Source organism: Podarcis gaigeae, assembly GCF_964106915.1.
Source record: "Podarcis gaigeae genome assembly, chromosome: 17".
Lineage (NCBI taxonomy): Eukaryota > Metazoa > Chordata > Lepidosauria > Squamata > Lacertidae > Podarcis > Podarcis gaigeae.
In genome coordinates this window covers 23,645,646-23,789,824 of record NC_139694.1, presented here as the reverse complement: position 1 = coordinate 23,789,824, position 144,179 = coordinate 23,645,646, and the positions used below count along the sequence as shown (strand labels likewise).

Genomic DNA, 144,179 nt, shown 5'->3' with positions numbered 1-144,179 from the left:
GTGGAGAGAGGGGTTCTTAGACAAGTTGGTGATGAATTCCTTTGCCTTTACAAATCCACGGTTATTTAGGAAAAGAGAAGTTCTCGAATCTAGAAAGCCATGTTTTTGTTTCAATCTCTCTTTCTCGCATAGCTTGAATGGCACAATAATTAGTTCTTAGGTTCCCCACACACACACTTCTTTCCTTCTAATTCAGCCCCAATAAAAAAAAAGTTTACTTTATGAAGGCTCCTGATATATAACATTTAATATTCCACAGAAGGTAGCTTATTATGGGGCAGTGCATTACCGTATATCCTTGAAGGCTCCTGACAGGCAAATAAATGTAGTGTCCCCATTGTGAAAACAACCAGGCTGCTATCAATTTTGGTTCCTTCAGCACTTACATTTCAGTGATTAAGCAACTGAAGCAATATTAGGTCACTGACCCTATAGCTCTCCATGCCTTTTTATTGCATTCCCTCATCGGATCTTTCACATCCTTTATATGAGCCTATCAACAGAAATACAGCAGAGACTCTTCCTCTCTCCTCCTCCTCATAAAAGGTTTGTGCAGGAAAGAGGAAATCCCTCTGCTTTGGTAGATATTCCTCTAGGGCAGGAAAGCATGAAGACCATTTCTCTTTGGAAGCCATAAGATGTTGACTGCTCCCGTTGCCGCTTAATTTCTTCCGTGTTTTTATTTGCGGGGCTGGTTGGGAGGAAATATCTGTGGGTCCAGAAGTGCCTATAAAAACCAACACACGTCCCCAGTGTTCACCATTAGATATGGCTAGGGGATGACTTCATTGAGGGCAAATGAAGTCAATTGATGGAGAGGGTAAGAGAGGGCGATTGAAATGCAAAAGAAAACAGAGTTGTAAGTGGTCCTGGAAACTTATCCCTAAAAAGGGGGGACTGTTTAAAACTGCAAAACAATGGTGGCTTTCTATCTTGATCGACTACAACTCCCTCATCCTTCCCCGCTGGCCATACTGAATGGGGTATGATGGGACTTGGAGACCATCTGGAGGGCCAGAAATTCCCCACCACTGCTGTAGAAAGCGTCACTGAAAAATTGTGTGTGGTTTTCTCTCAACCCGCATAAGAAGTTGGAAGTTCCATGAACATGAGCCTAGATGTTCCAGCCCATTCCTACTAAATAATAATACTAATAATAATAATATTTATACGCCGCCCATCTGGTTGGGTTTCCCCAGCCACTCTGGGCTTCTCCCAACAGAATTAAAAACAGAATAAAACATCAAACATTAAAAACTTCCCTAAACAGATATATTCTAAAAGTCAAATAGTTGTTTATTTCCTTGACATCTGACGGGAGGGCGTTCCACAGGGTGGGCACCACTACCAAGAAGGCCCTCTGCCTGGTTCCCTGTAACTTCACTTCTCGCACAGAGGGAACCACCAGAAGACCCTCGGAGCTGGACCTCAGTGTCCAGGCTGAACATTGGGGTGGAGAGCTAGGGTCAAACCACACTCCTAACAGAACAGACCTTTCTTTCAAAACCTGCTGAAGGAATTTCAAGGTGGGACATTTGAGGAAGTTCCCTCTGCAGTAAGAGCGAACAGCATTGCCCTAGAAGCAATGCAAGTAGTAACCCTCAAGACTCTCTTTCTGTGGCTTTGACACAATTTTTGTCACTGCAGCAGAGATGGAGGGGGTTGGGGATCCAGTGCTTTATGATAATGACTTTGGGTGATAAGCAGGCTGCTTTTCTGATTATTTCCAAAGGCAACGAACAGGTTCAAAGTCTTACATTATTGAACTTTAATTAGGAGCCTAGTTTGCATATATTTTAAATGTTAATCACTGTTCAGCCAGCCAGGGAATTTTGATGGGTCACAACCCACCTGCTGTAGGAATCGTCTGTAGCTTTCAACTGGTACTTGTGCCCACAGCCAAACAAAATAATCTGTGCATGGATAGCAGTGAGCCCTCTGCAGCAATGAAGCTTTGCTAGAAAGAAAGGAGAGAGATTTCTGAAAGGCAGGATTTTAACTAAGGGCCAAATGACACACTGCATACAAATGTGTGATCGCAACACCCGATATCTACCTTGTTTGTGGAAAAGGAGATTCAGAAGAGGGAGACCCACGGTCAAACCATATTTGGGCCCTTAAGTAGGGGGCAGTTAAGATAAATTGATAACATTTGGAGGTGGAGATCTGGTTTGGCACCCTACTATAGGGAGGTAGGAGACCCTAGTTAGGATTCAGATCAAGTTCCTTATGCCAGAGATTTGCACTGGGGGGAGTATCTCCTAATTAAGCAAGAGAAAATTGCAAGCATGGGGGACCCAATATTTTCGGGAGGCTATGGTGTTCAAGGGTGCAGAGTTGTCAATCCCTGTTTCATTTTAATTTTTTTAATAGTTTTTATTTGGTTTTACAAATTCATTCACAAGTTCACTGTAAAAAAAAAATTCACAAGATTCTTCTGAATCTCAAGACTTCCCTCCTCCCCTCTGTGGGTTCTTTACATATCTTTTTAACTGGATATTATAAGTCCGTCCAAATTACAGCCCTCCATTGTATCCAAAATCTATCATTGCAAGAGTTATTTAAAACCTGCCCAAGAGTTCAAGTGTTTACAGTGGTATTTCAAGCATAATATAAATTTGCCCCATTCTTTGGTGACGTTTTGATCCTTTTGGGTTTCTGATTTTCCCGGTTAGTCTTGCCATCTCTGCGTAGTTTCATCTTGCCAATCCACCCTGCTAGGTGTCTTATCGTCTTTCCAAATCTGGGTGAGAAGCATTCTTGCAGTTGGGCGGTCCCTGTTTTAAAAGTCATTCCACTGAAATTGCATCATGTTATTCAGCCGCAGAATGTGGCTTCCACATTCCACCTGCTACCAACTTTGTCCTCCAGACTCTTCACTTTTAAATCAGAGACAATTCTTCAAACAAATGTTTCCACTTTTCTTCACTCCCACCCCCCGCCGACAACCACCCCGACAATTTTTATGAGCAAGGACAAACACTCGAAGAGCGCAGTTACACCGAGTGCTTGAAGACAGAAATGATTTCCTTAAAGTGGTTAATCATGCTTTCGAAAACCTACTTTCTCTGGTGACCTAATCACATAAATCATAGCAAAAGGTTAAAGACGAAGTTCAATTGCACCAAATTACGTGTGGTGCTTCTCCAAAATGGATTACTTCCTATTAAAAAGGGAACATATTTCACTAAATATCCATATTTTTTCAGGCAACTTCAGAGTTCTGGCCTCTAACGGTCAGACTAGACGTGACGGCGCGGCACACCTAAACCTATGTTATTATTATGTAATAATAATAATAATAATAATAATAATAATAATAATAATAATATAATTAATTGTTTAATTCATTCATTAATATACCACCCTAAACTTGGAGGTCTCAGGGCAGTTCACAGAACAAAATCAAAATATAAAACCACAAAATATATCATCAAAATAAGAACAACAACCTAATAACCCCCACCCAAAAAACCCCACTACATTTATTATTATTATTTACTGAAAACACACACACACACACACACACACACACACACACATATATATATATATATATATATATATATATATATATATATATGCTGTATCTATACAAAGCAGAGGTGGGTGGAAGGTATTTAAAAACACAGCAGAGGGACAGGGCCAGCCCTACTGTCAGGCATAGTGAGGTGGCCCCCTAAGGCAGTTTCTTGGGGTGTCATGAATGATTAGTTATTTAATATATTATGGATATGTTTGTTGCCAGGAAGAGGTGCTTGTGTGATTTCCTTTCTTTCTCGGGTGCCACAATAACTTATCCTTGGGTCCCGTGCATCTTCACTTGCCTCAGGTAACAACATGCCATGTGCTGACCCAGATGATGGAGGGGTTTGGAGAGGTGAACTGGACCCTCCCCTGGAACTGTACTTTTGCCATGGTTAAACTGCTTCACCTCAGTCATCCCCCACCCAGTGGGTGTGACGGATGCGGGTGGCACTGTGGTCTAAACCACTGAGCCTCTTGGGCTTGCTGATCAGAAGGCCGGCGGTTCGAATCCCTGCGACAGAGTGAGCTCCCGTTGCTCTGTCCCAGCTCCTGCCAGCCTAGCAGTTTGAAAGCACACCAGTGCAAGTAGATAAATAGGTACCACTGCAGCAGGAAGGTAAACGGTGTTTCCATGCACTCTGGTTTCCGTCACGGTGTCCCGTTGTGCCAGAAGCGGTTTAGTCCTGTTGGCCACATGACCCGTAAAGCTGTCTGTGGACAAACACTGGCTCCCTCCGCCTAAAAGCAAGATGAGCGCCATAACCCCAGAGTTGCCTTTGACTGGACTTAACTGTCCAGGGGTCCTTTAGCTTTTACCTTTACCCGCCCCATCTACTGAAAGCACTTAAACCACTTTAACAGTCATGGCTTCCCTCAAAGTATCCTGGGAACTGTAGATGGTTAAGTGTGCTGGGAACCATAGCTCTGTGAGGGGCCTCATGGCAACTTTCAGCACCCTTAACAAACTACAGTTCCCAATATACTTTGGGGGAAGCCATGGCTGTTAAAGCAGTATACATGGGAGCTTATCTTGGGGATAAAGGAACAGTCCAGGCATAGGACCACCTTGTCCTGGTAGAAGGAGCCTAGATGTGGGGAAGAGGACAGGGCCCCTGTTTTTGAAGCCCTCCTAGCTGAAGTGATGGAAACTAGGAATGGAAAACTAGGAAATGACAGATAGCCATAGCTGGTATGGGTTGAAGGGACAGCACATCCAGAAGTCCTTTACCTTTTACCTACTATTGGGGGATTTTTCTGCTTTAGAAAGCTGCAGACTAGTGGGTGTCAAGACAGGGAGAGCCAGTGTGGTGTAGTGGTTAAGAGCAGTGGACTCGTAATCTGGTGAACTGGGTTCGCTTCCCCGCTCCTCCACATGCAGCTGCTGGGTGACCTTGGGCTAGTCACACTTCTCTCTGAAGTCTCAGCCTCACTCACCTCACAGAGTGTTTGTTGTGGGGGAGGAAGGGAAAAGGAGATTGTTAGCCGCTTTGAGACTTCTTAGGGTGTTGATAAAGCGGGATATCAAATCCAAGCTTTCTTCTTCTCGTTCTTCCTTTACAGCCCAGGAATCTGCCCAGCGTCGCTGGTTGTCTCTTCATGGTAAGATTGTCTTCCATGAACACTGTTTTAACAGTGAGTCCATGAGTGACTGTGGAGGCCAATTCTGGATCCACACGTCCTTCCACAGTGGGGACATAGGTTTCCGAGCAGGAGTTGATCACGGTGAGGGTTTGTCAAGTGTGCCTTCCTCTTAGCACATTTCTCCCTTTCGTCCTGAGTTCAAGCATCTTCAAAGCCCACAACACCTTTGGTAAAGGCTGTTTTCCAACTGGACCACTTGAAGGCCAGTGTTTCCCAATTGTCAGTGTTTATATTACATTTTTTTAGATTTGCCTTGAGAGAGTCTTTGAACCTCTTTTGTTGACCACCAGCATTACGCTTTCCATTTTTAAGTTCAGAATAGAGTAGCCCTTCATGGAGGAACTCTAGGATGTTGGAGCTATTCCTCACTGTGGGGTCTTCTTTGCTCTGACTAGGCCATACTAGGTAGACCTTCCACATTGAACTGTATATTTTACATGTTAACACCTTGCATGAGGCGAGGAGTGTGTCTCATGCTTTTAAGCAGGTGCTTGTTATCCTAGTATGAGAATGGTTGTTGTTGTTGTTGTTATGGTTGTTACTGTCGTTTTATAATGTTCTCCTGTTTAAATATCCTGCTTTATTGTTATTTTAAAACTACTGAGAAGCCATGGGCTGAAGAATAGGGGTGCAAGAGCGCTAAAAGCGAAACGAAATGTGCTGCGTGCTGTAAGGAAAAGCAAAATATGCACACACAAAAACCTCGCAATTACCAGTGGATAATTGCCTGAGGGAGGATTCCTTCCCAGCCCCAAATATTGATGGTGGCCTAATGCTCTCTATAAACTGAAACATCTCTGTAAGTGAATAAACAATATTGAGGAGCTATATACCCGATTAATATTCTTTCTGTTCCAAAATAAATACTCATAACTCAACAGTGAGTGGTGACAATTTTATGGCAAGCAAGGTTAGCTGCATGCATTGTTTTAAGATTTACATATGAGAGGGTGAAAGGTAATCCTTTAAGGACAGGCCAGTTACCAAAGGAAATGTCACACCATCTCACTGCTGCTAGTGCTCCTCTGATGGCACCTCCTTGGTAACAGCTGCATCACACTTGCAGGTGAAAAAAATAGCAACCTATTTGGTTTATCTGAGCATGTGCATTACATGATTTCTCTACACTTGGTTACTACATACTTGATAGGGACTGGGTGGTGCAGTGGTCTAAACCACTGAGCCTCTTGGGCTTTCCGATCAGAAGGCCAGTGGTTCAAATCCCCGTGACAGAGTGAGCTCCCGTTTCTCTGTCCCAGCTCCTGGCAACCTAGCAGTTTGAAAGCACACTTGTGCAAGTAGATCAGGGGTCAGCAAAATTTTTCAGCAGAGGGCCGGTCCACTGTCTCTCAGACCTTGTGGGGGGTTGGACTATATTGTGGAGAGAGAAAATGAACGAATTCCCACGCCTCACAAATAACCCAGAGATGCATTTTAAATAAAAGGTCACATTCTACTCATGTAAAAATATGCTGATTCCCGGACCGTCCACAGGCCGGATTTTGAAGGCAATTGGGCTGGATCCGGCCCCCAGGCCTTAGTTTACCTACCCATGAAGTAGATAAATAGGTACCACTGTGGTGGGAAGGAAAACGACATTTCCATGCACTCTGGTTTCCGTCACGGTGTCCTGTTGCGCCAGAAGCGGTTTAGTCCTGCTGGCCACATGACCCAGAAAGCTGTCTGTAGACAAACACCAGCTCCCTCAACCTGAAAGCGAGATGAGCGCCACAACCCCATAGTCGCCTTTGACTGACTTAACCGTCCAGGGGTCCTTTACCTTTACTTTACATACTTGATGTCTAGCATACTTTATACTTGACTTTGTGAACTGACTCCACTGGGAAGCACTGTCTTGAGTTTCATGATTATTTCATGAGTATTAGGAAATCTTTCCATAGGTCGAAGACAATTGGAGACCCCAGCCCTACAGAAAGACAACTATTAGGGAGCTATAAGTTCCAATGACTGTGTGAATGAAAAAGCTGGTTTACTTTGTCCTAACTTTGCAAAGAAGAGAGATCCCTCTGGTCGAGGTTAGTTTCTCCCTGATCCCCTGACAAGTCTGCTGAGATACAGATTTCCATTTCTGAGTTTTACCCTCATTATTGTATCATCAGATTAGGCTTTGTTTAAACACGTTTCTTTTGCCAAGTCACAAAAACCCTCAGAATATTTGCAGTCCTTTATGGCATCCAACTGTCAGGACAATTAAACGGAATCTACCATTCTGCATACCAGTATCATCCAGTATTGTCGGCAAGAGGTTTATAGGAGTTATAAATATATATTCATTATACCTTTCAATTTTGCATCTCATGACCTGGGAATTGCCTGCGTTTAATAGTTTAATGCATCTTGCAGCCATTGATGTAGAAAAATTAATGTAAATGAAAATAAATTGGGTATTATGCCCAGTGGGGAAAGCCCCCTAAATGATATCCCTCATCTAATTCATTGCTACAACCAAAAAGCAGCATTCTAATGCAATGCAATTTGTTCAGAGTATAGTACAAAATGCATTTCCCATTAACGATTTGCCAGAGAAAGGAATAACCCATAGCACAAGCTCCACTTGGAAAAAGCATTATCCTCTTTATGGATATCGGAGACTTTCGGCTAGGATAGCCAAAATATGTGGAGCTTTTTAAGGCTCAAGTCATAGATGCTGAAAAACTCACAAGGAGTTGTCCTGCTGTCACAGACACAGTGCCGAATTTATGTATAAGCTAAACAAGCTATAGCTTAGGGCCCCACTTTCTTGGAGGCCCCCAAAAAAATTTAAAGGGGGAAAAACTGGGTATAGATTTCCAAAATATAAGATAAAAAAACAAATAAAATAAAGCAACAGTGTTTTGTGTTGTGTAGGCTCCTGTGATGTAAGTAATGGACCCTGCCTGCTAGCCTGCTCCCTAAAATATCACTGGTTTGCTAATTTCTATATATAGGGTGCCTACATTCTGCATGGACTGGTTCCATGGCAATATGGGCAAACGGCTTTAGATACCTCTTAGGTCCATAAATTACCATATAGCATATATTCAACACAAAAAACAGTGGCAATTTGTTGTTGACAAAGGACAGCTGGACATATAAAGGGCCCCATTACCTTCAGTAGCTTAGGGCCTCATCAAACCTAAATCCAGCCCTGCATAGACACATGGAGGTAGCAACTAATTGCTGGAAGAAACATTCAGCTTCTCAACAATTTGCATGAGCACAGAGTGAATGCTTGCTTTCAGTGCTTGTACGATGCACTGCAAAGAAGCTGAATGGTAGAACTGCAGACCCTCCAATTGTCTCTATTTTGCAAGTCCCGAATTTACAGAAGCTGTCCTGGTTTCTGATTTGATCCCAGAATGTCCCACTCTTCCTTAAAGGTAGGTAAAGGCACCCCTGACCATTAGGTCCAGTCGTGGTCGACTCTGGGGTTGTGGCACTCATCTCACTTTATTGGCCGAGGGAGCCGGCGTACAGCTTCCGGGTCATGTGGCCAGCATGACTAAGCCACTTCTGGCGAACCAGAGCAGCGCACGGAAACGGCGTTTACCTTCCCGCTGGAGCGGTACCTATTTATCTACGTGCACTTTGACGTGCTTTCAAACTGCTAGGTTGGCAGGAGCTGGGACTGAGCAACGGGAGCTCACTCTGTCGCGGGGATTCGAACCGGCGGCCTTCTGATCAGCAAGCCCTAGGCTCTGTGGTTTAACCCACAGCACGACTCGCGTCCCATTACTCTTCCTTAGGATGTCCCTATTTTCATCTGAGAAATGTTGGAGGGTATGGAGCTCTGCGACCCCCCAAGCCAAGGAGATAAGGAACCTTTAGAAGACATCTGAAGGCAAGCTTTTTAATGTTTAATGTTTTATTATGCTTCTACATATCTTGGAAGCTGCCCAAAGTGGCTAGGACAACCCAGTCAGATGGGTGGGATATAAACAATAAAATTTATTATTATTATTATTATTATTATTATTATTATTATCAAGTAGGACGTCCCTATTTTTATTGGAGAAATGTCAGAGGATATGCTACTTTCTAAGGTATGCTGAGTGTCTACTGCCAAAAAGGGCCTTCTTCCTGGTGGCCCCCTGACTGGGGAATGTTCTCCTCAGAGCAGCTTACTGTATCTGGCACCAATCCTAGTATCATTTCAGTGCCTGGGCAATACCTTTTAATTTTATCAGGCCTGTTAATTCAATTTGATCTGCTTTATTTTGACTGGGTTTGCTGTTGCTTTATGCTCCTCCTGTTGATTTTACTGCCTTTAAAGTATCTCGGCGTGCTTCCATTTTGTTTCTAGAGTTTTGTAAAGAAATTGTTGTTGAAAGAAATAAATCACAAAATAAATATATTTCTATTTGCAAATTGATACATACCCTCCAACATTTCTCTGATGAAAATAAGGACGTCAAGAAGGAGGAGGAGGCGTTTTACTACTTATACCCCACCCATCTGAGTAGGTTACCACTCTGGGTGGCTTCCAGCATGTATAAAAACAAAATAAAATCTTAAACATTTGAAAACATCCCTATATAGGGCTGGCTTCAGATGGCCCGGGGGTCTGCTAACTCCATAACCTCCAATATTTTCCGGTAAAATAGGAAAGGCGGGACATTCTTGGATCAATTCTAAAACCGGGATGGCTTCTGGAAATCTGGGACTGTCCCTGGAAAATAGGGACACTTGCAGGGTCTGTAAATAAAAATGCAATAAAGAAATATGTTTTGCACTGTAAAATAAAGTCTCCGTTAGATTGAAAGCTTCTTGGAGTGGGGCTCTGGCCTTTTTGGATATACCCCAAGCATATGTCCACTGATGCTGTCGTATAAATATGAGAATGACTAACATGCTATGATTTTACAAGAGGTACCTCGGAAGAGAAAATGGCAAGCAAAGCTGTCCTACCACTGCATGAAAACAACACAGAACAAAGACCCTTTACTTAATTCAGAACTATTTTTTTTAAAAAAAAAACACCATCCCCACATACACTTATACACTTCTGAAAAGCGCATATTAAAGTTTCCACGATACCCCCATGTTGCTGGATTCCTTCATTAAAATTCTAGTCCTATAGAGTTTAGTGACCTTATCCGCAGACATCTTATTCAATATTGAAATTGATTTTCTTCACCTTCTCATACAAAGACCCAGGGGCATATACTATGTATTCTCAGCTATACCTGTGTAAAACTGAAGTAACGCCGCTGAAATCTGTGGGAAGAATCGCCGTTTACACTGGTAATTAGAACTGAGTGTGGCCTTTGGAGCGGCCCGGGATGTGAAAGGTAAGCCCCGATGGGATTTTTCTACAAAGTGATACAATAAATAATACGAGCATGAACTACAAAATGGAAAGTTTCTCCTTCCGTTCCCTCTTCTTCTTCTTCTTCTTCTTCTTCTTCTTCTTCTTCTTCTTTTACTTTCTTCACAGGATTCGTGCCTAAGCTCATTACCAAAAAAACCAAAGAAAAGAAAAGAAAAGAAAAAAATAAATACCTACAAGAAGGTTTTATGCTGGTGGTCAGCAGCAGATGTAAACACACACATAGTTGGTGGCATTTGGTGAAGTTTAACTCAGATGAGACGCACTGAAATTAATTGACATTTTTGAGGGTCATTTTAGTGAGTCTACTTAGTGCCATTTTTTCTAGAAAAAGAGATGCCGGAATACACCTTGTTCTCTTATAATGGCAATGGTGCCCACCTGAGAGGTCTATAGCTATGGGCATAAAGACTGTTTCCTTTTCATCCATCGTTTTCGGACACAAGTCTTTAAGTGAAGCTAACATAATATAGACAGTGGTGCCTTGGTTTTCAAACGTCTTGGAAGTCGAACATTTCGGTTTTCAAACGCCGAAAACCCAGAAGTAAATGCTTCCATTTTCAAACGCACCTCAGAAGTTGAATGGCTTCCACTGAGTTGTCCCCCCAGTTTTCTCTATTGAATTTGCAGGCTGCCCTTTGTGCCTCAGTTATCGAATGTTTGAGAAGTCGAACGGTATTCCAGAACGGATTACCTTTGAAAACTGAGGTACCACTGTGTATGTATGTGGAGAGAGAGAAAGAGAAAGAGAGGGCTATTCTAAAGGTGAACTGTTTTGAAAACGGTGGAACTTGTGAGGCTGCACACCAAAAAGTTTGCAGCTGGGCACTTTTAAGATTTTAAACATTCATTAGGCTGATGCAGAGACTGTATTTCCAGTTGTAAGTTTGTCATGCAGAGTTCCTGCTATTGGAAAACAATTTATTCCATATAATGGTATAACCTTTACATTGATGCACAGGTGCAAAGGAAAGTGTACTATTACTTTGGTGAATATTCTCTTAAGAAAAGCGATGAAAGAGCATGCTTACTAGTTTAATAACTTCTGTATCTAATCTTGGACAATGCCTTAAGGAATTGTGACCTTCACCTTGTTGCCTGTTGATGTTCTCAAAGACCATGCTTGTGTGACATGGAGAAGGGGAGCTGGGTAGAATTGTGGCATGGAGACAGAGCACGACTAACTTCCCCAGGGAGGTCAGTCGGTGGAAATGGAAACAATGGATTGGCAGCAGGGCCGGATTTAGGTTTGGTGAGGCCCTAAGCTACTGAAGGTAATGGGGACCTTTATGTGTCCCGCTGTCCTTTGTCAACAACAAATTGTGGCTTTTTTGTGTTTAATATATGCTATATGGTAATTTATGGACCTAATAGGTATCTAAAGCCATTTGCACATGTAGAATGTAGGCACCTTATATATAGTAATGAGCATAGCAGTGATATTTTAGGGAGCAGGCTAGCAGGCAGGGCCCGTTACTTACATCATAGGAGCCTACACAACACAAAGCACTGTTGCTGTATGTATGTTTTATTTTATTTGTTTCTTATCTTGTATTTTGGAAACATACATCCAGTTGTTGTTGTTTTTCCTTTAAATGTTTTGGGGGCCCACAAGAGAGTGGGGCCCTAAGCTATAACTTGTTTAGCTTATACTCAAATCCAGCACTGACTGGCAGGAGTCAAAGGAGGCCAGTGCAGAGTCAATAACACAGGATTACTGCAGAACATTTTTTGGGTGCAATAGGAGGAGCAGACAGTCCAGGACAAAACTGCTACAAATGAACACTGACCCTCAAAAAGCTTGTTGCTACTTACATTTAACTTCCTATTACCCACATTGTGTTGTAGAAAGTTTCTATTTGATTATGTAATGCTCCTGTTTGTAGGATAAGATGATTTTTTAAAGTTACTTGGGTCATTTTGCCCCTCTGTTTTATTAGTCAACATATATATATATGTCACTCTGATGTGGACTGTGTTACTAATTCCTGTTATCATGGAGGTCAGTTTGGTTTTCCTTATCAATGTGCTTGCTCTATGCTCTAGCTTTTAAGGAAGGTTATGAAATCAACCTGTCTTATGTATTGCTTATGTATCAGTTTCTGCAACCTCTATTTAACAGTATATTTGCACGATATTTTCTTTTGCTTCCCTTCACTGGACCGTGTGAGAGTTTTCTACATTGCTACTGGCATTTGACAATATGCTTTTAAATATATCTTTTAATCTAGTCTAGAAGCGTTCATGAGTTTTTCACAGTTTCTCCTTTCCCCATATAACTTTTTGTCAGTATTTATTGGAATATTATTAGGGGCTGGTAACCAAACTTAAATTGAATTTCACCCTTCTCATATCTTTGCTTTATATGCTGTCCCTTATAAAGCAACATGGTGCTTTTAAAAAAAAAAAATCTCCCACGGTGTTTATTTTTTGAATTGCAAGCTGTTTGGAAGCTGCTGTCAGCTATGCCCCCCCCCCCCGTCCCCGCCGCACAGATTTTATTTTTTCCTCTCTTTTTTTGCTATCACATTAATAGTTTTACTTCTTCCTTACTTGGTATACAGTGGGCTCTAATCCACAAAATGCTAAGTCAATTTGTCTCCAGTAGAGTCCTTTGTGCTGATAGAAGCCACTTTGATCCTGGAGAGGATTTGGAACCAGAACAAAGAAGGATGCAATTGTCCCCAATTCACCCTTAAACCCCCATTACATCTCTGGCACTGTTTCAGAGGGTCCCCCCAAACATTGGTATGGTGGTGGAGACTTAGGCAAAAAGTGGCAGGAAAGTGGCATTTCTTCTGCTTCATCTCCCAATCTGACAGCTCAGACAAGTGTCTCATGGTAGGGCCGGGCTCTAATATAATATAATAATACAAATGCCTTTAAAAATAACTCTACATGAATATAACTCTACACGAACCTACCAATTTCCACTTCAAACAAAGAAAAGTAGACAGTGCATTAACCGGATGGCACTGAGGAAAACATCCAACTTTCACTTCAGTTTCCATTGCAAACACAAAAAGATAGCTCCCACAACGTGAGACGGAAGAGCCTATTTTGATTCGTATGAAAGAGAGTGATTCATTTGAACACCTATGGCAGCCTTGATCCCCATTCATCTTGAGGCTTTAAGACAGTCAAATGAATGACTCTCTCCTGTTTTCATTTCTTCAATTAAGAGATTACATCTCCGATCCAAAAGATTTTTAATACAAATGTATTCATTTTTTTTCTTACTTTTTTTTTAGTTTGATGGGATTTCTTTTCATAAAAAAATGATTAAGTTTCAGTCATATTATTTGCAAGTAATGGATTGGGGTTTTTATTGCGATTGAATCATTGTTTGTATTATTATTTTTCCTTCTCCACTGTATAAATAGCTTTCTTCTTATTCTGTAGATACACCGCAGCCTGCAGCCTCATAATAGGCAGCTGCAAAGCTATCCCCTTTATATTATTATTATTATTATTAGTAGTAGTAGTAGTAGTAGTAGTACAGTGGTACCTCTGGATGCGAACGGGATCTGATCCAGAGCCCCGTTCACATCCTGAAGCAAACGCAACCCATGTCTGCGCAGGTCATGATTCACCGCTTCTGCGCATGCGTATGACATCATTTTGAGCATCTGCGCATGCGCGAGCGGCAAAACCCAGAAGTAACACTTTCCATTACTTCCGGTTCGCCGCGGAGCTCAACTCAAAAACGCTCAACCTGAAGCATATTCAACCCGAGGTATGGCTATACACTTGTAGCTCCTTGCTGCTGCCTGCTCATCTTGACCCTCTGACGAAATGTACTGGGAGCCAGTGTCCTGGCAGCCGCTCACAGTTTCAAGGCATAAGTATCTACCTTCGACCCATGGCTACCTAGAAGTTAGATATAGGCTGTTGCAGAGGAAAACACAAAGAACATAATTGCACTTAAGAACTGATAGCTGGTTTAAATTATCCTTTTGTGCATGCTTGGTTGGGCTCATCACCCGATTAAGACATTAACAAGGTCTTAGTATTTGGCATTACTAATTTCGTACAGGACCAAAGAAATGCCCAGCCATAAAATCAAGACATTTGTAGAATGTTAATTCAACTCCAATGAGCTATTTATTTTTTTTAAAAAAAAAAGTATTTTCTTGTGCGTGAGACATTTCAACGTTTTCTCAATCACAGCAGAATGCCTCTGAAATGCCAGAGTGGTTTTAGCTAATTGAACGAATAGGATTCTTCTGGACTTTTTCCTCTCAGTTCTTTGCAGAAAGATTTAGTGGGAGTTAGAAAAGAGAACATTTGCTAGAGCTCGATGAGATATCGGGGATGTTTTCCAGGAATACTTCCCTATATTATATTGGCATCACATTGATATTTCTCAGCCGGAGAAATATACAATGGGTGGCTACAGTTTGAAAGTGGAATAATTTTTCCCTGGACCTTAGATTACATCTTATCTGGCAAAAGCTGGCTTTTCAGGCACACTGGACTTCCGATTGCATCTCTCAGAAATGCACTGCAATGCATACACTGATGCCTGCTGGTGTTGTGGTGAGGCAGGGAGAACATTAAAATTTATTGTTTCAAAAGTTGGGTGTCCCCCACTCTCTCTGCCAAGTGGTAGCAAGAGTTCATTGGGATCTTCCCCCAGGTCTGCGTTCCTTTGGTTTCCCCAGCCACTCTGGGTGGCTCCCAACAGAATATTAAAAACAGAATAAAACATCAAACATTAAAAACTTCCCTAAACAGGGCTGCTTTCAGATGTCTTCTAAAAATCAGATAGTTGTTTGTTTCCTTGACATCTGATGGGAGGGCATTCCACAGGGCATGTGCCACCACCGAGAAGGTCCTCTGCCTGGTTCCCCATAACTTGGCTTCTCACAGTGAGGGAACCACCAGAAGGCCCTTGGAGCTGGAACTCAGCATCTGGGCTGAACAATGGGGCTGGAGACGCTCCTATTTTGTACCTTCCTCATCCATAGGCAGAGTCGGCAGAATTGTCATCCATCTCCAGCCTGTGTTCTTAACTGGTTGCTAGGATTAAGGAAGAATAAGTACTTTCCCTCCCTCTCTCTTATATGGAAATATTGCTCCAGTGACATTCAGATGTCACATTTCCCGTTCTGATATTTCATTCTGAAGCTGAAATATGTTTTGGGCTGTGTGAGATCTTATCTACACAAATCTGTTTTCTTTTTAAGTTCATTTCCAAATGACTAGGAGTCTTTCAAGCAGTAAGTCAGCAACTGTCTCCTTCCTGGTGCACTGTGAACTCAAAAGGGGATTGGGGTGGGGGGACCTATGCCAATTGCCAATTTTTATTATTATTATTCTTAAAGATGATCAGCAATCATTATGTCACCGTTACTCCTTACTCCTTTCCGGTCCTCCCTCCTTTCCCTTACTTTCTAAGAATGATGACATACCCATAGAAACTCAGCTATACCTGAGTTATTAACCTGAGCCAGAAATGCTCCCATTCCACACACATGTGTGAGCAATATTCCAGGGACATTATAATTCTGTGTCCAGGACAGCTTTCAATGCTGACTAAGACCCTACCTGCCTACTGTCTTGCCAGAGTGGTGCATGCTCTGGTTATCTCCCGCTTGGACTACTGCAATGCGCTCTACATGGGGCTACCTTGGAAGGTGACTCAGAAACTACAACTAATCCAGAATGTGGCTGCCAGACTGGTAACTGGCAGTGGCTGCCGGGACCCTATTACACTGGTCCTAAAGAATCTACATTGTCTCCCAGTACGTTTCTAAGCACAATTCAAAGTATTGGTGCTGACATTTAAAGCCTTAAATGGCCTCAGTCCTGTATAGCTAAAGGAATGTCTCCACCCCCATCATTCAGCCCAGACACTGAGGTCCAGCTCCAAGGCATGGGCGTAGCCAGGATTTTTGTTAGGGTGGGGGCAGGACTTTGTTGGGGAAGCAAAACCAATGTAATTGGTCAGTTAGTTAAGTTTTTCTAATTTTTTAATTGATCGGAGGGGTGCAGCTCCCCTCCGCCCACCCCCTTGGCTATTCCCATGCTCAAAGAGCCTTCCGGCGTTTCCCTCACTGTGTGAAGTGAAGTGAATCAAACACTTCTCAGTAGTGGTGTCCACTCTGTCGAACCCCCCCCTCCCTTCAGATGTGAAGGAGATAAAGAACTATACAAAAAGACCTCTGAAGGCAGCACTATATAGTGGCGTAGCGTGGGGGTGCAGGGGGGCCAGCCGCACCGGGCGCAACATCTGGGGGTTAGGGTTAGGGGCGCAAATCCACGGGTTAGGGGGCGCAAATTACTTGCCTTGCCCCGGGTGCTGACAACCCACGCTACGCCACTGGGCCTATATAGTGGTACCTCAGGTTACAGATGCTTTAGGTTCAGACTCCGCTAATCCAGAAATAGCACCTTGGGTTAAGAACTTTGCTTCAGGATGAGAACAGAAATCAGCAGGAGGCCCCATTCGCTAAAGTGGTACCTCAGGTTAAGAACAGTTTCAGGTTAAGAACAGACCTCCAGAACGAATTAAGTTCTTAACCTGAGGTACCACTGTATAGGGAAGTTTTTAATGTTTGATGTTTTATTATGCTTTTACATTTGCTGGAAGCCACCCAGAGTGACTGGGAAACCCAATCAGATGGGGCAGGATACAAATAATAAAATTATTATTCATAATAATCCTGCAACATTTGGAAGGCCAAAGGTTCCCCAACACTGTTCTAGGACAATGATAAACTGGAAGGCTGTGCATTTATAACTCTGTAGCATTCCAGAGGCAGCAGACAGGTGTGCTTCCCTTATTCCTGGGATTCCCACACTTTTCCCAACATGACTTCATTGTTAACTGTGATTAGTTCTTAAAAAAGAACAATTCTGTGCGCTTATAAAGGGTGCAGAGCTTTAATATCATGGTTGCATCCTGCCATGCAACACAGGCCCTCTGCTATAGTCCTGTGTGAAACTTCCCTGGGGCAAATAAAAAAACACCCCACCACTATTTTGAGAATGATTGCAGACAAAAAGGAATTGCAAGAAAAGCTGCAAGGACAATAGGATTGTCGCTCCAAGCAATAAGGCAACAGAAAAGAGGAAGAAGACAAAAGAGAAATGCAGATATATCTCTCATCTGAGAGCTGTGCATTTTATCGAAACAAAGAGAGACTCGTGACAAATCATTCTTCATCTATTTCCATGGGCACAATGCATGCCTAATAAATTTGCTCACCAATCTCCTGCAGTTACCAAGCAGTAGAAGAATATACAGTCTTGTGGAGGGGGAAAAAACAAAGTCAGAAATGCCTTGCGACTCTTTTATGCGGGTAAGAAATCTGTTTTATATTAGAACAAACAAACAGAACCCAACATCAAAAAGAATTGCATTACTGCTTTGTTAACAATAAGCCTTCTTCGGGCATTGCTTTATGCGCACGATTACAAATCATTGTGACAGGAGAGATTACACGGGAAAGTGAGGAGTCTGGATCCTCGATTGACTTTGATTTCCAGTTCTGCACCTGGTTTACCAACATACAACTGGTTAGTTAACCCTTCGACTCTTCGCGGTTGCTGTAAATGAAACATGGTTTGGGTTACACCCCATGATGTATCTGAAGGAGCGTCTCCAGCCCCATCGTTCAGCCTGGACACTGAGGTCCACCTCCGAGGGCCTTCTGGTGGTTCCCTCCCTGCAAGAATTGAGGTTACAGGGAACCAGGCAGAGGGCCTTCTCGGTAGTGGTGCCCGACCTGTGGAACGCCCTCCCATCAGATGTCAAGGAAATAAACAACTATCTGACTCTTAGAAGACATCTGAAGGCAACCCTGTTTAAGGAAGTTTTTAATGTTTGATGTTTTATTGTGTTTTTAATATTCTGTTGGGAGCTGCCCAGAGTGGCTGGGGAAACTCAGCCAGATGGGTGGCATTTGAATATGTTGTTGTTGTTGTCGTCATCATTATCATCATCATCATGTGATAAATCAGGGAGCTATTTACAGAGGGTTATTCTGACTGTCTGAGGAAAATGGAATAATCAGAAAATTCAAGTAACCGGATTCTAGACAGCTGGGGTAGCAGGATTGCAGTATTATAAAATGAGGCAGTGGCAAGCTGATTCTAGGCTTCATAAAGGCCTTTACAGTGGGTGCTCGGGTTGCGAACGTGATCCGTGCGGGAGGCACGTTCGCAACCTGCAGTGCCGCATCTGCACATGCGTGGGTCGCGATTCAGCTCTGGTTACTTCTGGGTTCGGCACAGTGCACAACCCGAAAACACACAACCTGAAACGTCTGTAACCCGAGGTATGCCTGTATTAAATTCAGTCTCAAAGGTTGAGGTGGTGGGCATGTGGCCATCCAAATGTCATTATGTCCTGCTGGCATGACTAATGGTTGAGGGTGATGGAAGTTGAAGCCCAACAAACCCTCCCATGGCTAGGCAGATTGCTGTCTTGTTTAACGTACTTATTTTTTAAAAAAAATGAGAACCCCAACATCTACCAATGGGAGCAAGGTATAAAACACATATTTTCTTTCATTAAAGAACAAGGTGCCCCTGAAAATAATCTGAGCTGAGGAATTCAGTCAGTCAGAAACCCTTGCTCATTTAGTTACATTAGTTTGTATGAAAGATTTTCTTGTGGTACAAAACACAACAAATAATTGGCTTTCCCCCCTTTGAGCGAAAGATCCTGTTTTGTATTAGATGAGAATTAGCCACAAGGTTGGAAATGGGTATGCGTAGGGTGTCATGGTGTTCAAACAAAATGTTATATCCAGGGCCAATCCAAGAGATTTTATTGCCTAAGGTGGAGCACCAAATGGTTCACCAGCAAGCCAGTTATATCGAACCCAAGGTCAGCCATGTATCCAAGGCAAAAACAACAACCCAGAAGCTTATCTTGATTGAGAAGAGCTGTCTGGGGATTAAAGTAAAGATAAAGGGACCCCTGACCATTAGGTCCAGTTGTGGCTGACTCTGGGGTTGCGGTGCTCATCTCACTTTATTGGCCAAGGGAGCCAGCGTACAGCTTCCAGGACATGTGGCCAGCATGACTAAGCCGCTTCTGGCAAACCAGAGCAGCACACGGAAACGCCGTTTACCTTCCCACCGGAGCGGTACCTATTTATCTACTTGCACTTTGATGTGCTTTAGAACTGCTAGGTTGGCAGGAGCAGGCACGAGCAACGGGAGCTCACCCCATCGCGGGGATTCGAACCGCCGACCTTCTGATCGGCAAGTCCTAGGCTCTGTGGTTTAACCCACAGCACCAACCACATCTGGGGATTAGGGAGCCTGAATTGCCTTTTTGGATCTGCATTTGTTTGCTTTTCACTTCAAGGACAGGTGAGCTCTTTTGCAGTTTGTGGTGGCCCGAAATGGCTTTGTGAATCTATATGTGTGAGGAGGAGAAGATAGATAGATAGATGATAGATGATAGATATAGATAGATAGATAGAGATAGAGATAGAGAGAGAGATAGATATAGATAGATATAGATAGATAGATAGATAGATAGATAGATAGATAGATAGATGATAGATAGATAGATGATAGATTAGATAGATAGATGATACATAGATAGATAGATGATAGATAGATAGATAGATAGATAGATAGATAGATAGATGATAGATAGATAGATAGGTAGATAGATAGATAGATAGATAGATAGATAGATGATAGATAGATAGAGATAGATAGATAGATAGATAGATAGATAGATAGATAGATAGATAGATATAGATAGATAGATAGATAGATAGATAGATAGATAGATAGATGATAGATAGATAGAGAGAGATAGATATAGATAGATAGATAGATAGATAGATAGATAGATAGATAGATGATAGATAGATAGATAGATAGATAGATAGGCAACTCTATCCCCCAGGGAAGGGAATGAAGCCTCCTCTCTTCGCTTTTCTTCTTCTTCTTCTTCTTCTTCTTCTTCTTCTTCTTCTTCGGGGGTGGGCTCCTTCTCCGCGCCCCCCCCCCACCAACAAGGTCCCTAAGGGGTTGAAAAGCAAGCCAGACCATTTAGCTCCGACCCCATTCATTCCACCACCTGGCCTTCACCCACTCACTCCAAGCCCTGCGAAAAATATCATTACCATTATTATAAATTATTATTATTGTTGTTGTTGTTGTTGCTGCTGCTGCTGCTGCTGCTGCTGCCCTCCACCCATAGATATCAGGGCGGCTCACAGCCTGAAACTACGGTACTAAGCACATGCTAAAAACTAGAACAAAGGCAAACTAAACCAAGCCAGCAACGCTCCTTCTCCCTTATTTGTGAAACAAGCCTGTTAATTGCCTATCCAACTAAAAAAAAAAAAGGCACTGAAGGTTTTTGAGATCAATGCAAGCTAAAAAGCAGGGGGCTGGGCTAGATGACCTGCAGGGTCCCTTCCAATTCTACGTTTTTTTCTGAAAAACACACACGCACAACCCAACTATGGTCCCTCTGCAGTCCTCGCCCCAAGCAACTGTGTGTGAGACTTGCTCCCCAGAAAGTGTGCCTTGTCTTGCTAGCTGTGGTTTTTGGTTTCTCGTAAGCCCTCTCCCCCCAATCTATTCATATTCCTTTCCTAATCTCCAATATTACATTTTCCTCTGGTTGAGACTTAAAACAGAAAGCCCTGGTTCCCAGCTGTGTTTCTTGCTGCAGTCCTACCGTCTACTCAGAAGTAAGGTCCTATTAGATTCAGCAGGGCTTATTCTCAGGTAAGTGCAGTTAGGGCTGCAGCCTTTGTGACCCAAGTTTTGGGTCCTTTTTTAGGTTCAGGATGTCACTGCTTTACACCCACCCCCACCATATTTGAAAACATCAGCTTTGTACTTAAACACAAATTGGCCGGGAACTTCATTGTCTGTGTCTTTATTAATTTATTTAAAGAGCAACAAACTGGTGATTGCTTTAACTTTTTGATATGTGGTGATTTGAATCATGAGGATGAATGAGAAGAACTGCGGGGTCTTGAATGAGTTTTGTTTTGGAACTGAGGATTTCATTGGATTGTCTTCTGCCTTTTCATTTTATTTTGTTCTAAGGGCTTGTTAGAGATAATGTGTGAGCGTGGTGTCAGCTCCCCCCAAAAAGTCAACAACTCAGGGGAACCTTTTCTTAAAAAGGCCAACAACTCTGGGAAACAGGGGTGGGCCACTGGAGGGATATTTGCACCACAGCGCTGGATATGTTTAAGACGGCCCTGAATTCCATATCTCATCAGACTGTGCTGAGAACACGAGCTGCTTTTCACACACAAAGTTCAAAGCTTTTTGAGAACCTCTCTGCAATATTGTTACAGAAATTACCGGGGGGGGGGGGCACATCTTTAAAGTTAAATGTTACAAATATTATGCCTGAATGTATCCTTTCAACTGGACAGCTCAGGGAAGTTACCTAGCTTTAAAAATATTATAAAATCAATGCCTTTGCCAGTTTCCTCCATTCCAAAGCTATTTTCCCCTTGAAAGGGACTCCAGGAAGTTACCAGAGGTGACAATTGCTGAGCTGATTGTTGGCCAAGGAAAGCCTAATCCCATCACCAAACTTGCCAAGGACCAGACACGCAAAGGAAGTTCTAGTGTACTTTGGGTGGTGGGACTTCGGAGGTGTTTGCCTATGCTAATCTTATACCTGAGTCTTGCCCTGCCATGTCTGCTTATGCTAATCTTGTACCAAGGACTTGTCTGGACATGTTTGCCAAGGTTAAACTAGTGTAACCCCTGTCTACCCCTCCCCTTTTGTGACATGTCAGTGATGTAGCAATGATGCTGTATGAACCATATTCTGGGATATGGTGGGAAAATTTTAAAAGTCTTTGTCATCCCATCCTCAGGGTTCAAAATTCCTCTTTGAACCTGTTGCGCAATAAACTTTGGTCTACAGCTATTTGCTCCAGTTGGTGGCTGGACTCCTTCCTTTATTCCGCAGGGACCCACGGGCTCTGCCCGACAAGCTGGATGACTGAGCAGCCTCACACCTAGATTTTTCCATAACAAATATTAACATCTGGTTGTTGATCATACAGAAGAAAAAAGCAGGGAGACCGTTCTGATCAGTTTTGCATTCACATTACTGACCTGATTGAAGCAGGAGCTGCTGTAAGCCGCGTGTGTGAAAGATCTCTGATACTCAGAGCTATTGGGTAATTTCTTTCCTGTTTTGCTCCAGAGATAGAGAGAGTCCTCGCTCTGCTCTGCTTCATATTTGACTTCTCAAAACCTTGCTTTTAAACCAGATGGAGAGAACTCTTGAACCTTGTAACTGCTTTTGAATAATGAGCTCTGAATATTATGTTCTCTTTAATCCCCTAATTAGAATCCCATATGCGATCAATGAAGGCATGTTTCTTTTGCTCTTTCCCCCTTCCCCACGCTTTACAGTAGTATACAAGGCACTTTCTTTTAACACTGCTCTGTGAAGAATTTGCCTGATGCTCCAGCAAACACAAGGGTGAAGGCTCAGAGTGCTACAGGCAAGGTGCAGGGACTACTTTGCATAACAGTCTTCTTCCAAGTGTGTAGATCCCAAAGTCTAACCAGGAGCCCTGTCAACAGACGTGAATAAACTCCCAAGTCCTAATAAGTGAGACAGGAGATCTGCTTTCCTGCAGCTTGTAACATGGAAGACTGAAGAGAAGAGAGAAAAATTAAAAATGCTTCTCACCCCTGAAGCTTCCATTATCCAGGCTGTTCATCAGAGCCAAAGTTGCTGTGTAAAATCAGCTGTGGATTTCTACAGGAGAGAATCAGCTCACTCACAGCTAAACTACAGTAGCTGTGAAGTTAATTGCATTAATGTCATTAGCATGGCTTGCTGTTGTTGTTGTTGTAATTTAATAGCAGCCAGGTAAATGGCTTGGGCAAAAAAAATGAGAGGCACAAATACAAGATGGGTGACACCTGGCTTGAGAGCAGTACATGTGAAAAGGATCTAGAAGTCTTGGTTGACCACAAACTTGACATGAGCCAACAGTGTGACGCAGCAGCTTAAAAAGCCAATGCAATTCTGGGCTGCATCAATAGGAGTATAGCATCTAGATCAAGGGAAGTAATAGTGCCACTGTATTCTGCTCTGGTCAGACCTCACCTGGAGTACTGTGTCCAGTTCTGGGCACCACAGTTCAAGAAGGACACTGACAAACTGGAACGTGTCCAGAGGAGGGCAACCAAAATGGCCAAAGGCCTGGAAACGATACCTTATGAGGAACGGCTAAGGGAGCTGGGCATGTTTAGCCTGGAGAAGAGGAGGTTAAGGGGTGATATGATAGCCATGTTCAAATATATAAAAGGATGTCACATAGAGGAGGGAGAAAGGTTGTTTTCTGCTGCTCCAGAGAAGCGGACACGGAGCAATGGATCCAAACTATGATTCTATGGTGCTGACCTTTAAAGCCCTAAACGGCCTTGGTCCAGTATACCTGAAGGAGCGTCTCCACCACCATCGTTTAGCCCAGACACTGAGGTCAAGCTCCGAGGGACTGTGAGAAGTGAAAACGAAACAAAATTGAACAATTTCATATGCCCAAAATAAGATATGCCCAAAACCAAAAGTTCATTGAGGATTGGGGAAAATTCGTAGATTATCTGAAAAATATATGTGAGGTGCAAACAACGCTAGTGGGGTTTCAAGAAGCACTGTAAAATTTTAAGAGGTATTGTTGAAAGAAAATAGAAAAGGGAGGGAAGACAAATGGCAATGCAATTAAAGGAATGCGTATTGAAGGGTAAATACGGATGATTACCAGAGAAGCTGAAGGAAGACCAAAAAGAGTACTTTGTTAAAATTTGTTAAAATTTGGACAAAATTGTATGATTGTATTGGGAAATTAATAAAAATTTAATATATATAAAAAAGAGAAGTGAAGTTACAGGGAGCAAGGCAGAGGGCCTTCTTGGCAGTGGTACCCACCCTGTGGAATGCCCTCCCATCAGATGTCAAGGAGATAAATGACTACACAACTTTTAGAAGACATCTGAAGGCAGCCCTGTGTAGGGAAGTTTTTAATGACTGTTGTTTTAATGTATTTTTAATCTTTTGCTGGAAGCTGCCCAGAGTGGGGTGGCGTAGAAATAAATTATTATTATTATTATTATTATTATCATTATTATCATTATTATCATTATTATTATTATTATCATTATCCGAAGGAGCTGTTCGGATTTCAGAGGAAATTCCCATCAGAGACTCCACTGAAATGCAAAAAGCAGCTCAGGAGAGACTATTTTTGTGACAGGAAGAAAAAGAGTTAAACTTTTTCCCCACCCCAGGTCCAGAGACTGCTCAAGCATTTCATTGAATCATAGAATCATAGAGTTGGAAGAGACCACAAGGGCCATCGAGTCCAACCCCCTGCCAAGCAGGAAACACCATCAGAGCACTCCTGACATATGGTTGTCAAGCCTCTGCTTAAAGACCTCCAAAGAAGGAGACTCCACCACACTCCTTGGCAGCAAATTCCACTGTCGAACAGCTCTTACTGTCAGGAAGTTCTTCCTAATGTTTAGGTGGGATCTTCTTTCTTGTAGTTTGGATCCATTGCTCCGTTTCACAATTCACACTTTGAATTGTGCTCAGAAACGTACAGGGAGCCAATCTAGGTCTTTCAAGACCGGTGTTATGTGGTCTCGGCAGCCGCTCCCAGTCACCAGTCTAGCTGCCGCATTCTGGATTAGCTCAGAGCGGCACAGCCTCTGTGTGGGCGTACCAGTTCACACAAACAGCACTGCCCTTGCAAGTGTCTCCTAGCTGTGACTTCATTGTTGCCCCACATGGATGCCAACTAGAGGTAGCTGCTTAAATTTCTTACATTAGCCTTCAATTTGGGGAAAAGCTCAGACCCTCCAAATGCCCCTATTTTTCAGGGACAGTCCCGGATTTACAGAAGCTGTCCCGGTCTCTGATTTGATCCTGGAAAGTCCCACTTTTCCTTAGGACGTCCCTGTTTTCATCAGAGAAATGTTGGAGGGTATAGAGTTATGGAACCTCCTGCTCAACTCTCTGTGACCCCATGCACCAGAGCATGCCTTGGAATTTCTTCTCAACACCTTTCCTTTTGTCCATGGAGTGTTCATGGCGAAAACTGGAGTGGGTTGCCAGTTCTTTCTCGTCTAAATAATAGTTTAATTGTAAATCAGTACAATGGGCTTAGTCGGAAGCTTCTTTTCTTCACTGATTCGGGAAGATATAATTATGTTCTCTTTCTATTCACGCGTTCATCTCTCTTCCTTCTCTTTCTTTCTTCTTCTTCTGTTCTTTTTTCTATTTATACTCTTTACAATCTCTACAATTCATTGAATGTTTGTATGTCAGTATTGTACGTATTTTAAGTTTTTCTTGTTTAATAAAATTTATTTTTTTATTTTTTTAAAAAAGGAAGCATGACCAGTTTGGCTATGGTAAGCCAGTCAGATGGGCAGGGTACAAATAATAAAATGATGATGATGATGATGATGATGATGATGATGATGATGATGGAATGTTGTTTGTTGTTGTTTAGTCGTTTAGTTGTGTCCGACGCTTCGTGGCCCTGGGGACCAGAGCACGCCAGGCACTCCTGTCTTCCACTGCCTCCCGCAGTTTGGTCAAACTCATGCTGGTAGCTTCAAGAACACTATCCAACCATCTCATCCTCTGCCGTCCCCTTCTCCTTGTGCCCTCCATCTTTCCCAACATCAAGGTCTTTTCCAGGGAGTCTTCTCTTCTCATAAGGTGGCCAAAGTATTGGAGCCTCAGCTTTAGGATCTGTCCTTCCAGTGAGCACTCAGGGCTGATTTCCTTCAGAATGGATAGGTTTGGTCTTCTTGCAGTCCATGGGACTCTCAAGAGTCTCCTCCAACACCATAATTCAAAAGCATCAATTCTTCGGCGGTCAGCCTTCTTTATGGTCCAGCTCTCACTTCCATACATCACTACTGGGAAAGATGATGGAATAGGGCACCCCTATTTTCACCAGAGAAATGCTGGAGAGTATGAAAGCTAGATGTGGGAGAAAGCGACCATGATGAATGCAAAAGAGGCTGACGGAACACACCAGCAGCTGTGCCCATCTATAAAGCAAGATTGCTGCGAACAATTTGGCTCCGTTAACTGTAACGATTGGAGGAAGCCCCCCATTCATTCATCTTTTGGTGCTTTCCCACCAAAGAGGCACCCAGCACTAGAAGTGTTAAACTAAGAAACCCTGAATGTTTAATCTGCTAGAAACATACGAGAAGAGCAATCATATCTGGGATAAGTAGCTCAGAATGAGGTATGCCTGATTGCTTTAGGCCATGCTGTTTGTCAGTCTTTTAAAATTCAAGTCATTACCAGATGCTGATCTGCTATAATATTGTGATATTTTATCTGATTACACTTATCTGATTGTGCCATATCTGCTATTTGCCTCCCCATTTTTCCATGTATATTAAATGCAGGTGGTTTTATTATTCCGAGAGCTGGAAAGTGTTGACTGCTCTGAATATAAATGGGGATATTATATCATTAACTTGCTCTGAAATGCAGGCCCGTTCAGTGTGTAAATCACATGCAAGGTACCTTGCGGAGACACAATAAACCATAATGTCTTGAGAGAGAAAGCAATGAGGAAAGGATAAGGAGATAAAAATTTAAGGCATTGTTAAAGAAGGATAATCTTCATAATCCTATTTAGTTCTTTCCAGCTACTATTTGTTGATAATGGAACCTTTTCTATTCAGAACTCCCCCCGCCCCAAGTTCATTAAGGATCTCTTGGCAGAGTTGTTGCTACATGGAATGTTATCAACAATATGATTGAAGAAAAGTCGGTCTTGGTGGACCATCAAGTGGATTTCCGAGCTTACTAAAAAGATTGTATCACTATATGCTGGGATAATATATAGACAACAACCACTTGGAGTCTTCCTGGCAGCCTGGATTATGTCTGACTCCTCTTTGGCATCATTGTGGATAAAATGTACACTCATACCTCAGGTTTCAGACGCTTCAGGTTGTGCAATTTCGGGTTGTGCACCGCGCCGAACCCGGAAGTACCGGAATGGGTTACTTCTGGATTTCGGCGCTTGCGCATGCGCAGAAGTGCCAAATCGCAACCTGTGCGTGCGCAGACGCGGCGCTGCGGGTTGCGGACACTGCGGGTTGCGAACGTGCTTCCTGCACGGATCATGTTTGCAACCCCAGCGTCCACTGTATTCTATCTCAACTGCCACAGAGTTCGACCCTAACAGAGTACCGTACTTTTCCTTGTATAACACGCCCCCGTAACACACCCTATTTGGGGGGACTCCAAATTAAGAAAATGGGGAGAGATTGCCCAGAGTTGTTGAGCATTTTTTAGGGAACTGCCGAAAATCGCAAGCCACCAATCATCAGTCCCCTCACTGGCAGAAGCCCCCAATTGCCCGCCCAATTGCCACAGCGACAGCCAATCAAGTCCAGCCCTTGCCGCAGCAACCAATAACATGCCCAATAGTCACTGACAATCTCAGGCTCACGGTAGCAACCAATACCATGTTTCCCTTATGCACTATCCATGTATAAGACGACCCCAGATTTTGAACATAGTTTTCTAATTAAAAACCCTTGTCTTATACATGGAAAAGCATGGTATATCTTGTGTGAATGTGTGTATGTGGCAGAAAGAAGTTGATGCTCTCCTAAAGAAGCAGTCAGGAGAAGTCTGCTGGAAGGAGAGAGTGCGAACCTCTCAGAAGGAACTGCATGGCCCAGCTGGGTCATGTGCAGAAGGCTGAGAGCAAATACTGGAAAGAGAGAAAGACACGGTTTATTTGAATGTTTAAGGAAGGAGCTGTTGTCTTCAACTAAAAAACAAAGCCCGTGCTTGGATAGTATGTGGATGCAAACACTTTGCATATATTCTTCTTCAGCTATATGCTCTGCAAGTAAAAACTGTTGAATATTTTAACAAGTGTTTGGACACTGTTTCAATTCCAGGAAAGGAGACAGCATTGCACAAGACATTGGCTTCCCAGCTGCAATTTAGCTACTCTGCTAACATTTCCAACATTTCCAGGCCTCTCTTCTAACAAAGTAAAAGTCAATGTTTTGTTGTTGTTTTTAGTGCGCAATTGGACCCTGTGAGAAATAAGACCCCAAATGTAGAGTAAGGTGGAAATGTGCAGTTAAAAAGCTAGTACAGTGGTACCTCAGGTTAAGTACTTAATTCGTTCTGGAGGTCCGTTCTTAACCTGAAACTGTTCTTAACCTGAAGCACCACTTTAGCTAATGGGGCCTCCTGCTGCCGCTGCGCCGCTGCTGCACGATTTCTATTCTCATCCTGAAGCAAAGTTCTTAACCTGAAGCAGTATTTCTGGGTTAGCGGAGTCTGTAACCTTAAGCGTATGTAACCTGAAGAGTATGTAACCTGAGGTATCACTGTAATGTGTGATTTGAAAAAAATGGAGGAGGGGAATTACCATATTTTTCGCTCTATAAGACGCACCCGACCATAAGACGCACCTAGTTTTTAGAGGAGTTTTTAGAAAACAAGAAAAATATATTCGGAATCTTTTATTTCTGTAGATCCTCTTTTCAAAAGCTTGATTTTGCAAGTGCACAGTAGAAACATTTAAACAAGCATTAGTGTTTGGATTTCATTCTCTCACAGAAAGCCCCAGGAAAAAAAATGAGATCATCTGGCTGTTTGGAGAGACAGAGGCACATGGTTTGGGCAGTGATGGAATCCAAAACTGACTGAAGAGGGAAAACAAGAATAATATTCTTAAATAGTACAGGAAAGCAATCCCAAAGCCATCTTGACTCTCCTAAAGACTCTTAGTATTTCCTCTGCATGAGAACAAGTAGGCAGATACCAATCAGGGGAAGTTCCTGAAGGAAATTCCTCTCCTATATCTTTGAACCTTCTTGGTATTAATGGTCATTATTTGCCCAGATGCTCTGCATTGAGGGATGTCTGATGGGCATCCAGATTGTCAAATGCTAATGTGTTGTGTAAACTGTGTCTGGAACTTTGTGAAACTTGCTAAATCCTCAGGAATATCACACCTTGGCCTGCCTGAGCCACAGTAACCCTGTGGTGGCAGCCCAAAGGGGCCACAATAAATGTGATAATGTGTACCCCTGGAAATCCTTGAGTGTGCTTCTGTTAGAGAAGTTAGGGTAACCTGTTGCTTTATGAAACTGATGGTTTTGCAAGTTGCCCACTCCCCAGAATTGGGGCAGGAATACAGTACAGCTAATATGTGAATCACAAAGATACAGTTAAAAGCTAGAACATAAGTTCCTACATGGTTTAAATGGCTACATGTAACACAGGTTCCCAACATGCAAACTAACACAATGTAAAAGGACGGTGGGAATCAGAACTGAACCATCATAAATTGCCAGTGCTTATTGCACATGTGTATTAAGAGGTAATGATGTACATGATTGGTGAAAATTGAAATGCTTTGTTTGAAACTTTATAAATACCACTGACTGAACCATCGGGTGTGGTTGCAGTTTTGCAGAACTATCCAACTGTAACCTATTGCTTTGCAATAAACCACAGTGGACTCCTAACTCCTCACATTTCTGAGTTTTATTACTGGCATAAACTCAGGAGATAAGCCATTTTTGGCTTACAATTTTGGACTGTTTGTAGAGTGTCACAGTTCGGTCTCTGGGCAATCGAAGTCCCGGCTGAGGACGTTGGGACCGGGGGCAAGATGGCAAAGTGGGAGCAGGAACGGGAGTCCAGAAGCCAGGAGTCGGAGGGTCAAGAAGCAAGGAGTCACGAAGTCAGAGTTCAGAGGTTCAAGAAGCAGGGAGTCAGGAAGCCGAGGTCCGAGGATCAGGGAGCAAGAAGCCAAATGCAGCAAGGCAGGAAGCATGTTGCTGTGGCAAAGAGCCAAAGGGAAATGCTGACCTTATATCCCTTCCTGGCTCTTGCCACCAGGTGCTGTGAGTTACCAAATGGCCTCACCTGTGAGGCCGCGCCTTGGCTCTCCAGAACAAACTTAGGAAGGCCCCAGTCCTGTAAAGCCCTACTGGTCACAGGGCCTGGCTCCTGCATGCACTCCTGACATAGAGGGGATGTCCTTCTTCTCCACGCCAAAATGCAAACCCTTAAAAGAGATGTTTCTTCTTGGTTCTGGGTCTCTCTTGCCTCCTTGCTAGGAGGGAGGGAACTCTTTTGCAACAGAAAAATAAAGATCTGTTTCGCTTTCACTGCACCTACCTCCATCCATTCATCTCTGACTGATCGTGGACTTAGGGGACTCAGTCCTTTGGGGAGTTGGGCAACAAAAGCCAGCCACCCCTATTTTTCTATAGCACATCAAACATGAAAAATGACAAGCAGTGTCAGGAATAGTGTCAGAGAACGAGAGGGGTGTTCATGGTGAGTCTCGGTACCTTTTTCTAGAAAAATAGCACTGGTCAGGAACCATATGTTCCTAAATTCTACAAAGGTAGAATGCATATTTCTGTTATTTCTATACTTACAGCAAACTGCCTGTATCAAGTCACCTTCTTATTTTTGGCTGCAACGTCCTTCCTTTCTTCCTTCAACTTCAGGTAAGTAATGCTTTGTCACATCCTTGTAATTACTCTTAAAGTACTTCTTTTGTGCATGCCTGTTAGTTACTGAATTGAGGCAGATTTCTAAAGAAATTGTGGCTATATAGTAGATAAGAAAGGGACGCGGGTGGCGCTGTGGTCTAAACCACTGAGGCTCTTGGGCTTGCTGATCAAAAGGTCTGCTGTTCAAATCCGTGCAACGGGGTGAGCTCCCGTTGCTCTGTCCCAGCTCCTGCCAACCTAGCAGCTCAAAAGCACACCAGTGCAAGTAGATAAATAGGTACCACTGCGGTGGGAAGATAAACGGTGTTTCCGTATGCTCTGGTTTCCGTCATGGTGTTCCATTGCACCAGAAGCGGCTTAGTCATGTTGGCCACATGACCTGGAAAAACTGTCTGCAGAGCGGACAAACGTCAGCTCCCTCGGCCTGTAAAGCGAGATGAGCGCCGCAACCCCAGAGTTGTCTGTGACTGGACTTAACTGTGACTGGACTTACCTTTACCTTTTTAGTAGATAAGAACTCCTGACTCCTGTCAGGAAGCCACCACTGATACAGGGAGTAAACAAGGAGCAAAGTGTGCTTTGTGTTCCTGTTTCGCTTTGCTTTTTAGGTTGTCTGATCAGGAATTTGTGCAATTGGAAAAATCTGCTTTAAAAAACTGTGGCCAATGTCCTTTTTTTGGGAGGGGAAAACAATACAAAACATTTCTGACCCAATGATGACAATTGGTAGTGCCCACCCCCATGCAAACAAACAAACAAACAAACAAACAAATAAATGTTTGGATGACTTGTTACAAAATGTGTTTATCTTGCAGGAGCTTTAAGGAACACAGAGGTTTAAAAATCTGTATAAATACATCTATGGGACCCAGTCATTTATGCACTCTTTTTTCAAGCATTGATATGAGAGTTTAAATTTTCATTATTCTGTCCCATTGTGTGGCTAGGAAATGAATAAGGGATTCTTTGGACTGAATGCCATTCTGCCGCTAAACACTGCAAAGGAATGAGTTCCCAAACACATATGGTTTATAACCTATTCCGATGAATTCACATTAGAAATGGAGCCAAACCTTCACCTATACTCCTTACAAAAGCCCTTTTAGCAAGTCGTTCACGAATATCCGGCTTTACTTCATTGGAGGAAATTACATTAGCTGCAAAAATATCTTCACACTATTACTCCATTATCTGTGTTTATTTATATGCTAATGTCCTTCATAATGTTTACGCTGTAAATACATCTTATTTTTGTTTTCCATTGTCAGTAGTGAAGTAGAAGATCTCCTGAACTGACCTCACATGAAGTCCAAGGATGTGGTGTTGTGAAAATTCATTTAAATGATAACGTTTATATCGTTGTGGCCGTACAGCTACTCCAGACATTATCGATCAATCAATGATTTACCAGAATGCACCCAACACAATTGCAAAGACACAAACTGGATAGCTTTTCTGCCCCAGTGATATGAGGGAGAGATTTTACAGCGCAGGGCACAGTTTCTTCTCTTGGCGACCAAATTCACAACCTGATACCTCATGAGGTGAAGGATATCTCGTTTAAAAAAAACCAAAAACATTTTGCAGACTAAGTGGTTGAGCACTCATGGATGTCAGATGTCAGCTGATGGCAACATCATTGTGGTTTGTTGGCTCTGACAACTGTCTTAGGGCAGGCATGTCCAACTTTCAAGAGACTGCAATCTACTCCCACTATAAAAAACTGGCAGTGATCTACCAGAGTTCTTGAGCTTTTGTAGGGAGCAAAAGTTGTTGGGGGTTTTTTTAGGGGGCGGGGCCCCACAATCCACAACGATCGACCACGGACACCCCGCAATCGAACAGTAGATCACAATCGACCTGTTGGACATCCCTGTCTTAGGGCATCATCATCACACTATATTTACTGTATTTTTCGCCCCATAGGGCGCACCGGCCCATAAGGCGCACCTAGTTTTTTGGGGGGGGAATAAAGGGGGGGAAATTATTTTCCCCCCCCAAGGCGCGAGGCTGCGGTGGGGGAAGCCCGAGCTTCCCCCGACCCCAGCCCCCAGAACACGCAGCTCTGCGCAAGCCGGGGGAGCCCTCCCACGGCTTGCGCGGAGCTACCCGAAGCCCCGGCGCGACTGCTCAGCGCGCTGGGGCTTCGGGATAAGAGGCAGCTCTACACAAGCTGGGGGAGCCCGGGGGAACCCCCGCGGGCTCCCACGGCTTGCGCAGAGTTTCCTGAAGCCTGGAGAGGGAGAAGGGTCGCTCTCCAGGCTTCAGCGAAAGCCTGCATTCGCCCCATAGGACGCACACACATTTCCCCTTCATTTTCGGAGGGGGAAAAGTGCGTCCTATACGGCTAAAAATACGGTATATCCTGCCCATCTAGCTCGGTTTCCCCAGACACTCTGGGTAGCTTACAGCATATATTAAAATGTAATAAAACATCCAACATTAAAAAACAGAATATCTTATACAGACTATAGATAAACCAATAAATCAACAGATAATAAGAATAATCAGTTTACAGTTATACCCAAATTAAAGTAGCCGCCAACCCCAACTCAACATTTTACCAACCTCAACCCAACAAACATTAAACAGAGGAACCAAAATTAAAACCATTTAAAACACTGTAAAACATTTTAGCCAGTTGCCCCAACATAAGAGTTGTTCCAGCGTTGTCCCTCCAGCCTCCCAGGAGCCTCTTTTAGCTGTTCAAGGTGATTCTGGGCTCCAACCCCAGGTCAAGTGGAAATGGGCCTTGCCCTCCCCTCACTTTCACAGGAGATGGACGGTCCCATTTTCAGCCCACCCTTAGCATTAATTTGCCCAATCTTTCTTTCTTTCCTTTTCCTCAAAGGCATAATAAGGCCAGAGACCATCACCAGCTTTTGTGCAAATTCCATGTGATAAGCATGCGATGTGAGGAAAAAAAACTCCTGATTTTTTTTGTTAATTACTGCAAATTTTATTTATTCCTAGTACTTCTGTGCCCTTAAAAGGTCCGTTGTAGCTGCAATAGAAGAAGAAGAAGAAGAAGAAGAAGAAGAAGAAGAAGAAGAAGAAGAAGAAGAAGAAGAAGAAGAAGAAAAGATTGTTACACTATTAAATATTTCTCCTTACTAGGTGACAAAAGAGAAGCTCTCTCTTAACTTGATGGCAATGAAAGACAGAGGATGAATCATTGCTTGGGGAAACCAATTTATTTAGTCACTCTGTTCTGCTGTTATTTATTACTTGTCAGCACATGCTGTTAGTTCAATTAAATATAAAAACTCTGATGTTCTCGGCTGGCCCTTCCCCTGTCTTCCCCCCTCCCAATGCCTCTTTTTTTTTTTTTTAAAGCCCCCATACCAAACAAGAAAAATGACACAAATATGCAATACTAAAGCAGAACCCTTTGGGTTTATTGCGCTTGCCTTGTTTTAATTAAGCATTGTTTATTAAACCTTTTGCAGTGAAGGTAAGGGGATTATTAATCTTTTTCACTAGCTGGAGATAAAAGTTTGCAGGACATTATAAAAAATATAGTTTAGAGTTCTCCGCCGAGATAAACACACGGAGCGGGGAGGGGGGATTAAAATGAGGCCGCAAGACAAAGTGTTGATTATAACACTTTATCAATACCAACATGAGAAACCACAAGAAGCGAACCGCCGTAGTACAATATATATCTATTGCTTTGAGTATGTAATGGTGTGGGGGGTTTAAAAAACAGAAGATGCCATTTCACTTTATAGAGGGGGTGTCAAAAGAAGGGGTGTTTTTTTGTTTTGTTTTGTTTTTGAGAGAGGGGTTCTGTTTGTTGTGGGGTTTTTTAGAGTACTCTGATTAATGATGTCTATTTCTTCCCTACTCTTTCCGAAAGGGATTTGCAATGGGAGGGTGTTGCAATTTATATAATTCCTCCATGTGTTCCCCAAGGTGTAGAAACAGATGCCCCAATCGCAGCCACATGGAAACATATTTCTTAAGAGGATGAGGAACTGAAGATGCAGAGGAACTGAAGATGCAGAGGATTCCAGCCACTGGGTTTGCTTCCAAGATAACTGGCAAAATCGGTACTTTGCTTTTAGCAGGGAGTGGAAAATTTGCAGACCCTCCAAGTGTCCCTATTTTCTGGGGAAAGTCCTGGATTTACAGAAGCTGTTTCCCGGTCTCTGATTTGATCCCAGAATGTCCTGCTAAGGCAGACTTAGTTACAAAATATATACATGTGGGTCTGTCCCAAATGGGAATATTCCCTTTGTCATCAGTTGGCTAAAAGCCAACAGAACATCTCTAGCTAAAAAGCTGTTGGTCCTACGATGGAGGAAGTCAAAGAGAGAGAGATGGCTGCATGCCTTGTCCTTTTGTGTTACCTGGACAGGTAAGGTTATGCCCACCTCTAGTCACATGCAAAAAGAAGTATGTCCCAGCCCAGGAGGAAACAGGCAGTTCCGATTGGCTGAACCAAACATCCCCTTGCATGTCCACTCTAGGGGAAAAAGGAATGTAGTACAGTGGTACCTCGGGTTACATACGTTTCAGGTTACATACGCTTCAGGTTACAGACTCCGCTAACCCAGAAATATTACCTTGGGTTAAGAACTTTGCTTCAGGATGAGAACAGAAATCATGCAGCAGCAGCGGCGCGGCGCGGCGGCAGCGGGAGGCCCCATTAGCTAAAGTGGTGCTTCAGGTTAAGAACAGTTTCGGCTTAAGAACGGACCTCCAGAACGAATTAAGTACGTAACCAGAGGTACCACTGTACTTGACTGCTACTTATGTATCACATCCCACATAGGGGAGGTGGGAACTGCCATCGAAGTTGCCCTCATGTGTTACAATCATACTCAGATCTCCCGGTCAAAATTTGGTGGAACTTTAGCACTCTTCTTGGATCACTGAAGGGAGAAGAATTGGATCTTTCAAGTGATTTTCGGTCTTAATGTTGAAATAACAAGGGTCCTGCCGCACACAGACACAAAGAAGCACATCTGGGTTGTTCTCGTATACCTAAGCTTTCTTAAACAAACAAAAAATGCCAGCACAATTTATAGCCTCCACAAAGGGATTTGCTGTTCACTTTATTCATGCCAAACCTAAGGTCTCAGGCAAGAAGTCTGCAGTTGAAGAGAAAAAAATGGTCTGCATTTGCACACATCACTGGGGGGGAGATCTCTCCCATCCTGACTTCCTTCCCCCACTTCACCCATAAAAGCTCTCGCCTTTCAAATCAACTTTCTCATCAACTTTATACGTTTAATGTGTCGAACTCTGCCCACTTATTTGGGGGGCTTATTAGAGCATTCAATGATAAACGTATATTACACCTCAAACAGCTTTATGAGGCCTGCAGTTCTTCATCGACCATAGATCTTAACCCTGCCATGTTCATTCCCTTCGGCCTATTGATATTTAATGAACACTAGTGACAACATTATCTGCGTTTGCCGCAAAATGGGGGGAAGAAGTGCCTCTGGGTGGGCATGTAAGCTCGCTTGTCTCCTTTCTCCCCCTTTTTATTTGCTTATTTAAATAGGGTTGGAGCATCACCAGAAATCCAGACAGGACCTGATGGTAGCTCATCCCCAAGGAAAATACAGTTTCATGTCACCACCTTTAAATGCTTTTCAGGTAAGGAGGCTATTTCTGATAAATGCACAGCAAAGGGCTTAGGGAGCAAATGATGGATTTCATTAGATATCTTATGCAGGACAGTTAATTAAATGTGAATATGTTTTCCCCAACATCTTCAAACAATAGGAAGTTCCAGGGGCAGCCTTTTTGAGGTATTTCTAAGTTTTCTATAAGCACATAACTGGGGTAAGTGTCACTGAACTCAATAGCACTTAGCTCTATGTAGAAAATGCATCGGATTGAGCTGGTAGGTTTCTCAGCAGAGAAAAAGAATACTAGATACTTACAGTGCTTTTTGACGTTTGCAGTTTTCCCAACGATCAAATCTAAGAAAAGGGGAACAGATAGATTTCCAGGAAATAACAGCATTTTAAGGAGAGACTCAGAAGACCGTCTGAGTGTCCCTATTTTTCAGGGACAGCCCCGGATTTACTGATTTGATCCCGGAATGTCCCACTTTTCCTTAGGACATCCCTATTTTCATCATTGAAATGTTGGAGGGCATGGAGTTAACTGACTCCTGAGCCAAGGAGAGAAATAACTATACAACAAGAAGACATCTGAAGGCAGCCCTGCACAGGGAAGTTTTTCAATGTTTTATTATGTTTTTATAGATGTTGGAAGCCACCCAGAGTGACTGGGCAGGGTATATTATTATTATTATGGAATAGGGATGCGGGTGGCGCTGTGGGGGACGCGGGTGGCGCTGTGGGTAAAACCACAGTGCCTAGGGCTTGCCGATCGTATGGTTGGTGGTTCGAATCCCCGCGGCGGGGTGAGCTCCCGTCTTTCGGTCCCAGCTCCTGCCCACCTAGCAGTTCAAAAGCACCCCTAAGTGCAAGTAGATAAATAGGTACCGCTTTAAAGCGGGAAGGTAAACGGCGTTTCCGTGTGCTGCGCTGGTGCTGGCTCGCCAGAGCAGCTTCGTCACGCTGGCCACGTGACCCGGAAGTGTCTCCGGACAGCGCTGGCCCCCGGCCTCTTAAGTGAGATGGGCACACAACCCTAGAGTCGGACACGACTGGCCCGTACGGGCAGGGGTACCTTTACCTTTAGGGTTCCATAGTTCCACTGCAGAGTGCAAGTAGATAAATAGGTACCACTGCGGCAGGAAGGTACAGTGGTACCTCGCAAGACGAATGCCTCACAAGACGAAAAACGCGCAAGACGAAAGAGTTTTCCGTTTTTTGAGTCGTTCCGCAAGACGAATTTCCCTATGGGCTTGCTTCGCAAGTTCTTGCAAGTTTGTTTCCTTTTTCTTAACGGCTGTTAATAGCCGCTAAGCCGTTAATAGCTGCTAATAGCCGCTAAGCCCCTAATAGCCGTGCTTCGCAAGACAAAAAAACCGCAAGACGAAGAGACTTGCGGAACGGATTAATTTCGTCTTGCGAGGCACCACTGTAAACGGCGTTTCCATGCCAGTGTGGTATAGTGGTTAAGAGCAGTGGACTTGTAATCTGGTGAACCGGGTTCGATTCCCTGCTCCTCCACATGCAGCTGCTGGGTGACCTTGGGCTAGTCACACTTCTCTGAAGTCTCAGCCTCACTCACCTCACAGAGTGTTTGTTGTGGGGGAGGAAGGGAAAGGAGAATGTTAGCCGTTTTGAGACTCCTTGAGGTAGTGATAAAGAGGGGTATCAAATCCAAACTCTTCTTCTTCTTCCATGCACTCTGGTTTCCATCACAGTGTCCCGTTGAGCCAGAAGCAGTTTAGTCATATGACCTGAAAAGCTGTCTGTGTACAAATGCTGGCTTCCTCGGCCTGAAAGCGAGATGAGCACCGCAACTCCAGAGTCGCTTTTGACTGGACTTAACCATCCAGGGGTCTTTTACCTTTACCTATTTTCATTGAAGAAATGTTGGAGGGTATAGGTTATTGGATCCTCTTCCCTCAGGCCCCTTCTTGTCTCCCAGACTGCAAAACTCAGGATATATCTTATGTTGGCAAAGTGTGTTCTCCATCACGGAGAGCACGTGTTGTGGTGGGGGCAACCAAGACATCCCTCTTTTGCTGGGCGGGTTAGTATAGATGGCCACAAATCTGATTGGGTACCCCTCAGTCATTGGGGAGAATTTGGTGCAGCAATTTTATGAGTGACTGTTGAGGGGCTGCTTATTCTTGGCGCACAACATTGAGCTTCCTCTTTTTGCTGTGCGCATTGGATCACCCACCCACTCTCCCTATATTTAGGGCTGTTTGCGTTGACCTTGCTATGCCTGTCATGGGGTTGACTGCTTTGGGGCAGGGGCCTGGTAGGAATTTTGCCATTTGGCTGATTGGCTGGTGCCATTTGGATTTTGCCTGTTGTTGTTTAGTCGTTTAGTCGTGTCTGACTCTTCGTGACCCCATGGACCAGAGCACGCCAGGCACTTCTGTCTTCCACTGCCTCCCGCAGTTTGGTCAAACTCATGTTAGTAGCTTCGAGAACACTATCCAACCATCTCGCCCTCTGTCGTCCCCTTCTCCTTGTGCCCTCCATCTTTCCCAACATCAGGGTCTTTTCCAGGGAGTCTTCTCTTCTCATGAGGTGGCCAAAGTATCTGTCCTTCTAGTGAGCACAGTGTTGCTTTAGACCAGGGGTCCCCAAACTAAGGCTAGCAGGCTGGATAAGGCCCGAGGGACTCATTTATCCAGCCCGCGGCAACCCCCGCCGACTGCTGCCACCGCCCGCTCTTACCGGCACTGCGCTGCATGGCTGCCCACTTCCGGGAGGGAGGAGCACTGGAAATAGCTTGTGTGCATGTGCAAGCATTATTTGCGCATGCACAAGCATTATTTCCGGTGCACATCCAAGTCAGAGGAGGCCATGCACATGCACACAAGCTATTTCCGGTACTCCTCCAACCCGGACATGTGCCAGAAATAGCGTGTGCGCATCCGTATGGGCACGCACTCCCCCGCCCTCCGGCCCACCACACAATCGGCGCTGGAAGCACCTGACCCCTGCTTTGGACACTTAAACTGCAGCTGAGACAACCCTTAGCTTTGTATCTTCTCTATGAGTTTTGATTTTTCCTGCGATTAAGGCACAATACAACACCGTTATGTCAATCTGTGCCTGCCCTGTCCTTCTCTCTTTTCCTGCTAATTTCATGGAAATTAGAAAGGGTTAGGGTGGGTTTTTCAACGTCTGGTATTATAGTACTTAGCATTCATTTACTGCTTCACTTGTTCAAAGTGTTTTTTAAACAGTCCTGTGTTTCCCGTGAAGTGTTGCCCCTACAGAACAAGGCAGGCTGGGTCAGTGGTAATTAAAGAGATTTTTACGTCACCTTTTAACTAATAAATGCCCTTGTGATTCATTTTTATTGATCTTGTAAGCATATAGCAATAATTAGACAGACAACAAAAACACAAATAGGGAGCAATGACAGGCGTAAATTTATAACGTAATGCTCTGAAAAGCACAGGAAAACAGAACAGGCTTAACCTGGCAATTAAATAATGGCAATGACAACTCGAGGGAAACTTTTCAACAGAGGTGGTTCCCACAACTGGGTTGCCACCAAAGAAAATGAATCTCTTTTTCTCTCTCTCTCAGCTGCAGACGGAAGAGGCACCTGGAGGAGGGCCTGAGATGATGATCATAATTAGCAGGCAAGTTGATATTATTATAATATATTATTACAGTGGTACCTTGGTTCTCAAACGCCTTGGTACTCAAACAACTTGGAACCGAAACACTGCCAACCCAGAAGTAAGTGTTGTGGTTTGCAAACATTTTTCGGAAGTGCCACACTTCCGTTTTGAGTATTACGGTAACCCTGACCCTGACCCTGACCCTGACCCTGACCCTGACCCTAACCCTAACCCTAGTGTTTTTGCTATTTATTTTGCTTTTTCGTTTCTGCGGCTCTTTTTGTTTTCTTTCTGTGAATGTGTGGAACCCAGTTTAGTTACTTATGGATTGATTGTGTGACTGCAGTACATTGTTTATTGCTTTCATTTTATGGATCAATGGTCTCATTAGATAGCAAAATTCATGTTAAATTGCTGTTTTTAAAAGCCTCAAACGGATGAATCCATTTTGTATTATTTTCTATGGGAAAGCGCGCCTTGGATTTGGAACGCTTTGGTTTTGGAACGGACTTTCAGAACGGATTAAGTTTGAGAACCAAGGTACCACTGTATTATATATTATTAGAATTAATTTATTAACCGCCTTCTAAACCACCGTCTCAAGGCAACACGTAAGTAATTAAAAACTGTTAAAACCACAAATGCACATGGGCATAGCATGGAGACGGCCTGGGGGTGGGCATAGTCCTGGGAGCATGGTTTGGAGGGAGTGTGAGCCAGGTGCCCCCATGCAAGGATCCCTCCCTGACTGCTACCGGAGATCTCTGGAGCCTGGAAGATGGAAACATTTAGTATTTTTTCCTGTTTAATTAATACTGAACTTGGTTGTTCTGCACATATTTTAAGGTTCCATTTTACACCCGGGAACCAATGGGTGGTAACAACTTAAGCTTTATTCAGAATAGATTCACAGAAATTAATAATAATAATAATAATAATAATAATAATAATAATAATAATAATAATAATTTATTTGTACCCCACCCATCTGGCTAGGGTTCCCCAGCCACTCTGGACGTGGACATGGACCAATCTGGACCCTGAGAGCATCATCTCAAGCCCTTCTTTGTGTGTCTCTCCCATGAGCAGTCTGGAGGGTGGCAACACAAGAACAGACCTTTTCTGTGGTGGCTCCACATTTATGGAATGCTCTCCCCAGGGAAGCTCATCCAGCACCTTCCTTGCTTATCTTTAGGTGCCAGGCAAAAATGTTCCTCTATCACTAGGTCTTTGTCTGATTAACAGCCATTTAAATGTGTTTGTGGAAGAGTGCTTATCAAGCTGTTTTTTTGTTCGTGTTCCTATTTTTTATGTTGTGAACCACCCAGTGATCTTCAGGTGGACGATATACAAAATTTAATCATAATAATACAGTGGTACCTCAGGTTACATACGCTTCAGGTTACACACTCCACTAAGCCAGAAATAGTGCTTCAGGTTAAGAACTTTGCTTCAGGATACGAACAGAAATCGGGCTCCAGTGGCGCGGCGGCAGCAGGTGGCCCCATTAGCTAAAGTGGTGCTTCAGGTTAAGAACAGTTTCAGGTTAAGTACGGACCTCCGGAACGAATTAAGTACTTAACCCGAGGTACCACTGTAATAATAATAATAATAATAATAATAATAATGATAATAATAGGTTCATTAATTTCAGTGGGCTTACCCTGAGTAAAACCTACCGGTACTTGAATATCACCCATTGTGACTGGATACTTAAAAAGAACCACCTAACATAAGCCCCATTAAAAATGATATGCTTAGGATTAGATGCACATCAATTTAAATAGGGAAGAGTTAACTAAGCACCTGCTTCACTCATTTGAATAAATAAATCTCCAACGTGCTTAAATTTGGCTGGATTCTAGACTAAAGAAATTCATCTGAAATGGCCTCAAATGTTGATTCACTGAAGGTTTATCCTAGATTTGGGGAGTGGAGCCTTTAATCTCTGTTACAAAAGTCCTCATATTTAAGTGCCAACAAGTGAAATTAGGGAGAGGAAGTGGCGACATCTTTATAAAAGGGACTATGCCACCAGAAGCGTTTATTATCATATAGCAGGCAGGATATAAAGACACCCAAAGATTTCCTTTTTATAGGCACTAGCCATTAAAAAAGCTTTGGAAACGACTGACTTTGACCATGTATTTCCAGAGGGATCTGTTGGAGCACATGAAGAGGCTGGAAAAAAAACAGCCAACAACCAGAGATGATAACTTGTCCTCCACAGTTTAATAACCATGCAATATTTACAGTTATACTCTCTTTGCTTCTTTCCCCCTCTGACTAGAGAGTCACTTTGATTAACTGGTATGCAGCAAAAAACCTTCTTCACAGGCTTCAGACTTTTCTTCACCTTTTATGTATCCTGTTTACATATTTTAATATTAATGGAAAGAAAGAACCATAAAACATGAGACTTGACAAAAAAAAATTGCAGTATTTTAACATTTAAATTTGGCCATAAATAAAGTAAACATAATAAACACCTTTTTTTTTTTACCCCTTCTGCACATATTGCAGATTGACTTAGCAATAAACATGAAGCTTTATATTATCATGACTAAACTGCAGGGCTTAATAACGAGGTTTTAATTTGGGATCTGGGCTCCTCGCGTGGCATTATTTTCCTTTCCTTTTGGGGCAAAGTCTGAACCTAATACAGCCTCTATGGCAAGTTCCACTGTGAAGCTCTACAGGTCTTAGAAGAGCATTAGTCAGGAACACTACGGGGGGCGGGGGGTCTGGCAACAGACATGGAGAATTTTGCTGAAGGAGGAAACATCCTCACATGAGTTTTCATGCATGCCCCAATTATGCCAAGAGCGGGGAGATCATGTTGTATGCACACACACCCCTCCCATAATGTGCTTTGAAGGTGAAATGTAAAGGACCCCTGGACGGTTAAGTCCTGTCAAAGGAGACTATGGGGTTGTGGCGCTCATTTCGCTTTCAGACCAAGGGAACTGGTGTTTTGTCCACAGACAGCTTTCAGGGTCATGTGCCCAGCAGGACTAAACCGCTTCTGATGCAACAGGACACTGTGACAAGTGCCAGAGCACATGGAAATGCCATTTACCTTCCTGCCGCAGCGGTACCTATTTATCTGCTCGCACTGGCATGCTTTGGAACTGGTAGGTTGGCAGGAGCTGGGACAGAGCAACGGGAGTTCACCTCGCTGTGGAGATTCAAACCACCGACCTTTTGATCAGCAAGCCCAAGCAGCTCAAGACCACAGAGCCACCCGCATCCCTATGCTTTGAAGGTACTGGAGCAACCTTCATTTTGTTGATGTTTTTGTGGTTGTTTAGTCGTTTCCGACTCTTCGTGACCCCATGGACCAGAGCACGCCAGGTACTCCTGTCTTCCACTGCCTCCTGCAGTTTCATTAAATGCATCTTGGTAGTTTCGAGAACATTCTCCAACCATCTCGTCCTCTGTTGTCCCCTTCTCCTTGTGCCCTCCATCTTTCCCAACATTACCTTAAGTCCTCCTAGATGGACTTAAAAAGACAACTCACCTAACTGTGCCCATGACGTGTTTCTCACGTTACCCTAGTTTTTAACCAACTTGCGTTAATGCTTGCAGACAAACATTTAACCAATGTAAGCAGCAATCTGCAGTCACCTAAATCACATAAATCAAGAGAGCAGGTAGGGAGCAACATGTTGGAATGTCAACTTCTAAATCTCTTTGCACGTGGATAACAGGAACTGGAGACTCTCCTAGTGTCCCTATCTTCCAAGGACAGTCCCAGATTTACAGCAGCCGTCACGGTTTCTAATTTGATCCTGGAATGTTGGAAGACACCCAGAGTGGCTGGGGCAGATGGGTGGGGTATAAATAATACCAAAGCTATGGTACTACTACCAACCTTACGGTATGCTTATAAAACGTGGACCACTTATAAATGCATCTCCAACTCCTCGAAAGATTCCATCAATGGTGTCTCCGAAAAATTTTACACTTCACCTGGGAAGATGGGCGAACTAATGCCAGTGTAGTGGAAGAAGAAAAGATCACCCGTGTCAAAACGATGATTCTTTATCATCAACTTCGTTGGACTGGTCATGTTTTGCGGATGCCTGATTATCATCTTCCAAAGCAACTACTCTATTCCAAACCTTAAAATGGTAAGCATAAAGCTGGTGGTCAACAAAAGAAGTTTAAAGACTCTCTCAAAGCAAATCAATAAAAATGTAGTATAAACACCGAAAACTGGGAAACACTGGCCTGTGAGCGCTCCAATTGGAGAATAGCCTTTACTAAAGTTGTCATGGGTTTTGAAGACACTCAAACTCAGGACAAAAAGGAGAAACGTGCCAAGAGGAAGGCACGTTTGGCAAACCCTCACCGTGATCAACTCCTGCCCGGAAACCAATGTCCCCACTGTGGAAGCACGTGTGGATCCAGAATTGGCCTCCACAGTCACTTATGGACTAACTGTTAAAACCATATTCATGGAAGACAATCTTACTTGGCTACGAGTGGAAGAAGAAGAAGAAGAAGAAATAATAATAATAATAATAATAATAATAATAATAATAATAATAGTACAATTATAATGCTGATGCTGGAATTGGGCATCCCTATTTTCATTGGAGAAATATTGGGAGGGTATGGAAGTGGCCGTCCCATCTTCTCCCTATATGCAGTCCTTCAACAGAAGGGTGAAGCAGTACAGTCCCAAGAACACTGTATAGGTGACTTTTCTGCCTGTGGAAATCAGCTCTCCATGTGATCAGTTTTCCAACCTCATCAGATTTGTACTGTGGAAGTATTTCTCATCTGACATAAGGGAGGAAGGCCCTGAAGAGTATTTTTCTCAAGAAACTTTCACTAAGAGGCTTTGAAACTCCGTTTCAAGCTGGGCATAGTACTCTATATCACCAGCTTCACAGCTGAATAGTTTGAAACAATTGAAGGACATTGGCAGCATTTTTATTATGTTGCCTTTAGGAGACGTCATCTTTTTTTATTCTTATTGCTATCTAATAACCTGCCAGCTTTGTGATCAATGCATTAATACCTCGCAGCCAATTATTTCAAACCTGAAAGATGGCAAAAATCCTAAAGATATTTAGAAGCAAATTAACCAGGCCTCTGGTTTACTAAGCAGTTTAGGCAAAACATTTCCCTGCAACTGCAAAACACTATAATAAAGGAAGGAGCTGCAAACAAACCTGAATTGTTTGGAGGAAATGCCTATAATTTGTCTTTTAAAAGTGACATTTTGAAGTCTAATTATTGTTCTCTATCAAATCACCATAAAAACAGCATTAAAGCCTCATGCCAGGAATAATTGGTACTTTTGATTCTCGGGGGAGTTGCACCTTTTTATTCAGATCATCCAACTGCAGTCTTGCCAACACTGAAGCGGCAAAGAATCATTTAATGAAATTGTATTCCTTGGGAACTCGGGCGGCTTAATGAGGACTTGGAATTTTCCTGTCAACGACCAACATTTCCATGGATTTCCTGGATTGTGACAAAGAACAGCTATTCCCACGCCCCCTCCCTTTCTTAAGTTCTGAACTAGTTAGAAATAAGTTCAGGCAGAATTCCCAGACACAATTACCTGGCAGGAAGTCCCATTCAGCTCCGTGGGACCTACTACTCAATGGGCATGAATTATGTTTGCATTTTTCCCCACCCATCTCACTTCATCGTGGTACCCAAGAGGCAGATTTAGGGCAGCTCGACTGGTTCCGTTGCACTGGACACCAAGCCCATGGGGCATCACAACTATGACATAGTGAACTGAGCAGAATGGAAGGCGAGAGGCGCCAAATTTTGGGCTCGCCACAGAAGTTTGAAAGAGCAAAGTCTACCCGTGTGGTTGATTTCTTTGTGGACATCCTTATTCTGTCCTGCATACACAGCTATTACTGCTCCTTGTTCCAGCATCTGGGGCTGTGGAAACTAGGCCACTGCACTACATCTAGTCCAGAAGATTTAGATAACCTATCATTTGAGAAAACAGAAGGGTCTGGGTTGGGGAATAGTCACTTGTGTGCTACTCTGTACTGGGAAACACTGGCCTGCGAGCACTCCAGTTGGAGGACAGCCTTTACCAAGATGTTATGGGCGCTCGAACTCAGGACGAAAGGGAGAAACGTGCTAAGAGGAAGGCACGCTTGGCAAACCCTCACCATGACCAACTCCCACCTGGAAACCTATGCCCCCACTCTGGAGGGATATGTAGATGCAGAATTGGCCTCCACAGTCACTTACAGACTCATGGTTAAAACCATGTTTATGGAAGACAATCTTACTTGGCTACGAGTGATTGCCAAAGAAAAAGATGGCTTTGTATTGGCCAACTTCCAGTCTTCCACAAGTGACTAGATCATGTGGTAAACAACAAGGCACCTGCATACCCTCCCAACATTTCTCCGATGAAAACAGGGCCATCTTATTTTTTTATTTTGGCCATGGGTGGCACTGTGGTCTAAACCACAGAGCCTAGGGCTTGCTGATCAAAAGGTCGGCAGTACAAATCCCTGTGATGGGGTGAGCTCCCGTTGCTCGGTCCCAGCTCCTGCCAACCTAGCAGCTCGAAAGCACGTCAAATTGCAAGTAGATAAATAGGTACCGTTGCAGCAGGGACGTAAATGGCGTTTCTGTGCGCTGCTCTGGTTTTGCCAGAAGCGGCTTAGTAATGCTGGCCACATGACCTGGAAAAACTGTCTGCAGACAAAACACCGGCTCCCTCGGCCTGTAAAGCGAGATGAGCGCCGCAACCCCAGAGTCATTTGCGACTGGACTTAACTGTCAGGGGTCCCTTTACCTTTACCTTTTATTCATTTATTATTTCATTATTCCCAGCCCATTTCACTGGGTTGCCCCAGCCACTCTTGGGTGGCTTCCAACATATATTAAAACAGAAAAAAAAATTACACATTTAAAAACTTCCCTATATAAGGCTGCCTTCAGTTGTCTTCTAAAGGTTGTATCTCCTTGGCTCGGGGGCGGGCAGTCCGCATAACTCCATACCCGCCAACATTTCTCTGATGCAAACAGGGATGTCCTAAGGAAAAGCAGGACATTCCAAGATCAAATCAGAAACGGGGACAGCTTCTGTAAATCCGGGACTGCCCCTGGAAAACAGAGACACCTGGAGGGACTACATCTGTTCACACTAAGGAATGGAAGAGCAGATCAGTTTGATACAGCCACGTTGGTTTAAATTTAAGCTTCCAGGGTTGTGGTAAGTTTTACTGAATAAGGATGCGTACTAACTTGAGAGAGCTGTAACATATATACCTTATGAGCCACTGTGGCAGTGGATCTGTTCTTAGAACCAGTTGACTTTAAATGTTTCTTGAATCCCAAAGAGCAGTTTAGGATCTCGTCACCTGCCCTTTACTTATTCATTTTGTCCTCCACCTGCCTCCTGTCTTGAAGCAATCCCTAGCTCTCCAAGCAGTCAAGAATAAGAAGAATTACTGGAGACAAACTTAATTAGGCAGAATTCTCAGCAGCATCTAACTGGCTCACTCCATTCTTCTTTGCATTTGAACTCCGGCAAATATCCCCGAACTGCTGTGCTAAATGGAAAAATCTGGGGTCAGGGATGCCCCTTGCTGATCACCAAAAACACCCCAGATTTATTTATTTATTCAGAGTTAATGTAACGGTTTTGTCATTAGATTTATACCTCTATTATAACTGACGGCTGAAGGGGAGGTGTGTTTTTTTTAGTGAAATCAATTGCACTTCATTTTTAAGACTTCGTAAGGAAATCCACTTGCTAAAAACCAGTGCCCAGTGGCGAATCAATACAAGGAATGCCCAGGAGATATTTTAGATACTTTATTTTTCTAGACTATTGCTTCAAGAATTCACAATGGTCAGTGAAGCTTCTACATTCAGAAATAAACTCAACACTTTACCACTCTAGTACTGACAGCTGAGAATTCTGTTAAATCACAGCTGAAGATATAGTTTTGACAATGACTCTAATTTCATGTGAAAAATTTGAAATGTATGAGCTTAGTAAGACAGAGATGGTATCTATCACAAGAAAAAGCTTAGATGCCTTCCTTGTTCATTCCCAAGTGGTGTCAACAACCATCCCCAAAATAAAACACAGTATTAACACTTCCTTGATTATACCAAAACTCAAAGGCATTTAACTCCATTAACTTTTCTTCTTAGTTTCCCTGCATCATTTCCGGATCAGTTCCTTATCCCCCAAATTTCCTCCCTCACTTAACTGTCCCTTCTGCTCCCCGACCAAGGAGATGAAAAATCTCCATTTTTCTCATTCAAGCCAACTCTGTTTCCTTCCAGTCTTTAATGCACGAAATTGATGGTCCCCATTTTTCACTCAGTTCAATGCTAGGCTCAGCAAGCTCTTCCTTTCTCCAACCCAAACATTCAAGCTTAAGGAGGCAGGAGAACAAAAGAATGCAATTTAAAATGAGTATTTATTGTTCAACCAGCAGGCACAAGCCAGCCTGCCTCTGCCCTGCTATACCACACCGTGCAACCTGCTGGAACTTCCACCCATTTTTTTTAAAAAAATTATCAACCTGAGCATGCACTGAAATGTATAGTCAAATGTATTTGTTAATACATGTTGATCTACCACACTTTTTGGCCGTTTTCAAAGCAGCAGGTATTGGTGTGCCTTGAACCCTCATAAATTTTTATATGTCTTTTTTCCACCTGCAATCAGTGCAGACTTACTTCAAAACAAAACCTCAGGATACCGACATTTTAAGTCTTAGTCGCTTTGCTTCATAACGTACAGGATAGACACGTGTAACAACTACCCCAACTGCATATAAATATCTACTTTTGCATTGTCAAAACGTCCTATCTAGTCCTAGGAAAGGGTCTTCCTAGGCTGAGTTTACAAATTACATTTAACCGTATTAAGTCTATAACTTAACAATGCACTTAAGGGATTAAAAATGAATTTGTAACATGTCCTGGAAAGCTGGACGCTACGCACATAACTACAATCAAGCACCAGAAATTCGTTTTAAAGAGTGTGTTTTAGGATGCACCCACATCATTACTTAAACTCACTAAAAATAAAGGGAGACAGTAACTGTATTATGGTTCAAACTACACAGATTATGAATGCTCATGGGCTGGCACCAGAAGCTGCCAAGACCCATTAAGGGCTCCACAGACTGCACTACCATCTTGGCTCCCTTGGCATAGGGCATACAATATTTTGCTCATAAACTGAACCCAACGAAAACAAGCAATCTGGGTCTCAACTGCTGGTGCAAGGGATTTCTCAATATACATGCCCGATAGGCCTCCATCTCTAAGGAGCGGTGGTCTGTTTCTTTCTCCCCAACTGAACGTCCCCAGAATGCTAAAGTAAGCCCTGAAAAGGCCTTACATTGTTCCCCAATTATTCTGCAAAGCACCGGGATTCAGCAAGAGATGCGTATGATCTACAACCGTTTCCCAATTCGTGTTGAGGGCGGTGGGAGGGAAGGGGGGAAATCCAACACAAAGAGAGAAAATGGCCAGTTGAGTTGAACAGCGTCAAGCCTCTCCACTTGTGCAAGAGTCACACAGTTCTGATGGCAGTGACAAACTGCTGCCAACTTCTTCAGCCATGGGTCAGGATACACAAAGGGCTTGAACGAGGAATGTCAAAACCGGTTCAAATATATTTTAGCACTGAAGGGAGCCGACATCACACCCATCAGAACAAATGCAGACATCTTGCAAATGAAACAGCCCTGGGGCTATTTTTTTACATCTCCGGCTTTCATGAGAGCCTTAATAGCCCTGGCTCGCATCTCAAGCTCCAGGAGTTCCAGCTGCTGTGCTGATGGCTGGACATCATCTGTTGGAGGAACCGCCACAGTTGCTGCCTTTGGCTCCTTTGGGGAGGATTCTGCAAGCCCCAGGATCTCGTTCACGCTTTTCTCAATGTCCTTCTGGAGGTCGTCTATTGGACCATCTCCACTTCTGACAGTCCTTTCCAGCCCATCTGAATTATCTTCCTCATTGCATGGGCCTTCAATGTCACTGTCGTACGCATCTGCGTTAATGCTGAGAACATCGCTGTCTTCTCCTTTGCCTGTAACAGAGAAAGGAAGAATTCAGAAGCCCTTTAAAAATAAAATAAAATTGGCTTTTCATCTTGTGAAACATTTCCTCTGCATACAAATACTCCTTTGCATAGATTTAAGGTATAGGAAAGGTCATCTATAAATTAAAATCAACAGTTTCTCTCTTTCCTCCCTTCCCCCAGCTTTAAGACTGATCTAATTTAGACAAGTTTTAATGCATTTTTATTCCAATTTAGGAGAACATGCAGTAGACCAGAGCAGCAGCGCTTGGAAAATTTATTCCATCGTATGGAATTGCATGATCTATTTTCCTAATTAAAATGTCATAAGGTTTTATATCACAAGGACGCCTCTGCATTACAAAATGAAAGTTGATGTGGGGAGCCTTTGGGGCTGACTGCTGTTTATTATTTTAGAAGTGAATTTAATTCCTGAAGTGCAGTTTAAAAATACTCCTAAAATTCTCGTGTACATTGCAACAAAATAAAATGAGGGTGCAGATATCAGTGTGGCAATACACTTATTAAGAGATATCTGTGCAAAGACTTTTAATGAAGTGTTTCAATTTATCTCAAAAACAATTACAGCGTTCCTATTTGTTCAATTATGATTAAAAACATGGGCTGGGATCCAAAGAACTACATTGGACATGAGCTCAAGGTTTGAGAATTTTAAAAGGCCCTTTGAATGCCAAAGCTGCATTCTGCAGTAGTTCACTGGGCTTTTGAAATCCCAGCAGTTCCAAGGGAAAATAAATCATGGAAGATGGTGAACTAGGGTTCTAGAAACACAAGCCCCAAACTCCCTGAGGTGCACAGAACTAGGGTTCCCTTTCTCTGGACCCAGGCAATGGTCTTTAGGAAAATGTAACAGAACATGATGCAAGGAAACAAGTTTGAATCTGATATGACAAATACTCATAATAAAGCATATATTTCTTTTGACATCTTGTCCTCAGGTACTATGTACGTGTGATCATTTATCTCTGGAAGTTCTCCATTAACACTACTTATATTTGTTAAATGCACAATAAGCCATTACAAAATGTAAAAAGTGTTAAACTTATCTGATATGGAGAAATGTGTCTGATAGCACCCTAAGATGAACTTTTAATAAGCTGTTTATTACAAAATGGCATGTGTATTTCCTTGAGGAACATAAAATCCGGGGTGTGACTATGAAAAAATTACTGAAAGTGAATTGTATCAAATCAATGGAACTGATCTACCAAGGACTGGCTCTCTCTCTCTCTCTCTCTCTCTCACACACACACACACACACACACACACACACATTCATTGCTCAATGGCTCTAGCATCAAATTATTTACTCAATATGTGAAGATGCCATCGCAGAGCCAACAATATGGACACAGGTGCCACCACCTCACCCCATCCACACAGTGTTTTCTAATGGAGTCAGTTCACACATATTCAAATGAGGACACGTCAAATTACACACATGCACCTAGAAGCAACCATGTCATCAGGCTACGGTAAAGGAGAAATGGGACTTCAGAACCTCTCCGTCAGCTGAGCTGAGCCATCAGCAACATTCAGCTCCTCCTCTCTCCTTGAATGCTCTCCATTCCAGGTGGCCATTTCAAGAGTTCTACAACTAAGTACTACTCGGGTTTCCTTTTTTCCTCCTCCCTCCCAATCAGTTTCCTTTTTTAGTTGTGTCCTTTAGACTGCAAGCTTGAAGACAGGGATTTATGGGTATCTGTAAGCCGTTCAATGAGCTTTCCCCTTCTTTTTGCTGAACAGCAGAGAAAATACTTTAAATGTATGAACCAGCCCTTGTTCAATGTATGGAGGCATAACACATTCACTGTGACACATCCCAACCGACAATTATAGCCTAGGCAAAATTCAGAATTCACTACCTATATTAAAAAGCTGGATTCAAAGACTACTTACCCATTGGTACCTCTTAAAGGACATATGGCCTATTATGGTAAAGATCAATATGTTGCTCTTTGGGAGATTCTTTATGTGCAATGTTTTTAAAGAGACAATGAGAAAACCTTGTCAAGAATTTACACGCAGCCTGGCAACAGCAAAGTGATAAAACACACAACTGTTCCTTTGCGCAATTTACTGCAAGAGGCCACGGCACTACGTTCCTCTGGAATGTACGCATTCTCTGTAATCCTTACAGTTTAAGGCCTTGATACACAGATTTGGAGTTGGTTAGGCTGAAGGTTTACACTTGCCCATTTTTATCCATTCTGCCTACAATATAAATGTCACTAATAGCCACCACAATTATCAATGAAACCTCAAGAGTATTAAATTGATGTGTGGATTAAAACACAAGATAGCGTTTCAGCTCACTCTGAAAAGTCTAAAGTAACACGGCATTCATTTGAGAGCTCCTATATGCCATTTATGATAATAAAAGGATAGCAGTAGATTAGGACACTCTGAAATAATTAACGTGTTTATCAATACTCTTCTGTCATTTTCTTCTTGGAGATTCTGGTTTTTAATTAGCCCTTCCCCACTTGGTCCCAAATATTTTCTTTTACTGGACGGCTTTTGCAGAACTTAGCAGTTTCCCCTCTTCTACCCTCTCCTTTCAAATCTCCAAGGCTTGAAGTGTTATTGATCTGGTACTATTGCTCATCAGCACCACAGTCACAGATATACTGGAAACCAATACAAAGCGGTCTCTGAATTGCGGTTCCCTGGGATCAAATAACCCCAGCCCTAGTAAAGCTCTGTTTATAAAGGGAATGCTGGTTAATCAGATAACAAAAAATTAAACATTGGTATCCTTAAAATTAGGGGTGGTTGATTGGACTCTCAAATTTTAATCAAGATGTGATATAATTAGCTGCACAGAAAGAATAGATTCTCTGGACATTTCACATGACTTTTCCTATATTGCTAACATATCTGTTAGGGAAAAGCAAAATGCCATTGCCCATCTGCTTGTTCCCCCTGGGATCTTTCAGGAGCCACATTAATTTCTTTAGCTCCCCCATCTACAAAAAGGCAATGGCAATGGCTCCATCCAACACCTTCTGTTTTGTCACTGTGAAGATAGATGATGCCAACTTTTATTACGGGGTGGATAGTTCTGACCCCTGAGCCACTTTGTGCAGAATGAAGTAGCCCCTAAGAATCTGGAAGCAGGTTACTCCAGCCTTTTATAACCATCAGTTGCAGCAAGTACGTTGTAAGTAGCAGGTGCAGCAGGGATCCATGGCAGTTTGGGGAAGAATCAGGGGTCCTGTGGACCTTGTTCTAGGGGTATCAGGGTTCACTCTCCTTCCATCCAATGAATGAACTCCATGTATTTCCAGGCAGGGGCTCCATGCATCACAAACTGAGCCCCCTGCCACTAACTGCCTACTCCTTGGTCACCAAAGGAGCAGGTGCATGGGGCTGCAATTCAGACCACAGTGTGCATCTGTGTGCTGCAAAGATGTCCCTCATTTGTAGTGCACAGAGACATTTTGTGGGATGGATCATGAGGAGGAGATGGTGAGACAAAGACGCATGGTGAGGACTGAGAGAGAGGGATCTTGGTTCAGGGAACTGAACAGCCCAATCCCATACTTTGATCTTGACCTCAGGCACTTGCATGAATGGTTGGCAACCACTAAGTCATAAACAAGAACCATGATCCAGAGAAATTATGCAACAATGTCTGTCTGCCAAGACTCCCACAGCCCCCAGAATGTCATAGATTTGTGATGTGTCCATACCATATTTGGCAACAGAATTGTATTGCTGATACTGCCAGGCTTTTCACAAATTGCTAATAGGCAAAGTTTCATTTTTGCAAAAGTCCCAAGAGGATTATTCACCATTCTTTGGCCTTATAATGAGAATGAAAACGAAGAACTAGAAATACATGTGCTGGCCTCTGCTTATTATGAAAGTTTCTAGATTCTAGAGGCGTGTTGCTGTGCTGTTAAATATTTCAGCGCCTTTGGCTATAATAGTATACTGTATCACAAGGCTAGCTACATGGATGTGAGGGTTTATTTTGGAAAATGGGATGGAGTAGTAAAAACCTCTCCATACACATAAAAGGCAATATTCTCTGCTTGATCTTTATACTGGGTACTTTCCATTCTCAGCAAGTCCTCTACAAAGACTGAGCAGCAGAATACATACTACTGAAATTAATCTGTGCTGGTTCCAAAATGAGTTGAAGGAAGACTAGTTTTCCTCTCAAGACAAAAGTAGGAGGAAAAGCGTTAGAAATTCTAGTCTGGCTTTTCAATCTTTTTAAAAAGAAATATCGCAACTTCCTTTGTGTGTGTATGGGTCTTGTGTTTATGAGCAAGGAAGAAAATCTTTAGAAAAGCATATTTTCTTTGACTTTTTATGATATAACTGGTATCTGGAGGGGGAAGAAAAATCAATACCGAAGACTAAGAGAAATGTATAATAAATGTTCTTCCTCTGCAAAATAGGAGGCAGCTTTCCATAAAGTAACTAGAAAGTAAACCATTCCACATGTAGCAGTTTTACAAATATTAGAAATATACATAGACAATTGTAGCCTGTAAATATATTATGAGGAAATCAGCAAAACCTATGCTTTTAAAAAACACATACAGAATAACACAACTGATTCAAGAAAATGTGAGAACAAAGCTAAGCTAACCTTTAATCGTGTACTATTTTATTGCATAAGAGCCTGACCAACTTAAGAGTTATTAAGTATGCCGTATGTTTGCAAAATCAGATCAACTGAACACAGCATTGATCTGATGAGCTTTAAAATGCACACAACAACAAAAGGTGAAAGAAGTTAGATTACATTAGTCTAATTATGAGGCAGATGGTCAAGGCTATAAAACTCTAAGTCAAACGGCCACAGTTGGGGTTTCTTGTTCCTCTGACAAGTCTACCAAGACCTATGAAACCATGGTTTTAAAAGCAGCTGTTAGAAACTTATGCAAAATATGTCATCACCACAGTCTTCTGAGGAGCAGTTCTCAAAAACAATCAAATAGCGAACTCTGATCCGCAAGGCGTTGTTTTTACTCTTCACCACACATTGCCTACAATAAGGCAGGCATGAACTCAAAACATCTTCCGACTGCTTTTAACTTGCTAGAGAAGTGTGTGAAAGATCAAAGAAATGGGAATCAATAGGATTAAGGAATGGAAATTCTTTTGCTTTGCTGCAGGGCACTAGTCCATATTTACTTAATGCATTGTTCAAGTGAACAGAACATCTCCAAAGCGAGAATACATTCTCAACGGAATAAGGCTGGTTCAAAGTTCAGAAGCAATGTTCCAGCACACTCCTATCCTGTTGCCAAAGGCCAACGGATCCAAGTGAAAGGGCACTGACCCGAGGGAATGAGACAAAACTATTTTTTATAGAAATCATTTATCCTTCTGCTGGAGAATAAGAAGTTACCTAAACCAGGCTTAAAGGTACAATCAGCCTGGGCTCTCTACAGAGTTGAAATCTCCATGGAAGTACAATGCACAATAATCACATAGCCCTACTGCCCTAACAAATGTTTAATTAGCTGAACCGCTTCATTTCCCCCTTTTTTTTTGCAGCTGTAATTTTACATAGTAATAAAAGTCTCTGATGGCATTTTTCTCATTATCTTTTTCATTTTGATAACTTGTATTTATTCTTTCAACTAGGATTGCGAAATTCATTTCCAGGCACTTAATTTCTCTTTCTTAACCACTTTTCACTCATTTCTGCTTACCCCTTGGCTCTCGTACTTTTCATCTTCAGCATCACAGACTGCAGTGTGGAAGAAGAACAGTTGCTAAGTTTTACCATTTATGCCTGCACAGTCTCAAAAAAGCTCTTTAAAAGCTAACATCCTGACTAGCACTGTTGTCATTGCCCAGAGCCATCACGAAACCAGTGGCTGATAAAGTCATAAAAAGGACAAAGAAGCAATCACCTGCAACAGTCATCAATTCCCTCTGATAGCAGAGAAGGAAGAGAGGAAGTCTGCAGGAGACATGTCAATTCAGAGGTCATTCCAGAGAGTGCAACAAGCAATATTTAAAGCAGTCTTCACAAAGTCACAGCATCCTGCTAATCGCTTGGCTGCCTTATGAGACCATTTTAATCAAGTTCAATTCCCCCTATTAGCTATTTTTACCATCTTTAAGGAAGAATGGGGCACTTCTTTCTAAAGAGCTGTAAGCAATTACTGGGGATATTTCCTGTGGCAATAAGATCCAGAATGATCCTTCCCCATGGCTTGCAGCATGCCTGTCATCACTAGGCAAAGAGGTGAAAACATTGGCAGGCACAAACCCACACAATACATTAGGACTCACTATTTGGGTTCACGCTGGTGTTTCGCTGATGGGTTAAACCCAGACAACCCAAAAAACAACTCCTTTTGTTCCCTGTGTGATCCTAAGTCCACTCTCTTCTCCTTCCAACCTTCTTCCTCCTGGGCGAACAGCAGAGATTGAGTGTGAGTTTTGCCCTCATTCCAATAGTTTCCTTAAGTACCACACTTTTTCTTGTAGAAACAAAGGACAATCTTTCACTTACATGAAAGGAAGTAAAGGGGTATACTCAGGGGCACCAGTATGGATAGTGATTAAATCTGCCCTTGGTATGGAGCGATAGAAGCAGCTCCTTCCCATCATGTTGACAGAAGCATGGATACTTTGTGCAATGGGAGCTCCCGCTATATACTGCACCAAATAAACAATGCTCTAAATCTGGGACCCTATTGCACTATATCTCCCAGAGTCAAAGGGGAAAGGCTTGAGCCTTCCCAAATGAAACTGCTCATAAAAGACGCCCCCCCCCGCCGACATTCCTCCACACACTATTGTGCACCTCCAAAGAGGGCACAGCTATGAAAATAGGCGGCTTGATTCTGAGAGGCCGTTGTATGGTTTGGAAAAAGACACCTTACTCCCACCCCTTGCTCAGATGGTAAAACAAGATGTCAGAGATGGATGGTGTGCTAGGGAAGACGTATCAAGAAGAGGAGAAATGGGTTTGGGGAAAAGTCAGGAACTCTAGATTGGAACATTACTCCTATCAAATATGACAACAAGTACAAATATCACCCAGAGATGGATTCGATGTTCGTTACAGTCTAGAATGACTAAAAAAACATAATCCACAGCCAAAGTTGTAAAGAAGAACCGGCATCACATTAGTGAAAATGTAAAAAAAAATAAAAATAAAAGGAAGCACAGCCAAATGCTTGCCCAAAATGCTGACAAACTCCTGGGTTTCATTTGACAACTAGCTAGAGAAGGGGCTCCTAATGTCTGAAATTCAATTATATCTTCCAAAGAAAGTTATTCTATCATGCATCATTGTTTCATTTGCAATCTATTATGTAGCACTTGCAGAGATGACCCAGAGCATTTGTTTTGAGGCAAGTAATGTTACATTATTGCTACTGCTCTATTCAGAATGCCAAACGCAGAGGCGGCAACGTTTAAAGCCTTCTGCAGTTCCTACCTTGCTTTGAGTCCAAAGCTTCCAGTTTGTGGTCTTCCTTCAAAGAAGAAGTAGAATCTATACTATTGTCTTGCCTGAGAACAAACAATAATACATTTCAGTTAGTATACCTTTTATGTTTATAAAAAGAAGCATTTCATATCCATACTCTCGTGCCCCCACATTTCATTGTTTGCTTTATTTTGTGAAGCAGGCCATGCTTATTCAGGCAGCAGTACGGATAATTTCCTTTCTTCTCAAGTTTCATAGGGCTGCCTGGAATGTAATGCTCTTCCCCAAAGATACAGGGCTAGTCCAGTTAATGTAATTATATCACTTACAGGGTAAGCAGTGCCTGCCCAGTTGGGGACACAACTATAGGAATATGTCAATTTTTCTCAATCAGAAATCAGTTTTACCTGCACCCAAGAAGAGTAAACAGAACAGAAACTTAGTGCTACAGAAAACATTGTTTTGAGGACAAGAAAGCATCTCTTGCTAGCCCAATACACAACTCACCAGACCACCAAAGCTATACCAATATTTTCCCTGCCATGTGACAAGATCTTGTTTTTATCAAAGGCAGAGCAAAGTAACTCCACTAAGCCCAAGAAGAAAATTCAACTAATCCCTCCATCGTGGACTCAGGCAGTATGCATTCGTAAATAAACTATATATCCTAAAGACCAAAAAAAAAAAAAAAAAAACACCACTACAAGTGTCGATTTTACTTTCCCCCTCAATGTGGTGGAGCAATCCAAATTAGACATGTTCTAAGGCAAGGAAAGGGACGCGGGTGGCACTGTGGGTAAAACCTCAGCACCTAGGACTTGCCAATCGCATGGTCAGCAGTTCGAATCCCCGCGGCGGGGTGAGCTCCCGTCGTTCGGTCCCAGCTCCTACCCACCTAGCAGTTCGAAAGCACACTTAAGTGCAAGTAGATAAATAGGTACCGCTTTATAGCGGGAAGGTAAACGGCGTTTCTGTGTGCTGTGCTGTGCTGGTGCGGGTTCGCCGGAGCAGCTTCGTCACGCTGGCCACGTGACCCGGAAGTGTCTGCGGACAGAGCTGGCTCCCGGCCTCTAGAGTGAGATGAGCGCACAACCCTAGAGTCTGTCAAGACTGGCCTGTACGAGCAGGGGTACCTTTACCTTTAAGGCAAGGAAAACATCCTCTTCTGAAATGCCAGCCTAACTCCTGCCTTCCAATGAGAAGAACCACCTAGTTGGAGCTGTCTGACCAAGCCGGTAACCTACAGAGATATGCTGAATTAAGGTGACAAGAGCTGGAGCTACAAGTTCCAGGTTCAAACCTTGGTTCAGTCAAGAACTCTGTGGTTTATTTCACACAGCTCACCCCCTAAAGATTAATAAGGGATCTGCTTTGCAGGGCAGCTGTAAGGATTACTGAGATAAAAGTTATGTTAAATGCTTTGAAAATTTGGAAAGTACACTGTATTAACAGTATTGTATCCCCAGAGCTGCCTTATACCAAGCCAGACCACTGGCTCATCCAAGGTTTCCTACAGGATTATCACCAGTAGATGTTTGGTATGAAACCCAAGACCACCTTAATGCAAAGCATGTGGTTTACTGCTGAGCTACAGTGCCAAAAAGCGATGCATTCCTTGTCCATTTCCCCAGAATTGCCACCACTGTTTTTCCAAAAGAAGAATCTCGCTGAAGAACGAGAAAGAAAAAGACAGCCCCCAAACAGCCCAGAGAACATGTGTGCTTGTGAAAGATACAGAACATCACCAAAAGAGACCCTAACTGTGAAGTATCTTTGGTTGATGCCACTGCTATCAGGGGAAGAATCTGGAGAGCAAGTTCCTTGAAATACATCAATAGGAGGAAAGAGCTCCCCAGTAAGGCAACTGCAGAAACACACAGAGAAAACCTGTGGACGATAGGGGAACTGGGCACAGAAGCCCTGCCAAGGGATTACACGTAGGAATTTGCCCCACAAAACAGCAGATCCTAACTCTACTTACAGTGTTCATCAACACTGCTGCACAGCAATGTATTCATAATTGCTGAGATTAATACTACAAACACACTACTGATCATTAATTTTAAAAGTAATCTAGTCTCTGACAGAAAAGGGGAAAAGGTATTTTCAGACATGAACCCACTGGATCAGTAAGAAAGAAGAGCAAGGCAAGGATGCAACCTGCAAAACCGCAAGGTGCAGCCAAACTTCAAAACAGCCTTGTGCATTACACAATCTGCACAAAAATGATAAAAAGATCACTTAACCCACATTTTGGGGTGAGGTGGCGTGATGCTGGTTTAGCTATTTCTACACGTTCTCACCAAAATTTGACACATTGCTTTCTGTTTCAAAGGATGGGGAAAATAACTCAGAAAGTGCTAAAAAGGATGACATTTCATCTGCTATCTCGCCATGATGTTCAACTGTCTTTATACAAAGCATGAAAGCAAATGAAAGATTGTAAAACACACTTGAGGAAACAGGATACAGCTCTCCACAGGATTTCAAAATCATGGAAGGCAAGTCCAATTGTTGAGTTTAATGAGCATTTTAGCCATAAAATTATTTTATATTCATCTAACCAATTTCATACCTCAGCTACTTTGTCTAAAATTTGTAATGTATGTATTATGTTAATATGCACACAATCAAAGCATCCAGCTTGCAGGGAGGAGTTAAATTTAACATTACAAGGTTAGTGTCATCTTAACTTACATTTCAGAGGTTTAGCTCTAATGGCGTTTGTCCACCTCTGTTAAGTATTGTAACTAAACTATGATTAAAGATAATTTTTAAAATGGGGGTGCATATATAAGCAATTCATTTTTAACCAGATCGCTGAAAAACAATCTATCTGTCCACAAAGAAGAAACCTTTTTCCTGCTGCCCCTGGATTTGTCTCCACAAGCCTCCTTGACTAACTTAATACAGAAGCTGCCAAATATTCCAGTGGGCTCCTCTCATCTCAATTTACTTCTGTTCAGTACCAGGTGCTGCTACAGATTCAGCCCTCAAGGCAAAGTTTTCCTATTGAACCCCCAAACCTATGAAATTATTACAGATATTAAGACATTTACTCAGAACATATAGATGTGTGTGTGTGTGCAGGGCAGCAATCATTTCATGATTATGAAGGAGAAAATTGGCACTGGGTTCAGAATGAAACATTGCCTTCCATTCAAAAAAACAACAGCAACTAAACTTCAAGCCTTTAAGGTTTCAAAGGTACCATAAATTTCAAACCTATGAGGAGAATCAAAGAGCACCAAATGTGGGAAAATAAGTTGGATTTAGGCTACAGCAAGCATTTTGGCCAGAAGGCTATATTCACCCTTGGCCAACCCACTGGGAAAATACATGATGAGCACAGCGAAAGAGGAAACACTCCTCCCACAGCTGATGGGGACGCAAACTGGTCTCTCCTTGTTCATCAAATCAATCATTTGATGAATGAGGAGGAAGTGGTTTGCATCCCCACCAGGGTGCTGGGCTGGGCAGACAGGCTGAAACTTCCTTGGCACAAAATTTTATTTATCCCGATGCAGAATATCTGAAGCTGTTTGGTGCAAGGTGTGTACAACCCTGAGCATCGGTACAGACCCAGAACACTATAGGAAAATGAACCTGGCAATCATGTCCCTGGCATTCGCACCCCTCATTCCTAACCAACCACAGGATGAAGACATCGGTTCCTAAATGAGTGATAATGCTGTTATCAAGTATTGCTCATTGGCAAACAGGGATGATCTGGCACAGTCATCTGGTTTGCAGAAGGAAAATGTATCAAAGGATATCTGCTCTAGGATAATAAAGCTCCTGCTGTCTGGAGTCGTCCTGCCAAATTTTGTTCAGGAATCAGGATTGTTCATTTGGCAAGAGCCTCAACAACAAGTTCTTGATTTCCAATTATGCAGTGTATTTTAAATACTGGTCCTGGAAATGGTGATTTTCAACATATGAGCTTTACCAAGTTTTCTGATCCCTGAACAGTGCACTGCAAAACTAGCTGCAGAAACTATGTGGTACCTGCTTGAGATCAACCACTTCGGTAGAAAGGTACACATACTAATACAGACAATCTGCTGTCCAAAACACTTTGTCACTGAGCAATTCTTATGCTGTCATAAAAAGGCTTCTTGATGTAATGGCGCAACTCTTAAGTTTAATACACGTGCATTTTCTGCCATCTTGTGGCCAAATGTTGCATAGATTAGATGCTCTTTTTTAGATGCTTAGTATTAACCGAAATAACTAGCTGATATGTGAGTGACTTAGTACATCTGGTTCACACCGACAGCACAATCACATGCATTTCTACTCAGAAGTAATCCCCACTGAGCTCAATGGGATTTAATCCCAGGCAACTGTAAAAACTGCCATTTAAATGTTGATTCCCACCAAGACGGACCCATACTATGCTACTCACAAGCAGCCACCGAAAAGAAGCTTGGTAACCCAAGAACTTCTGCCTTCTCCCAACCCTATTACATAACAAAATGAATCAAAATTCTCCACGCTGTTTTAACCCTAGCAATTAACAGCCAACCTAAAACAAAAAGATCCTATTTGCAGCCATGGGATGGGCAACAAGCTGATTACAGGCAACTCTCATTTTGCACACGTTCAAAACATGCATGACTCTGAACATGTGTTACATTCAGACCAGGAAGAGCATGGAACAGGCTCCATCAGCACGCACAATTACCCAAATGCAACACCCCCCAAAAAAAAATCAGGGGTTGCTTGTATGCAAACAGTCTTTGATTTGGTTGGTTTTCCTACTTTATGCCATGATTTAAGAGCAGCTGTATACATACCCTTGTACCGTAGGATCTGATGGAGGATATAATTAGGATTCTCTGTTCAAGGCACTTTGGGCTTCAGAAGATTTTGCCAATTTAACTAACATTTCAACGGGATCTCACCAAGGCTCACTGGGTTTTTACAAATGCTCAGCAAGGTTCACTAAAGTTTCACCTGAAGTTTCATTTCACTAATGTTTTGCAAATTTCCCCACAGTTTTTGCAGCGGTTCAGCCAAGATTTCACCATGGGTTTATCTGGGATTTCACCAACACTTCAAAATGAAATTGTCAGCACAAACTTTTAAATAGACTCTCAGAGGACAGTTAAATTAAATTTGCTCATTACAATTACTTACTGGCTGATAGATTCAACTGCTGTCTTCTCTTCCCCACCATTAGCCTCTTCATCACTGTCGGAGTCATTTTCATTCTCACCTTGAAATACAACGTCAATGTGAGATGCTATACAGTGTGGCAGCATTTTTCTGCCTCATTAGTACATGCATCAGTAAATACTGTTATGACTGTCAAATGAAGAGACACAGCCCACCTGCCTGACTAAGGTACTCAACAGAAACCATTTGGAGCTGTAGCCTGTGAGGGAGACAGTGGCCTGAGTTTTGAAGATGGCTGGCGGTAAGGAACCATAGCACGTCCCAAGGCTATATTGTTTGGAGAGCCCGGGGTACAGGGGATACGATGCTTCAACAAGCAGCAATAAGTGTCTGGCTGCTTCTCTGCACCTCCATGCTTAACTTGGTATCTTTGCAAGCAAACAACTATTACAAACACAGAGTAAGTCTTCAGTACTTTCACCACAAGGAAAAAGAATTCATGCAAAAGGTTTCCCCAGGAAATTTCTGTCACTCGGGTAAGAGAAAAAAATGCCATCCAGCTCAAGAGACTTTGCCAAAGGAATAATATAAAATTAACCCTGTCTTCTCTTACAACACAGCCATTTATATTAAACTATTATAGGAGCATTTGTACAGAAAACAGGTATTCCTTTTTCTTATGCAAACACACATAACACACAAATATGTAATACAGGCCACAGAGTCTTTTCAAGGACTTGTTCTCATACTAAAGCTCTGAGTAGTCTATAGATAGAACATATATTCAGCAACAGATTTAAAAACGTTAGGCAACTTCTGTAACAGAAGTTCAGGACTAAAGCTAAAAGGGTAACTAACAAGGAGTTAAAACTATTCTAAAAAATTAAGCAATGCTCATTAATGTAGATAACTGATGGAAAGCTTATGGGGGCTCAGAGCAAAAAGGAAAGTCTAATACCACAAGTAGATCTCTTGTGAGCAGCTCCTCTGAACGCTGTAGCCATTAATTTTAAGTCTCTCTATAACAGGGTTCCAAGTCATGACTGCCCTCATTTGATCAAAGCTTCTCTTCCAATCTATCTTCTAGGTAATGGCCATGCTTCTCTGCTACATACCGTATTTTTTGCTCTGTAAGACTCACTTTTCCCCTCCTAAAAAGGGGAAATGTGTGTCCGTCGTATGGAGCCTATGCAGGCTGCACAGCTATCCCAGAAGCCAGAACAGCAAGAGGGATTGTTGCTTTCACTGCGCAGCGATCCCTCTTGCTATTCTGGCTTCTGAGATTCAGAATTTTTTTTTCTTGTTTTCCTCCTCCAAAAACTAGGTGCGTCTTGTGGTGTGGTGCGTCTTATAGAGTGAAACATACGGTATAAAATCAAGCATCCATGTACTTGGTGTTCATTAGGAGCTCCAATATGATACAGTATTGCCTACCTTCAAGAATTCTCAATAACTTCTTCTCAGACAGGAGCTCCAACTGTTCAAGACAAAGCCTTTTGATTTCTTCTATTGAACAGCCCTACAGAAAGAGAGGTGGGACTGTTATAAACGGTGCCTGCAATTAGCCAGATGCCATGCGCATTTTGTACCTGACTATCAGCCACTTGCAACCAAGCAATCCTGGTTTAAGGTGCCATTTGGCACCTAGCTTTTATATGTGAGTTTCTAACACTAGTTACGCACTAAGGGCCAGATTCAACTAGTTGAGCTAGCAGGAGCCAACAGGACGATCCTGTCTCTGGAAGAGTTGGGAGAACTTCCAAAATGAGAGGTTGGGGAAGAGGGGAGACCACTCCGTTCAGTGGCAGGTCATCTCTTTAGTGCTTGTTTGAATTTCGCCTTTCTTTCTTTTTTAATAAAGACGACAACAACATAATAATAACATCATCATCGTCAGTTTTTTATTTGTACCCCGCCCTCCCTGGCCAGGTGCATAGAATCTGGACACTAAACCGAAACTTTAAAAATTATGATCTGAATTAGAAATTTTATTAAGACGGCTTTGCAAAAAGACAATGTTAAGGAAGTAGCAAAGTATGCCAGATCTGAACCCTGGCTTTCTTCTTAGGTTTCGCAAGGCAGGCATTGCAGCCAGTTGTGCCTCTCCTCTGACGGAAGGCATTCTAATCCAGCAGGGGCGTATGTTGGCATAAAGGGTAGCCCCCTGTGCACATACCCCAATCTGCTCAAGAACGCTGGCGGACCCTTTGAACGGTGTGGCAAGCGCAGCAGGGGATTGCAGGAGAAAGGAAGAAACTGCAAAAATTACCTCTCCCCTCTTTTTCACCTCATAGACGTTTCTGCTGGATCAAACAGCCTTCTGTCAGTGGGGGTCATACAATTAAATACAACCCAAGGGCACTTCTCAAATTCCCTAATGCTGGCAGTTGGATATGGATTATTCCAGCCACTGTTTCTCATTAGTATTGCTTGAGTAAAAAAGAAGAAATACAACTTTCTGAAAAATATCTCTCTCACCCTAATAAGGCTTTCGATATCTATGTTTTCACTCCTGGTAGGTAACTGTGTTAAGTCTGCTGCAGCAAAAGAACAGTCTTGTGCCATAAGACTCTTAAACCTTTAATACATTCTTTTTCATAAAAATCATTCAGAAGACTTCTTGTTCGTACTTTACACTTGACAGAGAATTTTAGTGGACCAGCCCGTGAAGAATTATACAGGTAGTTTAAACCTTAATTATGAGAAACGGGGCTAATACAGATATAATGTAACAAGTGTTATGAGGCACCAGCCTTTCCTGTAACACTACCCCTTCCTGGAATTAAATTTTATCATTTGCCAGCATCAAATTAACTGTGATTAAGGCTAACCAAGGTTTCCCTTACCCTAAGATTTAAACCCACTTCAAACTCTTGTATGATTTAATAAAATGTGCTTCCCTTTTCTTTCTTTTTTTGGAAGAGTTAAGTGAAGAGAAAATAAAATTCAGCCAATAAGTTTGGTTGATGTTCCTGAGAAGATCTGAGAAGTTAGAACAATGGAGTACCAGGCTCCTTCCCTGATGCAGACTGGCTTTTCCAAGAAGCATAGCATTGCAGATCAATGTTCTGTTTTGAATTACCTTATCCAGCTCTTAGTGGTCCCTCAAAAAAGCAGTATGTCACATTTATTAATCCCTCATTTACCTTTGACTCCATTGATTGGCATCATCAGTAAGAGGAGTAGCTAATTTTTTGCAGGCCAAGGAACATATTGACTTATGACCAACCTTCCCAGGTCTGCAGCACTAAAGTGGGCACAGCCAACTGGTTGATATTTCCTAGCTTGAGACCCATGATGTAATTTCTGCTAAAGATGCCTAAATGGACTTTGAACATGTAAAGAATTCCAAGTCTTCATTCTGGTTCATTAAGATTGCATCTGATCACAAAAAGTGTTATTTTCCTGCAGGAATTAACTGCCCCCCCCCCTTAAACATGCAATTACCCAGTTCAGATTTTGAACTATGTCCACAGAACAGCTGACCAGTAAATTATTTAATAAGCCAACATATGACCATCTTTCTGCATGTTGATCAGGCCAGATTGAAGACATTGTGTGTTGTATTTTTTATTGCCCCTATACAATCCACCTAGGAAGATTCCTCTATTCATTCAAAGTTTTTTTAAGAAGGTCAATCAGATTATTTAAAAAACATAGGGCTGCAAGCTGATGTATACAACTTTGTAATCTAAAGGATAACATTCTCACTACCTGCACATGTAGAGCTATGGGCTATGTTACAGATCCAAAGCAGTGTTGACTCTGCCAAGGAGATTTTTAAAAATCTAAATTATCTGGGGAGTGTTATAATTTTAAGTTTCAATCATTTGCAGTTCTAAAATTTGAAATGTTTTAAACTTATCTTGAATTGTCTTTTGTGTGTGTGTGTGTGTGTGTGTGAGAGAGAGAGAGAGAGAGAGAGAGAGAGAGAGAGAGAGAGAGATTTATATTGTAATAGACACTGGCTACACACAACAAAAATCTGAGTTAACAGTGTTTTAGCATTTCCAGCAATTCCCATCTTCCTGAACTCCTTGTCTGATGGCATCAAGATTCTACATAATCCCAGATCTATGGTAGACTTGTAAACAGCCACTTGTTTGATTACTTCCAAGTAGGCTGAGAAGTTCCTACAAATTTCTCTTCACAAGCTTTTACATTTGGGAGGTAGCAACATTTCCAAGTCTGCTCTATGGAGTCTACCAGGGCCAGCCCACCCATGAGGCAAGGTGGGTCAACTGCCTCAGGTTGTAGCAAACCCTCCAAGTGCCCCTATTTTCCAGGGCCAGTCCCAGATTTAGAGAAGCCTCCCTGGTTTCTGATTTGATCTGTCCTGTTTTCCCTTGGGACATTCCTATTTTCATCGGAGAAATGTTGGAAGTTATTGGAGTTATGTGAACCCGAGCCAAGGAGATATACATACACCCTTGGAAGGCATCTAAAGACAACCCTGTATAGGGAAGGTTTTTTTAATGTTTAATGTTTTATATATGTTGGAAGCCACCCAGAGTGGCTGGGCAACCCAGTCAGATGGATGGGGTAATAAATAAATTGATATTAATATTAATGGGACATCCCTGTTTTCACTTGAGAAATGTTGAGAGGGTATGTGGTAGAGGGCAGCAGATCTAGCTTCCAAGCAATGCATGGCCTGCTGCCGCAGTAACAGCAATGGCTGTGGCACATTCCTTGGAGGCCGGATCTGCTCTCTCTGTAGCCCTGCTATGCCGCCTATACAGCAGCCTCTCTGCCCTGGAGGGGGGAGGTGTCGTTTTGTAGTTTTCCTCAGGTGCCAAAATGTATTAGGCCAAACCTGGTGTCTGCAGTGGAAGAGGAGCTCAGTGTAGCTGGCAGGCAAAGTGTTGCTATGGAATCTGCTCTGCAGCCCTAGGGATGAACTACAAGAAAAACAGTGTGGTTAAGGGAGCGTTTCTGTTCCCAGTCCAAATTTTACAAAATCTTTTTTCTCCAGAAATGTTGAGACAAAATTAGTATATCATAAAAATGAGCATACGTGCCTTTCTTGCCAACTGGAGCATTCTATGATATTCTTATAAATAGCCAGAATACTTATTGTGTGGTTTTTACTTTATTTTTAAATCTTGCCTACCCCCAACTTCAAGTTGCTTTATTTTCAAGCAAGGATGTCTTAAGTCTGTTGGGAGTAGTGTTCTTTTTTAATTATAAATTACTTATTTATAAACTGCCAGGCTGCCACACTCATCTCTGATGGTGTTATGTCCAATTAAAGAAAAATTTCAACATCCCCGTGGAAATGCTATAATTATATACTACATTATTCCATATGCCACAGTAATTAAGGTTATTTACATTTGCAGCCTGCTTCATTCCAAGGGCTCTACAACAGTATTTATTAAAACACACACATACACAAATATATAAACTCTGAAAGCCTTTGTAGCAGTCTGATCTCAGTACTTGCTGAACTAGCTTGTAAGTGCATAGGATACACACTGAATAGAGCTGTAAGTTTTAATTGGCAAGTTAATCAATTAAAGCTTAGGTTGATTAATCAGTGCAATACCATTTTAATAGGCAAGAGTACATTTTAATTGGTGGGGTTTTGAGGGCACATGCCCATTTTTAAGGCTATTCAAATTCTCGTGTGCTACTGTAACACTCAAAGAGAAAATGGACTCACATGTTTCCTTTCAACAATGTGAAACAGCTTTTGTTTATTACAATGTTTCATAAACTAATGAAACACACTTTCTTAGGGAATGAAAACTTAACCCAAATGAAACACTAATAATAAGTAGCACTTACCAGTGGAGGAACCCACTCTCTATGGGAGTCACTTTCTCAGTGTGCCTTCTGGTTGGGAAAATGCAGCCCCTAACTAGTGACTCATGCAGAGAATTGATGTGCTACCTCTTCTGTGGCAAGAAGGGCACTTAGGGCACACAGAAGCCTTTCTCCAATGCATTACACAGGGCAAATTTGAAGTGCTCTTGAACAACAGAATTTAGGAATTCCTGAGTTACTAAATTATAAAATTATCATACTCCACTTTCAGTTTCTTAGAAAGATACCTACACTAAATGTTGTTAAACTGCAAATTGTTTTAGCAATAATCAATCAACCAACCCGTTAAAAAAAGATGATGCATCAACTAAAAATTCTCTAATTAAGTTGATAGTCCCAAAGTGGAAAATTGTGCCATTCTGAAACACAGGCCATGGCATTATGTTGGCGGAAGACAAAATTTAAACATGAAATTTGGAAATAGGTTCCCTCTTTATGGCAATATAGTGTGACACATGTATGTATGTATGTGTTTGTTTGTTATTGTATATTCTACCCTTCTCTCCCTGAGCTGTTTCCACACCAGCAAGTATTTATAAAAAATCTTACATAAACTGTGGGAGCCTGTACAGTTCAAGCGCAGGATAATAACACCTTCCATAAATATTTAAAATATAAATGCAGGCATGGCTCCTTGAAAAGTGAATCTGACTCCTTTATATTTTTAATTGAATCTATGCATGTACAGTCGTACCTTGGTTCTGAAATGCCTTACGACTTGAACGTTTTGGCTCCCGAACACCGCAAACCCAGAAGTGAGTGTTCTGGTTTGTGAAAGTTTTTTGGAAGCTGAATGTCCGATGCGGCTTCCACGACTTCCAACTGAGTGCAAGCCACGCCTTGGTTTTCGAACGTTTTTGGAAGTTGAACGGACTTCCGGGACGGATTCCGTTTGAGAACCAAGTTACGACTGAATATACATCCAGTACCATAGCCATAATTAAAAAAAAGAAAAAAATGATCAAGGAAATAGCCATAGCAATGTTCTAATTAAAATTAAGGATTTCAGTGCATAACAGAAAATGTCCCATTTCCAATGAAGCACCAAAACCTTTCAGAGTTTCCTTGCCATCTCAAAAGCTAGCCAATTGCACATGTCAGGGTAATAAATTTATAATAAATATATACTGTTTAATTTCTACTGTACAGATGTCCACAGAAGGATAGTGACTATTACACTACGTGCAGTTAAGCTACTGAAAACCCACTGAATGGAATTTAAGCAACCTCTATGGAGCCAACAGGGCAGCACACCTTTAATTTTTGAAATATTTTTTCAATCCTGATAAAAGAGTATATTTTAACTGTGGAATGAAGAAGCAGGGTTAGATGGTATCAGAGTGGTTATAAATAAATAAAATCCAGAGCATGTAGCAAGAGGCTTAACCTTTGTTACAGAGCATTCAGATCACTCCCTATTCCTGATAAATGCTGAAACGGTTCAGTTTTCTCCAAAATTTGCCAGAATAGATATATTTCAGTACCTTTAAGACATCAGGCAGCATTTTCTGCACTTTCTTCTCTCCTATGATACAAAAGCACTGGTGTAGCATTTCCTTCTTATCTGTGATGTAGAAACTAACTGGCTTCAATTGTACGCTGAGATCCAATCCACCTTCTTCTAGGTCACTGGATTCTTCTTCCACATCCTCACTTTCTGGAATTTGTGTAGTACATTTTGTTTCCTAAATGATGACACAGAAAATCCTTTCAATCATGACCCAACACAAAACACTTGCTTATGTAGTAATATCGGCAACTAAGCTTTGACTACAAAAGGAACAGTGCAAGCCATTTCATGTCTACTCAGTAGTCCCACAAGGTTAGATGGGTCTTACTCCCAGGATATAGAATTACAGCCTGAATCAATGAAGCTTCTTATATAGGCTCCTAATACTGCAGTCTAAAATACAAATGCAATGTTTAAGATGCTCCATAAAGTTGGTGTTCAGTTTTGCATTTTGAAGTTACTTGAAAGATCATATAGTCAGCAAAGAAGTTTACAGGTGAATGCTGCAAAAGGAAATCCACCGATATAGTTATTTCTCAAAATATTATGCCACCCAGTAAAAGGAACTGAGAATACATTCCTGGGGGGGGGGGGGTGAAACAACACATTCAAAGCACTTTGGTTACTATCTCTGTTCTTCCCACACCAGCCCTGTAGGCAGGCCGGTACTGTCATCACAATTACAGGCAAGAGGTTGAACTCTAGATATAATAGTCTGGCCTGTGGACACCTTGTGAATTCATGGCTGTGAAATTTGAGTATCTGGATCATATTTTTAAAGTTGCAAACCTATGCAAACCTACTTGGGAGTAAGCCTTAATTCAAAGTAAACATGCATAGGACTGGTCAGAAAGCTGCTCCCTAACACCAGATCTTAAGAATGTTAATGTAGCATACAATTAATGTACTAATAACTTCCTTGCAAAAAATAGTGATGCCTTCTAACTTAAAAAAAAAAAACTTTTAACAAATTCATGATGCAGGTTAGGTCGGTCAGTGGCTCTTAATCAGGACAGCTAAAAGCAGAACCATATTGAGAAGTGGACAGTCGTGTCTCTGATTAGAAGTTACTGGAGTAATAAAAAAATATGGGGATGATTATGCTCCACAGTTAAGCTGTCCAGAGGGGCTGGGGAAACAAAAACTGGGTTGCAAACAAGTAAACGGAACAGCTGTTCAATATGGGGGACGTTGCTTCAAAAATCTCAACAAGCTGAATCCAAACGTAATATAAAATAGCAATAGTAGTAATAATAACAATAATAATAATAAGTGCCGTCCACGTAAGCTGTGCTTTACAAATACTGAAAGGTCCACTCCCAGGGCTTTTAGAAAACAACTATAAGAAACGCGGAGGGGGCGTGGCCGCCAAAGCACCTTGCGCATGCGTATACCGGCCCGGCCCCGCCTTCCCTCAGGGCGGCCCAGGCGGCGGTTACCTCGGCCAGGCCTTGAAGCGGCTCGATGCTCCGGCGTTTCCTCTCGCTGCCTCCGCCTTCTTCGTCCAGGCAGCCCAGGCGGGAGCGGTGCCGCTTCTTCTCCTTGGGAAACTTGCGCCCCGTCATGACGGCGACCCGAGAGAACCGGCGTCGGCCGCGCCCTCTTCCCGCGAGCCTCTTGTCACAGAGCGAGCGAGCGGGGCGTCGGCGGCGTAATATATCAGCGGCCCGACAACGCCTTCGCCCGCCCGCCGTGCGTGCGTCGCGCTTTGACGACGTCACCCGCCTCGCCCAGCCAACGTAGAGCTAGTGAAGAGAGGTAGAAGCAGAGTGGCCTGTTGTGGAGAGGCTGGAGGTTCCGGTTCCAGCTGGTCCAGAGAGGGAGAGATTGGGGCAGAAGTGGAGGCAGGAGGAGTTCGAATCTGCCTTTACTGCATGTGGGAAATAAGTGATAAACGATAAAATGATAAAATAAATATACCCGTCTTGTTTCATGTGGAAAAGAGGATACTTTAGATTTCAATAAAATAAAATATATAATGTAATATAAATAAAAATGCCCGTCTTATTTCATGTGGGAAATAGGATCCTTTAGATTTCAATAAAATAAAACATATAATGTAATATAATATCATAAAAATACCCACCTTATTTCATGTCTAAAAGAGGACCCTTTAGATCTGAATAATATAACATATATAATATAAATATAATACCATAAATAAAATACAAAAAACCCATATTATTTCATGTGGAAAATTATAACGAGTGCTAAAATGTCAAGGGAAAGGAAAATATAGAATTACAGCTGTAATTGATTAAGTATGAGAAGAAGCTAAAAAAGAAAATGAGTAACTAGTTAATTGGAGTGAGGGGTTGTTGAAGAAATTTTAAAACAGGGATGCAGAAAAGGGGAGGTAAGGGGAAGTCTGGGAAGTAAGGTTTATGAAAAAGAGGTTTTGAAATTATACATGTTTATATGTTTTGTTTGTCTATGTATTGTGTGTTGTTTTGTTTTTAATTTGTGTTGGAAAATCAATAAAAAATCATTAAAAAAAAATATTTCATGTGGAAAATTGGATCCTTTAGACTTCTATAAAATAAAATGAAAATACCCATCCCACCTATATATCACATGTTCCCATGTTGCAAGCTCTTAAATACAGCTTAATGCTGCAGCCCAGGTTGGTCAGGACTTCCAGCCCAAAGTCTTCTGTAAACCCTTCAGGTTGCCCTCATCTCAGATTTCATAGAATCATAGTGGTGGAAGGGACAGGATCTGAGGGTTATCCAGTCCAACCCCCTGCAATGCAGGAATTTCAACTGAAGCACCCAGGAGACAGCTGGCCAGCCAACCTCTGCTTAGAAACCTCCAAGGAAGGAGAGTCCACAACCTCCCTAAAATATCACCATATACAGTGGTGCCCCGCAAGACGAACGCCTCGCAAGACGAAAAACCCGCTAGACGAAAGGGTTTTCCGTTTATGGAGGCGCTTCGCTAAACGAATTTCTCTATGGGGTTGCTTCGCAAGACGAAACAATCTTGCGAGTTCCCGCGTTTTTTTCTCGCTTTTTTCTGCCCTTTCCCTAAGCGCTAAGCCGCTTCTCAGCTGATCGCTAAAAGCCACTAGACCGCTAATAGCGCTAATCCGCTAAGCTGTCAATGGGCTTGCTTCGCAAGACGAAAAAACCGCTAGACGAAGAGAATCACGGAACGGATTAATTTCGTCTTGCGAGGCACCACTGTACTGTGTGTGTGTGGTGCCTACATAATGCATGGACTGTTTGCATGGCAACATGTTCAAATGGCTTTAGATACCTATTAGGTTCATAAATTACCATATAGCATATGTTCAGCAGAAAAACAGCGACAATTTGCTGTTGACAAAGGACAGCTGGACATATACTGAGGGCCTTCTCGGTAGTGGCGCCCACCCTGTGGAACGCCCTCCCATCAGATGTCAAGGCAATAAGCAACTATCTGACTTTTAAAAGATATCTGAAGGCAGCCCTGTTTAGGGAAGTTTTTAATGTTTGGTGTTTTATCGTATTTTTAATATTCTGTTGGGAGCCGTCCAGAGTGGCTGGGGAAACCCAGCCAGATGGGCAAGTATAAACAATAAACTATTATTATCTCTTTTTTGATACAGTTTGTTAGACAATGTCACAGGGAAACCAAGCGGCCTCTTTACACTTTGAAATGTTGCAGAGCTTTCAGCAGGTCTGTTGTCATAACCCCTTATGGCAAAGGTTCGTCTAGCCCAGGGTTTCTTAAAGGAGTCGATACTTGACCCCCTTAGGGGGTCTAAGGGACTGGGCAGGGAGTGAATAAGGACCTGGGGTGGAAATGCCCAGACTCTGAGGTCCACCTCCTAAATTAAAAACTATCTGACTTTTAAAAGACATCTGAAGGCAGCCCTGTTTAGGGAAGTTTTTAATGTTTTTAATGTTTTAATATTCGGTTTGGAGCTGCCCAGAGTGGCTTGGGGAACCCAGCTAGATGGGCGGGGTATAAATAATTTATTATTATTATTATTATTATTATTATTATTATTATTATTTAAAGGGCCCCATTACCTTCAGTAGCTTAGGGCCTCATCAAACCTAAATCCGGCCCTGTGTGGGGCTCATATGTTTCTCATAGGCATCTGGGTGGCTCCTGTGAGAAGAACAAAGTTCTGGCCGTTCTCAAGACAACTCATCTGCAATGTCTCAGCCTATATATGGCTCTTTTGCCAAGGATTTCTTCGCACTTTGCAGGAAAATATATCCTTCAAACCCCACCCTCCCACTTGTCTTCTTCACCTGTCTACTCAGATACAAGTTTTTACTTTTCAAAGACATTCTTTACACAGCTCAAAGTGCATGTTTATTTTTATCTGAGCTATTTCAGTTCCAGACACGTATTTATTTATTTATTTTAAAAAGGAACATTCATTGTCCACTTGGTTGAGCACACTTTAGCAGCAGTGTTTGAATACAGTCAGAAACAGGTGACCTTATTCGATGGAACAATATGTAATTTGTCCAGACCAAAGCTTATTATCCTTACATGTTTAGCCAAGTTCGGAAATGCATCAAAGGAGAAAGTGATAGGGGGAGTTTTACAACATTAGCAGACTCCCAACTTTGGTTATCGAGTGAGGTGTTGCTGTCAGAAGGGGGGATTCCCCAGAATAACATTTAACATGGCTTGTTTGAATTTCCCAAAATAAAACGGTACGTTCTGATCTCAAAATACTTATTTGCATATTTAGTATTATTGCAGCTGTATTTCTAACTGGACAAGGACAAAAAAAAAGGATAAACACATGAGCTGCATGTGTCTGATAAGGAACTAAGAAAAAATGCTGACATTTAGGTATAAGGGATTAGACTTTAGAATGAACATCTCATCAATATGAATGAGACAGCTCAAACTTGGCAGCAATATTATTGCACTCTGGCTGGCTGCAGATAACATTGCACTTCCTTCAGCACTGGGAAGGTTATCGCCGAATCCCAAGAAAGATAAAACCATATATATATATATATATATATATGCAGGTTTTGGTGTCCTCGGGTGTCTTCCCGTGTAAAAGTTGGGGTGTCTAGGCGACGTTTCGACGAGGTCTCACTCGTCATCTTCAGGCTGGTGCTTTCGGCTTCTTGTTACTGGAACAGAGCGGGATCTCAATGTTTGAGTTCCTATAAATACTGTAGAGGGGGTGTGGTGTCTAGCCTCCAATGTTCTGGGCAGAGAGGAAGTTCCCAGGCTAGTGTGCCTTTTCTTCTTTTGTTCCTTAATTACTTGAGAGATACCTTGAGTGATTTCTTGAGTGATATCCTGAGTACCACTTAGGTGGGTCATTAGGTGTGGATTAGTTGCTAAAGTCTTAGTGTCTTGACCTCTTGAACTTTGTGAAGAGTTTTCCTGAGAAGATGGCTGTATTGCACTTAGTTGTGCTTTGGCTTGGCTTCGTGTATAGGGGCGAGCTGTGGTTTTGTGGCTTGTGTCAGCCAGATCTGTGTAGGGATTGCAGGGGGGTGCAGCATCCGGAGGTGCCACCATGGATTGGCTACTGGATGGTGTCAGTAATTCATCTGTGGAGAGGGTCTGGGTTTGGGTCTGGTGTGGTTGATTGGTGTTGGCGTTCTGTGTGCCTCTGGATCTGGTGTCAGTTTTTGTGGGGAGGGCTAATTTCCAGATGTCTGGCAAGCGGGATGTGTCGTCACGCTTGTTCATGTTGTGAGGGTGTTTCTCTATCTCGATGGCTTCCATGATTATTCTCTTGTGGTGATGTTCCGTGTTAAAGAGCAATTTGGAATCTGCAAAATTAATTTCGTGTCCTGTTTCTTTCATGTGTTGGAAAAGAGAGGAAGTTTTTTCTTCTTTTTTGACGGCATTCTTGTGTTCTGCGATACGTGCATTTATTCGTCTGTTTGTTTGTCCAATGTACGTGGCTGGGCAGACTTTGCAGGGTATTTCATAGATCCCTTGGTTTTCCAACTGGATTTTATCCTTGGGGTTTCTGAGGATATTGGCTATTTTTTGGTTGGTGCAAAAGGCTGTTTTGATATTGTGTTTATGGAGGATTTTGCTAATTTTATCTGTAGTGCCCTTGATATAAGGAAGGAGGGCCATGCCATTGTTTTCTTCTGTGTCTTGGTTTTTGGGGGGTGTTTCCTTTTGGATTAGCTTCGTAATCCTGTTTTGCTGGTATCCATTGGCAATTAACACATTTGAGAGATTCTGTAACTCAGTTGTCAAGTGGTCTTTGTCAGCCAGGCGTTTGGTTCTGGAGATGAGAGTCTTGGCTACGGAGTTTATTTGTGCAGGGTGGTGGTGTGATTGTGCATGTAAGTAGCGGTTGGTGTGTGTTTTTTTCTGGTAGATAGTGTGTCCTAGGGAGCCATCAGGTTTTTTGTAGATTAGGACGTCAAGGAAGGGAAGTTGGTTGTTGGCTTCTATTTCCATAGTGAATTGTATTTTGGGGTGTAAGTTGTTGAGATGTGTGAGGAAGCTATCCAGTTTTTCCTTCCCGTGTGGCCAAATTACAAAGGTGTCGTCAACATATCTGAGCCAAAGTTTGGGTTTGTGTTCTGACTTGTCTAAAGCATTGGTTTCAAAGTGTTCCATGTACAGGTTTGCGATGACCGGTGAGAGGGGTGATCCCATAGGTGCTCCTTCTATCTGTTTGTATCTTTGTCCATTGTGGATGAAGTACGTGTTGGTTAGGCAGTGGTTGGTCAGGTCCAAGATGTATTCGGGGGGATTGTATTTGTTTTGAATAGCTGTCAAGGCTTCATTAATGGGCACTTGTGTGAAGAGAGATACAACATCGAAGCTCACAAGTAGGTCATTAGGATGTAGGTTTTGCTTCTTTATTGTTTCTATGAACTGGAAGGAGTTTGGTACGTGTGAAGAGATGGATTCTGCATAGGGCTGAAGTTGCTTGGCGAGAAATTTAGTGAGATTTTGTAGAGGTGAGCCTATGGAGCTGACTATTGGTCTGAGTGGTGTTCCTTCTTTGTGTATCTTGGGGAGGCCGTAGAGTTTGGGGCATCTGGATGATTTTTCTCTGGGGATGATTCTTAGCTGGATTTCTTCACTGATAGGAGAGGCTTTTATTTTGGATTTGGTGGTTTTTTCCAGATAGGTGGTGGGATCTGTTTTTATAGGTTTGTAGGCCGGATCTTGGAGTAGCTTTGATAGTTTTGCTTGGTAGTCCGATGTGTTCATCACCACTGTGGCATTACCTTTGTCTGCTGGGAGAATGATTATGTTGTTGTCTTTCCTCAGGTTGGTGAGTGCTTTCTGTTCTTCTTTGTGTAAATTGCTTCTGGGTGGTTTGCTGGAGCAGAGGATGTTGGTGACTTCAAGTCTGATTTTATTGGCTTCATCTGGGTTGAATTTGGTTAGGCTAGCTTCGACTCCGCATATGATGTTTTCCGTGGGGATGTGTCTCGGGGCGACTGCAAAGTTGAAACCTTTGGAGAGTACTTTGGTTTCAGTTGTGGTGAGGATCCTGTCTGATATGTTATGTACTGTTTGTTTCATGGGTTGCTGTGGAGGGTGGCCGGGCTTCTGGCGTTTCTCTAGTTTGTGGAGTTTGTTGGTGTGTGTGTCTGTCTTATGTGAGGTCTCCGTTTCAGCTCTCCAGACGGCTAGTTGTTTGCATTTGTCCCAGAGTGCAGGGTGGATTTTGTTACAGAGTTTGAGGTGAAGAGTGAGTAGATCTTTGTTGGTTTGGTCTAGTAGGTATCTTTTCTTGTGTAGTTCGTTTCTGATTAGGGATAGTTCAGTTCGTTTCAGGATCCTTTCGGTGGCTGGGGTTTTAGGATGGAATTTAAGTTGGAAGCATGTGGGAATTAATTTGTTGTCTCGGCAGTTGCGTAGGAACAAGAGATCACATAAGATGGTGGCTCTTCGGACTTCTAGTTTCTCGTAGGTTCTTGTCAGCTGGAAGGTTTCCTCCCCGTAGAGGTAAGATATTTGCTTTCGTAGATTTTCACGGGTACAGGAATGCAGGTTTTGGTGTCCTCGGGTGTCTTCCCGTGTAAAAGTTGGGGTGTCTAGGCGACGTTTCGACGAGGTCTCACTCGTCATCTTCAGGCTGGTGCTTTCGGCTTCTTGTTACTGGAACAGAGCGGGATCTCAATGTTTGAGTTCCTATAAATACTGTAGAGGGGGTGTGGTGTCTAGCCTCCAATGTTCTGGGCAGAGAGGAAGTTCCCAGGCTAGTGTGCCTTTTCTTCTTTTGTTCCTTAATTACTTGAGAGATACCTTGAGTGATTTCTTGAGTGATATCCTGAGTACCACTTAGGTGGGTCATTAGGTGTGGATTAGTTGCTAAAGTCTTAGCTCGCCCCTATACACGAAGCCAAGCCAAAGCACAACTAAGTGCAATACAGCCATCTTCTCAGGAAAACTCTTCACAAAGTTCAAGAGGTCAAGACACAAAGACTTTAGCAACTAATCCACACCTAATGACCCACCTAAGTGGTACTCAGGATATCACTCAAGAAATCACTCAAGGTATCTCTCAAGTAATTAAGGAACAAAAGAAGAAAAGGCACACTAGCCTGGGAACTTCCTCTCTGCCCAGAACATTGGAGGCTAGACACCACACCCCCTCTACAGTATTTATAGGAACTCAAACATTGAGATCCCGCTCTGTTCCAGTAACAAGAAGCCGAAAGCACCAGCCTGAAGATGACGAGTGAGACCTCGTCGAAACGTCGCCTAGACACCCCAACTTTTACACGGGAAGACACCCGAGGACACCAAAACCTGCATTCCTGTACCCGTGAAAATCTACGAAAGCATATATATATATATATATATATATATTCCAAAGGAACATTTTACAGAGGGTCAAAAAAACAAAAAGCCTGCACCACACACACGAAAAATCAAAGTACATGTTTCCTGGCATACTAGATATTATCAGATAAAGTGGTTTTAAAAGAAACAAAAACTGAAAATTAAAAACTTTTGCATTATTCTGTTCCACAAGTAATCAGGACCATGTTAGGCAGCGGTGCCTCACAATCTAAAAACTGGAACAATGAGTGTAGGTACTATAACTTAAAATGCAGTGATTGTACACTGATGTGCTTTCTTTTAAAATATGACATGAAAAACAAAGCTAAGATAGCTCGTTCTTAAAACTGTCTCGGTCAATCAAGACTGCTTTGTTGATTTCTGTTGACATTTAATTCCAAACACTCAAAAGCTACTGCAGACTGACTCTCATGCATTGCAGCTTTGAAGGATAACAAATTCCGTATCAGTGCAAAAAAAGATTTTATTTAGGTTTTTTTCACTTAATGTCCAGATAGTTAACCCACAGTATTTCTTCTCTCCATTGTTGTAAAATATGAAAAAGTTTATCTTCAGCATAGCCATAGACTTTCAAGTGCTTTTTTAAAAAACGAAACGGTTAGAGCAAGTTAAGCACCAACCTACAGCATTCGTTTACCTTAGCCGGTTCTGATACAGAGGAATATTTCTTAATTTGAGAATCAACCCCGAGAGACTTAGCTAACTGTACAGCATCTGAATCACCACTGATCAATGTCCCAAGAGCCACAAGTAGTCTAAAGATAGCTTCGAGGTCTTGCACAATTTCCATGACTGTGCTGATCACTGATAAGCACTGAGCTTTCCCCTCAATGTTATTAATTTTATGTAAACAGACAGCGTAGTTCAGAGCCAGGGTGGCTAATGCAATGTGAATGTTCTTATTGCTGCTTATTTTCAGCTCTATTGCCTGTGACATTATCAAGTCCCCCTGTGACATCATGAGCTTCTGGCCAACTGGGTGGATAAAACAGTTGCACAAAATTCTAAGGGCCAGCATCTGGTTGGCTTGCTTTCCTCCAGGGTTCAGGAATTGGATCAGGTGGCTGCTGAAGTGTAGGCCATCCTTCTCGCTGCAGAAGCTTTCGTTCACGCTGGGATGCCTGATGGATAACCGAAGGATATCGAGCGCTGGAAAGACAATGTCTAGGAACACAGGGAAAACAAGCGACCTCGTTACACTTTGAAATGTTGCAGAGCTTTCAGCAGGTCTATTGTAATAACCCCTATGGGAAAGGTTCGTGTAGCCCAGGGTTTCTTAAAGGGGTCGATACTTGACCCCCCCCTTAGGGGGGTCTAAGGGACTGGGCAGGGGGTGACCTAGGGTGGAAACGTCCGGACACTGAGGTCCGGCTCCGAGGACCTTCTAGTGGTTTCCTCAATGCGACAAGTAATGTTACAGAGAACCAGGCAGAGGGCCTTCTCGGTGGTGGCGCCCACCCTGTGGAACACCCTCCCATCAGATGTCAAGGAAATAAACAACTATCCAACTTTTCTAATTGCTACCCACCCATCTAATTTGCTGAACCTACTAGATGTCCCCAACAACAATTCCATACCATTTGGCCAGTTAATTGCCTTCCACAAAGTTTGCAGTTGCTGGGCTGTGGGAGCTTCAGAGGAGGTGTTGCAGGTTATAGAGAGCATCTTCTCCAGAAGATCTAAATCATCTTCAGTTAACTTCTGTTCAGCAGGGGCACTTCTGTTAAGTTCTTTCAGTTTGCCTGGGAGACAAATGGGAGATAGTTTGAAATGCTCTATTTGAACCTCTTCACGTTATGAATACGAAAATGGAATTCTTGATCCAGTTCAATTCTAATGCTCCCTGTCGGCATATTTCATGTCAACCTAGCTGCCGGGCGGGCAAATCCCCATTGATAAAACAATTTTGCTTCATCTCAAATGTGCTCCAAAACCTGATTTGCGTTATGCATAAACAGTGTGCTCTCTAGGATTTGTACAGGAGATATTTCCATGGCATTGCTTCACAATTGTCTTATGTTCCTTTCACCACACAAATGTTAAGATGTTTAAGTGAGAGTTTGGAAAAAGTTGTAGAATGAAAGGGAATGTATGAAACATATGATCTGTAGTCCAAAACAATTTAAGATTTAAACCTCAAATCATGAGACAGAGGCTGCAGTCCCAAGGTGTACTTACCAGGAAGAAAGCACCACTAAATTCAGTGTACTCCCAAGTAAACCTATCGAAGTTTGGTGTTTGAAGATGAGAACCAGGTGTTTACAATAAATTCAAAAGCATTTGTAATTGCTTTGAGCTTCTGAAAACGAAACTACAGTAGTACCTTGGGTTAAGTACTTAATTCGTTCTGGAGGTCCATACTTAACCTGAAACTGTTCTTAACCTGAAGCACCACTTTAGTTAATGGGGCCTCCTGCTGCCGCCACACTGCCAGACCACAATTTCTGTTCTCATCCCGAAGCAAAGTTCTTAACCTGAAGCACTATTTCTGGGTTAGCAGAGTCTGTAACCTGAAGCATATGTAACCTCAAGCGTATGTAACCTGAGGTACCACTGTTATAGCCCAATGGGAGAGGGAAAGAGAGAGCATGTGAGCAGCGTGCCGAAGTTCTCATTTTCAGACCCTCCAGGATGATGATATTTGCACAAGACACCCAGGAGAGCTGCTGCTCAGCAGAGCAGATATTGCTGGCATAGACAGTCAGCCTGACTTGGTATAAAGCTGCTTCTTGTGTACCTCATTCTTGAGACTTTTAAGTCTCTGCCCTATGTATGTTTCCTATGAGGACTCCCAGCCTGCCCTTAATTTTGAAAGTCTTACGAACTCTGAAAATCATGAAAGGTGATAGGCTCACTAGGTAACCGGTGCCGAAGACAGTACTGCTTGCCTTAAAAAACAACAACATTAAACTAGGTTCCAGTTTTGGGGTTCCAGAACAATGACCCAACTTACATGGCAGAGGAACAGGTAAAGTACCCTTTCACTACATGCCTGAAAGAACATGCAGTGTGTGGGGCAGTTGTATAAGTTGATAGGCAGTGCAGCATTGTGGCGCCGGCTGGCATCTGGGTGCCCCACGTGCCGGGTGGGGTGCGGAGGGTGAACAAAACTTACCGCGCCAGTGGAGCTGAAGTGCACCGCCTACCTGTCCACACAAGGGGGAGCCCAGCAAGATGAAACTGCCCTTGGCGGAAAACATTCCCCCCCCCACGCTGGACAGGCAGCCATTCAGCGAGAGGGCAGGGGTTGTGGGCAGCAAGACCAGGCCAGGCTGGACTCTGGGGCCTACAGGCCCCCGGCAGCAGGGAGGTGGAATGGGGATCCCTGCATGGGAGCGCCCGGCTCGCACCCCCTTAAAATTGTGTGCCTGAGGCTCCCCTGCCGCCCCCCACTATGCCCCTGAATGGCACAAATTGAGGACGACATGTAAAATTGCACCCCTCACGTTATCTGAAGCACACAGTGGAGAAGAGCGCCTGCAGAACCCATGGCAGATTGCAGCATGAGTGTGGTGTCAGCAGCAGGCTTGGGTTACACTAGCACAGGGGTCAGCAAGCTTTTTCAGCAGGGGGCCAGTCCACTGTCCTTCAGACCTTGTGGGGGTCTGGAATATATTTGGGGGGGGGGGATGAACGAATTCCTATGCCCCACAAATAACCCAGAGATGCTGTTTAAATAAAAGCACACATTCTACTCATGTAACAACACGCTGATTCCCAGACCGCCGTGGGCAGGATTTAGACGGCGATTGGGCCGGATCCGACCCCCGGGCCTTAGTTTGCCTACCCATGCACTAGCTTCTCAGATGATTTCAGAAGTCTATTCCAATATCCTTGCAAGACATTCATCACGTAATACAAATCAATAAGCTTGAAACTAACCTTCCTTTTTAATGCCTTAAGAACATAAAAAGGTTTGTACTGTACAGCTTTGCACAAAAGTCCATTTGCCACAAAAGCAGATCCACTGATTATGTTGCTGCTCATTGCTTGCACCCCTTGTCATCTATTCCAGCTGCATAGAAAGGGGAAAGTAGGCAGTGCTTTTAATGCTCCCAGCTATCCAGGGAGGACTGCGGTCAACTGAATACCACAGGGGCAAAACGGCAAGTACATTCGAGATATTTAGCAATTGCTCCAGTCCTTACGGCATATCAAAATATTCACTTCTTCTCAACAGGGGGAGATAAGCAATACTGGAAAGAGCCTGACCTGCAATATTTCTAATTCACAAGAAGCAAGTGGCTGTTTTATTATATTAAAAACACAAATCTTTTGTGTAATCCAACCTTCTTATGTTTTATTTCTCAGACGTAAAACTAGGCTGAAAATAGTTTCAGGGGAGTAAAATAAAACGTTTTACGGGACTGATGTGTTTGAAGGATAATCGCTCACCCCAATCATCATTTAACAAACCGTATAAAGGCACTCACCCATTATTTGTGTAGGGTTGGCCTGATCAAAAGCAACAGCTTCCTTCTTTGGAAAATAAATATTTTCATTTTTAGGTATAGTTAATTTGTAGGCACCCGTCCCTAGAAGGATGAAATAAATTGTTAGAAACTTAACAGTATAGCTTTGCATCCTATAGCAGGGGAAAAACATTAGCTTAATTGTCACACATTATGTAGCTGTTTAAAAGATTGCTAAACCGTAATTTAAATTATTCCAGGTCTACATGTTTTTTATAAAAATAACGCTTTGTTCACTGTGTGGCCTTGACCAAGTAATTTAATCTAAGGCTACCTCAAACACCTCTCTGCACTCCTGGGAGAAAGCGTGGGATAAAATCTAACGAATTAACTCCTACAGAAAAAAATGGTTACATAAACAGCACTTCATATCCTGAGCATTTCAGCTTTTTAATTAGCTAACACATTTCAGAGACTTATGTGGCCTCCAAAATTTAGTTCAAAGGGAGCCCAGTATAATTAATTTTATTAACTCCATTTGTGTTTATCCGTGCGCTGTTACAAAAGCCAGTAGCCACATTTCACACCCTTCTGAGAACAGGGATGGAGAATCTTTTGCAAAAAAATAAAAATAAAAATTATTAAAGATTTTCTTGTGTAACAGACAAATAAAAGCAAGGACGCATAGTGTGTCTCTACTTTCAATTCACACAAGCTTTTTTCACAGTTCATTTGCATTTGTTGTCATATGTGGTTCGGGGAGGAAAGAAAGTTGCTTTTATCTAGGCTTTCTTGCCTTTTTGAATAGCTTCTCTTCTAAGATTGTTGCTGCTTCATGGCGAACAGGAAGGAAAGGAGCTTTTCAAGGCAAAAGGCAGGCAGGCGAAAAACTCTGGGAGTCTTAGCGATACAACTGATAAGTTTCAAGGAGGGAAGCTTTTAGCATTGGTCACCTGTGAGATTTTTGAAAGCTCTCTCGGGTTCAGTAAACCAAGAGAACGTGTGCATGAATAAAATTAACAGCTTAAAACAGATTTGATAGAAAAATTTCCCTGGAGTCTCAATTTACTTGCTATACTTTTATCTCACCCTTCCTCCAAGGAGCTTAGGGTGGTATCCATGATTTTCCTTCTTCTCCATTTGGCCTCTCCTGTTTTATCCCAAACAATGGAAGCTTCACTCACCGCTGCCCCAAACACACACACCTCTGGGCTGCTCACCCCATCTCTCCTTTCCTTGCCCCACCTCACCTTACGTCCACCCCAACTTTCCCTTTATCTGCACTTCTGCCGTCTGAACGGCAACCAACTTATCCACAAGCATGAGTAAGTGGAGAGTAAATGTGGTCAGCTATTATAACAGAGTGCTTGGTTTCTCTAGTTAGAAGCAGCACAAAGCTTAGCTGGAGTGAAGTGGGAACAAGATGGCGGGGAGTGGGGATTTTGTTATTTTGGGAGAGGAGGAGGGCAGATGTAAGTGACCAGCACGGAGCTTTGGCATAAGTTTTCAAAACTGTGAGACGAATGATTTACTGACCTGTAAATGGATCAGCTCCGCTTGCAGGAGCTGCAGGTTCAGATGCTGAACCTGGGACGTAGCGACCTGTTCCTAGAGAAAAACAGGAACAAAATTGCATTCACATTGCTTAAACGTTCACAGTATGAAGTGTTTGGGTTTAAATAATAATACTAAAACAGCAACAGCAAGCCCACACTCCATTTTTGTAGCTCCCATATTTGGATCCCAACATCTTTGCTCAGCACCAATGGGTTCTACATGGTGTTTACTTCTATTATTTCCAATGTGTGTATACATTGTTTTCCTAAAGAAAGCGCACGGGATTGAAGCCTAAAGTTTCCTGTGTTGAGAGAGCCCAGGATTGAGTCTCGCAGGAATCATGATCATAACCCTTTGGCAATCATTACGTGAAAGTGCAATTCGTGTCTCAACTTCTATTCTGAACCTCAAACTCAAGCAGCTGGCTCCTGGAGGATGCCATGACTCATCCGCCACAGTTGCCTTAGCGCCCAGGTGTATGGTCGCCATCAAAACCAAAGCCCTCAATTTACTTGCTAAGGAAACGCCTTGCCAAGTGCGATCATCTCCCCCCCAAGATGCAAAGTTTTGTTAAACTGCTCTACAACACCCATACTCATCTGAATCAATCAGTACCAAATGATCATTCTTTCAAGACACACCTGTAAAAAAAAATGTTTTTTTAAAAACCCCAACCAAGCTACGACAAGTTTCTGGTCCAAAGTTGCATTTAAATGTCGCGCCTTTGCTTCTAGAAATGTGGTGCTTTTTCTGTATAACACGGGCTGAAAATTCTAGGGCTCCCCTGGGTGAAGAATAGATTACCCTTCCAACTCTACAATTCTGATTCTAAGCCACATTTTTAAAAAAGGAATAAAACAATTCTGAGCCAACATCACAGCTTTGCTCCATGCCTCGTCCATCCGGAATTCCAATCAGCTCCATTTCCCCACGCCAACTGTAAACCCAAAACTTTTCATTTATTCTCCCAGAAGGGAGAAAAAAACAACTCTGCCATCATTGACACAGTACCTGTAAACGGATCTGCAGCTGGGAGCCCTTCCCTGGACTCCGAGGAAGAACCTGGAACGTAGCGGCCACCGCCTATGAAAAGATAAACCGAAGAAAAGAATGTGATCCAATGCACTATTATTATTAAAACATGGAGGGGAAGCACCTCATTAACTTTGCTCCTTAATGAAGTGCCCATACTTTTAAGAACACGCTACTTCATCCGCTGCAAACAGAAAGGAAAATTATTATTATTATCATTTCTTATGTTTTTATATGCCGCCCACAGGTCTCAGTGCGATTCACAAGATAAAATTACAATATAAAGACACAAAATACATAATCAGTGTTCCGCAGTATGGCCAGGGGCAAAAGAACTCTGGCACGCTATTCAGCCACATATTTAACAAGGAGAGAGGTAGCAAATTTAGGGGAGCTTGGAGCTCTTCGTTACCTGTGAAAGGATCTGAAAATTCCGCATTCGTGGGTCCCAGCGTTTGCCCTTTGGTGTTATCTATTATGAATTTGGCCACCTGGTCCAGGAACATTGGATTTAGATCATTCTTCTGCAAGAAGTTGTATGCCGTCAACCAGGGATCATCACTGATGTTGTAGGGCAGCTTGTGAGATGGCCCGCCTTCATTCACATCAATAGTAAAAACATAGTCGTATTCCTTTTTTAAGGAAAGGGAAACGGCGAGAGTGATTTATTCTTATATATACCATTCCAGTGCACACAGCCCAACAATGGGTTGGGCTGCCAGGGTTTAATTACTAAACGTTAAGGGTGAAAAATTACTTACCCTTCCTTCAAATAAAACCTTTCCAGATGTCTGCTGTGTGGCTCCTGATGAACCGACAACATCCCCGATCTTCATCCACCTCCCTTCGCCAGCGCTCCACTGATAAGCTTCAACTTTCCCATTACTTTTAATAAGTCTCGTTTGTCCATCTCTTGTACCTTAAAACACAGAGAGGAGAAAATCAGCTGCGTGCCTGGAGAAAATGGTTTTAGTTCAGGGGTCAGCAAAGTTTTTGGGCCTTGGGCAGGTTCACAGTCCCGCAGATGCCACGGTGGACTGGGCACACATGCGAAAACGCAATTTCCGGCGCAGAGGAGGCGTGCGCGGAAGCCTCTGCAGCCAATCAGAAGCAGCGGAAGCCCCGTCAGACGTTCGGCTTCCAAAAGTAGTTCACAAACGGAATGGTTTACGACGTTCTGGAGCCAAAACTTTCGGGGAACTAAGCTGTTTGACTTCCAATGTATGACTGTAATCCCTAAACAAAAGGGTGGAAATCCATTTAGGGAGCAGAGGACCATAACAACCCCCAGCCCTCTGGGGCTAAAGTGTACAAGTGAACATGCCAAGAACTACATTTCTGAAGATGCTATCCAAAAGTGGAACAATGGGTAAGACAGGGTTGGTTGGTTGGTTGGTTGGTTGGTTGGTTTTACAAAAAATATAGAAAGATGACACACCTGGGAGGCCTTGGAGACCACAAAAAAACTAAAAAGTTTTTGGGAGCAGAGTATAATAATAATATTATAGCCTGAGGGAGCTGTCAGTTAAGAAAAAAACTTAACTGAAAAAGATAGACAGTTTGTAGAGTCTTGGCATCACAAGAAAACCTGGGGAGGGGGCAGATATAACCTGTGGGTTAGTCACTCCTGCCCTAAACCTTTTATTTACCAGGACAGAATAGATGAGGAGGGATGCGTGTTTGCCGGATAAATTTAAAATTATACCTGGTTCATCCAAATGCTCTCTCCCAGGAAGCTCATCAACACTGATGTCCCCTAAATCAGCAGTTTGAGGATCAATTTTTGCTTGAGAAAGTTCGTTTTCAAAAGCCTGGATCTCCTCCAGATTTGCTGTGCGCTCCAGAGACTCAGTGAACACTCTGATAATGCCATCACTGAAAGAGGAAAAATAATAATTTCATTATCTAGGAAAGCGTTGCCCTGCCCCTGCACATCCGATTTCCTTTCTTACTGCTGTCCCCGTCCCCACCTCTCTCTAAGAAAGAAATCCAGATTGCTGACCAGGTTTTATATCATAAGATTGATGCCTCATCTTCAAACCGATCTTCTCCAGGAAGCAAGGTAATTAATTTTAGAATAATCCAGTGAAATGCATCAAGTTGAGGACCTACTGCAAACTTGTGTGGTCTACATTTTTTTTAACCCTAGTGTTCATTTCAGTCACTGATCAGGTACAAAACAAGAATGCACGGCCAAACTGTACTCAAGGTTAAGGCACAAATGATCTGTGTTAACTGATACTGAGTATATAGTCTTGGTCAGGGGTCAGCAAACCTTTTTCAGCAGGGGGCCGGTCCACTGTCCCTCAGACCTTGTGGGGGGCCGGACTATATTTTTTTTTTGGGGGGGGGGGAATGAACAAATTCCTGTGCCCCACAAATAACCCAGAGATGCATTTTAAATAAGAGGACACATTCTACTCATGTAAAAACACGTTGATTCCCGGACTGTCCGTGGACCAGATTTAGAAGGTGATTGGGCCGGATCCGGCCCCTGGGCCTTAGTTTGCCTACCCATGGTCTTGGTGATCATTCTGCCTTCCAATATGCAAGGTTCAGCTCTGAGCTGACGTTCAATAGCTATCCACCCTCCTTGACAACACAATTTGTCATGCGCCAACCTATCCCAAAAATGGAAACGAGGGCAGGATCCTGAGTCAGAGCTGCTTGTTACAACACCTGGAAGTGGTAGAAACAACTGGGTGGTGCTGGAGAAGGAAAGCAAGCTATCTATGTTTTTCTACTTTGTGGGTAGTTTTTGAGTATGTGCTTTCTTTGGGTTGGTGCACAATATTCCTGTTTGTTTTGTTTGCATACGTTACAAAAAAAAAAACCACAATAAAGATTTAACAACAACTGTCTACCAGTAATTGGCCAGGGATCCATTGGTGAACTATGGTCAAACTTCTGCCAGTTCTCAAAATGTATGATGGAACTACACATGTGTCTTTAAAACTCTGTTTTGTTCAATTATCTCCTTTGGAAGCAATGCTGTATCATAGTTTAGCATAACAAGAATATGTATCGGGTTCACACGTTCCACTCCTTACGCCTCTACTGCACTCCTCTAGGAGGAGTTCAGAAGCTTTTCCTCTCGTTTTTCATGCTAACGTAATGATAACCGAACCCTCACAAACTGGGTTCAATGTTAACTCTACTGAAAGAAGTCAGCTTCAAACCATAGCATAGGAAACTGGCTGGTATCAATTAATCACAGAGTTTAGCCACAGTTTATAGTTCAGACACACTGAACTGTGGTCAATCTAAAAATGGAAGCAGAATCTTCCATTTCCTCTCTGGCTCCGCTCCAGAGAAGAGCAAGGAAATGTGTGACCATGAGGCCAAATCGTTCCTTCTCGGGGCACAAAAATATCTACTCGGCCTGCCTTCAGCATTGTGCCTATTTATCTTGATGAACAGATGATAGGAAGCCGAAATCTGAATACCTTGCTCCAACGACAAGGTCCCCGTTGTCCAACACACAACAACACCAGATAGATTGAGCTGGAAGTCTGATTGTCTGTGTGCATTCCCCCTTTCTCCAGATCCTGAGCGATCGGTCTTCGCTAGTAGTAACAAAATCTAAAATAATGCAACGTGCCATTCATTAAATTGAGAAAGACGCAAATGGAAAGTTACCCTTCCCCTAGCAGCAGCACCTGTGTCTCAAAAATACCCCTCTCATCTTAAGAGCACCTTTGGATCAAATCCATCAGTTTGAAATAGCGGTAGGAAAAAACAAGGAGTCAAAGCCACTTGCCAATCAAACCACTCCATGCTTAGCTAAAACAGAGTGTTATCATTATAGTTTATCAGGTTGCAAAAAAGCTGAAGAAATATGTTATTTGTGTTTGTGCATAGCACTGGCATCCATTGACATCCTCTTCAGCCGTCCATTGCAGGAATTTTCAAAGTACGTTTAGGGAAATCTGGGGATTCCTTGGAATCCTAGGTTTCCTTAGCTGCCAGGTTTTACAAGAACTAAGCAAGCCTGGTCAGCTCTGCACATATACTGAGTGAACCCTCGATTGAAAGCCAAAACCCTAGATTGCAAGCCAAAACAGGGGTACTGTGGCAGATAAATTAATGTGGAATCTTCTATGGAAGGGAGTTTGAAAACCATTACTCTAGTGCCAGTCAAAGAATTATAACTTACTCAGTTCTAAATCTACTTTTAATTAGAAGGCACAATCCTTTTTATAGCGTCTTTTTTTATTTTAAAAAAAGTATGTCTTGAGGACAGTTTCTTACCTTTACTTTGCGGGAAGACCGATATGCAGTATATATAATTGGTGTGGCCATAGTAAACCTCAAGACACTCTCCCGATACCTGCCACTTTCGAATGCTGGCATCGTTTGCACAAGAAAGAAACTCGGTCTCGCTTAAAATGGCTAAGCCCCTTACACAGTCTTCATGTCCTTTATGAAAGAAAAGATAGATAAAACGTAAGTCTCACTGAGAGCCTCTCCACATCTTATTGAAAGATGATATTCTCTAGCCATGAAATGCTTTATAAAACCATGTTCAGTGGTGTACTGAAAAGTAAATCTCACTTTAAAATTACTAGTAGCAAGCCATGTGATCAGGAACAGGGTCTTGCTACTCCCTGGTCAGTGAGATCGTCTCAAATATAGACCCATTGTATAAGTATCATTTGTGTAATTGTAGCCTCAGACTCATGAACACTACCTGAGTTCCCTCTTGAAGACAGGAAGCTACGGCTGGCACATAACAAGATGGCTCAGCTACTATCCAAGCACAGGCTGCTGGGAAACATTAGACTAGTGGTTCAGCATGAACATTATGCAAAAAACTCAAAGGCACTGTACCCTGTTCAAAGCATAAGAACATGAAAAGGAATCTTTAGTGACACTGCTTACAGCACAGGACTGTCCTTTCACCAAAGGCATTTTAATAGATTCCTTTCCTAAATTTGTTACATGTTAGGGCGGTCAAATATTTTCAGAGGTTAATCATCCACTTTTTAACTGATCTGTTTACATGTCAGTGGGACTACATCTACACAGAGCTTGAATACAAGTATTGAGCTACTGAAGGGAACGAAAGGTACATTGTTAATGGAAAGGCAAACTTTATATTCCCCTTCCTTTTCAGGGTGCACTTTCCTTGCAAAAACTCAGAAGCCATTGGCTCTGTCACTTTGCTGTTTCAGGACATCGTCACTGCTGTGCCTGGCAAATGGCACCTCCAAAGAAAAATTACTATTAACAACTTTTCTGCTTATGAGCAAAAGGAACCCTCCCTCCCAAAATAGACTTGCTCATAGTGTTAGTTTTGTACTCTGACTTGAGCTAAGTTTTCAGTTCCAAAAACTGCTCCAGCTAAGTGCTGACAGCTGGCTCTGCTAAGTTTCATTTCTTTACCCCAGCCTAAGTTTCTGTTCCTTGGCCACGCATTAAGTTTCATTTTCGTTTTCAGCAAAAGTACTCTGAATAGCTCCTGGCTCATATCATGTGAATGGCTTGGCCCAAGTGATCTACATAACGAGAGGTAGCAGTTCCCATTTCCAGACCTTTTCACGGTGAAGAGGCAGGGAAAACCCATTAATGGGACTGTTAGTTCATAAATGCTTTGGAATGCCTTGACAGGTATATCTAAAAATTCTACCCACACACCCCAAATGTACCATATTAAGATAGCTACTATGCCAACAGCAAAAATCAGCCATAAAATAAAAACCACAAGGTCTCCAACACTTTGTAACCACAGATTTACAGTACAGTAATCCCTAAGAGCCACATAGAAAAGTGGGGGGAGGTATTCCATACTCTTTTTAAGATTGCAAGCGACGAGGCCTGGCTAATTTCATAAGTGAAAGAATTCCATGACTGTGGGGCCACCACTGGCAAGGCTCACCATTTTAATTGCTTTCAATTTACTAGCCTTTATTACATAAAGTTAGTGAACTTGCCATTTTCTATTCCTCTAAGCTTTCAAGATAAAGAACCACACTAATTTATACAAATGGGGAGGGGAAGAAGAAAGAACCCTCAAAACCTAGATCCTAGAATAAAACTCAGACCTCTTTAATTCTCGGGGTGTGGAGGCATATTGCTAAGTTGCGTGTATACACAGAAACTGTTTTAGCCAAGTACCTACCAGTAAAAGTTCTCTCGCATCGACCTGCCTTCCACAGCTTAATAGTTTTGTCAGCCGAACCAGTCAACATTAATCCTTGTTCAGGTAGTATCTTCACAGCCCATACTGCTGCAGTGTGGCCCTATAAAGGTGAACAACATGAATGCTGACCGAGACAATCTACATTTTCTGAAGTTCAAATAATCATGATCTGCTGATAATGAACTCTTGTCACCAGCAGAGTTTCTGTACCTGTAGTGTCATCATGCATTTGTCATTCAACCAGACTTTGGCTGTCGTATCCCACGAGCCACTAAGCAGGGTGCCAAACTTCCCAGATGAGAGGCTGCAAACTAGAACAGAAGATTAAATAAACATCGCCAAAATTCACATTTAATCTACTCCCCGATTTGCGTGAGCGTTGCGTTTCAGGACACTGTGCGCTTGTGTGAAACTGGATCACCCCATTCCTCCCTTTTAGTGACGTCTTTTATGACGTTTCCAGGTCACTTCAAAGTTCAGCAGTTTGCGCATGCGTGCCACTGTGCACATATCAGTTGTGCCTAAAACAGGGGTTGTGTATAGCTGAGTGAGAAAAGGTGTTCTGATGTGCTAGCAAAGCAAAGCTACAGATTTTGGTCTATTTTCAGACGATACGCCATAGCAAATTTCACTAACCTAATTTTCATCCTTGGAAATACATGAGGTGATGAAAAGCTACCACAAACAACTGGAAAACAGAAGCAGCACTTTTGACTGAAAAATAGCTACACAAGTAAGGTTCTGTCTTCTCAGCTGTTAACAGATTGTGGAAAATATTTTTCTGCCTTGGTGACACTATCACCAGTCTCTCTTATGTCTTCATTAAGCCAACTCCCAAGCCGTATAATGCAATATTTCTAAGAGTCATAATGTTTCTTAAAATAATGCTAACGTCTGCTCATGATAAAACCTTACAAATTAAGTTATTTCTTAGAACACATAAAACCAAGCGACTTTGAGTCGTTAAGATTCCAAAAGCGGTATGTTGAAAGATTTAAAAATCTGTGTATTCTTACCTGTGTTTTTATGACCCTTAAGGACATACAATGGTGCAGAGTTGTCCAAAGTGAAAATGCAAATGTTGTTGTCATTACTGCCGGTGGCAATTAATCCACGTGGATAAAGCTCGCTTGGAGGGATGACACACACACAAGAAACAAAGTTTGAATGGCCACTCATGCAGTGCACTTCCGTAAATCCTCTGTTGAGACTGGAGACAAAAAAGAAACCAAAGTTTTTAAGTTCCTGTAGTAAGGGAATCCTACCCATTTAAAAAGCCAGGTAAAATCTATCTGGTATCTAAATGCCAATGTATGTTCTAGGCATAGTGCAAATTTCAAAGGGTGAGCTTCCAATTTGCACCACTATAGCCAAGTAGATTTATCATTGATCACATTAACACAAGCATGGGATTCAAGCGCTCCCAACACCCCATGCATGTCTCCCCTCAGCCAGAAGGCAGAGGTTGGAAGCTTTTGTTTCCATTTCGACTAACTGGTGTGTTATGTATGAACTCATACAGAGGTAGTTTTAGCTTTTAACTGTATTAAATAATTGTTGTTGTTGTTATATTATTATTTCAGTGGTACCTCTAGTTGCGGACATGATCCATTCCAGGGTGCCATTCACACCCCGAAAACTCTGCAACTAGAGCGGTGCTCCTGTGCAAGCACAGAGCACGATAGAGAAACTCTGCACACTTTGGGGTTTGCAAGCCAAAAATATGCAACATGAACCTAAGGCAACATGAGGTATGACTGTATTCTTCTTATTATAGCTCTTTGGAACCTGCTAACTTCAAATCATAGTTAATAATTCTGGCTTGTTCAGACAAACTTTAGTTAAGGTCAAGCACATTCACACATAACAATGAACAAGAGAAATCTTCCAGTCTGCTCTTCATGCCTGCTGTACCAGAGATAGGGGGAGGGAAATCATGAGCAGGAAACTCGCTCACATAACGCAAAACAGTGTTTTAGCATTACATCCAAATAAGCCATTTGGACTTGACCATGCAGCAGTTGGCATGTCCAACAACTACATTCCGTCAGGGAATAACTGCAGTTATTCCTTTTTCAAAACATTTGTTTTTATGCACAACCTCAGTGCCACTTCAATTCAAGGTCTCCTCTAAAACATGGCAAGCAATCTAGCTTGATAAAATTGATTGAATTCTTCAGAATGTCTTTGTTTAGTCTAAAAGACTAACCTTGTTTTGACGAGAATCATCACTTCTCTGGAAGATTAGTTGTCCTTGTTTTATTTCACTTTAGGCCAACTTAGGATTCTTTATACTAAAATGGTGTTGCAATTATGTGCATTCTCAGGGTTGCATCCAGTGGTAACTTTGACCTAGAAGAGCCACTGCTGCTTGCACCTGATTTTTGCCAATTCCTTGTATCCATTAGCTGTTCCTGAGAGCAGGAGAATGGTACAGCATACAGCATAGAGGGTTGCATTTGGAAGTAGAAATTGGTAAAACCAATGGTGCTAGCCTAAGTAACTAAGCTCAACAACTTTGACCAGAACCCCCCAAAAAGGGGGGTAGGTCACTGCCAGTCTTTAACTCTGTGAGTAGATCACAGTCTCTTGGGATCTGGCCACCCCTGGTTTATAATAATTTACCCTAATGACAGCCACACCAGGCCTTGACTCTTTTTGGTAAGCAAAGGCACTGGGTTTGTTCAGATGAACAGCCATTGGTACTGTAGTCTGTGATGGGAATTTCTTTCAGTAGCTGTTTTAAATTCAGTGAGGGCCGTCCTGTATTATAGTATTTTTTTATAAGTTTAGGGATTGTAGCCCTCACAACACTGCTGCTTGCTGAAGTCTGTATTTGCTCTCTCTTATGTTCCCACTTGTAACTCCAAGGTACTTCTCAAGCTGTTCATGTGTTTCATCCTGCTGCTACTGAGTGCACAATACTTTTCCTGCCACATCCAGACCCCGGCGCTAGAATGTTCCATGACCAGAAGAACCTGATCTTGTCAGTCAAACGGTGGCCCAATAACTCTTGGCACAAGGACAGATAATAAATTACATGTATGCATGTGCATTATGCGCACACCATGATAAACACATAGATAAACACCTGTATATTAAGCCTACACTAAAGATGAAAATCAACAATGCGCTCAAAGTGACCTAAGCTCAAATATGTTTTTCACAAACTTATTTTTTTAGCTCAGGGTTCACAACAACTGCACTCGGATCCCGAACACCTCCATTTTGGGACGTTTCGGCTCCTGGACACCTAAAGCCCAAAAGTAAATGCTCCGATTTTTGAAGGTTTTTCGGAAGCCGAACGTCCGACACGGCTTGCACTTCAGTGCAGGAAGCTCCTGCAACCAATCAGAAGCCGCGCCTCGGTTGTCTACCATTTTTAGAAGCCAAACAGACTTCCGGAACGGAGTACGTTCGACAACCGAGGTTTGACTGTACTCTTAAATATTTCCTTCAAGTTACCAGGGAAAGTGCTTGGAATGTGGAAGAGCCTTTTTTTTTTCTTCATTCGTCTAGGCCACTAACCTATGACAACATGGATATGTGCTTGAAGGGAGACTAGTCTGTGGCACAGCAGGTAACTTGCAAGCACTTGAGTATTGGCCACTTGCGACCAAGTGAAGATGCCTTGGCCGGCCCCTGACATCTCCACCATCTGGAAATCCAACTAATACCACATACCATGGCCACAGTGATCCATGCGACGGTCATCTCCAGGCTTGACTACTGTAATTCGCTCTACGCGGGGCTGCCCTTGAAGCTGTCCCAGAAACTCCAGAGGGTGCAGAATGCTGCAGCGAGGCTCCTCACAGGGTGTCTGCCATGGGAGCATATTCACCCGGTGCTTTTCAAACTGCACTGGCTCCCGGTAGAGTACAGGGTCAGATTTAAGGTGCTGCTCTTGACCTTTAAAGCCCTTCACGGCCTAGGACCCTCGTACCTACGGGATCGCCTCTCCTGGTATGCCCCACGGAGAGCCTCAAGGTCCATAAATAGCAACACCCTAGTGGTCCTGGGCCCTAAGGAAGCTAGATTGGCTTCAACCAGAGCTTTTCAACTCTGGCTCCGGCCTGGTGGAACGCTCTGCCTCATGAGACCAGGGACCTGCAGGATCTGATTTCTTTCCACAGGGCCTGTAAGACAGAGTTGTTCTGCCTGGCCTTTGGCTTGGAGCCAATTTGATTCCCTCCCTCTCTTTCTTTTTTCCTTTCCTTCTCCTCCTGTGATGAGGCTACATTTTAATATTTTAATGTTTCAATATTTTAATGTTGTTTTTAAGTTGCAATCATTCAACTTGTTTTTATTATTGCTTGTAAGCCGCTTTGAGCCCGGCCTTGGCTGGGGAGGGCAGTGTATAAATAAAAATTATTATTATTATTATTATCCTGTAGATTTCCACCCATTCTATTTTATCGGCACAATCAGAATGAATTTCAGGAACCAAAATGCTTTTTCTGAGCAAGAGCGGTTAACGTTATAGCTCATTGCTGTTGCTTGTCTTCACTTACCCCACTGCCCTGCTCACAGTTGTTAAGGATATTCCTATGTTATGAATGGTCTGGGTCACCATTAAAAAAGAGAGGTAGGAATAAGCCTGTATATATGTGGACTCTCCCTGGATCTTAACCTAGCTCAAGGTTGTCCTCTGAACTAGCCAGATGTTTAACTAAAAATCAATCGCAGTCAGTCCATCATTTGAAAAATAAGACTTTAGAGTCGTCTTGCCCAAAAATGGCATGTAGACATTCCGTTTTGGCAACTGCAACCTGGGTTTAAGGAGCCACTTGGCCCCTAGCTTATATATCTGAGTTTCTAACGCTACAGGTCACATAAAGAAATAAAGAACCCATCACTTTAGAAAACCATTTAGATGTTTCAAATCACAAGCTGGTGACTTTCCTAATCTAAACAGTAACTTGTAAACATGTGGCACAATTCACAACTCGGATAACTACAGTGAGGGGATAAAGTATTTGATCCCCTTGCTAAATTTACCCGTTTGCCTCTGACGAAGAAATGACCAGACCATAATTTTAATGGTAGGTTTATTGTAACTGTGAGAGACAGAATAACAACAGGGAAACCCCCAGAAACCCAGAAGACAAGTCAGAGATTGATGTGCATTACAATGAGTGAAATAAGTATTTGATCTCCTATCAACCAGCCAGATGTCGGAGGGCAAACGGGCAAATTTAGCAGGGGGTCAAATACTTTTTTCCCTCACTGTAGGCGGTCCTAATCCCACTGAAATCAAATGGTCAACCCATCACACCCATCAACAGTGTGATGCAGCAGCAAAAAAGCTAATGCTATTCTAGGCTGCATCAACAGAAGTCATATTACCACTCTATTCTGCCTTGATTAGGCCACACCTGGAATACTGCATCCATTTATGGGCACCACGATTTAAGAAGGGTGTGTGCAGAGGAGGGCAACCAAGATGATCAAGGGTCTGGCAACCAAGCCTTATGAGGAGTGCCTGAAGGAACTGGGTATGCTTAGCCTGGAAAAGAGGAGACTGAGAGGAGACAGACAGCTGTCAACTTTTCCCTTTTTTGCGAGGAATCCTATTTGGAATAAGGGAATTTCCCTTTAAAAAAGGGAAACGTTGACAGCTATGGGAGACAGGATAGCCATCTTCAAATATCTCAAGGGCTGTCACTTGGAGGAGGGAGCAAGCTTGTTTTCTCCTGCTCTGGAGGGCAGGACTCAAACCTGCACCCTCAAGTTGCAAGGAAGGAGATTCCTGACTAAACATCAGGAAGAACTTTCTGATAGCAAGAGCTGTTTGGAACGGTCTCCCTCGGGAAGTGGTGGACTCTCCTTCCTTGGGGGTTTGGAGGCTGGATGGCCATCTGTCATGGATGTTTTAGTATCTGAAGGCAGCCCGGTTTAGGGACGTTTTTAATGACTGATGCTTTAATGCAGAGGTTCTCAACCTGTGGGTCCCCAGATGTTCTTGGACTACAACTTCCATCATCCCAGAGTTCTGGCCTTGCTAGCTAGGGGTGATGGGAGTTGTAGTCCAACAACATCTGGGGACCCACAGGTTGAGAAAAGCTGCTTTAATGTGTTTTTAATCTTTTGTTGGAAGCTGCCCAGACTGGCGGGGGAAACTCAGCCAGATGGGCAGGGTATAAATAAATAATAATCATCATCACCATCATTATTATCAATATTATTATTGAGATTCCTGCCTGGCAGGGGTTGGCCTAGATGACCCCCGGGGGTCCCTTCCAACTCCACGATGATAACCCACTCCCACCCCGCCATGCCTCCAAACGGAGCCAGAAACCGGGAGATCCTCCTTTCAGAGGATATCGAAACGGCCAAGGGAGGGCAAAGGCAGAGCAAAACTCCCCTCGAGGCTCCTTCCTTCCTTCCCCCCTCGCCTTCCAAGACTGACCTGTCGGGCGCCCACAGCCGCGCCGTCCGGTCCCGGGACACGGAGACGAAGGAGCCGGCGGGGAAGGGAGAGCAGCTGAGGCCCCGCACGTCCAGCTCGTGGCCCACCAAGGAGCAGCGAAGCCGGTAGGTGCCCCCCGCGGCGGCCATCGCGAACAGCACTCGAGCCCCCTGACACAGCAGCAGCAGCAGTAGCAGCGCCGGAGCCCGCCTCCTCCGCTTCCTCTCGCCCGCCCTCCGCCGGAAGTGCCGTCATCCCGCAGAGCGCCGGAAGAGGCGCGACGCCCAGAAGGCACCGCGGAGGGGTGGAAGGGAAGGACTACATTTCCCACAATGCAAATTGGCGCGTCGGGAGCCCTATAGGGGAGAACATGCGCAGGTGGAGAGAAGAGACTACATTTCCCAGAATGCAAAGGGAGGTTCAGGTACCAGCCAGGGTGGCGCTCCGGGTGACGCCAAGGTTGCAGGTTCGATCCCCGGCGTAGGTCACGAAGTTTTCCCCCCGCCAACCTTTTCGAGCCCATTCTTTGGATTTAGTACCAAAAATTTTAAAAAGGTTTCAACATTTTTTGTGTAAAAAAAGAGGTCGGGAATTCTACTTTTTGAAATATAGCAACCCTACTTGAGCACCATATATATATATATGTCCTGTATTTTGCCATACTAACCGTACCCAACTCTTAACACTTCTATGATTCCAAGCACCGTCGGGGGGGGGATATGGACTGGCACGCTCGCGCACAAGGCTCGTTCCTCTGCGCTTGCGCCAAATTGGAAGGTTGTGAGGCGAAAGCCGCGCGTAAATCTCGCGATGGAATACGGGAGCGTGAGGGAAGAGGAAGGAGCCGCGCTCGGCTTGGCGCCAGAGCGACTGCGCGGAGGGAGCGGCGCCGGGGGTTGGCTGGCACGGTTGCTAGGTTACGGCTTGCCGTCGCGCGCGCGGAGAGGAGTTCGTGGATGGGAGGGAACCGTTAAATTAACGAGTCTCGTTAGCCCACTGCGCGTGCGCGCGGGGAAGGGTCAGGTAAGAGGAGCCGCGCAGGCTGGAGCGCGGATGCGGGAGTGCCGACCCTCACGAGCCCCGTACGTGACATGCCTCAGCCCCTTCTCCTCCCACGATGGGCCCAAGCCGCCCTCCCCATTACTCAGAAGGAGGCGGGGAAATGGTGCATGGAATTTAAGGCTGAGGGTGGTGGGCGTCACGTGTGAACGCTCTCCTGCGCGACACGAGTCGTCGCAAAGTGGAAAAATAAAAAGCGCCCAGTGACTCAGACCTCCTCCAGGGAGTTTTTCTTTTAAAGGTGTGGGGGGGGGGTTAATGTTTGTTAAGGTTTCTGGGGAGTAAGGGACCGAGCTGCCCTTAGTATGTTGTTGGGCCATTTCTGGGTTAATAAAAAATAAAACACAACATCAGGTTTGGTTTACAGAGCTTTTGCAATCTCTTCATGCCTGTATTACAGATACCCACAACATGTTTTTGTCGAAATAGTGCTGGGGGGGGGGGGAGCTGCCACTCATCAATAAAAATACTTAACTGAGGTTCTGCCCCCCCCCCAAAAAAGCCTCCCCCCAACAAAAATCCTGGCTATACCCATGAAACAGTGACTTGTATCTTTTCATCAATTGCTAGTGTTGTGTTAAGATACTGTGTTGCGTGGTTTCACCCCTTATTGTAATTTCATATATGTAATCACGGAACTGCAGAGTTGGAAGGGGTCACGAGGGTCACCCAGTCCAACCCCTTGCAGTGCTAGATTAAGAGTTTCCACCATCGCCGCATCAAGCAGTTGGTCCCTTACCTTTCCCGCCCCGTATTTTATTTTTATTGTTAAGTTGTAATCATTCATCTTGTTTTTATTATTGCTTGTAAGCCGCTCTGAGCCCGGCCTTGGCTGGGGAGGGCGGGGTATAAATAAAAAATTATTATTATTATTATTAAGCTCTACCAACTGAGCTATCCGAGATCCATGTCTTTTATTTTCTTAATCTCAACCATATACGTCAAAGTTCTTTAGACTTTGCTCCATCATGAAATGATTCATAGATAATCTCTCACCCAAATATTGACTAGACCACAACACCCATAGTTTTATCAGGGTTGGTTCACCATGAGCTTACATTCCATGCCTAAGGACTGCAGGCAGATAAATTGTATTTTGATCTTCTGGCTACTGGACAGGGCTGGCTTCAAAATAATGATGGTGGTGCATATGCATTTTATTTTATTTTTAGTACTACCTCCTACTGAAGACCTAATTCTAAACATGCATTTGATTCCCTAGTTACTGTGTTGAAGATAGCTGTTCTAATGGTCATATTTACTCTGCATATATAGCATTATTATTTCAATTAAAAAGCTAAAGAAAATTCTTGTTATTTAAAATATTTTTTTTATCCGTGACTTAAAAGTTCTCTTTTAATACAGAGTACACGTTTAGAGGATTCTAGTATGTAATGTAATACAAAATACGCATTTAGAGGACTGTAATATATGTAACATATGTTTGTTTCTAAAGAGAAATTTGAAGAAAAGAGAAAAAAATGGCAAGTAATCACAAGCCTCCTACAGCCCGCCCGTCTTCAAGAGCAGGACTAGGCCTGGGAGCCAGACCTCCCTCATCCTCACTACGGCCTCCATCCGCAGCTCTACTTGGAGGAGGAGTAAGTTAAAATTAATCTTTTTTAAAACCTACTCTGTTTGACAAGTGATACAGTTTCATTAAAGAGTTTATTTTCATTTTCTGATTCCTAAGCTAGAGCCTTTTCTCTCCAGTGCAGATTACTTTGTTATTGTTTACACAGTGTCTCCGGACATCATAATATACACCTTGTTGATATTGTTTAACATAAGGGATTGTGTAACACGAAGGGATGGGTGTCTGCTCTAAGGATTTTATCATCTAAAAGTAGCAGCTAAAAACCAGTCTATTCTCACAGGTTTTGGGCATTTTATTTTCCTATTTATCTCCACTGCTTTTTGTGGCTCACACTCCCATTCCCTTTCCTTTTAGTTTATAAGCTTGTAGGCAGGGCTTCTGTGTTTGGGTGCTTGACTTGCTTATTGATAGCTTTATCTTGTTATTAATTGCTATAACAATGGCTTGGAGCCTAACATGCGTGTGATAGAATCCTTATGGTTAGTGGGAGCAGAATTGCAGAAGAACAGAAGGGTTACACTTTCTCCATCCACAACTTCTTTGCTCCAAATTGCACCACCAGCCACTTTATCTCTTTTCAGGGTTTCAAAATCACCTTTCTGAAACTGCTTTCATTTTACAAAAAGTTTTTGGGGTCCTATTAGGTATATGTGAGTCTGTGTGGTGAAGCTGTTAAACTAGGAACTTTGAGACCAGGGTTCAGATCCTCAGTCAGCTATGAAACTTCACTGGCTGACCTTGGGCCACTCATGCACTCTCAGTCTAACCTACCTCACAGGGTTATTGTGAGGATAAAATGGGAAGGAGGACTGTCACCACCTCGAGCTCCTAGGAGGAAAGGTGGAATATAAATGTAACAAAAAAGGTGTGTGCCGTGTCATTAGGTTTCATTTAAATCTCAAGACCTCAGCATGTTTATTGATAAGTAGATAGACTAGTTTACTGTACTTCAGAATGGCTGCATTCATTATTTTTTCTACCAATTCTGTTTTCTGTGTTAGATCCCTCCAGGAACATCAAGACCTGGTACACGTGGTGGATCCATAGGTACTGGTGTGGTTTTGTCCTCCCAGATTAAGGTTGCAGACCGTCCAGTGACGCAGCAAGGGCTGAGTGGAATGAAAACTGGAATGAAAGGTATTTTAAGATATGAAGGCATACAAACATTGAATATGTTAGTCTTGTGCCTGTGATTGTAAGAGGAAACAGAGCAATACACTTTACAGTGGTTTTGGCCTCATAGAGACATGAAATGTGTCGGAAGTTAGGACAAGGCAAAGCAATTTGTTTTAATCAAAGCTCCATCCTGACATAAGGGCAGAACTGAGCCAGCATCTGTGAAATTTCAGGTGGAACTTGGAAAGCCGGAATAGCACCAGAAGCTTTAAACCTAGACAGGTCCTATACTGTTCAGAGCATATGACATTGCATCATGGATTATTTAAGAGAATATGTACATTACATTATTTACAGAGGATTTATTTATTTATTTAAGCCTCCCCTCTGTCTCTTTATGGTGATTTTATCACCTTGCATGAAAACAACCACTGGATTCTTTATTAATACAATTGTTTCTCATTGTACTGTGGTGTCGGGTAACAATTTGACACTTGTTATTTGTTAGGTCCACAGAGACAAATTATGGATAAATCCTATTACCTGGGAGTGCTCAGGTATGTTAAAGTTATTTGTCACCAGTGTTTGTGCTGTTTTTATATGATTGTGTCAAGAGCTACTGCCTTATTGGCAGTAATTAATTGGCTGTCGCTTTGATCTTGCCTAACTTGCAGTGTTTGACAGGGATGATAGAGGTTTCTTAGCTCATGGCTCCTTAGCAGTAGCTCTTCCACCTTTCATAGTCGAGCCAGACCATTTTTCCTGCACTCAGCACAGGTATAGAGGACTGGCCTATGTTTTGTTTCACGCTTGTCTTATCCCACTGCCTTCCCTACTGTTTGTCTGTACCAAATGCAGCCTTTCCTTCCATTTCTTTCCTGTTTGCTGGAGTAGATACTTGTGACCCATGTCCAACTGACTTTCTTTGCTTTACTGAGAATCTCACTGCTTCCAGTCACCCAGCTGTGCTCCACACAATCTGACTCGGAATCATCGCAGGGTTAAAAATACTTTTTGAAGTTGAGGCGAAAGTGATTTGTGTAGAACTTTCTACCTTCAGAAGTGCTCACCAAAGGAATGGTCAGGTTACTTAACAGATTAATATTTAATTGGCAAGTTGTCAATAGCAGGTCAAGTATAAACACAACTCTAAAATATTAGGGTTGGCTTCAGCTAATGAGTCCATCAGCAAAAGCCCACACAAGGACTTCCACTTGTGCATTGGGGTTCCCACCTCCTCCCTTACACCCCCTTAGAAAAAATAGATCTGTGGTAGAAAACAACTATACTGATCACTATATAGCTATTTTTAAAATTGGATTCAGTATCTGAAGGCTCCTAAAACAAACTCTACCTTGAGGAGTTGTGCTGCCTTGCAACTCATTTGCCCACCTAAAGGATAAAGTAGCATATGTAGTGCACAGAACTTGTATGCGTCATCTTTGGGGTAGTCCTCTTGCCCCCTCACTCTCTTCCCAGAGTGACCTTCCAAAAAAACCTCTAGATACTGACCAGGGTTTTAGCATGATGTGGGCCTTTAGAAATGTATAAGTTGACTAGGCTTCACTGGGCCATAAAGATTAAACCAGACACCCTTTTTATTAATAGTTTTTGATTGAAGAAACAAAAAGTCATACAATGCAAAGAAAATCATAATTAATCAAGACGTGTTCTCTGTGTACAACTGATGAGGCGGGGAGGTGGGGAATGTCCATTTGAGCAAACCAACCCATTTGAGCAAATACATTTGTATAAAGAGTCCAGATATCAAGGAATTCCCCATCTTTCTTGTTTTTATTGAAGATCACCTTCTCATATGCAGCCATCTGAGTCATGTTCTCTGCCCACTGTAGGATTAGGGAAGTGGGCTTCTTCCAGTACTGATGAACTAGACATTTATCCACCATAGGTGTCCTTAGAAGCCAGTTAAATTGTCCCTCTGTCAGGTTCCAAAGGACTGGTACATAATTCAATAAATCACCGACACATACAAATCTGAAGAGGTGTCCAAAACCATATTTATGTGGCAGATGACCTCTGACCCAAAGGCTGTGGCTTTAGAACAGGACTAAATTATACTTAACATAAGAACTATTTTTTTTCCTACAGGAGCAAAATAAATGAACTCACCGCAGAAATTAACAAGCTTCAGAAAGAAATTGACATGTATAATCAGGAGAATTCTGTCTACCTATCATATGAAAAAAGGTGAGATAGATTGCACTTATTGTCATAGAATTGTAGAGCTGGTAGGGACCCTGAGGGTTTTAAAAAACTTTTGTGTTAATTAAAGTCAGTGGAATCATGTACACAAGTAAATTTGGACTGGAAACAGCAAACTTGCAACTTACGTAGGGTTTACGTTCCAAGGATCATGCCTAAAGTCAAAATTGCATATACAGTGGTACCTCGTTTTGAGTCTGCCTCGTCAAGCGTCTATTTTGTCAAACGTCTGTGGCAAACCCGAAAGTACCGGAACAGGTTACTTCCAGGTTTGCCTCATGCACAGAAGCATAAACCGCTCCACGTGCGTGCGCAGATTGGCGCTTTGTCGTGCATCCTTTTCATCTAGCATCAGAGGCTCCGGAAGGGATCCCCGTCGCAAAACAAGGTACTGCTGTCGTCAGAACACATTGGGTTCAATGGCAGGTGGGATTGCCAAAGTCTTTTTTCCTGGATGTCCGCCCCCATTTATTTATTTATTTATTTATTTATTTATTTATTTATTTGCCCAGCAGGTAAAGCTGCATGCATGCAAGTTAAATACATGTAAGTTGCAGGCTTACTGTATGTTAAAACTTGAGACTTGCTTTAATTACATATTATCACATAAGCTATGTTGTATAGTAACTGTTCTTTTCCTGTTCTCTTAGGGCAGAGTCTTTAGCTAGTGAGATCAAAGAGTTTCAGGGGCAACTAGCTGATTACAATATGGTACGTTATTGTTTATATTACTAATATATATATATATATATATATTTGCTTTCGTAGATTTTCACGGGTACAGGAATGCAGGTTTTGGTGTCCTCGGGTGTCTTCCCGTGTAAAAGTTGGGGTGTCTAGGCGACGTTTCGACGAGGTCTCACTCGTCATCTTCAGGCTGGTGCTTTCGGCTTCTTGTTACTGGAAAATACAATTCACTATGGAAATAGAAGCCAACAACCAACTTCCCTTCCTTGACGTCCTAATCTACAAAAAACCTGATGGCTCCCTAGGACACACTATCTACCAGAAAAAAACACACACCAACCGCTACTTACATGCACAATCACACCACCACCCTGCACAAATAAACTCCGTAGCCAAGACTCTCATCTCCAGAACCAAACGCCTGGCTGACAAAGACCACTTGACAACTGAGTTACAGAATCTCTCAAATGTGTTAATTGCCAATGGATACCAGCTAAACAGGATTACGAAGCTAATCCAAAAGGAAACACCCCCCAAAAACCAAGACACAGAAGAAAACAATGGCATGGCCCTCCTTCCTTATATCAAGGGCACTACAGATAAAATTAGCAAAATCCTCCATAAACACAATATCAAAACAGCCTTTTGCACCAACCAAAAAATAGCCAATATCCTCAGAAACCCCAAGGATAAAATCCAGTTGGAAAACCAAGGGATCTATGAAATACCCTGCAAAGTCTGCCCAGCCACGTACATTGGACAAACAAACAGACGAATAAATGCACGTATCGCAGAACACAAGAATGCCGTCAAAAAAAAAGAAAAAACTTCCTCTCTTTTCCAACACATGAAAGAAACAGGACACGAAATTAATTTTGCAGATTCCAAATTGCTCTTTAACACGGAACATCACCACAAGAGAATAATCATGGAAGCCATCGAGATAGAGAAACACCCTCACAACATGAACAAGCGTGACGACACATCCCGCTTGCCAGACATCTGGAAATTAGCCCTCCCCACAAAAACTGACACCAGATCCAGAGGCACACAGAACGCCAACACCAATCAACCACACCAGACCCAAACCCAGACCCTCTCCACAGATGAATTACTGACACCATCCAGTAGCCAATCCATGGTGGCACCTCCGGATGCTGCACCCCCCTGCAATCCCTACACAGATCTGGCTGACACAAGCCACAAAACCACAGCTCGCCCCTATACACGAAGCCAAGCCAAAGCACAACTAAGTGCAATACAGCCATCTTCTCAGGAAAACTCTTCACAAAGTTCAAGAGGTCAAGACACAAAGACTTTAGCAACTAATCCACACCTAATGACCCACCTAAGTGGTACTCAGGATATCACTCAAGAAATCACTCAAGGTATCTCTCAAGTAATTAAGGAACAAAAGAAGAAAAGGCACACTAGCCTGGGAACTTCCTCTCTGCCCAGAACATTGGAGGCTAGACACCACACCCCCTCTACAGTATTTATAGGAACTCAAACATTGAGATCCCGCTCTGTTCCAGTAACAAGAAGCCGAAAGCACCAGCCTGAAGATGACGAGTGAGACCTCGTCGAAACGTCGCCTAGACACCCCAACTTTTACACGGGAAGACACCCGAGGACACCAAAACCTGCATATATATATATATATATATATATATATATATATATATATATATATATATATTACACACATTGACAATATTGGATCTAATTTTGAATTGCAATTGCATAGATAATTACCTATAGATAATTCATTGGGAATAAAACTAGCAATTAATTGGGTTTCTGTGTTGTTTTAGCTGGTGGATAAACTTAATACCAATACCGATATGGAGGAAGTAATGAACGACTATAACCTGGTGAGTATTAACATTGTTTTATCACAGTACTAGTTTTGCCTGAATTGGTTATTGTTCAACTTGGACTGCTGCTAACGAGTGATGCTCAGTAGCTGCTGGAAAATGTTTGAAAACAATTGTAATTGGTTCTCAGGATGAGTGTAACTGCATATACTGTTGACCCAAATACATATGCAGAGTGACATTTCAAAGTAGCATCTTAGTTAATAGAAGGAAATATAAAAAGCCACAATTCTTCCAAACATTGGATCACAATAGAAAGGACCTACACAATTTAAATTTCCAATTAAATGGTAGTTCAAATGAAACATTAAAAAAACATTTTTTTTACCAGTGAAATGAGTAGTTGATACTAGCACATGGAAATTTTACTGATCAGCTGTTTGGGAGAGGGGAGCAAGAGCTGGTTTTAAACCGCCATTCTCACCCTCCAAAGGACCCCTTCCTGCAAAACATCTTATCAGTGAGATGCTTGCAATTTATTTGAAATTACTTGTGCTTGCAACTTCATCTGTTGCAGTCAGCATCTGTAACTTCAAATTTGCCTGTGGCATACCTTGCTGTCCTTACAGCACAGTACCTGGCAAGGATCTTTTTATTTCCCTGGATTATTCAATCCTCTGAAACTTGCTGTTGTGATGTTCGGTGTTTTTAATTCTGCTGACTGCTTTTAAAGCGCTCTTTTACTTTGTAGTGTTTTAATGTTATCGTTTTAAAGTTTGTTTTATTTTTTGTTGGCTGCTCTGAGAACCTGTTAAAAGGTGGGATAGAAATCAAATAAATAAAAATAAGTAAATTAATATTTGTGAAGATCTGATACTTCATTCAGTTATGCCAGGTGTGGGGAACCTTTAGCCTGCCATATGTTTCTGAACTTCAAATCCTATCATCTCTCTCTACTGACAGTCTTGCTGAGGCTAATGGGAGTTTGTAGTTCAGCAGCATCCGCAGCACCAAAGCTGCCCCTGAGCTATATAAACCTTTTACCTATAGGCACAGTCCAGCCGTTATGCATGTAAATTAGTACAGACACATTTGAAACTGCCCTTAATTCTGATTTATTTTCCATTTCTCAAACATATTTTTAGGATCATGTTGTATTTCTTAAAAATCATTTTAAGACTGATCTATGGCATAAAAGCAAATTCAGTAGAATTAAAGATGTTGGCTCTAGAAACGGGAAATTTATTTGCTGTAGATATAGCAGAGCTATTCTCATGCTGTTGGTGGCTGTGTCTTTTTAATAGTTGAAGGCTCAAAATGACCGTGAAGCTCAGGGCATAGACATCATTTTTACAGAAAGACAAGCGTAAGTATATGAATTTTTAAAAACGAAACTGGAAAATAAACAAATGCATAGAAATGTTCTGAATTGTGTTATAATGCCATTCACAGACCCCTGACACTTGTCTGGTCTTTGTACTCAAGCAGTAGCATGTGTGTGCTGACCTTTCACACTTTAGATTATTATTATTTATTGAATTTATATACCGCCCTATACCTGGAGGTCTCGGGTCGGTTCACAGAAAAGATCAACATAAAAACCACAGTATATATAATCAAAATAAAAACAACAATCCAATAACATCCCTCCCCCCCCCCAAAAAAAGAGCCATGTTTTAAAAGGGCATAGGATGTCAATCAGATCAAGCAAAGGCCTGATTAAAAACGAACTTTTTTGCTTGGTGCCTAAAAGTGTATAATGAAGGCACCAGGTGAACTTCCCTGGGGAGAGTATTCCACAGATGGGGAGCCACTGCAGAGAAGGCCCGTTCTCGTGTTGCCATGCTCTGGACCTCTTGAGGAGGAGGCACATGAAGAAGGGCCTCAGAAGATGCTCTCAGGGTCCAGGTAGGTTCATATGGAAAGAAGATGTTTTCTACTATTTCCAATTGTAGTTACAGCAACAAAAGCCATGTAAGTTGAGAAAAAAGTCTTATTTCAATATCCATCAGATTAATGATATTTTACCTTGATCCTAAGACAATTTTTTAAGGCAAATTATTTAATATGCTTTGCAGAGTAGTTGGGCTGCATCCACAGCCCTGCTGCTCATGGTGCCCACAATGAGTAGTCATGGTGGATGGGGCAGTTGGACCCGATGCTGTTGTGTGACAACCAGTGAAAGCAGCGTGAGTTCTAGCAGATAGCTGACTGACTCAGCCCTGTCCTCCCACCCACACTCAGAACACGCCGTTTCAAAACTTTCCGCTGTAGCCTACCCCATAAATAAATTACAACTGTCAGACACAAACACAGGGCAACTGATCCAGGATTTTATAACATCCAATACATGAGGAAGTGATAACAAGTTTAACGCCCTTTCTTTCAGGAATCAGGACATACTCATGGTGAAAGCACAGTCAGGCATGCAGTCTTCAATAGCACATTTAATTTCAGGGATTTATTTATTCATTTATTGAATTTCTATACCGCAGGGTCCAGGTTGGTTCGTGCGGGGAGAGATGAACCTTGAGGTATTGTGGTCCTGACCTGTTTGATAATAATATTTTTATTATAATTATTATTAATAATACCACACCCATCTGGCTTGGTTTCCCCAGCCACTCTGGGTGGCTCCTAACAGAATATTAAAAACACAATAAAACATCAAACATTAAAAACTTCCCTAAACAAGGCTGCCTTCAGATGTCTTCTAAAAGTCAGGTAGTTTTTCATTTGCTTGGCATCTGGTGGGCAAGCGTTCCACAGGGCAGGTGCCACTACCAAGAAGGCCCTCTGCCTGATTCACTGTAACCACTTAACGCAGTGAGGGAACTGCCAGAAGGCCCTCGGAGGAGGACCTCAGTGTCTGGGCTGAACAATGGGGGTGGAGACGCTCCTTCAGGTGTCCTGGGCCGAGGCTGTTTAGGGGTTTAAAGGTCATCATGAACACTTTGAATTGTGCTCAGAAACGTGCTGGGAGCCAGTGTAGGTCTTACAGGACCGGCGTTAATATGGTCTCGGCAGCCACTCCCAATCACCAGTCTAGCTGCTGCTTTTAAGGCTTTAGAGATCAAAACCAGCACTTTGAATTGGGCCCAGAAACTAATTGGCAAGTGGGCCAGGATTGGCATTGCATTCTCAAACTGTCTTCCCCACTGAGCAACCTGCCTGCCAAATTCTGCACCAGCTGAAGTTTCTCAATGTGGCCACCACGTGTAATGTGTTACAGTAATCTAAACTAGAGGCTATCAGAGCATAGACAACAGAAGTTAGGCGATCCCTGTCCAGATAAGGGCACAGCTGGGCCACCAGTTGAAGTTGATGGAAGGCACTTGGTGCCACAGAGGCAACCTGAATCTCAACCTGAATCTCAAAGGATCCAGGAGTACTCCCAAGCTACATATGCAGACCTTCAGAGGAAGTGTAACCCCATCAAGAGCAGGCAACGTCCCAGCCATCCAGTCTAGGGAACCCCCACTAACAGTGCCTCAGTCTTATCTATATTGAGCTTCTGTTTATTAGCTCTCGTCCAGACTATTGCTGGGGCAAGACAATGGTCCAGGGCATCCACACCAGGACATGCAAAGGAGAAGTACAGCTGTGTGTGAGCAGCATATTGCTGACTTCCAGATGACCCTACTCAGTGATTTCATGTAGTTGTTAAACAGCACAGGGGGTAAAATTTACAACAAAACAAGTCAGTTTTAAATAATTAAAAACTCAGCTCACCATCACAAACCCCAGAAGTAGCATATAGGATAAAACATTTAATTTAACATTGAACCCCGAGGAACCCCAAATTAAAGGCTCCACGGGGCCAAAGAACACACCTCAAACATCACCCTCTGGAAACAACCATCCAAGTAGGACTAAAACCAGCGCTGAGCGGTGCCGCCCACCCCTATCGCAGACAGCCACTCCAGGGTACCCATGGTATCAACCTGTTTTTCTGATTTTTTGTTCATTTAAAAGTGCAAACAAGCATTTTTATTTATTTTATTTAACTTATATCGGTCATAGTTGTTCAGTGCAACAAAAGCGAAACTCTGGTTCTGTTAATTAGAATTATTTTAATTAATTACATATTTCTGGATGTTCAGACACAGAAGATGTTATTTCTTCTTCATTGATGGTCAGACTCTAAAATCCAGGGGATGCCTCCTTAATGATTTGTGTAATGACTTCCTTAGCATGCCAGACCCTTGTTTTGCCTGTTTTTAAATATACAGCCGTTCTTCGGAAGTCGAACAGAATTCGTTCTGGAAGTCCATTCGACTTCTGAAACGTTTGGAAACAAAGGCACAGCTTCCAGTTGATTTCCGATTGTGCAGGTGTGCCGGAAACAATAGCAGATGCCGCACCGGACATTCGGCTTCCAAAAAAATGTTCGAAAACTGGAAGACTCACTTCCGGTTTTTGATCATTCGGGAACCGGAACGTTCAAGTCCCAAGGCGTTTGGGAGCCGAGGTATGACTGTATAGGGCTATATTTCTCTTTCAGGTACCCAAACAAAATGCCCTGATTTACATACAAAAAAACCTTTCATCCTCCAACACCATTTCACCAATAGTGGTTCTCTGCAATGATGACAAGATTAAATAGTGTATATTTTGATTAATCACAAGCAGCAACAGTTTGGTTTTTTTAGCCCATTGCTTTATAAAGCTACAGATATGACAGCCCTTTGCACATATTTCAGAATGAGGCAGATAGATTCAGACTGCAACATTCATAGTAACTCTTCATGTATCAATATATTTGTCTTCAATAAATCCATCTTCTTCTGGAACAAATGTATGAAATTGTTCAAAAACCACAACTGATTCTTCTTCATTGGTACCTGGTGTATGTGGGAATGCGCAGTTATGAGATGTGAAAGTTTCTTCAAACATCTCTGGTTCGTCTTCCTCCAAACGACTATGATTATAGCTAATCAAATAACGGTACCATACTGGGAATTTGATGACCATTCCAATCAGCAGTGAAATGCTGATAACAACAACCAGGACACCAATCAGAAAGGTCCAACTTTTGCCAGGACGATGAACATCCACACCTTAAAATAAATCAAACATCATTTTAGTACTTTTCAGTATAAATACAACTCTTACTCCATTTTTCCTCATAAGGTTACCTTTCAGAAGTTATCAAGTAACTTCCCTCTCTCCATAGAAAAATAAAGGGTTGGAGCTAGACTCCTTCCATTCACAGAAGTGAGTTAAATCCAGCAGAGGTTCCCACTCTGCAAACTGCCTGCTTCTGTGGGCAGAAGTGGCATAGGTGATTTCTGCAAAATCCCATCCCCACTGCAACCCCTGGTACTACCCCCTATACTGTTCCTCAGGGTTCCCTAACCTTCCATATCAGCTTTTCAGAGGTAAAAGGAGCTGCAGGGGGAAAAGAATATGCAAAAGTCACTTTGCACTTCAATCCACTGGAGAATCAAGTTTGTGGTTTTGCAATTCTCACACCTGTGACACCAACACATCATCTTTAGGACATTTGACTATTAGCCTTTTAAAAGCAGTGTTTTAGTAAAGTTTGGCACTTGACTGAACATATTTCAGTAGTTGCTCTGTTAAAGAGTCCTGAAGGCATCTGTTGTTAACATAATCGTGGGAATTCAACTGGTACAGTTAAATGGACATTATGCTGTGTGCTTGGATCCCAGGTACCTGCCTCATTCCAGGTCTAGTTATGTCGGTTTGTCTCTGACTAGTGACCCCAGATAGGCATATTCATCCAAATCAGTGGAAGAATTCATCAAGGTTAATTAGGCCCTGGGCAAGTATCTTGAATTAGATTAGCTGAGATCTAGCTGCACCAGAAACAAGTTTAACAAAAGAATTTGAACTTTGTGCTCCCAATGACGCATGACTGTCTGGGTTAATTTGACGTTTACCAATATTCGTAAAAAACTAGAAAAGGCTATATTGCAATTATATATAGTCTTCATAACTTTCAGCATATTACTTATTTTAAAAGACCATTCAAAAGCTATTTTGGTAATACATCTAATATTATTATCAATATATATGCTAAATATTCTAATTTGTATGATGATAGTATAGAGACTGGAGTCTATAAACCAAGCCTTGTTGAATTTTGCTGTGCGAGTTCTTCTTCCTGAGAAATGTAAAGGAAATGGTGGAGCTTTTCTCAACAATGTTTAAGGAAAAGAATGTACAGTTATAGATTTGATATAATGGCAGAAGAGGAGGGGAGCAACCTTTACCAATTGCCCGTTCACCTTGCAGACCTTTGCACCCTATGAAAATCTGCTGGAGAGGGTAGGGGGATCGTGGGAAGACTACAGAACGGGTGGGGATTGGGCAAAAATAATGTTCTTCCTTCCACCAGCAGGAACCCTCTGCTGGATCAAAAGCTATCCATGAACAGAGGGAGCCCTACTTTTAGCGGACACCTAAATTTGGATTCAATATGCATTTGCTTTAAATTCTATATCAGTGCACTAAATGATCTTTAGTATTGTTTCTGAAATGCATGGCTTCTATAGCCAAATGGACGCTGCCGGTAAATTAAACTGAAATATACCTGACATTAGTGCTTTTCTATTTGTACCATTATGCAGAGATAGACTATTATTAGTTGGATTAAGAGAAGTGAAAGATAAGGTGGTTGCTTCAGTCGTCATCTCTCTTTTCTCACAGTCAGCTATAATTGCTGTCTTGATAGGTTGTTCTTTCAGGCTGCTTGGAGACATACACACAGTACCGTTCTCATTCTCTGTAAATATAAATATTTCAAAAAGATTAAAGTTTTTGGTCTGCGCTGACCTCAAAAACAACTTCAGACCGTATGGTTTATAACTTTAAAAATAATCCATGAGACCATCTAGTGTTATAGGGTTGCCAGAGGCAAATATATTATTTCCAGCAATTATTCATTCCATAAAAATATTCCTGGGCATAAAATATATGAATATATCCAGTATCACCTATAATACTCTCAGGCAGGTTTGACTGTGCTATTTATCTGTTTAATAGGAGTCTTAAGGCTGGGAGTAAGTTGCATTGAACGCATTAGGATTAATTCTTAGTAGGTGCATATAGGATTGCACTGTTAGCACATTTCTAGTTCATAGGGCAAATGCTTCTCTTTTCCTATACAAAATCTGTTGGATGAATAGGCAATTTTCAGACATGACCTTTTCAAATACCAACTTAATGTATAGGCTCGACATTTAGTTCATATTTTATCTTTTCGGTGTGCTATTTATTGACAACTCCTTTTAGCATTTTTGGCTCTTAGTCTAAAGGAATCCTTATCTCAAAAATAAAAGATGTGAGGATAGCTAAATTCATACATCAACGGAGTACACTTAGTCCTCCTGAAATGGAAATCGTGTAGATTAAAACACCAATATATTTTTTGATACTTACCCATGGTTACTTTAGTGGTCTTCAGCCAACTCTGTAAACTAACGAGGTCACATGAACAATCCCATGGATTTCCAATTAATGTGACATTGGTTAAATTAAGGGATATTTTTGCATCAAAATATCTCATAATGTTATTTTTTAGGTTTAAGACCACCAAGCTCTTTAGCAATACAAACACACTGGAATCTAATTGTACAATTTTGTTATTCTGTAGGTCCAAAATCTTTAGTTTATTTAAACCAGCAAATGCTGCTTGTTCAACTGTACTGATAGAATTATTGCTGACATCTAGAACTGCTAATTTTGAAAGTTTGTCAAAAGTAAAATTACGGAGAATAGAAATGGAATTGTTGCTTAGGTATAATTCTGTAATATTCATGTACTTTTGAAGATTTGTGGTATCACTTTCATTTAAAGTGATGCTGTTGTAACTAAGAACTAGTATAGAAACATTTTTGTCTAGGCCAGGAGGAACAGAAGTATAGTTTTTTGCTGCTTCCTCGCACTTAACCTGTTAAACAAAGAGAGAGAAAATGTTACAAATACAGATTGGGGAAGATTACCAGGATAAAACAGATAATATGTTCATCAAGCTCTCATATATAGGGTTATGAAAACTTTTCTAAAATATATTGATGTTATTGTTTGTTGTAAAGGAAAATTCTGCCCGGCTAATCTTCAGAAAGAAAATCAGAACAGGTGATATTGCCAAATACAATCCTATAACAACATTGAAAGTGTATCAACAATATAGAAACAAAAGCAGCAGCACAAAACAACTATATAGCCATAAATAAAGCTACAGCTGTTCAGATTTGTGGTCCTTCATATTAGAGTCAGCTATATGATCAGTATGTGAAAGAAAATGACCAGAAAAAGTAGTTCAGGCTGTAGGAAAACAGGCATGCTCCTTTTTTGTTGAAATCTTGGAGCTCAAATAAAAAATGTTGGAGTTAAAGTCTTTTCTACAGTAGAATATTGAGCATAGAAATCTGAAATACCTGAATCATTCAGGACTGAATATAAATGCTTTGGCAGAGAGTTGTAAGACTAAAGGGAACTTTTATTTTAAAAAGACCATCTATTTCCCCACCTCACACATCCCATACCAGCCTACAATGACCAGAACAAAACTCATGGAATATTTCTTCCTGGTGCTAAGAAGGGAGTACCATTAAATAACTACTGTATTTTGCAGGTGATGAGAATCATAATATGATTGGTTAGGCACTGTATTCTGTGGGCTTTGGATCCTTCACATACCATACTCTATCATATATATTATTGGCATCCATCTGTCTCGAAAGACAATGGAGTTCGCCTCCGGGGTGAAGTCAAATCACCACGTTAGCTGCACCCAAGCAACCTCCCCAGGGCGCAAGCCTGGCAGTGTGTATGGTATTCCTGGACTGCTCAGACGACCAGACCTTGCTGGTGTGGTCTAAAGGAAATCAAAGCAATATGTTTGACACCAGCTTGGTGGCAGGAGTTGCTGGAAAGAAGTACCATCCAACCGTCTTAGGGACTGCACTCCGGATTTGTGTAGGGTTTACCCACATGCCTTTCCTTCTGAAGATATCCCGCAAGGCAGCGGAGGTCCTATCATATATATGAATGTGATAATTTCTGCCACCCCACCCCAAAAGAGGAGTTAAAATAGCCTTAGGCTGCAGTCTTAAGTACACATAGGAGTCAACCACATTGAACACAATATGGCTTTCTTCATAGAACACATGTAAAGGATCAAGCTGTTAACAGCTTTATAGGAAAAGTAGACCAGTAGTAGTAGCTTGATTTGGTTATGAAGCTTACCGTTTGAGAAGCAGCAACTGGATGTAAAAAGAGAGCTGCAACCAGTGTCGGGAGCCAAGCAAGCTTCATATTCTGAACCTATAGGTACACGTTATCGCTTGAATAGTATTGAAGCTCAATTTGATGATGAAAAAGAAGTTCACAAAGAGCATCATAGTTGTGATTGCAAAGCCAAGTGAATCAACAGGATTTGTAGAACTGAGTAAAATATGGAAATGTAAACTATATATAGTTTGTGCTATGAAATCAGGCCTTTGTCATCTGTCAATGTTCAAGAAATTATTTCACCTAGTTTCTTTTTTAAAAATATTTTTTATTAAGATTTGCAATTTAATATTCAACACATTTATCATATAAAAGAAAATAGAATAAAACAAAACTCCCCCCCACCCCGTGACTTCCCTCAACTTCTCCTTCTGGTTCTTTGACAATTTGCTACTTCTGCTTAAATTTTCTCTTATTTCCCTCTTTCGGCTGAATGCTCTTACAGTTTTACCATTTTTATACCAAATTTTCTTCCAGTTACTTCTTACATTTAATTAATTTCCATATTGTTGTTTCTTAACCTTTACTCTTGTTTTCTTAATTGTAAGTGTTTTACTCAAACCCTGCTAGTGAGTCCATTTCTTTACAATATTTCTGTAAATACAGCATGAACGATTCCCAGTCTTTTTTAAAGTCTCTTGTCTTTGTCTATTTCACCTAGTGTTCTGATACTTTAAAAAACGACATAGCTGTGATCTGTTGAGGTGGCCTGTAGAAATACAATAAAAAAATTCCAAGTACTGGTGTTCTTTCATCAGATGTCTTAATACTATCGCTATAGCTGTTACCAAATATTAAAGAAAGAAACTGCAACAGCTATACAGTACTTCAGATACTTAGAATCTTCCTTCCTGCCCATCCTCCCTCCAGAGCTCTGAAATGGCGCCACTGATCAAGGCTACACAAGACATGAGCCATATCTATTGCACTGGTGCGAACTGCTTGACCCTTCCCTATAGGGAAAAGTTTGCAAATCTCTAAAGATAGAGAAAAGCACAGCCGGCAGTATCTAGAAACATTAGAGCACCCAAACAAGTAATATCAGTCACCTCGCAAAACCCACACAAAAGTTGTAGTGTCTCTTGTGAAAACCTCCTCCTTTTAGTCCTATGTATTAAAATCAAGTAAAATTCTTCAGGGATTCACATTTATTTCTGAAGTATTCCGTTAAAAGCCCTTCGTTATTTAAGAAGAATAAAACGGGCAGCTTCCCTGTTTAAACTGAGGGGAAACATTTGAAAAATATTTTCCAAGCTTCCAAAGATGTCCTCTTGCAAAGCCATCGAGTGAATTCATACAGCTTTGAACCAATATAATATTTAAACTATAATCTTAATAGTTGGATTGTGAAACAATGTATTTTATTATACATTTGTTAATAAAACAAACATCTATACGTTTGACAATACTAGCAGTTTACCCAATCGCTTACCTTCTTATTTTTTCTCTGGAACATCATATACATGTTTGCGTGTATCCTTGTGGATTAAAAAAAGAAGAGTACAATGTTAACTTCACTTGGCTTCAACCTTTGTACCCTATTAGCAAGCACGTCGTTTAAAATAAGGAACTTCAGGATGCCTTTAGCAAAAGATTGACTTGGGTTCATATGTGACTTAATAGACTTGCAGCCAATAAGGAAGTTTTAGAATATGATCAGGTATCATGTTTATGACATGAAGTGAGGGCGAAAGAGCAAGTTTACCCACGGTTAGAGTTTCCAATAAAACATGATTGTATTGGAAACAGAGAGCCATGGGTAGAAGTTTATTTTTTAGTGGGGTACAGTTACCAAACATCAGACATTATAAATATACAAAGTGCATATTAAAAGCGACAGCTAAAAGCCTTTGCAGTTGTTAACATGCTGATCGGGGTGGAGGTTAGGTATAAGTTACATTCAAAGAATTAAAAATCACCTTTAACTTTTATATGTCACATGTATCATTAAGTCAAAACCAATGAGAGGAGAAGGCACTAAACATTTTGGATCAGTTCTGATTCAGCTGTGACTATAGTTGCTCTGATTCCAGTTTAGGCTAATAAAGATTCAGTAACCTATTTGACACCCATGTGCCGGTTCATCTCCGGTTCACATGAGAAAGTATAAATATTCATATTAGGATAGTGATTTGCCTGTGTGATAGAGTGAGTGTGATCATTGTGATATTGTGCCCTAATCTTCCTATATGATAGTTTTATCTTTCGGCAATGGATTTGGCTAGATTAAATGAATAAATACAGTTGTACCTCAGAAATCAAACGGAATCTGTTCCAGAAGTCTGTTCGACTTCCAAAACATTCGGAAACCAAGGCATGGCTTCCGATTGGCTGCAGGAAGCTCCGGAAGCCAATCAGAAGCCACGTTAGATGTTCAGCTTCCAAAGAACATTCGCAAACTGGAACACTCATTTCCAGGTTTGCAGCGTTCGGGTGCCAAAACGTTCGAGTATCAAGGCATTCATCAACCAAGGTACTACTGTAATATGATACTTAATAGAGCAATTCTTTAATGTCTGCTCAGAAGTAAGGCCCATTAACTTCCATGGGGCCCAATCTCAGGTAATCCAGTATCCTAAATGTGTTAGAGAGAGAGTGCTAATAGCTGAGAAGGAACCCAGGGGAAATACGGCTGATAACGTAATATGGAAAGATGTAGTGTGATGGAAAAAATATGAAGAGCAATTTTTACCAAACTGATCCTGTTGCTCACATCGCTGCTGCTGCTTGCCAGATTGTTTCTCTCTCTCTCTCTCTCTCTCTCTCTCTCTCTCTCTCTCTCTCTCTCATCTTTTAATGCTTTTAATGCCACCCAAACTTGGATACTCAGAGCTTGCAGTTCTGTACAGTGCCAAAGGCCTTACCAGCACAGGTATACAGACCGGGATTTTCCCCAGGAAGAATGTGCATGCTTCACTTAGCTTAAAGGTTAGGTAGGGAGAAGGTTTCAGTAACAGCTGTAGAGAGTAGCCAAGCTACTGCATGAGGGTCAGGGCACTCTCACCCTTCCCCTGCCAAGCTGTTTTCCCTCATAATCTTCAATAGTAGATTTCAGCCTTAAAGCTTCCTGCAACTTCCCAACACTTAGAGAAGGCACAGTACAAATGTTTTCCGCAAGCCCAACATGCATAACTTCCTTCAAGATAGTGTATCTGAAGAAGCATGCATGCATACGGAAGCTCATACCAATAACAAACTCAGTTGGTCTCTAAGGTGCTACTGGAAGGATTTTTTTTTTATTTTGTTCCTTCAAGATAGGAGTTCATGTGCTCAAGCTAGCCCTATTTACATAAGCACTGGCACATGACAGAGGGAGGGGTCAGACTCACACCCACAATCCCCACTCCTGCCCTCTTCAGTTCTCTCTCTTTCTGAGATCTAGTATCTTGCAAAATGCAGAGTGCAAATTAAATGGAGAAGGCTTATGCCCCTACAAAGTGTGCCTTTGAGCTCTGTTCAGAAGCTTAATGCAGAAAAGAGTTGGAAGCAGAGGCGGTGAGCATAAGCCTGGATCCCCTTTGACACATTCACTGGCTCATGTGCTTCTGGCTTGCACTCTTTATAAAGATTTGGGGATTGAGGTTATTACCCCTCTATTATTGTCCATGCCTAGTCACTCAACCATTGCTACTGTGTCCTTTCTTTTAGCAGATCAATATGATCAGATGACAGCAAAAATTGCAATGTTTTTAGCGGGGGCAATTAGAATAAGATCTACTATTTGATTATTGATGTAAACCCCCCCCCCCAAATGTGTTTTCTATAGTTAAGTTTTTACCTCTTTCTTCAGTACATTTTATTGCATTGCATTGCATTGCTGTGGCTAGTAAAGGGACCCCTGACCATTAGGTCCAGTTGTGGCTGATTCTGGGGTTGCGGCGCTCATCTTGCTTTATTGGCCGAGGGAGCCGGCTTCTGGGTCATGTGGCCAGCATGACTAAGCTGCTTCTGGTGAACCAGAGCAGCACACGGAAACGCCGTTTACCTTCCCGCTGGAGTGGTACCTATTTATCTACTTGCACTTTGACTGCTAGGTTGGCAGGAGCAGGGGCCGGCTGTGGCGAGGAGCTGATGCAAATAAAGATGCTTCTGATTCATTCACTGGTCATGTGAATTGGACTGTTGTTTGGGACCAGAGAGTGTACTAGTCTAAAATGCCATATATATAAAATCAGTCACCTGTTCTTTGTTGTGGTGATGGTTCTGTTCTGGTTTGAGCTCAAACAAAATCTTTTAATTGATGATTGAGCTTCTCATCTATTTGTGGGGCAGGGAGCAAAGTAAGCATTTGATTCAGATTTAGTTTAACTCTGACACTTTGGTTTCGGTCAGCCTACATGCTAAATAGGAAAGTACTTATGCTTTTCCTCCCTGGAATTTTTCAGCAGAGGGGAGTTGAAGTAATTTCCTTGTTTCTGGTACTCATCTGGGAGAGAAAATGGGCAGTGGCAGCAGTGGTTAGAAGAAAGGGAAATGGTGTTCTCTCCATGTTTCTTTAGCACTTGTCAGAACCAAAAGCTAGTAGAGCAAGCTGAGTACTTCTGTGTAAATCAAAGATTTGAATAACCTTTTTAAAAAAATGAAACAGATTTACAAAATATTTGCTTTTGTGATGCAGCAAAGAAAATCTCATTCAAGCTGTGGAAGATGACATCCAGCAGGAAAAGCAGGCGGCGGAAAACATAGTCAAAAATATGTCTGAAGAGGATCAAGCTAAATACATGGAGATGAAAGTGGCAAATGAAAAGCTCTTGCAGGTGACGCTTTCATGTCTGAACTACATCTTGATGAGCCCCAGCACAGTCGATAAAGCGTTGATAAATGAAAAAGAACTCCTATAGCAGAAATCCAACAGTGGAAAACCAGAAGCTGAAATCCTTTTATGTAGGATGGCATGATCTTGACTAAGCTGTCAACTCCCCATATTTTTTTGAGGGGTCCATTTTCTATGCACGTAGCCTCTGGTAGCTTTCATTAACCAAACACACCGGTCCTGCTTTCCAAACACAGTGCATTCCTAGGAAATTGTTCGTTAGGCAAGTTTTCATTTAATGAGCTCGTGATTTCCAATATTTCCTATATGAGCATTTCTGTTCCATGGTTTGTCCTTTCTCTCTCCCTCCCTCTTCCACTGCCTCCCGCAGTTTGACCAAACTGGCAGTGGAAGACAGGAGTGCCTGGCGTGCTCTGGTCCATGGGGTCACGAAGAGTTGGACACGACTCATAGACTAAAGAACTCTCCCTCCTTGGTTTCTGCCTGAAACTACTGCAGTCAATCAGCCAAACAAAAGAAAAACCGAATTCTCTGATCCTTCCTGCTCCCTCATTTGTCTGATCTTTTCTGCTCCTTGATGTGCCCTATCTCTGCCCCTCACTCCATGGTTTCTGCCCAAAACGCTGCCACAGCCAAGATAAACACAAGGAACTGGACAAACTCCAGCTGTTTGGATATCTGAACGAGTCTCATATAGCAAAGGTTGGGTATAACTAATTGTGTTCAGGTAACAGATTTCTGGTAATGAATATTCCAGTAACAGGACCTGCATACTAATTTATTTTACTCTTGTAGGAATTGTGTGCTTTACAGCAAGAACTGGATGCTGTGAATATAAAAGAACAGTCTCTAGATGCTGTATGTATGACATTAAATTCTTCTGTTCAATTACAAAATAGTTGAAATTTGAGGGTGTTTAAAATTTTGTTAATGAGAAAACAAAAGCTGGCATAAGTTGTTGGTTTTTTGTTTTTGTTGTACCGTTAAGAAAATATGGCCAAAATCCCATGATAGCCTATTAATTTTTCTGGACACTGAATATCAATTAATGCTTGTAATCGAAGCCATGGGCTTTGTTACTCAGTGATTGTAGGCTCTTGATTTTTAGTTCTCAACTCAGTTTTATCCAGGATGTATAGTTTTATTTTTATCAAGTTTTAAAGGGCATTTTATTAAATACTATTGTTTGTATTTATATGGGTTGGGTTTTTTCCAAACAGTATTCAGGGATATATATTTCTTTATAAACAAATCATAAATAAATTGTTACCTGACAGTTTCAACACATGAGCACTTTTGGTCGATGTACAAAAATTCTTAACAGATCACTTACATGACTTTATTCACAAAATATTTCATAACTTTAGTAATGAAGTTTCTCTCTTCAGGAAATAGCACACTCCCAGGTTAAACAGGAGGCTCTGCAACTGTATGAAAAGCTTCATGGCCTTGAGGAACATCGGAATCAAATGATTGCAGAGGACAAAAGTATGGGCTCTCCACAGGAGGAGAGAGAGAGATTGCTAAAACAGGTATGTAGAGTGCTAAAACAGACAGAAATGAAGAGATTTTGGAAACAAAGGGCAGTTGAAAAGTAAAAACTGGGAGGTCAAGTAAGCACCCCTGTCCAAACCACCAACTATTGATAATGACGCTACAAACAGAACTGACAGACGCCATTTATTATTAAGTGGTCTCCATTTTTAGCATAACCGAGTAATTTTTTAAAAAATCTTTATTGCATTTTTAAAAATTCCAGAGAAAATAATAAATTAAACATTACATCCGAATATACAGAAAGAAAAAGGAGATATTTTGCAGAGACCAACCATCTTTGGTTTTCCATTGTTATTTAATGATTATATTTTTCTTTTTTTCTTTTTTTAAAGGTGAAGGAAGACAACCAAGAAATAGCAAGCATGGAGAGACAGTGAGTGCTGTTCCATATTGTTCTTTTAGACCCTGGTTCTGAATATAAATGCAATTCTCTTGTCTATTTCTGCAAAGCTGCTCAACTCATATAACCAGCTTGTATAGTGCAGCTGCTTATAGGCTATATAAAGAAACAGACCTTGTGTTTTTTGAATGCCTCGCAAAACACTTCTAGTTACAACGTATTTTGAACTGAGATATGATCTATTTGGGATGACTTGGGATGAACTGTTACTAAAGTGCTAAAAGCAAGTAGTATGTAAAGCCAAAGACTGTATTTTCTCAACCAAGTCCCCCCCCCCCCCCAATATCTACATGTTCATCTCGTGGCAATTTACCTCATTCCAAGGGAATTTTGGCAGAAAGGAGCTTAGGCAAGGTGGAAGATTTCCAGGGTTCTTAAACATGCAGAAAACCTCTGCAGGCATAAAAGAGAGGTAGACCTCATATAGTCATCCCCTTCGTGTGTTTTCTGTCCCTTGTTCATAATGGCTAAAGATGGCTGTAATCAGGCATCCCCAAACTCGGCCCTCCAGATGTTTTGGGACAACAATTCCCATCATCCCTGACCACTGGTCCGGTTAGGTAGGGATGATGGGAGTTGTAGTCCCAAAACATCTGGAGGGCCGAGTTTGGGGATGCCTGGCTTTAATGAACAGTACAAATAAAACAATTGTGCATTCTTCTATTATAGCAAACAGTGAAATCTTATATATGTCTGCCCCATTGATTTCAGTGGGACTTACTCCCAGTAGGTGAATTAGTATAGGCTTGCAATCCAAGTCATCATTATAATGCTGATTAACCAGCAGGTGGACCCATTTGTTAAGTTAAACAAGGCGAGATCACTCCTTTGGGATAATCAAGTTTCTGTTTAAAGTTAAATACATAGTCAGTGCTGGAATGCTAAGAAACTAAGAGATGTTTGGGAAAGAAACTAAAAGAGGTTGGAGTTTTACATTTGTTAACTTCACTCACCTTGCTATTTCCCTTCCAGAAAATGCCTGCTAAATGCTATACTTTTTCAGTTTTCATCATTTAGTTTTTGCATGGTTTTAGGCTGACAGACATAAAAGAAAAAATCAACCAACTTAACGAAGGAATACGGCAGCTTGACATGGATTTAGAGGAGCAGCAAGGTAAAATAGACAGGACATATTAACCTGGTTTTAAAAAACATTATTAAGGAGGGTATTCAACTAAGTTTTACTCAGAACAGGCCAATTGAAACGAATGGACATGAATAAGTTAGGTCTATTATTTTCAATAGGCCTACTCTAAATAAACTTTATTTCATAAAAAATTATATACTGTTTGATAGTTTTAAAAAAGCCCTGAAATCAAAATGAATAAACAATAAAAATATTAGTCAAAGCAGTTAAAACATTCAAAAAATTTAAACCAGCAATAAACTAAAAGCACATCAACATTCTAGGTATCTGGGTAAGCTTGTCTGAACAAAAATATTTTTTAGCAGGTGTCGAAAATGGTACAATGAAGGTGTCTGTCTGATATCAATAGGCAGAGAGTTCCAAAATGTAGATGCCATCTTGTTTAGTTTTTCTTCCATGTAGTAGATCTGATTCAGAAGTGAATTTGTGAATTTCCCCATTCATTTATGATCTCTGGATTGAGGGTACTGAAGATCCGTGCGCACAAAAATCTGCTGTTGGCAGGAAGGTTTCTTCTTGTTCTGAAGGACCTCAGGGGGTGAGAATAGTGAGCGAAGAATAACATGATGAAGTTTCTCCTAGTCAGGGCAATGTGTACTCTGTACCAGAATAGGCCAGTTCCTTTACTAAGTCCAGTCCAAGTTCTGTGATACAAATCAGTTTTGCAAATGGAACAAGTACAATGGTACCTCGGGTTAAGTACTTAATTCGTTCCGGAGGTACTTAACCTGAAACTGTTCTTAACCTGAAACACCACTTTAGCTAATGGGGCCTCCTGCTGCTGCTGCGCCACTGGAGCCCAATTTCTGTTCTCATCCTGAAGCAAAGTTCTTAACCTGAAGCACTATTTCTGGGTTAGCGTAGTCTGTAACCTGAAGCATATGTAACCCGAGGTACCACTGTATGCACATACTTCCTTATTTTGCATAATATTCTTTCCAAGAATGGCTGCTTACCCAGACTGGGGTGGGGGGCAGTTGTGGCCTGTTGCCATCGGCTCCGCAACCACTGGAGCAGCAGCCACCAGGTTGCTGGCAGTTAGAAAATCCCCGGGCCAGCTCCCACCTCATCACTGTCATTTGACTTTGGCCAATCCAGCTGAGCCTGTGGGGCAGGGCATGTGGGAGCAGACTAGACTGTTGCAGTCTTCACTCTGGCCTGCTACCATCCCATATATAAGCAACGGTCCAGACTTCAGCAAAAACAGCAGTATCCTCTTGGCATAGACGGGATTAGTATTTTCACTACAGAATGCAAGGTTTATGGATGATGATGATGATGATGATGATACCCCACCCATCTGGCTGGGTTTCCCCATCTACTCTGGGCAGCTTCCAGCAAAATATTAAGACATAATACAGCACCATTTGCAGACTGTGTATATATGCTTCTCTGAGTACGTATATATTATTGAGCCCTAGTATCACATATAAGAACATGAGAAAAAATATTTGAGAGGTAGACGATTGTTAATTTAGCCTGAATATATCCAAAGGGTCTTATTCCTAGTTCCTGCTAATCACTAATCTGTTAAGGAACTTAAATAGTATTGTTCTTTCTTAATTGCAATCTTGGAACTCCCATCACTGCTTAATTTGGTCTCTCCATTTTCAAATAATAGTAACAATTTCTTCATTCTGCTTTTATCCTTTTTTCTTTGCATATTGCTTTTGCATTATTTTCTTGTATCATTTGGATGACTATAGACGGTAAGAAATAGATTGCTTTGGTGATAGCTTAGCAAAAACAGCACACACTGCTTTTACACGAGTCTGTTTTGTTTCTTGTGGCAAGAGTAATAAAACAAAGAAGTAGAAATATTCTCTAGATTTTTAAAAATGAGTCCAGGAATATATATTCATGGTCCTCTGAAAAGTGGGCTAGACGTTTTCAGGGCACTTCTGGTAAGTTTTCCTGTATCATGAAAGGGAGAGTCAGCCAGGAACAGGCTCACAGCTGCAAGGAAGTTCAAGGAAAATCATGGTCCCTTGGGGCCAGTTGCATATGTTTATAATTTGTATATGTTAGATATGAAGGAAAGCTGAAGGGATGTCGATACAATACTATTGGGGAGGAAAGAAGATGTTGGAATTCTTGACTCTAAATGTATCTATATTTAGCTTATCCTTTCAAATTTTTTGCTTATGAAACACAAGACATCCACTGAAATAATTTTTATATATTTTAAAGACTGAATTAACCCTATTAAAATGCAAACAAAGTATACAAAGTACCCCCTCTATCTCAAGCACTGAATATTTGCTTTAAATCAGATTTCCATACATGGATTTTGGTCAGCTCTTAAATGAACAAGATTCATTGAAAGAGGTCAAAGAACAAAAGGTGTAGGAATGGATCGCATGCGGTACTAGTTGAAAGATGCTTGCACAAAGGGTATTTCCCATACTGGCTACTCACTGCAGCCCCTTTGCCTCCCTAAAGCCTCTTGGGTTGTGATGTAAAAGGGAGAAATGGAAAATGAAACAGAGACAGTTTGTGCTGTGAGTTCCTCCGAGATCAGTAGGGTTTATCTCCAAGTAAATGAGAAGATCGCAGTCTTAATAACTGTTTAATTTTAAAATGGCATTTTTGTAGGTGAGAAGAATCTGAAATACAAGGAGTTGAAGAAAAGAGAAGAAAGCATGGACAGTAAGTAGATTCAAATGTATGTTGATTTGCATTGTCAAAATGAAGGCATCTCTTAATGCACATTTCATTTGCATTAATAGCTTTTGGTCACCTGGCATGATCACTGTTCTTAATTTAGCAACCTTAGCCAAAGCCGTTTCCCCACATAGCCACTGGCTTTGCAGCAGTGTATAGAGCAGGCATGGCCAGACTTCCCTCCAGCTGTTTTGGGACTACAACTCCCTTCATCCCTAGCTAACCGGACCAGTGGTCAGGGATGCTGGGAACTGTAGTCCAAAAACAGCTGGAGGGCCAAGTTTGGCATTCCTGATATAGAGCAATAATTGATTGCTATTTCAGGCCTTCAGACTCTCAGTCAAGACATTCCTCTTCATTTGTAGGCTGCATTCAATGTTTTTAAGAGCACAATTAATTGTGGGAAATTGAAAATAAAATAAAATAGGTCTGGGTGTGTCGGAAAATGCTGTATAGACACATGAAAAAGATTGTGAAGATCAAATAACAGCAGTTTTTAAGTTCCATATGGCCTTCTTCAGCTGCTTTTGTATAAGGATGCATCTGTAGTTTTTGCTTTTGTCAGGAGACTATCCTCAGGAGAGAACTAGATAAGGAAGGCGTTTTGCGCACCTTTACAGTGCTCAGTTGACTTAAAAGCTGCCTTCAGCATGCAGGAACTCTGATGTAGATTTGGAGCTGCCATGCATGCATGAGTCAAAGCAGGGGTCAGCAACCTAAGACCTATGGGCCACAAGCGGCCGACGGGGGGCGTTTAACCGACCCACAAGCTGCCCCCAAACCAAACCTCCCACTCGCTGCGCTAAACCGGCATGGGGACTCACTTCCACAATGCAGGAAATTGCGTCTGTGCAGACGCCGGAAATCGTGGGCGCGATCCAACCCACAGAGGGATCTCTGCTGGAGGGAGCGGCCAGGCGAGGCAAACTTTGCCAACTCCTGAGTCAGAGCTTCCCTCTTTGGACAAATGTCCACTGCACCCACACAGCCGCCTTCTCCACATTGGAAAGTTTTGCTCCTGCAAGGGTGACATACCGTATATGCACCGGAAGTAAACTATGCTTCATGTTAATGGCATAGTCTTAGAGTTCTGCAGGGCTCTAATGGAGCGCTTCAGCAGTGGCACAAGAGGGGGACGGGCAGAGCAGCAGCACTGACCTTGTGGCATTGGGACCACTGCAGTTCCCCCCGGGGCACAGCATTGTCCTCCTGGCATCAGCACTATTTCAGCTCACTGGAGCCAGGGCAGTGACACGGTTGGAGGAGGTCCAGGCTGGCAGCATTGATGTCCCACAAGGGTACTTCTTTGCAAGCGTAAAACATTTTCTGATGCATAGAAGAGAATCAGAGGGCAGCTTTTTATGTGGCTCTTCGTGTGAGTTTTGACTGTCCAGTCATTGGTTGATCACTACATCAATATTAAAAGGTGAATAAAAGGCTGCAAAAACCAGCTCACATTCTAGATATTCCTTACAGATAAAATTTCTTGGTAAAGTTCCATTTAAATTGATTTAAGATGTTTGTTTCGATGTATAGGTTACAAATTTATTGTAATGTATGATGGTGGTCTTTGTTTTTGTTTTGCTTCAGTTACTGTTTGTCTTTTGTAAGTTTTGGCGATTTTAAATTTGGAGGTTTAAGTATAATATGTTGGTATGGGAAACTGTCGTGTAACGGGCCAATGGCCGTAATAAAGATCAATCCAATCCAAGATGTTTGTTTATATATATTTTTAATTGCTTTTAAATTCAGAATCCTTATAGCTATAAGTCACATTTCAGGACTTTTCTGCTTTTCCTTTTATAAGCAGCAGCCTCCCTTATCTTGTTTTTCAATCTTTAGACTTTCTTGAATCTTTTGAAGAGGCAAAGAACCAGGAACTAGAACGGAAAACACAGATAGAGGCCAGTATTGTGGCAATTTTAGAGCATTCAAGCAGGGTGAGTGGCTTTGGCTCCAATCATAAGTTCCGTTGACTCTGCTGTGATTTTCATTTTACTTTTATTGATTTTTATGTAAACAAATCCAAATGAAAGCAAGCTAGAACCAAACAAAATAACAAATAACCAACTTATTTTAGGCATTTCACTGTGAACACTTACCTAAAACGTACATCATGTCAATCCAAGAGCATTAAATCACTTACTATTTACCATCTTTGCAATTATACCAAAGGAAAAGCATTATTTTCCTCACAGGTAATCCTATTTTCAAAGGAAAAGAGGATCAACAAGTAAAACTTTTTGGGTTGGTGTGTGGAGTCTGATGGTGTTTTTCATTTTATTTATGTAGAATTCACTAGGATTTTTCTGCTACGTAAATGTGGCTAGGATAACATTTTTAATCCTTTTTTCATAAGAATACACATTTATTCCTTTAGAATAAAGATAAAGAGATACCAATCACAATTATTAGTACTTTCCAAATAATCTAATTGTTTGGTGATAATTTAATTAGTTGCTTTTATTCTCCAGAAAGCATATCAAGTTGAAGCTTACAGGGGTTGCTTGACGTATAAAAAGTTTACATGTGAGAGGGGAGAGAGAGACTGTAGCATACTACCTTCCTGACCCCTCTTATTCTTGGGGCCAGTGCAAAGATAACACAGACTTCCTGTTAACTGCAGTTAACAAATGAATAGTTAGCTTTGGAAATGTATGCTCCCTAACCTCATTTCAATCTTTCCCTTCTGTCTTATTTCAAAATTTGAAACCCATTAGAAATCATTGTTTCGTATCCTAGTTAAGAGAATCCTGCTTAACCATAACTTTGGTTAACATTGATACCAGCATGCCACTTAACTTGGTATAGCATGGGGGGAGGGAATCTGCTTCAGGATGAAGAGGGGTTTGGTTCCCAAGGCTGGCTCCTGTTTTGTGTTTTGTTTTTAATTACAATTTAGGAAGAGCCATTATTGCATCTTTTTCTTCCTGCAAACTCCACCCTCCTTCACAAACAGAACCACGCTTGTTTCTTCTGCCGACACCTCAGTCTTTAATTGCACTAATAAACCTTTTATGGCCACAAAAAGAAGCAAAACATTTCATAGTTTACTTCCATCACATATGGCACTAAAACTAGGCAGATGTAGTTACTTATGCTCTTTGTAGCTTAAAGTACAGTACAAACGGCACCTAGAATCATTCCCTGTTTATATAACCTCATATGTTCTTATTTTGCCTAGTGTATCAAATCCCCCCACACACACCCAAATCAGACTATTTAAGTCAATAAAACTATTATTTCAATATTATTACACCTTTGGCTACATTAACTAAGCTTGGTTCTCATTTGGATATGTTCATTGTTCTGTTGCCTATTTTTTTCCAAGAAAATGTCATTGTAATGGCTTTTATGTGCAACTTTCATGGGTTCAGCTTTTGTCACTCAAGGCTGCTTCATGGAGGAACAAGCATTTTCACTTTTTAAATACAGCATGCTACAGTAAAAACAACTTAATTTACACTGTTGACTCCTGCTTATAAAACCAGGATCTGACTGTCACATTCACAATTTGGAGTTGAGTTGCCCTTAGGATATATTGGCTTTGGAAAGCAAGGTATTCCATAGCATGTGAAGGGAAAACATTTACTGGGAGCAAGGACTATCCTCACTTGAACTTCCCCAAATTGCACCAGCCTCTCACCTTTTGTTCACCCTTGGCCCGGTTTCCCCAATCATAGGTGAGACAATACAATGGTCTGTAAAACTACAACATTCTCCTTTTTATAAATGAACTCCAAACAGCTAAAATGTTTTTCCTAAGGGGATTTGCTATAGCTGACTTCAGTAGTATGAAAAAACACCAACCATTCTCATTGTTAAGCCACCAGTTGTAGCAGTGCATTTGGGGTGTCTCATCTTCCACTACTCTTCTTTAATCACGCAGAATGTAAATCGCATGAAGCAGATATCTTCTGTAACAAACCAAGAGCTGAAAATCATGCAGGAAGATCTCACTTTCAAGTCAAGTGAAATGCAGAAATCACAGAGCACTGCGAAAAACCTGGGAACAGGTATGCCAAGCGAAGTGTACGTTGTATTGATTTACAAATTTCTCTCCCACCTTCTAGTGCAAAAAAATGGCCTTAATGCAGCTTACAATAATAAAAACCAATAAAGTAAAATTCACTGCACAAACCAAAACATCATATCAGCAGATAAAGAGATAATATAAAACCAGCAGATAAAAGTCATTGAATATCTTGAATACCAATAAAAGTCCAAATGAACAGGATAGGTGTTGTCTTGCACCTAAAGGATAATGGAGTTGGTCCCAGGCAAGCTCTGGGGAGAGGATTTTTTGCATGTCCCTACAGAAAATACCCTTTATCAAAGAGCTAGCTGCCTGACTTCAGAAAGCAGTACTGCCCAGAGAATGGCTGGTAGAGATTATATTAATTGACAGTAAGGTTAGGATTTTTGAAAACTGGTTTTCATCTAGTCTGACCTTTGGTCCAGCTACTTCAGTATGATGCTGACCAGCAGGGGCTCTCCAGAGTTTAAGACACAAATCTTTCCCAGCCTAGGGATGCTTGGGATTGAACTTTGGGACATTTAGCATGCAGGATGTGTGTTCTATCACAGCTACAATTCTTCCAATTCTACTTTGGAGAAGACACTTTTATAGAAAACATGGCCCTAGGCTAAAACCAGCAATGGTACTTCATTTCCAAATTCACTTTAAAGCCAGTAAAAATATTGTAATACTTTGAGTGATGATTGGCAAATTTAGTCATTTTTGTCTTTTTTTAAAAAAGAATTTTATGAGATACATGATCTGTGTCATATGCATGTGCTCATATTAGTGTACGATTTATATTAAAATACCCAGATATAAACACATACAGCTACTACAGGAGACAAACTTCATTTGACGCACCCAAGAGTCCAGATACTATCCAAACTGATTTGTTCATGCTGATAGAACTATCTACCCAGCACTATGTTGAATATATCCCTTTAAATTTATTCCAGTCCCCTCCTTATAGGCATAGAAAACAAGATTTGGTGCCTCCGTGCATAGAAATTATTTCCCAAAGCTCTAAATCACAAATGGACAGTTTTGACGACACCCAAAAAAGTTGAAGGGTAATTCTTGCTAAACTATTGTTTATATGTTTCTCTGCCCATGAGGCCTGGCAATTTGCTTTATTCTTCTTTAACATGAAGGAAGTTGGGATCCTGAATTCTGATTTGATTCTGTGCTCCGTTCAAAAGAGCCTTGTGGACCCATGCAGTGCTGTAGAAATGCACTTCGGGGCCACAACCTCACTCTTTGTATAAAGATCATTGCACAGAGCCTTCTCCTTCCCTCCCCAAAGGAAACTCCTGTGAGTAAACACATTTGCTGATGGCAGCATTTCCCAGTAACATTTCCCTGGGTCAAAGCACAAAGCAGTTTTGTCTCAGAATTTGCTACTGTGTACACATTTGCTTGCTGAAGTCTGACTTAGTGGCATATCAGAAGGAACTGGACTGCATCCTCTTCCTGTCTCTTCCCAGAGAGAAGGGTTGTTATTTTTTTTCTTTCCTTTTCCCCTTTCCTTTTTTTTTCCACTGTAGGATGGCAATTGGATTGAAGAAAATCCTTTACTTTCTCCAGATTATTTTACAGGGGAAGCCAACCTACAGCTAGTAAGGTCATTGTTCCATCTAGCTCAGTACTGTCTGCAGTATCTCATCAGGGGTTCAGGAAGGAATTTTTTTGAGCCCTACCTGGAATGCTAGGGACTGAACCCAACACCTGCATTCAGTGTATGTGCTTTGCCACTGAGCCACAACCCATCCCTTCTACAGCGCCTCCTTCTGTAGAAAGCAGGTCATGTTTTAAATGCATGCCAGTGCCATTTGAAGTATATAAGTATGCACAAAGACATATGAAACTGTCATATACTCTCAGTCTGCCCACCCAATACTGTCCAAGGTCTCAGGCAGAAGGTATGTTAGACCCTCCTGCCTAAGACCCTTAGAAGTGGAAGCACCAGAGTTGAACCAGAGACCTTGTTTGTGTAAAGCATAGGCTCTGCCACTGAACTATGGGCCATCCCTGTTGTAGCCCCATCTGAGTCCCTTTGCCGAGCAAGCAGAGGCTACGAGTCTCTGAGGAACACTTACCTGAGATCAGAATCCACATACAAAGACAGTCAAGATGATAGGAAATCCAGATGATCACAGAGCCAAGGGACAAGATCACTGGCAGCAGTAAGGTAGAGGGCCAGGAACCACAGGCGTTATTTCCAGCATCTGACAACAACAACAACAACAACAATTTCTTTATACATACATACATACCCCACCCATCTGGCTGGGTTTCCCCAGCTATTCTGGGCGGCTTCCAACAAAAGTTTAAAAATACATTAAAACTTCATTCATTAAAAACTTCCCTAAACAGGGCTGCCTTCAGATGTCTTCTAAACGTCAGATAGTTGTCTATTTCTTTGACATCTGATGGGAGGGCATTCCACAGGGCGGGCGCCACTGCCAAGAAGTCTGTCAGCCTGGTTCCCTGTAACCTCACTTCTTGCAATGAGGGAACTGCCAGAAGGCCCTCAGAGCTGGACCTCAGCGTCCAGGCAGAACGATGAAGGTGGATATGCTCCTTAAGGTGTACTGCTGCTGAGAGCTCTGTTTAAGAAGCCTGGAGCGAGCTGGTTCTCATCCGTGCCTTCAGCTCTGTGACCTTGAAGGCTGAACAGGTGTGTGTGGAGTCTTTTCACCTTCTCCCCCTTCAGGCTGCTGTTCAACAGGCAAAGCTGACTCCTGGCCCGTGACAATCCCCATAAAGATATTATTCGGTACATATATACTGCCTCTCCCTCAGTCATTTGGGACTTCTCAGTTTAGGAAAAGGAAAAGTAAGAGGGGATATGATAGAGGTGTATAAGATTATTGATTATCGGTAGTGACCGTCCAGTGATGAGGTTGTACATGTGTTCTCTGTCCGGATTCCTGTGTGTCAGTGCACAGCTGCAAATAACAGCACTGGGTATACAGCCATTTGCCCTTAACAGTTCCTGGATCAATATGATTTCTTGGGCTTCTTCGCTCATAAGAAAAATTCACACGTTTCCCACCCTAAAACTGCACTTTGTTTCTTGCATATTGCATCTGCCTTCATCACACTCCAATAAATCTGTTCAAAGCAGTTAGGGAATCAGATACTAGCAAATCTATTTGGGGGTAAACTGTATTCACTAGAGCACTCCTTTGAAGAGGTAACATGTATCAAGCAACTCAAATACCTTGTAGGGAAAACAATAGAATTAAAAAAAACAGCCAGTTAAAATAATAAACAACCCTATTCCAATCATGTACCCCTACTTTCTAAAATCTTATTACAGTGGTACCTCGGGTTAAGAACAACATTCATTCGGACATCCGTTCTTAACCTGAAACTGTTCTTAACCTAAGGTACCACTTTAGCTAATGGGGCCTCCCGCTGCTGCTGCACCTCCGCCATGCAATTTCTGTTCTCATCCTGAAGCAAAGTTCTTAACCCGAGGTACTATTTCTGGGTTAGTGGAGTCTGTAACCTGAAGCGTATGTAACCCGAGGTACCACCGTACCCACTTCTGGGCCTATTTTTAAAACAACATTTTTAAAAAATAATACAGCCTGTAATGCATTTTCATCATTCCCTGCCACTCTCAGATTTTAGTTTATCACGAATATATCTGAGCTATACATAAGAAGTCAACTTCCTGAAGAGCAAGAGATGGCACCCAAGGGAGAAACTAAGTGCAGTTGTAATAGCAACTTAGCACGATAGCCACTATTGCCGGCAACAAGCAGTTCAAATAAAAGGGGACCGTGATTTTTGTTTGTTCAGCTTTTCCTAAGTGCTTAGGGCTGGTAACAAAAATCACAATGCCTAATATAAGGCACCAAATGCAACCTAAAGAAATTCCGTGGGCCATTTTTTTATTATTTTTTATTTGCTTAAATCTGGATTAAGCTCTTATACAAAAAATTACTTAAGGAGAAGAATTGCTTGTCACTACAGTGGTACCTTGGGTTACATACACTTTAGGTTCCACACTCCGCTAACCCAGAAATAGTGCTTCAGGTTAAGAACTTTGCTTCAGGATGAGAACAGAAATCGGGCTTCGGTGGCGCGGCAGCAGCAGGAGGCTCCATTAGCTAAAGTGGTGCTTCAGGTTAAGAACAGTTTCAGGTTAAGAACAGACCTCCGGAACGAATTAAGTATTTAACCCAAGATACCACTGTACTTCTCTATTCAGTTTTTCAACCCAACACATGGTGGTGAGGTTAGAATCATGCTGCCATGCACCTCTTGTTTTCCAGCATGCTCACCTGATATCTGCACATTAGGCAGCATAGGTGCATAGAGGCCTATGCATAAAACCTATGACATGTACACAATTTTTCAGGCCTAGACACACCAGACTATGCCTCTAGGCCCCTTTGCAAACGCAGCCTTCAGCGTGGAGGAAATAAGAGGCCACATATAAGGACCCAGTTAAATGTTCTGGAAGCATTTGATCAGTCAAGAGTTTTCAGTGCTGGGCAAGTGTGATCTATAACATGAGTGGGAAAACCACTGGGAGCTAACATCTAAGAGCTGGACGTAAGGGTAATAAATATGGCATCCAAATTGCAGATATTAAATAGACTCAAAACCAGAGAGGGTCAGCATGACCTCAGTCTGTTACTAGACAATAAAACAAAAATATGCATGTTGAGATTGACCATGTTTATTTTAACACATGCTTCATCTTAAGATACTATTGATATGCTTGCTCCCCACCCCAAATTATCAACAGAACCATTGAGGGTCCTGTATATTATACCTGTCAAAATGATCCTTAGGAGCAGGTCACCTAGAGACTTTACAACACTTTTCATAGTTTAAAACTAAAAAGGGCAGCAGGATCTTTTTGCATAGTTTTATGGACAAATGTAAGCTAAGAACAACAATGCTAATTCCTCTTTGCCAGTTTTTGTTGCAAATATGTCAACACTAGTCTTAGCGATACCACTACTTCATCACATAATGGATATTTGTATGTAAAACTTAAGGACGTACTTAAGAGCTTTCCTGGACTAAGTCCAAGGTGAACAAGGCAGGCAGGAGTCAGTTGTCTCCTTGAATAAGTAAATGTACGATTCACTTCTCTCTGTGCTAGAAAATAATCTCCATTGTATGTCAGTAATGCTTCTTGGTTCTTTCTGTTTCAGACAGCCAACGTCTGCGGATGGACCTCCAGAAAATGGGCCTGCTGGAAGGCAAGATGGTTGATGAACTGACTTCTCTCAAAGAAAAAATAGAGCAAATGACCAAAGACCTGGAACTTTATAACAATCTGCCAGCTCTGAAAACAGCAGGAGAGGAAAAGAAAAAGGTAGTTAACAGTCAAAACACATTAATAATATTTGCTTGAGACCAAGTTATTGAAATATTCCAGCTGCATCTTGTTAAATGTTCTGTCGTGGTGTCCTTTACATACTCGTACACTGAGGCATGGTGGAGTTGTTTCCTAAAGCTGTTAACAGCTTGTGGCTACTCACATGATCCATCCCCCAGTCAGGTAGTTATGGTAGCTGCATATCTGCCACATCTGCATGGAAGAGTGTCGTGTGGACCAGTAGCTCCTGTGTGGCTTCTCATTTCTCATCAAAACTGAGTAAAAAAATGCTTTTCTTTTCTTTGCTTTTTGCTTTTTTAAGTGAAAATAAATGGCACCACTGTTTTAGCTCTAAAACTGAACATAAATTAAAATACATAATAGAATCTACGAGTTGGAAGGAACCCTTAGGGTTATCCAGTCCAATCCCCTGGAATGCAGGAATCTCAGCTAAAGCATCCATAACAGATGGCACCCACCCTCTGCTTAAAAACCTCCAAGGAAGGAGAGTCCACAGCCTCCCGAGGGAGACCATTCCACTGCCAAGCAGCTCTTGCTATCAGAAAGTTCTTCCTGGTGTTTAGTCGGAATCTCCTTCCTTGTAACTTGAGGCCACGGGTTCGAGTCCTGCCCTCCAGAGCAGGAGATAACAAGCTTGCTCCCTCTTCCATGGGACAGACCTTGAGATAAGCAACACGTAATATTTCCTGTGCAACTACAAAGATTCAGAGGCGCTTGAGTTGAGTTAATTTGGCATCCTTCTGCCTCGGGAGACAGTGGACGAGAGCACCTTCAGGGGTCAGGTCAAACCGTTTGGAGCGTTGTACTGCTGTTATAGTAGAGACCAATATGGGAGAAACGTGGTTTGGGGCAGATGAGGGCATCCAGTTTTGCTGCTACAGGTGCGCCAGGGCATTTATTCTCTCTGCATTCCTCCCAGCAGCCATTCCTCCTGATCTTTCTGTGGCTACACAACCTGCCAGTCTGCAGGCACTGCGATCATCTGCAAGCGATTCCCATATGGCGGGGAATCGTTTGTCAGCCTTAATGTCACATTTGCAGGCATCTTTGTCTCTGAGTATCAGTTGCTGCGGAAAACGAGCAGAAGAGTACTATGGTGCGAATGTCTTGCTTGTGAGCTTCCTGTTGGCTTGAGGTTGGCTACTGTGAGAAGAATGCTGGACTAGATAGGCCTTTGAGCTGATACAGCAGGGTTCTACATATGTTCTTGGGCTTAGCATTTATTTTAGTAGTTCATTATCTGCAGAATGTGCTTTATTATCTGCATTCCTTTTGTCTTGAACAAAAGCTTTCAAGGGAAAGGTATAAGAAAGTAGCCAGAGTACAATATTATGCACAGAAAGAGGAAGTGTTTCACAGTTCAAAAAAAGAAAGCGTATTAAAGAGGGATGGAGAAACTGTGGCTCTCTGGTCGATGTTAGGTACCAACTTCCATTAGCCTCAGCCAGCTTGGCAAATAGTCAGGAATGGTAAGAGTTGTAAACTAAGAACTTTGGGTGGCCAAATGGTTTGTTATCAGTGATGTACGAGCCGTGGGTTTTCATTCGTAAAGAAACAGAAAGCCCTTGTGTTCTCAGACATATCTTCTATTTTTCCATTTCAGAAAGATTAGCCAACTTGCAAACCAGTCACTACAGTCAACATAACACAGTCAAACAAATCAGTCCATGCATCTTTCACACGTGAACCGACCACGCACTTTTTCCATGCCGTCTGTCATATACACAATTATATGCTTTCATGGGAATGAGTGCCAGATGCTTAGATTCAAGCATAAATGCTTCCCCCCTCTCTGAATTTTAGAAATAAGCTAGAGCACTTTTAAGATGAGTGCTTTTTAATGTTCCATTTTTTATTATTTCCTTACTCTTAAGAAACTTCAAGAAGAGAAAGAAACACTAACGAAGCGCAGGAATGCTTTCAAGAAAACTATGGAGCATCTGAATAGAGAATATGAAAGCTTGAAGTTGCAGCTGCAGGAGAACGAGACACATTCACAGGTACAGTTGAAAATGCCTCTTGCCTTTTGGTGTTGCCTTTTCTCCACCTTTTTGGAGTTTTGAAACTTTTGTATGATATGTCTATGCATACATAAATTGCTTTTTTTACAGCCTCTTTAAATAACTTCAAAATCTTTAAAATGTGGAAAGACGTAATATCTCTTTCCAAGAATTGCTGCTTGCGGCAGGACTAAATTTGAAAAAAGAAACACAGAACTCTTCCAGTTATGAACTAAAGAGCAATAATATTAATATTACAGTAGATACATAAAATGATATTAGAGTAATTGAGATTATTTTGGAGAAACTAGTCCATACTGGAGAAAAATTGTGAATGTGAATATGTACCAACCATGCCAAATCTCAGGCAAATCTAATATTTCTATAATTCTCTGACATTTGTGCTCTTTCACTTCTGCCATTCTATTAATGTCCCTGAGATTTTATTGTTGTGGAAAATGACAGGTTTGCTGGGGGAAATTGAGGGCAGGGGTAACATGGGTGAAAGAGATAACTCTCCCTCTTCCATATCAGTTTTGAATTTGGCAGAATTAAGAATATTCAGCTCCCAAATAGTTGTGTTTTCTTTTAGCACATTCATGGTTGAACAGTTGAGAGTCAGTGATGCAATATATATATATAATAAGTGGGACCTGCAACAACTTTTTTTGCACTGTGAAATGTTCCCTGTTTAGGATTCCATCCACTTCATCCCATTCTTCCCTAACACCAACACCTCCAACCAGCTTTTCCTCCCAGAGTTACTTTTGCAAACCTTGGGTTTCCTCTGATCCTGCTGATAACTCCCTTTTCTACATGAGTGTTAACTACTTTGGCTACATAAACAACCACACTCAGAGACTGACGACAGGAAAGTAGAGGGAACGGTGGAAACCAAATGGGATTTCACGATACAATTTGTTAATTTGAAAGGCTCAGCTGTATTTATGCTGAGTGTGGCACACAGGTCACCCTGTAAAATGTATTGAAGCTTTTTTTGTCACCTGTTGTATCCCAAAATCTACTAGCCATCAGAGGCTCAATAAAGTGCATTGAGCTCTTTTTCTGAGCAGAAATTGTGATGGGCAATTGCTGGTTTGGAAGGTGTACCAAATAGCACTACACTCACATACAAAAGTTAACTTCCACACAGCTATTCTGAAATATTCATTGCAAATAGCTTGCATGTCTTGATGGCACAAACTTTGAACAGTAGCACCAGCCAAACAAATCAATGCTCTACAAATTGCATTGTTAGGAAGCAGCCATCAATATAATAGCCATATTGCCTTCCTGTTGATGCTTAAAGTGTTGTCGGAGTCCCAACATTTAGCCTGCAGTCTTACAATCTTCTCAACGCAGTCCTGTTCTTATCATAGCTTTTGGCATCAGACAGGAAATTTAGCTATGGAAATGAGGAAGTTTCTTCTGTGCAGTTCAGGGCCCAATATAGTTTCAAGATACGTTGCATGATAAGCTTTACATAGTCTGAAAACAGTTGTTAACCAAAAAGAAACACAGATAATGAGAGTTCAGTGTCATGCATAAATCATAGTCTCCACACTCTAATAAAAGACAATATTCTCATGGCTTGCATGGATTGCAAACCATCTTTTCGATGCAGTGTAATTACAAACTGCATGTGGTTTGCTGGAATCCTTATCAGTTCTTGTAATTTCTCTACAGCTCTGATTAAGCATATGAAAATCGGTGAGACGTGAGACTTAACTGATTTAGTAAGGCTACTGACATAGACATACTTACTAGAGAGTAAGCCCCAGTGAACCTAGTGGGACTTCTAAATAGCTATGTATAGGTTTGTGCATGTTATCTGAATTGTGCTTGATCTTATTTACTTGGTAGAATGCTTTGGGTGGAAGGGCAGAATATACATTTAATAATCAATAAATTAAGTAAATTAAGGAGGGTTGGTTGCTACGCGTGGCTATTTTTTGCTATCATTTTTTTTCCATTTTGTAATTGCAGCTTACGAATTTGGAAAGGAAATGGCAACACCATGAACAAAATAATTTTGTCATGAAAGAATGTATCCTTTTTAAAAAAGAGAGAGAGAAGATGCTGAAAATAATCATGGTAAATAAGAACATAAGCAGGTGCTTAAGTCTCTTAAATCAGTTGGGCTTGCTTAACATTTTCTGAATCATGCCCATTCTCAGCATTCTATTCTGAAAGCCTGAGGTACAACGACTTATTCCACATGTTACAGATGACCATCATATGTCTTGACGTTTACATATATAGATAATTATATACAAAGAAAAGGACTGTTTTATTTGTTCAACAGGAGACAATGGCTATAAAGAGACCTTTGCCAGGAAATTATGGATGATATCCAACCTTAGTCATAATCTGAGTAGACCCATTAAGTTGTTTAAGTCGACTGATTTAAATGGGTTTACTCTGTGTATGACTAATGTTAGCTCTCACCCAGTATCTCTTCCGTTATAGTTTATCTGAGGCATTTGACAACCTTAAAGCAGTTTGGTTTGCTGAGATATCATGGCAGGGTGGTGGTGGAATTGCCTTCCTTTTGTATGCTCAGAGCCCACACAGATGACCAAACTGCTTTTCTCATTCACGATCATCTGTATCATCCTGCAAAATCTCAATGTGAATGGTGCAAATGCATAGTAAAACAGCTGTTTTTCCAGGTAGGAACTGTTGTACATGGAGATTTTAATATCTATAACTTAGGACACAATCCATCTAACAAACTGAAATCATGCACAAGGGCTTCCACTTGCACAATGGGGTTTTCCCCCTTTCTGCCCCCCCATTTATTTTTATTAATATTTTGCTTTGGGGGTTGCAAGGACCCCCAGAATAGCAGGGGGGGTCATTCTGTCTGGCAAACAGATATGCTTGTGCAGACCAAATGTTTATTTTAGTGTGACATTGAATTCTACCCTCTGATGCTCGTTGGAGAATTTTCCTTATCTTTTTATCATCAGTTATAGCAACGAAAAGTCAGGAAAGTGATTACCGGCCTATAATGAAGAATGTGACAAAGCAGATTGCAGAATATAACAAAACTCTCATCGAAGCTTTACAGAGCAGCAGGACCTGATCTTAGGCATGTCCTTCACATGTCCGTGGACCAATGAGAAGAATTATTTATAGTTCTACACACTCCCCCAGTACACAACAGCAATATCTATGTGCATTTTTCATTCTGGCTAGTTAACAACAACCAGGAATTTGTTTCTTTAAAATTAACTTCACTGGATTTAGTCCTCTATTCTCTGCCAATGGTTTATTGGAAACAATGTAATTTCCATCATTTTGGCCCTACTAAGTTAAGAAAATAATTCTATCCATCTTATTTTAAGAATTTTTAATAAGGGGAGAGGGGTGAATTGTAGGTATAAAATCAGATGTGTAGCAATAAATAATTTAAAAAACTCAAGGGCGAATTATCCAGCATTATTTTCAAGAGAATATTATTTCATAGGGATCACATGCCATAGGATACAAGTTCTCATGCCTCAGAATTCAAGAAAATGGGTTTTTGGCTATACTGTGAACATAAAATTGTTTCTAAATTTATGCATGCGTAAAGGAGAAATGTGTTTATTTTACCTTTTAATGCGAACCTACCTAATTTTCAGTTCCCAAACTAATACATTAACTGAAACACAGCTATCTTTCTCCCTTACCTGAATCTTTCAATGCAATTCTCCAGTCAAAAAATACCAGATGTCTGATCCACGTTAATTTAGAGCAGGGTTTTTAGCGTGGCTGCCCCTGTTATGTGGAAATCCATTCCTGTTGATATATGAAAGAAACCCACTATCTGCATTTTCCAGTGGGGGAATTCCATTTGACTTCCAAGGTACGACTGTACAACCTATAATGCCCTCTCTGACATGTGAATGAATGAACTTTATTACGGTCACAGACTAGGATAAAAAACAAACATATAAATAAAATAGCAGTTAGGATTTTTTTAACTGATAAATGTTGGAGCAAATAAGGACAAAGAAACAAGCGTAGGATAAAACCTCTGAATAAAATACAAGATTAAACACGGATAAAAACTGATAATTAAAACAGGTAAAAACTAAAAACAAATAAAAACATGCAGCTAAAACAACTGTAAGGGCGTAACAACTAAAAGACTCGCAGTTAAAACAACTATAAGAGGCTGCAGAGTAGAAGCATCTGAAATAGAGGACACTCACAGCATTAGAAACTGATGGGCAGATATGGTTAACACAGACAATTAAAACAATGTGCAACAATAAATTTAGAAACAATGTGCAACAATAAACTATCCCAGGGAGTTGACTCAGAGTCACCCGTGGAACCAAGTTTGGGGATTTTTATGCCAGACTATTTTGAGTTGGGCGATGGTCTGCGTCTACAGATTTGTACACAGACTCTGGCGACCATCCAGGTCTTCTTCTGATCTTTGCCTAACAGCAAAAGGTCACATTTTTGCTTTTGCGGGAGGTCAGCGAGCCTCACCAGTAGGGGATCAATGAACTTACTACATGCCTCTTCGTAAAAGGGACATTTAAAGAACAAGTGTTCTGGGCTTCCTATCTCTCCCAATGGACAGGTGCAAAGTCTCTGGGCATAGGGGACTTTTCTAAAGGTTCCATCCAGGACCGGCGAGGGAAGAGCCACGCTTCTGGCGAGTGTAAAGGCCCTTCTTGCATTTCTAGATACGAGAAAGAAGAGATATGCTGCCGGTGCGGATATGTATCTCGAGTACTCCAATTCTATAGTCGGGGCACTTTGCGCAGCCCTGTTGTCTCTCGGTATCTAATATTCTTTGCCTGACCGTGACTTTTGCCTGGCCCAAGCCTGGACGTAGAAGGGCTTGAGGGGCAAAACCCAGTTTCTGGAGGGTGTTCAGAACTGCAGTCTGCTAGCCTGACTGGAATTGGTCGCAGAGGATCAGTGGGGCTATCCCTCGGGGGAGCAAATTCAATGTCAGCCATTTGTAGATTGATGTTAAACAAATGCTAGCCTCCACTCTCATCATCCCCATTTCCAATCTCACCCATGCGTTTGAGACACATCTGGGGTCTTGGAGGAGAGCTCTAAGAAGTCTAGATTGAACTCTCTCAAGGGGGGAGAAAGCAGAGGAAGGCAGACCCAAAAAGGAACCATACAGGAGTTGTGCCAAAGTTTTGGCCTTGTATAATTTTAGAGCTGTGGGAACGAAGAAGCCCCCTTGTGCTCTGAAGAATTTAAGAATACAGTTTGCATTTTTCCCCGCTGAACTCCCGATGGAGTTTATGTGCAGTTCGTTGGTTCCTGAGGCCTGTACCACCATTCCTAGATACTTGTAGTTTGTGACTTGTTGTAATTTATGGCCTTGGAGTTCCCAGCTTCTAAGCTTTGGTTTTCCCCCAAGTATCTTGGTCTTTTGATAGTTGATTTTGAGACATTCAGATTCACAGTATACTGCGAGCTTTCTTAGTGCTCTTTTGAGTCCAATGGGGGTTCTAGATAGAATTACCGCATCATCGGCATATAGCAGGACCGAAATATGCCAATTTGCAAGCTTCAGCGGATGGAGTTCTGAGTCACTGAGTGCAGATACTAAGTTATTTAGGTAAAAATTAAATAGTAGAGGGGCCAATAGGCACCCTTTCCTGACTCCTTTGAAGGTTTTAATTGGGTCCGTTAGGTGTCCTAGGCGTCTGCACATGACTCTAAGGGCCGTGTTTGCATTCAGTCCTTGAATTAAGAGCGTATAGTGAGGCCTGCCCTCCTGATTTGTATTTGTCGATGAGATGTTGTAGCGTTAGGCAGTGATCTGTTGTGGACCTTCCGGGTCTGAAGCCCGCTTGTTCTATTGCCAGGATATCTTCATTCTCTAGCCATTCTGTAAACTTATTAAGGAGGTGCTTTGCGTAGAGTTTACTGATCACACTTAATAGACTAATCAGCCTATAATTCGCTGGGTCGCCTCTATTGCCCTTTTTATAGATTGGAACTATTATGGCTGTTCCCCATTCCCTTGGGATGCGGCCAGTGT

General features: G+C 42.0%; 4 protein-coding genes across 9 annotated transcripts; 1 reads left to right on the top strand and 3 right to left on the bottom strand.

Annotated features, from left to right (window-relative positions):
* Window positions 1–48,011: 48,011 nt before the first annotated feature.
* Window positions 48,012–71,998, bottom strand: CAAP1 (caspase activity and apoptosis inhibitor 1). 2 transcript variants are annotated; one of them, XM_083719715.1, is made up of 7 exons: window positions 71,594–71,998; window positions 70,129–70,329; window positions 64,250–64,334; window positions 62,837–62,915; window positions 57,704–57,777; window positions 55,959–55,996; window positions 48,012–50,268 (listed from the first exon to the last, which is right to left on the bottom strand). In XM_083719715.1, exons 1-7 carry the CDS (start codon window positions 71,717–71,719, stop codon window positions 50,137–50,139), a joined length of 735 nt encoding a protein of 244 aa, XP_083575841.1. In that variant the 5' UTR covers window positions 71,720–71,998; the 3' UTR covers window positions 48,012–50,136. The 2 variants fall into 2 exon arrangements, with proteins under 2 accessions (XP_083575841.1, XP_083575840.1); XM_083719714.1 differs by lacking the exon at window positions 55,959–55,996 and having other exon boundaries at window positions 71,594–71,868.
* A 7,365-nt stretch (window positions 71,999–79,363) lies between these two features.
* On the bottom strand, window positions 79,364–98,744 carry PLAA (phospholipase A2 activating protein). The gene is made up of 14 exons (XM_083718816.1): window positions 98,473–98,744; window positions 93,080–93,273; window positions 92,274–92,374; window positions 92,043–92,163; window positions 90,173–90,340; window positions 89,368–89,503; window positions 87,627–87,796; window positions 86,683–86,840; window positions 86,334–86,553; window positions 85,901–85,972; window positions 84,869–84,940; window positions 83,354–83,455; window positions 80,498–80,662; window positions 79,364–80,084 (listed from the first exon to the last, which is right to left on the bottom strand). Exons 1-14 carry the CDS (start codon window positions 98,619–98,621, stop codon window positions 79,519–79,521), a joined length of 2,394 nt encoding a protein of 797 aa, XP_083574942.1. The 5' UTR covers window positions 98,622–98,744; the 3' UTR covers window positions 79,364–79,518.
* Window positions 98,745–99,284: 540 nt separating this feature from the next.
* On the top strand, window positions 99,285–141,593 carry IFT74 (intraflagellar transport 74). 4 transcript variants are annotated; one of them, XM_083719105.1, is made up of 20 exons: window positions 99,285–99,495; window positions 100,988–101,132; window positions 102,130–102,265; window positions 102,753–102,801; window positions 104,354–104,452; window positions 105,118–105,178; window positions 106,969–107,028; window positions 108,276–108,337; window positions 120,854–120,992; window positions 121,805–121,867; window positions 122,398–122,541; window positions 122,899–122,939; window positions 124,001–124,080; window positions 126,709–126,762; window positions 128,620–128,717; window positions 130,667–130,793; window positions 135,979–136,142; window positions 138,041–138,166; window positions 140,153–140,213; window positions 141,139–141,593. In XM_083719105.1, the coding sequence occupies exons 2-20, from the start codon at window positions 101,013–101,015 to the stop codon at window positions 141,252–141,254; spliced, it is 1,800 nt and encodes a 599-aa protein (XP_083575231.1). In that variant the 5' UTR covers window positions 99,285–99,495; window positions 100,988–101,012; the 3' UTR covers window positions 141,255–141,593. The 4 variants fall into 4 exon arrangements, with proteins under 4 accessions (XP_083575231.1, XP_083575232.1, XP_083575234.1 ...); XM_083719106.1 differs by having other exon boundaries at window positions 99,290–99,554; XM_083719108.1 differs by having other exon boundaries at window positions 99,305–100,261; window positions 100,412–101,132.
* LRRC19 (leucine rich repeat containing 19) lies at window positions 111,030–117,789 on the bottom strand. 2 transcript variants are annotated; one of them, XM_083719520.1, is made up of 5 exons: window positions 117,668–117,789; window positions 116,191–116,268; window positions 114,379–114,889; window positions 113,531–113,722; window positions 111,030–112,031 (listed from the first exon to the last, which is right to left on the bottom strand). In XM_083719520.1, exons 1-5 carry the CDS (start codon window positions 117,698–117,700, stop codon window positions 111,718–111,720), a joined length of 1,128 nt encoding a protein of 375 aa, XP_083575646.1. In that variant the 5' UTR covers window positions 117,701–117,789; the 3' UTR covers window positions 111,030–111,717. The 2 variants fall into 2 exon arrangements, with proteins under 2 accessions (XP_083575646.1, XP_083575647.1); XM_083719521.1 differs by lacking the exon at window positions 117,668–117,789 and adding an exon at window positions 116,893–116,914.
* Window positions 141,594–144,179: the final 2,586 nt, after the last annotated feature.

Coding starts and splice junctions, on each gene's coding strand:
- CAAP1 (XM_083719714.1), bottom strand. CDS start 71,719: ATGACGGGGCGCAAGTTTCCCAAGGAGAAGAAGCGGCACCGCTCCCGC. Junction 62,916..64,249: donor GTTATTGAGAATTCTTGAAG/GTAGGCAATACT, acceptor TTGTATTTCAAG/GTGAGAATGAAAATGACTCC. Junction 50,269..57,703: donor AGCTTTGGACTCAAAGCAAG/GTAGGAACTGCA, acceptor TCTCTGTTACAG/GCAAAGGAGAAGACAGCGAT.
- IFT74 (XM_083719105.1), top strand. CDS start 101,013: ATGGCAAGTAATCACAAGCCTCCTACAGCCCGCCCGTCTTCAAGAGCA. Junction 126,763..128,619: donor AAGAGAAGAAAGCATGGACA/GTAAGTAGATTC, acceptor TTCAATCTTTAG/ACTTTCTTGAATCTTTTGAA. Junction 136,143..138,040: donor CAGGAGAGGAAAAGAAAAAG/GTAGTTAACAGT, acceptor CTTACTCTTAAG/AAACTTCAAGAAGAGAAAGA.
- LRRC19 (XM_083719520.1), bottom strand. CDS start 117,700: ATGTATATGATGTTCCAGAGAAAAAATAAGAAG. Junction 116,269..117,667: donor TCCAGAGAAAAAATAAGAAG/GTAAGCGATTGG, acceptor GTGTACCTATAG/GTTCAGAATATGAAGCTTGC. Junction 112,032..113,530: donor TAGAAAAGCACTAATGTCAG/GTATATTTCAGT, acceptor ATTTATTTTAAG/GTGTGGATGTTCATCGTCCT.
- PLAA (XM_083718816.1), bottom strand. CDS start 98,621: ATGGCCGCCGCGGGGGGCACCTACCGGCTTCGCTGCTCCTTGGTGGGC. Junction 86,841..87,626: donor AGAGCATTTGGATGAACCAG/GTATAATTTTAA, acceptor CTGTGTTTTAAG/GTACAAGAGATGGACAAACG. Junction 86,554..86,682: donor AGGTTTTATTTGAAGGAAGG/GTAAGTAATTTT, acceptor TCCTTAAAAAAG/GAATACGACTATGTTTTTAC.